The sequence below is a fragment of the Diospyros lotus genome, chromosome 3 (genome assembly GCF_014633365.1).
Source record: "Diospyros lotus cultivar Yz01 chromosome 3, ASM1463336v1, whole genome shotgun sequence".
Classification (NCBI taxonomy): Eukaryota; Viridiplantae; Streptophyta; class Magnoliopsida; order Ericales; family Ebenaceae; genus Diospyros; species Diospyros lotus.
In genome coordinates this window covers 37,043,501-37,176,322 of record NC_068340.1, presented here as the reverse complement: position 1 = coordinate 37,176,322, position 132,822 = coordinate 37,043,501, and the positions used below count along the sequence as shown (strand labels likewise).

General features: G+C 36.6%; 12 protein-coding genes and 3 pseudogenes across 14 annotated transcripts; 8 read left to right on the top strand and 7 right to left on the bottom strand.

Annotated features, from left to right (window-relative positions):
* Window positions 1-303: 303 nt before the first annotated feature.
* On the top strand, window positions 304-7,904 carry LOC127796329 (alpha-L-fucosidase 1-like). Of its 2 annotated transcripts, XM_052328415.1 has the most exons (4): window positions 304-990; window positions 1,197-1,436; window positions 3,788-4,486; window positions 7,769-7,904. In XM_052328415.1, exons 1-3 carry the CDS (start codon window positions 437-439, stop codon window positions 4,473-4,475), a joined length of 1,482 nt encoding a protein of 493 aa, XP_052184375.1. In that variant the 5' UTR covers window positions 304-436; the 3' UTR covers window positions 4,476-4,486; window positions 7,769-7,904. The 2 variants fall into 2 exon arrangements, with proteins under 2 accessions (XP_052184375.1, XP_052184374.1); XM_052328414.1 differs by lacking the exon at window positions 7,769-7,904 and having other exon boundaries at window positions 3,788-4,611.
* On the bottom strand, window positions 6,726-10,849 carry LOC127796973 (cytochrome P450 704C1-like; annotated as a pseudogene).
* An 806-nt stretch (window positions 10,850-11,655) lies between these two features.
* LOC127797888 (pentatricopeptide repeat-containing protein At2g20540-like) lies at window positions 11,656-13,848 on the top strand. The gene has a single exon (XM_052331076.1). The coding sequence runs from the start codon at window positions 12,018-12,020 to the stop codon at window positions 13,611-13,613; it is 1,596 nt and encodes a 531-aa protein (XP_052187036.1). The 5' UTR covers window positions 11,656-12,017; the 3' UTR covers window positions 13,614-13,848.
* A 1,568-nt stretch (window positions 13,849-15,416) lies between these two features.
* Window positions 15,417-19,255, top strand: LOC127796971 (cytochrome P450 704C1-like; annotated as a pseudogene).
* Window positions 19,256-22,973: 3,718 nt separating this feature from the next.
* LOC127797318 (cytochrome P450 704C1-like) lies at window positions 22,974-30,583 on the top strand (annotated as a pseudogene).
* A 963-nt stretch (window positions 30,584-31,546) lies between these two features.
* LOC127797317 (DEAD-box ATP-dependent RNA helicase 7) lies at window positions 31,547-37,467 on the bottom strand. The gene is made up of 14 exons (XM_052330121.1): window positions 36,868-37,467; window positions 35,985-36,119; window positions 35,711-35,851; window positions 35,470-35,581; window positions 35,123-35,193; window positions 34,758-34,912; window positions 34,538-34,649; window positions 33,841-33,942; window positions 33,699-33,759; window positions 33,400-33,568; window positions 33,222-33,318; window positions 33,037-33,131; window positions 32,729-32,862; window positions 31,547-32,103 (listed from the first exon to the last, which is right to left on the bottom strand). Exons 1-14 carry the CDS (start codon window positions 37,351-37,353, stop codon window positions 31,868-31,870), a joined length of 2,106 nt encoding a protein of 701 aa, XP_052186081.1. The 5' UTR covers window positions 37,354-37,467; the 3' UTR covers window positions 31,547-31,867.
* A 4,044-nt stretch (window positions 37,468-41,511) lies between these two features.
* LOC127797316 (CDGSH iron-sulfur domain-containing protein NEET) lies at window positions 41,512-43,001 on the bottom strand. Its single transcript, XM_052330120.1, has 2 exons — window positions 42,690-43,001; window positions 41,512-41,897 (listed from the first exon to the last, which is right to left on the bottom strand). The coding sequence occupies exons 1-2, from the start codon at window positions 42,917-42,919 to the stop codon at window positions 41,789-41,791; spliced, it is 339 nt and encodes a 112-aa protein (XP_052186080.1). The 5' UTR covers window positions 42,920-43,001; the 3' UTR covers window positions 41,512-41,788.
* Window positions 43,002-51,260: 8,259 nt separating this feature from the next.
* Window positions 51,261-68,505, top strand: LOC127797851 (K(+) efflux antiporter 5). Its single transcript, XM_052331011.1, has 20 exons — window positions 51,261-51,851; window positions 55,687-55,730; window positions 56,191-56,258; window positions 56,418-56,502; window positions 57,409-57,470; window positions 57,637-57,712; window positions 57,875-57,949; window positions 58,324-58,395; window positions 58,479-58,562; window positions 58,684-58,752; window positions 58,843-58,920; window positions 59,026-59,114; window positions 59,337-59,433; window positions 60,535-60,588; window positions 65,205-65,300; window positions 66,323-66,511; window positions 66,648-66,725; window positions 67,581-67,625; window positions 67,742-67,837; window positions 68,117-68,505. The coding sequence occupies exons 1-20, from the start codon at window positions 51,620-51,622 to the stop codon at window positions 68,153-68,155; spliced, it is 1,728 nt and encodes a 575-aa protein (XP_052186971.1). The 5' UTR covers window positions 51,261-51,619; the 3' UTR covers window positions 68,156-68,505.
* A 691-nt stretch (window positions 68,506-69,196) lies between these two features.
* LOC127798283 (cysteine and histidine-rich domain-containing protein RAR1-like) lies at window positions 69,197-76,284 on the top strand. The gene is made up of 5 exons (XM_052331744.1): window positions 69,197-69,369; window positions 70,656-70,738; window positions 74,908-75,059; window positions 75,585-75,823; window positions 75,925-76,284. Exons 1-5 carry the CDS (start codon window positions 69,271-69,273, stop codon window positions 76,018-76,020), a joined length of 669 nt encoding a protein of 222 aa, XP_052187704.1. The 5' UTR covers window positions 69,197-69,270; the 3' UTR covers window positions 76,021-76,284.
* Window positions 76,285-80,263: 3,979 nt separating this feature from the next.
* LOC127797541 (AT-hook motif nuclear-localized protein 3-like) lies at window positions 80,264-86,696 on the bottom strand. The gene is made up of 5 exons (XM_052330530.1): window positions 85,927-86,696; window positions 84,494-84,561; window positions 82,357-82,488; window positions 81,362-81,523; window positions 80,264-80,997 (listed from the first exon to the last, which is right to left on the bottom strand). Exons 1-5 carry the CDS (start codon window positions 86,282-86,284, stop codon window positions 80,698-80,700), a joined length of 1,020 nt encoding a protein of 339 aa, XP_052186490.1. The 5' UTR covers window positions 86,285-86,696; the 3' UTR covers window positions 80,264-80,697.
* Window positions 86,697-87,819: 1,123 nt separating this feature from the next.
* On the bottom strand, window positions 87,820-92,698 carry LOC127797540 (65-kDa microtubule-associated protein 3-like). Its single transcript, XM_052330529.1, has 13 exons — window positions 92,527-92,698; window positions 91,755-91,841; window positions 91,449-91,655; window positions 90,675-90,926; window positions 90,350-90,562; window positions 90,107-90,262; window positions 89,814-89,973; window positions 89,579-89,730; window positions 89,403-89,490; window positions 89,157-89,230; window positions 88,960-89,034; window positions 88,565-88,865; window positions 87,820-88,407 (listed from the first exon to the last, which is right to left on the bottom strand). The coding sequence occupies exons 2-13, from the start codon at window positions 91,824-91,826 to the stop codon at window positions 88,043-88,045; spliced, it is 2,115 nt and encodes a 704-aa protein (XP_052186489.1). The 5' UTR covers window positions 91,827-91,841; window positions 92,527-92,698; the 3' UTR covers window positions 87,820-88,042.
* A 6,185-nt stretch (window positions 92,699-98,883) lies between these two features.
* LOC127797884 (enolase) lies at window positions 98,884-104,462 on the top strand. Its single transcript, XM_052331073.1, has 16 exons — window positions 98,884-99,050; window positions 99,421-99,484; window positions 99,603-99,667; window positions 100,004-100,051; window positions 100,156-100,242; window positions 100,426-100,506; window positions 100,599-100,781; window positions 100,874-100,948; window positions 101,256-101,318; window positions 101,425-101,505; window positions 101,697-101,891; window positions 102,056-102,106; window positions 102,411-102,499; window positions 102,609-102,660; window positions 103,088-103,144; window positions 104,116-104,462. Exons 1-16 carry the CDS (start codon window positions 98,985-98,987, stop codon window positions 104,194-104,196), a joined length of 1,338 nt encoding a protein of 445 aa, XP_052187033.1. The 5' UTR covers window positions 98,884-98,984; the 3' UTR covers window positions 104,197-104,462.
* Window positions 104,463-106,616: 2,154 nt separating this feature from the next.
* LOC127798354 (peptidyl-prolyl cis-trans isomerase FKBP53-like) lies at window positions 106,617-112,375 on the bottom strand. Its single transcript, XM_052331870.1, has 12 exons — window positions 112,233-112,375; window positions 112,022-112,095; window positions 111,144-111,379; window positions 110,886-111,025; window positions 109,936-110,284; window positions 109,519-109,752; window positions 108,020-108,263; window positions 107,412-107,499; window positions 107,277-107,318; window positions 107,116-107,164; window positions 106,899-106,981; window positions 106,617-106,791 (listed from the first exon to the last, which is right to left on the bottom strand). The coding sequence occupies exons 1-11, from the start codon at window positions 112,243-112,245 to the stop codon at window positions 106,900-106,902; spliced, it is 1,551 nt and encodes a 516-aa protein (XP_052187830.1). The 5' UTR covers window positions 112,246-112,375; the 3' UTR covers window positions 106,617-106,791; window position 106,899.
* A 698-nt stretch (window positions 112,376-113,073) lies between these two features.
* Window positions 113,074-121,783, bottom strand: LOC127797719 (hypersensitive-induced response protein 4). The gene is made up of 5 exons (XM_052330843.1): window positions 121,442-121,783; window positions 120,140-120,260; window positions 119,949-120,040; window positions 113,869-113,965; window positions 113,074-113,721 (listed from the first exon to the last, which is right to left on the bottom strand). The coding sequence occupies exons 1-5, from the start codon at window positions 121,634-121,636 to the stop codon at window positions 113,351-113,353; spliced, it is 876 nt and encodes a 291-aa protein (XP_052186803.1). The 5' UTR covers window positions 121,637-121,783; the 3' UTR covers window positions 113,074-113,350.
* Window positions 121,784-125,031: 3,248 nt separating this feature from the next.
* On the top strand, window positions 125,032-131,039 carry LOC127797148 (chloride conductance regulatory protein ICln). 2 transcript variants are annotated; one of them, XM_052329742.1, is made up of 7 exons: window positions 125,032-125,289; window positions 125,386-125,509; window positions 129,932-130,049; window positions 130,136-130,195; window positions 130,338-130,394; window positions 130,503-130,597; window positions 130,697-131,039. In XM_052329742.1, exons 1-7 carry the CDS (start codon window positions 125,123-125,125, stop codon window positions 130,766-130,768), a joined length of 693 nt encoding a protein of 230 aa, XP_052185702.1. In that variant the 5' UTR covers window positions 125,032-125,122; the 3' UTR covers window positions 130,769-131,039. The 2 variants fall into 2 exon arrangements, with proteins under 2 accessions (XP_052185702.1, XP_052185701.1); XM_052329741.1 differs by having other exon boundaries at window positions 125,034-125,289; window positions 130,694-131,039.
* Window positions 131,040-132,822: the final 1,783 nt, after the last annotated feature.

The window sequence follows — 132,822 nt, the reverse complement described above, 5'->3', positions numbered from 1 at the left end:
TTTAATAAAAATGAATTTATATTTAGACATTATTCTCTTTCCGAGGCCCACACAAGTCCATCACATCTAAATTTGGTGAAATGAATCTTTCAGGGATCATTATTATTGGGGAGAGCGATGCAAAACGTCTTCTTTAGCAATTATGAGCTTCAACTCGGTCTGGAAAGAAAGAAAAAAAAGTAAGCAAGCAACCCGTGAATGATTGCCGCGTAATGACAAGCAGATCGACAACAGCTGCACACCCTAGCAAACCCCACCCACCCACCCTAAAGGTATCTCCCATTGTCGCTTTCCTTTTTCACATTTTAGCTAGTATTGGAGATGAAGCTCCAATTTTATTCAAACAAAGAATTAACAAAAACATTATAATTTCCCATCTCCTCTGTTTCATTCTTTCACATGCTTAGGAAGAAAGGAGATAGAGATAGATAGAGAGATGACCCCTAACCTCTCTCTTTCTCGCTGCTTAGCCATCTGCGTATTATTCTCAATTTGCCGACTGGCCTATTCCTGGCCAAAACCAGTGGCCATCGCACCGCCACTCCCAATCCTTCCTCTCCCGTCATTTTCACAGCTCAAATGGCAGCGAAGGGAAATCATAATGTTCCTCCATTTCGGCGTCAACACATTCACCGATTCCGAGTGGGGCACCGGAAAGGAAAACCCGGCTATCTTCAACCCCGTCGGCCTCAATGCCGGCCAGTGGGTTGATGCAGCGGTGCACGCCGGAGTCTCCTTGATGATCCTCACGGCTAAGCACCACGACGGCTTCTGCCTCTGGCCATCCAAGTACACTGACCACTCCGTCGCCGCCAGTCCCTGGAGAGGCGGCCGTGGCGACGTGGTTGCTGAGCTGGTGGCCGCCGCCAAGTCCCGCGGCGTAGACGTCGGCCTCTACCTCTCGCCGTGGGACCGCCATGACCGTAGATACGGCCGGAATAAGGCTTATAACGAGTACTACTTAGCCCAATTGCAAGAGCTTCTCAACAAGTAGGTTCCTTAAACCTTAATTTTCACCTTGTCACAAAAACTTTAAATGGAATATCTTTATTAGACTCATAAATCATTACATATATAATATCACCCACATCGAAAGGAGAGATAAAATTTTATAGACAAAGCTTCCATTTTCATATAGTATTAATAAAAATATTCTATTAACATTCCTTAACAATTTGAGTGGTTTTAATTGACAGATACGGGAGCGTGAGAGAGATATGGTTTGACGGAGCAAAGGGAGCGAATGCGCTAAACATGTCCTACTACTTCGGCGACTGGTTCTCAATGGTGAAGGAGTTGCAAAGCTCCATCAACATCTTCTCCGACGCCGGTCCCGACGTCCGCTGGGTCGGAAACGAAAGGGGCTTCGCCGGAAAAACCTGCTGGTCTACCATTAATCGCACCGCCCTGTCGATCGGAAACGGAAGCATTGTTGAGTAAGTAAACATTAAATGAATTGATTCTATCTCCTACCAGAAAAAAATATTTAATTCGATGCAATCACTCATAAACATGGCAAGATATTTTTCCTTAAAAAATTCTTGCGAGTAAAACAAATTGACAAATAGATTTATAAAATGTGAGCTAAAAACTTAAAATGCCCTCACCCATAACCATGCAAAAGAACTATTTTCCTTACCTTTGGAGCTTCACTTTCTAGTACAAATTGTTGAAATTGAAAATTATTAACTTAATTTTTAATTAAAAATATTAAAGTGTGTTTGATTGTATTTAGTTGGAAAAGTAAAATATTTTTCATCTTCCATGAAAAATAAAAACCATCACCCCCTTGGAATCAATTTTTCATAGAAATTAGGTCAAAATATGTTTTAAATGATTGTACTATGGAATTGAATTCCATGGAAAATGTTGTGTGGTAAACAACAAAAATGGAATTAAATTTCTTGGATATGATATTTTCTATGAAAATTTCATGCTATCAAACACAGAATGTGTTTGATTGTATTTAGTTGGAAAAAGAAAATATTTTTCATCTTCCATGAAAAATAAAAACCACTACTCCCTTGGAATCAATTTTTCATGGAAATTAGGTCAAAATATGTTTTAAATGGTTATACTATGGAATTAAATTCCACGAAAAATGTTGTGTGGTAAACAACAAGGATGGAATTAAATTTCTTGAATATAACATTTTCTATGGAAATTTCATGCTATCAAACACACCCTTAGAATGTGTTTGATTGCACACATTTATTATGAAAAATATGTAATTATTACATATTTTTTATGAAAAACAATCAAACACTAAGACTTTTCTATCGAAAAATATGTATGGTACAAGCATTTAAAGGTTCTTTCCATGGAATTCATTTTTTAAGGGGTAGGGTGGTTTTTGTTTTCTAGGAAATACAATCAAACACACTTTAGAGTGTGTTTGATTGTATTTAGTTGGAAAAGGAAAATATTTTCTATCTTCCACAGAAATAAAAACCACCACTCCCTTGGAATCAATTTTTCATATAAATTAAGTCAAAATATGTTTTAAATGGTTATACTATGGAATTGAATTCCATGGAAAATGTTATGTGATAAACAACAATGATGGAATTAAATTTCTTGGATATGACATTTTCTATGAAAATTCCATGCTATCAAATACACCCTTAGAATGTGTTTAATTGCACACATTTACTATGAAAAATATGTAATTATTACACATTTTCTATGAAAAACAATCAAACACTCTTAACTTTTCTATAGAAAAATATGTATGGTATAAGTATTTAAAGTTTCTTTCCGTGAAATTCATTTTCTAAGGGGTGGGGTGGTTTTTAAGGTGTGTTTGATTGTATTAGTTAGGAAACAAAAATCACTCCACCCTTTAGAAAAGCAAATTTTTATTTTAAATATATAACATTTAATTTTTTTTATATAACATTATAAAAAATGTTAATCATTTTTTTATCTATTGTCATTGAAAAGCAAATGAAATGAAAATAGATAAAAAAATATATATTTTGCTTCAAAAAATTATTAACATTTTTTATTTATTTTCATCCAACATCCAAGTTTTTGTCTTCTTTCAAATTAGGGCATAATAGATATAATAAATGGATAAATTTTAATAATAGTTAAGATATAATAAATATGTTTTATTTTTAGATAAAAGATAATAATAAATATATTTTTATTTTTAATATTTAAATAATTATATTAATTAATAATAAATATATAATATTTTAAACCATCTAATCAATAAATAAAATTATTTAAATTTTACTCTCAGTACATAGATTGAGTGATCGAATGAACAATATATTAGTATCAATTCAATAAATAACAAATTCGATCTTCATCTTATATAAGAGTTAAAAGCCCAATTTATGATTTATTTTTTTTAATATAATCGAAAATATGAGCATAAGGCTCGTGCAATGACGATTATCTTAAGAGTATTTGAATCTTAAAAATGAAAATATAATAAATATATTCTATCTAGAATTTATTTTTTAAAACAATAGTTATTATTATATCTTATTTTCAGTTTAAAAATAATTTTATTAATTAATAAAATATTACATAATATAATATATTCATCTTCAACTAATTAGAGATCATACCTTAATTATTATATTTTATTTTTAATTTTTAAATAATTTTAGTAATTAATTAAAAATATATCACATGTTATTACACTTTTTTTATTATCTTTAAAAAGATAATTAACATTATTCTTTTATATTTTTAAATTTCTATTACCCCAGGATAAATAATTTTTTATTATTTTCGATTGATTTTCATATTCTCCCGTTATATTGCGGTGCAGCTATCTCAACACCGGCGATGAGAGAGGGACCGATTGGCTGCCAGCGGAGTGCGACGTATCGATCCGGACCGGATGGTTCTGGCATAAATCGCAATCGCCGAAGAGTCTAAGCAAACTGCTCAAGATTTATTACAACTCCGTCGGCCGGAACTGCGTGTTGCTACTAAACGTCCCGCCTAATTCCACCGGCCTCATATCAGAGACTGATGTACAGAGATTGAAAGAGTTTAGAACTGCAATCGACACAATTTTCACCGTCAATTTGGCGGAGAAATGCTCTGTAAGAGCCAGTAGCCAAAGAGGAGGCGACGGCAGGGGATTTGGGCCGGAAAATGTGTTGGACGGCGACCATCTCTGGACCTATTGGGCTCCGACCGCTGAAAATGAAGGAGACCAATGGATTGAGTTCAGATCAGAGGGTGATGAGCCGCTCAGGTTCAATGTGATCAGGATTCAAGAAGCGATCGGACTAGGGCAGAGGATCAGGCGGCACGAAGTTTACGTCGACGGCCAGCGCGTGGCGATTGGGACCACCGTAGGGTACAAGAAGCTTCACAGGCTCGAAATGGGAGAGGTGAAGGGGTATAGAGTGAAGATCAGGATAACTGAATCAAGGGGGTTGCCTTTGATCTCCTCCATCGGTCTCCATTTTGATCCCTTCTGGCATCCAAAGCCCCTGGGACGATGACTTCCAAACAGGTTCTTTGCCCAACTCTTTCTCTTTCCCTCTCGCAATTTCCCTGGAAGTTGTAAAGCAATATGTAAAGGTGACGCACAAAAGGCTATTAGACTAATAAAGATAATGCTTACAACTTTCTTTTCGAGTTTGGAGGCTCTTTGGCTAAGCGGTTTCCTGCTTATAAGTTTAAACAATGTATACATTATTTAGTTATATATTTGTTAAAAGTTTGAACTTGGTCGGCCATAATTTGTAGGCCCCAAAATAAGAGAATGAGCACAAATACAAAGAAGAAAAATAAATAATAAATTGCACATAAGAAAATTTTTACGTGATTTGACCTGAATGATACCTAGTCCACGATTGTTCTCTGATTATTTTAATAGAATAACAGTGTATCATTATTGTCCATTGCCATATACAATGGTTTTCAATCCCTATTTATAATGTAAGGTATTTGTAATTTACATAAAATCCAAACGTGGGAGAATAATATTATGGAGATAAGATGTCCTTATAAATTCTATAAAATCGGGAATAAATTTCATATTATCGGGCATGGTTTGCCTCAGATAAAATAGGTGGACATCGCCTCCAATTATTCCGCGACTTTTTTGTTATACAAGTTGAACGGTTTGACCAACGAACTGAAAGTATCGTTGGAATGTTGCTTGGTCTTGCGATCTAAACTCGGGTTTTGGCGATGTGTGACCTTGCTTTGACAATCTCAGCCTTAGGCCCATTAGACTTCAGGAGATTGAGTCAGCCTGCTAAGTCGAGTGCAGTCCATAAGAAATGTCTAGAAAATACCCATAACACTATCGAACTTAAATATTATTTTAATAATATTTTTAAAAAGTTTTTCTAGCTTTTCTCAAAATGATATTATCAACTTATAAAGTTCACCAAGTATTTTACAATTTTATCTTCCAAAAACTCTTATATTTCTAACTCTCTTCCCTTAAACATTACAAACTCTCTTGCCTCGATTGCCGCATCTCTCCCATCTCTTTTTTGTCACTGCCTCCATCTTCTCCATCTCGATCGCCACCTCCAGCCCCATTGCAGTCGTCGCCGTCTCTAGCCCATCATTGTTGTTTCCATTGCTACTTCTAGCTTCCATTGCTGCCTCCGCCTCCAAACATAAATTTTTCAAACAATTTATTTAAATATTAATATTTTATATGTATTAATAAAATATAAAAATAAATTTTTTTATATAATTTCTCTAACATATATATTTAACATTTTTATGAATTAAACCTAAATTTAAATATAAATCATTGTATTAACATATTTTTTAATAATTATATATAATTTATCAAGATATAATGAAAAAAAATATTTAGTCTTATTAAGTTCTGATAGCTTATCAATTTTTTTAAACTAAACACATAATTATAAAAATGATATCTTAAAGTACATTTATTAAAACACATTATTAACTTAAACGCTAGTTAAATTTAAAATTTTACACAATTTTTAAGAAGAAAGCTTTAAAAGCCATCTTAAAAAACGATTAGCCAAACAAATAGTTGGAGATTTTCTTAATAACAGTAACTTCCTAGTCTGTCATCCTCTTTATAAATCAATCTGTCGACTTCTTGAGGGAAAATTATAGAACAAACAAACCACAAAGAGAGAAAAACAAACAATAACACACACCCACAACAGAACATGAATGTTTACGTGTTTGGATTCCTCAATTGAATCCTACTCACGGCAAGAGAGGGTTCCTTTACTCAATCCACTATAGTAATTGAGAACAAAGTTTACAGAAAGGATTACAAGAAAGAGAATTGTAAAGCCCAGCCCTTGGGCCTTATTTAGAGAAGGCCCGGGGGGGAGGGGAGCCAGGCCCATATGCCCGTATAAAATCCCTAGGGCTCTCAACTTTTCCCCCTTCTTCCTTCCTATTACTAGCTCTATCTCTCTCTCTCTCTCTTACTCTCATTTTCTCTTTTAAGAATGCTTTATAAATCTCTTATTTTGTGCAATCCGACCGTTGGATCTTGAATCTGATCATGTTTTCACCGTGAAATCAACCCCGACTTACAACAAGGTAAGCTTTTTAGTTTTATTAGCTTTACTTTTAGCATAGATTCGTGAGATGTGTATGCATATACGCGTGGATGTGTTGGTAGAAAGTTTAAACTTAGATTTACAAAGATCTAGTCGTTGGATCTTCTTGTTTTTTTGGGTATGCTGGTCGATGGGGTTAAGGGAGTCAAGTAGTGGCCTTGGATCGCTAGAAAATGTCTACTGCAATGGCCGACGGCGATTGGCAGAGTGTTCTTGAATTCTGGCAAAAAAATTAAAGACCAGATATATGAAAATCTAGCCCTTAGATCTGATCTATTTTTGGATATATTAACCCCCTGGGCTAGGCGTTTCAAATGGTAGGTTCTGATTGTTGGAATCTTAGGCCGGTAATGGTCACTAGCGGTGGCGACAGTGTAGCTAGCTTAGGTTGTTTTATTTTTGGGGTTTTAGGCTAGTTGTGGCAGCCCTTAGGTCGGTCCAAATCTTAGGTGACTTGATTTTTATATTTATTTAATTCTCATGTAATTTGATGATTTTCTTAGATGACATTGACGTGCCCTAGTCGAGAGGCATTTGAGGGAATCCTGCATCTTCCATAACATTGTGAGTGGGTAAATAGTATTATGGTGGTATTTGTTGCATTCATATCTCTTATTCTAGTACTCTATATATACTATTAATGATTTCGTTTGTAAATTGCATATGGGGAAGTTGGAATCCATATTGTCTGTTTTGCACACATTGACACTTGTGGTTGATTGTATTTCTGTAAATGTGAATTGTAGATGGTAATACTTATATGTGATATATTACATGTGGCATTAATAATACTAAATGATAGTATAAAATGTGTGTTAAATGGAGTAATAATTAGCACCCTATATCGCTAACCACAGTAAGAGTTAGCCGTTGGTGCACCACATATACGTTAGGGTGTGAGATAGTTCACCCAGGATGGGTGTGAGATAGTCTGCCATCCATGTTTATATTCGATGTGAGATAATTCGCTGAAATGGATCTTGGTGACGTAGAGATAGTCCACACTAAAGGAATGAAATATGTGAATTTTGGTTCTAAATTGTTTACTCCCAATATGCATATTTATTCATCATCTCATATTCGGTATTATATATTATTTGAAATGTCATGACATGATGATCTATATTCGTTGCATTGATTCTATATTTCCCTAATTATAATGCTCTTTACCCTCACTAAGCTATTGGTAGGCTTACCTCTTAATATTTCAAATTTTATAGGTTGACATCAATTTTAAGGATAGGAGTCGTGGTAACGATGCTACTACACTTGCTTTAGTCACGCTCCAGCTACAGCATATACATCTCATCTCATGGGCTTGAGTATAGGGAGGTTTAATGTTCATTTCGTATGTGAATTGAAAATTTTTAAATATTGTAAGCATGTAATGAATTTTTAGCCCGGTGGACACTTCAATATCAGTTAAAGGCAATGGAATTATTTTATAATGTATATGAGATATTTAAATATTTTAAGAATTATATATATTGTAAGGCTTACTATTTCTTGTTGGAGTTTATGACTTCTTAGGGGATAGTGTCGATCACAACCTTAGACTTTGGGTCGTGACAAAATTAATATCAAAGCTTGGGTTTTAAAATTTTAAAAAATAAAATGAAAATGATCCCATCCGGCAACGTATCATCCCCTTGATCCCCTCTCCTCACGCTGATCCCATCCGGCAACGTATCATCCAAAAAACAAAGCTTTCCATCCTGTGCCAAGCTCCGAAAACACTAGTAATTCAAAGCAAACTAGAAACCACTGGTTTTGTTATTGGTAAGGTACCATCATAATAGATGATTGAGAAGGGTAAAATATGAGCAAATTGCTTGTTATATATTTACCACTGGAACAGGAAGGTAGAGTCTCAGTGTCTCCGTTAAAGCGGCATGGAGATACTGCATTTTCTCGATTGCTTCTTCACTGAGGCTGGCTGCAAGTTCACCAAAGCTTGAATTTTCTCTAACTTTGGTCGCTTCCCACACTTCGACGCTATTTTTTCCTGAGCAAGAGGGTGTTTGCACATCGTGTAAATGAACCAGGAAAGAGTGCTGGCTGTAGTGTCCTTTCCAGCTATTATGAAACTCAGAATTATGTCTTTCAAATACTTTGAATCTGTCTCGTTTGATTCCAGAAACCTTGACAAAATGTCTCCTTTCTTGGCCTGCCATTTGTTGTGTATGTCATCAGCAAAGCATGAATAACTTCTGATGATTTAATTAATTCAACAATTTCTGTTGGACCTCACTTGTAAACCGTCCTGTGAACTGTGGACTCGTTCGGTCTTGTTTTCGATAAGCTTATACACGAATCTGTCAACTACTTGAATGCGATCTTTCAGTCTTGCTTCTGAGCCGATGTTCAGAAACCGCCTTACCTTGCAGAACACATCAACGTACCGGTAGAGGGTGATTTCATTTGCTTCGTCGAAAGCATTGGTGAAGAGGGCTCCTTCTTCGTTTGTTCCATAGATGCTGTCGAGATCCACACCAAGAGCAACCTTGAACACAGAATCCAGTGTGGATTTCATGAACAGATTCTGACAATTGGGCACAATGGTCAGTTTGCTATTGAAGAAATATTAGGTTATCAGAATCCTAATTTGCTCGCTCTTACTTGGACCTCAATGGATTGGTTAGAGTTCGCAGCTTCAGACACAATTTGAGCTAGTCTTACGGCGTTGGTTCTGAACACTTAAAAGCGCGTTTGGTATGGGAGAAATTTTTAAATTCCTGGATTTTATGATTATTGGAAATGTTCTTGAAAATTTTTAATTCCTAGAATTTATATAATTTTATGTTTGGTTAGCATTAAATATTCTCAGGAATGTTGAGTATTTTTTTCTGAAAATCTTACATTCTTATATTTAGTTTAAATGTAACATTCTTGGGAATTTATGTTCTTTTCTCAAATTATTCTTATTTAATTTTTTATTTAAAAATAATAAATTTTTTCTACTATATAAAATATTGAGACCCACAACATCTTTAGAAAATAAAAAAATTACTTTTTTACACATTATATATATATGCATGTGTATATATATAATATATATACATAATATATATGTTTGTATGAATATCTATTTTAATATATATATAATATTTTATAATAAATAATATAAATATATATATATATGTATATATAATATATTTGTATAGGGTTATAAAAAAGTAAAGAGTATTTTAATTAGTCTTTTTTTTTATTAAAAACATTTTTAAATCTATGAAAAACTTGGATTCCCAACCTCATTATAGAAATTTTTTTGAGGGAAAGTTATTTAAAAATCATTCTCGAGAATCCTATTTCTTAAAATTCTTTTTATAAAAAATTATACCAAATATGAGAATACAGATTCTCAACCTAATATTCTCGTAATTTTAAAATTTTTCCTTGTACCGAACGTACCTCTGGTGCCGCCACTTCTCTCCACCGACCGTGAAGATCCCATCGCCTAGAAGATCTGTCAAGATGCCGTAGTGAAACCATCCCTGCAACCATTTTTAAAGGAGCTCAAAGGGTCGTTAAAAAGTTCACTTTGTTGCAAAACCTGGAAACCGAAAACTACATTAAACACACACATATATAGATTGTTAGCCTCCTTTTTGTTCCCTGGTTATGAAGAAATTGAATAAGAGGAAGAATCTGGTCCAAGGTATTTTCTTTTTCTTCGTTCAAAGATTGATCAAATCCCATGTTTGTCTTGAAAATTTTATCGAATTATTTGCGGCTTCTGTTGCTAGAAGCTAAATAGAATTGGCAAATTGAGGAAGCAGCAGCTTCTGCCCACCAGATTGCCTAGAACCCACGAGAAAATAGATGAAAAAGGTAGAAAAATCAAGAAAACCTTCCTCTTTTTTTTTCATTCGACAGCCAAACAGAGTGTCACTAAAGTAGAAGAAGTTAAGAACAGCGATTTGGCAGAGACCGTGAAGTTTTACAGATTGAACTCAAGAACAAGTACTTCTGGATGATTTTATTTTATTTTTTTGTTTTACCTTACCATAGTTTGAAAAGTTGGTCTTGAGGATGTACTCAACGTTTGCAGGATCTGAAGTTTAAACCTCGCTCCTTCCAAGATTGAGAACTCTGTAGGTCTTGTGCTTGCGAGCCATCTCAGTCATGTAATCATGTACTCTGTTTAAGTTCATTAGCAGGTTGACAACTGTTCCAACAACAGGGGCATATCTCTTTCTCTTCTTCAAAGACGTTCCTGCTTCACCAAATTTGATCAAACAGATACCCAGAACCACAGCTATCACTGCTACTGTGAAGGAGAAAGGACTTGAGAAACCCATTAGAGAGCTCTTTGTGGGTATGCAGATATCTCGTTCTACCTTCTCTGCAGAGAGAGAGAGAGAGATGTCTGTCCATATGCTGTTGCTTTTCAATGTTATATATCCGCCTGCACGTTGGCCGTTACATCCATTTTAAATCCTGTATATTTCTACTGTTTAACTTTCCTTACTATTACTAAATCTCTCCCAAACATAGCTTTATATTTGCTAGAGATTTATTAATAGAATGGAATTATAGATAGCATAAAAATGAGTGAAATGATGATAAATGAAACAAAATAGAAAATATTTTATCTTTATTTAAGAGAGAGAGAAATTAATAGATAATAGTGAAAAATATTATCTTCTCTCTTAAATAGAAACTTTTAATAATGAATCGTATTTTATTCTATTCTATTATTAATGAAAATTTTATTATATTTAATTCCAATTAAACAACGCTCCCAAACACCTACTTTAAATATTGGTATGCGATTGAATTTAAATAATTTTTATTAGTCAAATAAAGTCTTTATTAATGAAAAATTAAAAATATGCTTGTCATATCAATATCAAACATAGAATAAATTCTTTTTGAAGGTACAAGGGTCAAGGCATATATAGTATTGAAAGATGAAATTAGGCAAACTTGAGTAGCATATAATTTTAATTGGTCAAATAAACCTTTAGACTGTTATCAAAATAAAAAAAATAAAAATAAAACAACAAAGGTTTGACTAATGAAAGAGCTAAAAATCCATTTTATTTGAAGAGATTCATAAAGCAGCCACAAAGGCTTCCTAGTGTAATTCTTTGAATATAGCTAACTCTCAACTCTATAAGGTTACTCCAACCCCAACCCCAACTCAACTCCTATAAAATAAAATCCGTTCATCATTCCCGCAACTAATATGAAATTCTAAAAGTTGAAGTCTTTTGAAGTAACAACTAAACGGGCAAAATTCGCCTTTTGTTCATTACTTCATGTGATTGTTATCAATTGTGATGCTCAAACCAGTGTTGTTGCTAAAATTTAAGGATACTCTTGTTGTTGTCTTCAGTTGATTTGTGATTTAGAACTACGAGTTCAAGAAATTTAATCTGAACTTAAGAATTTAGAACACAAGATCAGCTTGAACTGGTCATGGCTTCTAAAATTTGCCGCCATATTTGGACATGATGGAATTTGATGGCGTCTCTGAAGAACACAATCGCACGCTTCCTCGAAGAATGCAGGAGCATGAGAGAGCTCAAACAACTCCATTCCCAAATTATCACATCGCCACATTTTTCGGAGAAAGACCGGTACTTCCTCTTTTCTCGTCTGCTCTTCTTCTGCACTGTCTCTCATTCTGGCTGTCTCGATTACGCCACGGATGTGTTCAGAATGATAGAGAACCCAAATCTCTTTGTATACAACGCCATGATTAGAGCCCATGCAAGTAAAAATAGCAATGGAGAGGCACCCAGTTCGTGCGGGGCCTTAATTCTGTACAAGCAACTGCTGGGGCGCAGCATTGTGCCTGATTGCCTGACATTCCCGTTTCTTTTGAAAGAATGCACAAGGAGGTTAGACTGCGGGACGGGTCGAAGCGTTCATGGGCATGCTGTCAAGTATGGGTTGGGAGATGATGTATTTATCCAAAATTCTTTCATAAGTTTGTATTGTGCATGTGGGAGTATGGATAGTGCACGGAGGGTATTTGATGAAATGTCGAGCAGGGATGTTGTTTCGTGGAATTCGATAATTATTGGGTGCTTGAGAAGCGGCGATCTTGACTCCGCCCTGAATCTTTTTAGGAGTGCGAAGAAGAGAAATGTTATTACTTGGAACTCGATCATATCGGGTTTTGCTCGGGGGGGTCGGCCAAAGGAGGCTGTAGAATTTTTCCATGAAATGCAAATGGCCGGTGATGAACCGGACAAGTTTACTGTTGCAAGTGTCCTCTCAGCTTGTGCCTCTCTTGGTGCCATTGCTCAGGGAAAATGGGTACACTTGTTTCTGAAAAGAAGTGGATTAGAGTGTGATATGGCCATTCAAACAGCATTGGTGGACATGTACGGTAAATGTGGGCTTGTTGAAAGAGCAGTTGAGATCTTTAAAGAAATGCCTAAGAAAGATATTTCAGCATGGACGGCTATGATTTCTGTTTTTGCACTACAAGGGTATGTTAAAGAGGCTTTTGATCTTTTTACAGAAATGGAAGCACTTGGCGTGAGGCCAAATCCTGTGACATTTGTTGGGCTGCTGTCAGCTTGTGCTCATTCAGGATCAGTGGAGAAAGGTCTCTGGTGTTTTGACTTGATGAAACGTGTTTACTCAATTGAGCCACAGCTCCAACACTATGCTTGCATGGTTGATATACTTAGTCGAGCTGGATTTTTTGAGGAGGCAGAGAGGCTTATCAGTAATATGCCAGTGGAGCCAGATGTGTTTGTTTGGGGTGCTGTGCTTGGAGGCTGTCAAATGCATGGGAACACAGAGTTGGGAGAAAAGGTTGCAGAATACTTGATTAATTTGGAACCTTCAAACCATGCTTTCTATGTTACTTTGTGTGATATATATGCCAAAGCTGGTAGATTTGATGATGCAAAGAGATTTCGAGCGCTTATGAATGAGAAAGGGATTAAGAAGGTTTTTCCAGGTTGCAGCATGATTGAAATTGATGGCATTGTCCATGAATTCTCAGTGAGAGGATCACCTGAAATTCTGTTAGAGAAATTGACGTGCATGTTAAATTATTTAAGTGATGCAATGAAGTCAGAAAGAACTATGCTTGAATAAGCCTTGGAGATGGAGATCACAATACAACAGCAAATGAAGCCTTAATCCCATTATGTGGGGTCAACTTAGCTACATTAATTGTAGCTTGCCAATCATTTTTGTCTATAATTTTATTTCTATAACACCCTTACAATTCATACCATACCTAAAAATTTCTTACCAAGTTTTTCTTAGTCTACTTCTATCTTTTTTGTTAAATACTTATTCTATTCATCCACTCTCCTCATAAGAATCTCTATTGGTCTTATTCTTATATGACCAAACCATCTTAATTATATTTTATGCATCTTATCGTCAATAAGAACCATGACTTAATTTCAAATAATCTCATTTCTAGTTTTATCTTTTTCTTGTTTGACAAAAACAACTTCTTCTATATGGAGGGAAAATATTATCATGGTCCAGCAGTTCATCATTGATGTTAAAAATTTCAAAATTTTCTTTTTAGTATTATTACCGTACTTGGATATTCTTTGGCTTCCTGCATCTTGATGAACACGAGGGCATGGAAAGATGATAATCCAGAGTTGTCTCACGATGGTGGTGAATATCAACTTCTTTCCTTCTCTATTTTTCTATTTATAAGTAGAGCTAATTAGTTACTCCTCATTATTGTCCCAAACATTGAGCTGATCTAGAGGGAGGACGAAATCCACAAAATTGAATTGAGCCCCCCTTAAATTTGAATTGTTCTGTAAAAGAAAATGTATTCTACAAAAGGAGAAAAAACGTACCTTGCTTCCTTCTAAACAAATTTTATCTTAACTCGCCTACATATTTCATATGCCCTTGGTCTTGATGGAATTTTGGGCCCACCACTGCCCTCGACTTCAAAAGTCTACACTTAAACAAGATTTTGCTGAATGCACTGTGGGATGCATTCCATAGGAAATTACATTTATGAATATTTCTCTCTGCAGTTTTGCTGATGAAGTCAATTTTAGACTATATTTAAGGTGAGATTTGAGGTGGAGCTTGCTAGCCTTATCTGATTCAGATGGAGTCAGCAATTGATTTATGAAACCTTTGAGGAGTTTAGTTTTATTGTATACTGGAGATATCTTGACCTACAATAGAAAGCTAAAAAGTTCTCTTAATATTAGCTTGGACTCTGGTCTTAAGCAGAATGTCAATGTTCATAGACATTTCTGACAATTTTGTTCATGAACTGATCAGATGCAAGCGGGAGCTGATTCAAAATGAAAAGCTTGATTTGATAAAATTTTATTTTGGTAGTGCTATTATTATTCATTGATTAAGTTATTATTCTGCAACTCTGCATTATGGACTAATTGATGGATTTTTTTTTTTTTTTCTTTAGCAAGCAGAGGGAAGAAGAACATATATTGACACATTTCCCAACAAGCTCTCTTTGTTTTATACACTTTGCATACAATGGAGATTGTAACTAAAGATAGAGAAAAAGGGAAAAATGCTTCTGCTGATAAAGGAAAATATCATAGACTAGTTGGAAGGCTTACCTATTTATCACATACAATATTTGATATTAGTTTTGTAATAAGTATAGCCAATCAATTTATAAACAATCCCACTAAGAAGCATATAAACTGATTGTATCACATTTTGAGATACCTAAAGAAAATTCCTGGGGAAGATCGATACTTTAAGAAAACTAAGAAGAGGAATATTGAGGTATTCATTGATGCAAATTGGGTTAATTCTATTACTGACCGCAAGTCAACTTCTGGATATTGTACTTATGTATGGGAAAACTTGATAACTTGACATAGCAAGAAACAAACAATTGTGGCCCGAAATAGCACTAAAGTTGAATTTTGAGCAATGGCTCATGGAATATGCGAAGAAATGTGGTTAAAGCGATTACTTCTTGAACTTAAAATTGCAGTAGGTGATCCAAGTAACATATTGTGTGATAATCAAGCTGCTATAAGCATAGCTAAAAATCCAGTTCATCAAGATTGAACTAAACATATGGAGATAGATAGGCACTTTACAAGAGAAAAAGTTGAAGGCAGAACCATCAATATTTCCTACATACCTATTGCTCTACAGATTGTAGACATTCTAACAAAGGCTCTACCAAAGACCAAGTTTGAGGATATGAGATCCAACCTAGGTTTACTTAACATTTACAACCTAGCTTGAAGGGGAGTATATAAAAATATGTAATTATTCAGTTTTGAAAATTTTCTTTGAGTGTATAGTTTGTTACAGTTTTATCCCAAGGATATTTCTTTTCTTCGCTGCCTTGTCTAGTAATTTTTAAGACATAACCGACTCCCATGGAGTGGTTACACTTGATTGTACCATACTTATTTCATTGTCAAATTCGAATGATATTATGTTGTTTTTCTGTCAAAAAACTACAAAAACAAATGAGTTGTTAAAATTAGGGTCATCCAAACCAAGTTATGGCTAAAACAAGCACTATCAAAAATAACAAATTCTTTCTGTTGTTGCCTAGATATAATAGTAAATTTGTAACTGTAGGTGAGTGTCTGTCGCTAGCTTTTAGTCTCGAGAGATCTGCAAAATAGAGAACAGTCAAGGACGTGGGTGTCTCCCTCGCAAGCCCTCTAATACTTAAGTCAGACTCCAGAAGAGTATGTAGAAGTAATAGAAATATAATATGATTGGAGTTCTAATCATATCTTGATTGGAGGAATCACTTCCTATTTATAGAGATTAAGACTGTCAGGCAGAGAGGTATCTGATTCTTTCAAGATTGTCTATTACGGATCTTCAAGCAAAGATCTCAAAGGCTAGTTGACGTATTCTAAGACCCAGGAGAGGCTCTCAGTGGTACTCAAGGGTCTCCCAAAGGCACCCAAAAAAGACCCTCAAGAGGGTTGTCATGTATCTAATAACTAAGGGGAATACATTCTTGGGTAGAAGGAATGGGCAAATGAAAGGTCATTCTTCTAAAAGGAAGTTAGATAGTTGCAATATTTTGAAAGCTATAACTTTGAAAAAGTGGCGGCCCTTTTTGATGCCAAAAGCTAGTTACAATTAATATATAATTACTAATTGCATTCAGTGTGGAAACAATCAAAGAAATTAATCAAAAACTTTTAATTTCCCTCTCAATCTCTCTCTCCCTTCTCTCAGATTTCCTTCCTATCTCTTTGTCTTCTCTCTCCCTCTAGAATTTTTATCATTTTCCTCTAATTTCTTAATCGGATTCTCACTAATACAGTGAGAACTTCCTGTCAAATTCAAGGATCTAACAAGGGTCTCTCAGGGGTACCCGAGAGCAGCCTCTCGGAGAGTCTCCTAGGGACTGTTACTCTCTCAAGCTTCCCTCTTTAAGCTTGCTCTTTTTTGTACGTATCTTGGACTTGGGCCTACTTTTTTAGATACAACACCTTCCTTTAGATGTATAACAGTGGATTTTTACGATAATAGTGATGAGTATTAATCATAGGACTGCATCTAATGAACCTACCAAACCTCAAGCTAGCATGCTTGGTCAAAGGACATATTTGTTATATGTAAATATATATTAATATTATCTAATAATAATAACATTGATAGTTTCTTAGAAATGACTTCTTAACACAATCCTTTTCCTACTCCGAATTTGTTTTGTCTTTCCTCCATTTTTTTTTTTTTATTATTTTCTCCTGCAACAAGATTTACCATCAGAATTAGTTCCTATTGCAGTTGGTCTTGTTTGTCCCTCTTCCACGAGCCACTCTGTTATGCCTCATGCATGAATAACTTAAAAAACTGGCTGAGATCCAAAGTTAGCGTGATTAACGCAATTACACTGAAGAAAGTAGAATCAAGTTGATGGCGGATTCACAGTTGGAGAACAGTGGCGTCATCAGAGAAAGAAAGCAAGCAATGAATTCTCCATGAGGAAGCTGAGGAAGTTCAGCAGTGATGTCTTTAGAAATAGTGCAGCAAAACTTGCTCAAATAATATCTGAAGCTGCAGCCTCTAATCAACTCGTCAAAGTTCAAGACTCCAGCAACTCAAGCATGCCAAACTGAGCGTTTCCATCTTAACATCAGTTTTTTTTTTTTCGGTACAATTGGCAGGATCTATTCATGAAATCAACATTGGACTCGGTGTTTAAGGTCATTCTACGTGTGGACATAGACACGATGAGTGGGACAAATGAACCGCTATTTCAATGTATTCTGGAAGATCAAGTGAATTTTGAACATGGGATCAGAAGCAAAATTGGAGGACAGTATTGAAGTAGTTGACAGATTCGTATATAAACTAATCAGAAGCAACACTGAACAAGTCAGCAGGCCACTAGATGGTTCAATGGTGAGTTCCACCACACTTTCAATTTTTATTGTTTTGACAGAGAAGACCATGGTTCATATACGTAGTGGATGAACACGAAAGCAGATGATGAAAGGGGACATTTTCGCAAGGTTTCTGGAATTAATGGAGACAGATCCAAAGTATTTGAGAGACATAATCCTCAGTTTCATAATCGCCTGAAAGGACACAATAGCTATTGCACTGACCTGGTTCCTTTACAAGATGAGCAAGCACCCTCTCATACAGTTAAAAGTTGCTCAGGAAGTGTGGGAAGCTGCAAAGCTTAAGGAGAATTCAAGCTTTGGTGAACTTGCTGCGAGCATCACAGAAGAAGCTCTCAACAGGATGCAGTATCTTCATGCTGCTCTGATCAAAACATTGAGACTTTATCCTCCAATTCCAGTGGTAATGCAAGCAAATATGCAGAAATCACAGCATAGATACAGATATATATGCGTGTGTGTGCTTAAGAACTTTGTTTTAAACTGGTTTATGTGGGGCTGTCAGAAAACTTCATTGTGTGCTTAGATATGTATGCCTAAAAAACTTGTTATCTTTGTTTTGAACTGTCTTCTGGGGGGGCTGCTACAGGGGGGGAAGCTTTGCTTTTCAGATGATACTTTTCCAGATGGATTCAGGGAGAGGAAAGGGGATCTGGTGTCCTTCCAACCTTATGCAATGGGCAGGATGAAATGGAAATGGGGTGATGATGCAGAAGATTTCTATCCTAAAAGTTGGCTTGATGAAGATGATGTTTTCCAGCAAGAAAAGCTCTTTAAGTTCACAACCTTTCAGGTGAGAAAGCAGATCGTGATCATTTATTCCCCATTCTGAGCAAATTTTAATTTGTTTTTGCCTTACCTCCCCTGGAACTCTAAGCCAACACCGTTTCCTGAAGAATTTTGAGCTTATATAGTTAACAGAACCAACATATTTGGTGAGATATGAATCATAAAGAGACAATAAAGCATCATCATCATGGGAAAGCCTTCATTTTCTTGGGATTTGGCTACATGGATTAATCTTCTTCAGTTCTCTTCGTATAAACTCATTTTGACAATTAAAAATCAAGATTGACCAATACGCTTCTTTAATGCTTCCATACATTGTGTGTACTGCTGTTCTTGTCCTTGATTTCCAATTGGATGTATGAACTTTTCTATTTTTCAAAATATATGTTATGCTGAAATGTTGGCTGAGAATAACAATTCAATTCGTTGTTGCTATACATGCAGGCTGGCCCAAGAATTTGTCTGGGAAAAGACTTTGCTTCCAGGCAGATGAAGATTTTCTTGGCAGTCCCGCTTAGTAGCTACGACTTCAAGCTGAGTGATGAACAGGAAAACCATCAACTAGATCATGCCCACTCTTCGTATTGATGGAGGCCTCCATCTTTGTGCCTTCTATAGACTCAGGAACACTTAATGTTCTGCTGGGGCTTAGACACCTATCTTTATGCATATGGGTGTTTGCGTACTACTACCAAATAATGGATTAGTGCACGGAAAGCAAAATTTCAGATTTTATACCCATAAAAATGGCATCCCTACAGAAAAAGGTTGTTACTTGTACCACACATATACACACATGGTGTATCCTATTTTCCATGTGGTGAAAATTTAGTCGCTCTTCCTTGAATATAGGCATATTACTGAAGCAAGGAAATTTCTATGTAATTTTTTTTTTTTTACAATATGTTTTCTGTATAATCTGTTGCTTTATGATCACAAGTACTTCCAATGCCTTTTTTATTTGGATTATGCTACACGAACTAACGGCTAGACAAATGGGTGGACAACTGCAACAAAATTACAAATGTATCCTCAATTTAAATTACAAATATACCCTTAACTTTTCAACTCAAATTGAAATTTATCGCAACCGAGTCAGACGATCACACAAAAAACCAAGAAAAATAAGAGAGACACACGAGATTACCCAGGTTCACCCCAAGATAGGGCTACGTCCTGCTAAGAGTTTTTTACTATATTTTTCGGTTACAGCAGATTCAACTACTTACAATTGAACAAAAGAAGCAAAAATATATATGCCTCAAAAATGGGCCTAAAACCTAAAACAATATAAAAAACTCTTAGGTCCAACCATACGGGACAACTTACGTAAAAGCCCAAACCCGTAGAGGTTTCGGGGGCGCTGCCCCCGAACCCCTGCCCGCTGACCAAGCAGCGGGACACCCGTGTCGGGGGCGCTGCCCCGAACCCCCGTATCCCGCGCGTAGGGGTCACATTTAGTTGGGTAACACTTCAGTTCCCCTAAGCTCACGTGGGCGAACCCGGTGTGAGAAACAAGGGTCCCCGAAGTATTCGCCAACTTCAACAAAATTGTATACTCAAGTTCTTCTTCCTCAACTACTTTCTCTCTCTCTCTCTCTCTCTCTCTCTCTCTCTCTCCCGCCACATTCTGTCATCCATCTTTGCCCACCCAATTTCTTCTTCTTCTTCTTCTTCTTCTTCTTCTTCTTCTTCTTCTTCTTCTCTCTCTCTATATATTTTTCCTTCCCCCCCTGCTATGCTTCTTATGTCACCATTCACCTTCGACGCAATCGTATTCGCCGCTGCCTCCATCACATTTGCCATTGTTGAAGCCTCCGCCATCAACAGTTCTTATCGCCATTCGCCTTTGTTGCAGCCTCTATCACCGTCCACCTTCGCCATTCCAGCCACCACCGACGTCTCCATCTCTTTCTCTCTCTCTCTCTCTTGCCCGCAGCTTCTCCTCTCCTATCCCTGTTCATTGTTTCTTGACGTTCGTTGTCGTTGCAGCGATTTTATATACAACTTAGTATGAATATATCTTGATAAAACTTAGTATTTTTAACTTTTATAGAGATTTTATATACAATTTATATAATAAACTCCTCATTAAAAACAAAAAAAAAATAAAGATTAAAAGAAACCATCCATCATCATCATCAACAGCAGCGGCAGCAAAAGAACAACCCAAATAAACCCATTGAAATATTCAATTCATGGCACCCATTGAAATATTTAATTCGTAGCATTTTTGTATACTGTTAATCGTTCTAAAAACTCACTTCCAGAATCAAACATTATCGATTCTAAACTTCCCTAAAATATCTTCGACTAGAGATCAAAAAATGTAAAGTAATCTGATAAATTTTCTGAGACAGAGATGCTCAGAACAAGCAAGATTAGATCCGTCTGCAAATAACTCCGACTTCTATTCTAAAGTCGATTCTGAATTCGATATTGCAAAACTAGGTTCCTCGGTGGAATTTCGAAGTTGTTCGACTCTAGTAACAACATTTTTCAAGTTAATATGTTTTATGCCATCTTTTATCTGTCCTATTGCATTTTTATTGTATGGGAATTTTCTAAGGCTAATTTTGTGATGTGCTCCTGTTTGTCATTTTTTGTCACTGGATGCTTTGGATTTTACCTACTCAACTGCATTCAATGGCAACTTATTGCCTGCAATTGCTTTGTGTCTCTTTCAAACTTAAAAAAAAAAACATTTTTCAAGTTAATCACAAGTAAATCTTCCTCATCCCTTGCTTTTTCTCCTTTGGACTTGAAAATTTTCTTGGAAATTTTACCAGGAAGCATTTCAACGCAAGAGACGTTAGAAGTTGAAATCGCTTCCAAACCTTCGACTTCTCCAAATTTTGGGGCGGTTCCGTCAGAAGAAGCATAGCAGACGCCAATGAAAACGAGAAGAGAGAGACCATCTTGTTGGTGAGGATCGACGACGGCAGCACTGCGATGTCACGCCAGAGGTTTTCAAGCGATGGAGATAAAGAGAGAGAGAGAGAGAGATTTTCGGTGGAGAGAGTGAAAGGAACAAACTGGGTCATTCAGAAAGAGAGAGAAGGGGGAAATAAGTGGGCGGGGATTCAAATTATTTTACTTTCAAATTATCGCGATAATTTGATTTCAAAATATCGCGATAATTTAGAGTTGTCCACCCGTTTGTTTAGTCGTTAGTTCGTGTAGCATAATCCTTTTTGTTTCTTTTGGCACTGAAAGAAACAAAAGAAGTCCTGCATGGATATCCTGCTAGTGTCTGTAAGTAGTTGCCACCATTTTATCCCTATTTTAAAGTGACCATTTTGCCCATATATAAAGTCCCTCCTCCCACCCCCAATCTACAGAACGCCCATGTATAAAATCTCTCTTTCTCCCTTCCTCTTTTAGTCTCTCAAGAACACCTCTATAAATTATTGATTTTGTGAAATTCAACCGTCTGATCTTAAATTTGATCATATTTTTATTGCAAAAGTGGCTCAATCTACAAGAAAATAAGTCTTTTAATTTTATCAACGATTATTTCAGCACAAATCCATGATATATACATATATAAATATGCACTATTGGAATTAGACCAAAAGTTTAAACATAAATCTATAGATTCAGCCATTAAATCTTACTAATTTTTTGATATATTGGTTGATGAATATAAAAGTATTAGGTAATTTATCTTTAATAACCCGAAACCACCAACCATGGTAGGTGATGGCATTTGTCAATGCATCTCTCAAAAAAGAGAGAATTTATATTTTATTATTATATATTCACACTCCTGTACTTTTCCTTATTATAAAGACTTAATAATTGTTCCTTGTTTAATACCTTTGTAATGCCACAACCGATTGAGTATAGTTAAGGAAAAAATTTCCCCCCTCCCCTCCCCCCAACCGCGCTCGCGAATTGGTTGGATTCCACGTTGCAATCTACTGTTTCATTTTTTTTTTTTCTGGCCTTAGAGCATCTCTAATGAGGAGTGGCATCTGGGATGCCATTTCCATAACCGCCAAAATGACACCCCAAATTAAAAATTAACCACTCCAATGAGGTGGGATATGGGGTTATTAAATGGCAACAATCCTCTTGGGGTGCCATTTTTACAATCTCTGGAGAGAAAAAAAGAGAGAGATGCAAACTCTAACCGTCATTTTTAATTGGTCTATTTCAACTTTTATTATAAAATATTAATTATTTGAATTTAAAATATTAATGATACCTCTATTTTGATATTTACCATTGGAGCAGATTTATTTTTTAGAAGTACTATAACACTATTCAAAATTATAAATAGATAATTTAGCACTTCAAATTAGCACTCCCCCTTGAGATCCTCTTACCTTGCGAGGGAGAGAGAGGCCAGGTCTCTACCTCGCCTTGATCTTCTTTGCCGACGACCTTGTCTTGTCTCCAGCTGCCGAATACCCTTATCTGTCCGCCTCCGTCCATTTTCTTGCGCGATTTTTTTTCCTTTTTCTGGCCTTTCCTTGAGAGAGAGATGCCGGGTCTGTGCCTTACCTTGATCTTCTTTGCTGACGACGTTGTCTTATCTCCAGCTGCCGATTATCTGGGTCTGTCCGCCTCCATCCATTCTCTTCGAACAGGTTAAAGCAGCGAAGAAGATCAAGGTGGTTGAAAAGCCATAAAGATCTAGTGTCCTTTTTCTTCTTCTTCTTATCCTCTATCCATTTGCTGACGACCTTGTCTTATCTCCAGCGGCCGATTATCCATCCGGGTCTGACCGCCTCTGTCCATTTTCTTCCAACAGGTTAAAGGAGCGAAGATCAAACTAGTGGAATAGCCATAAAGAGCTCTCTATGGATCTCTTGTCCACCTCTTTCTCATTCATAGTAGCAACTATCAGTGTAATTCTAGCTATTTTTTTTATCAAGTTTGCAGAGGGATCTCTCAAGAAGAGAAAGAGAACGGCCCCAGTTGTGGGGACAATCTTTAATATGCTTGCCAACTTCAGTAGATTACATGATTACATGACAGAGATTGCATGCAAGCACAGGACCTACAGATTTCTTAATCTTGGCAGGAATGAGGTCTATACTTCAGATCCTGCAAATGTTGAGTACATACTCAAGACAAACTTTGAAAACTACGGCAAGGTAAAATGCCCGTACAGAAACACTTGTCCTTACAGTTCAATCTTGAATTGACATTAAGTTAGTTCATAGGAAACTGCAACTTCTTTGAAATCAAAAACATCTTTTGTTGGTAAGTCTAAAAACTGAATCCCAAAAGAAGACTACCAAGTTCTATATATGTATTTGATGCAACTTCTGCATTCCCAATTTTTGAAAGAAAGTATTACCAAGTTGAATGGTATGGCTGACCCTCCAGACCAGATCTAAATCACCCTTTGTGCTGGGTTCCTGAAAAATTGGTTGCAGGGATGGTATCACTACGGCATCTTGACAGATCTTCTAGGCGATGGGATCTTCACTGTTAGAATTATAGCATAGAAAGGAAGGAGCACACTTTTCTGTTTTTCAGAATTTGATAATGCCTCATTGATACTTACTGATATATATACACAAAAGACATAATCCCATGATTTAAGGAGGGGCCATACCTATTACAACTTTCCCTTTAGCAGCCCTTACAAAAAACTTTCCATAAAACAAGGACATCCATTCCTTTTTACTAACCCTCCACAGCCAAATATCATTACAAATATTCTAATCTAACTTGGGAGTATCTAGAAAAACCTGACTTCAACACTCCTCCTCATGATTTTTCTTGGAGACTCCCAGTTTGACCCTTAAATCTTCAAACCTTCCAGCTGCAAGTGACTTAGTCATAATGTCTGCAAGTTGGTTTTCTGAGCTGCAATGAATCAGCTGCACTTCACCTTCTTTTTCAGCTTACCTGATGGCATGAAACCTGACATTTATGTGCTTTGTACGCCCATGTTGCACTGGATTTTTAGTCATTGAAATGGCTGATTTATTGTCAACTTGAATGACAGTAGCTTCCTGTTGAGTTTGAAACAAATCTGCCAAAACCTTCCTTAACCAAATGGCTTGGTTAGCAGCAGTAGCAGCAGCTATGTACTCTGCTTCTGCAGTTGACTGAGCAATAACATCTTGCTTCCTTGAAACCCATGAAAAAACTCCTGAACCCATAGAAAATACATAACCAGTGGTGCTTTTCATGTCATCAAGGCATCCTGCCCAGTCACTATCAGAAAACCCTTGCAGCTTTCCATTTTCTGCTGTTGTATACCAAATTCCAGAATCATAAGTACCTTTGACATACCTTAGGACTCTTTTAGCTGCCCCTAAATGAACCTGACCAGGTGATTGCATATACCTGGACAACACACTTGCTGCAAACATGATATCTGGTCTTGAAGCAGTTAAATACAAGAGGCTTCCCACCAAACTTCTATAATGGCTAGGATCCACATCTTCACCCTTTTCTGCTTTTGACAGCTTTCCATTTTGAGCCAGAGGTGTAGCAACAGATTTACACCTTTCCATATTAAACTTCTTCAACAAATCAAGTGCATACTTTCTTTGGGAAATGAAGATGCCAGCCGATGATTGGCTAATCTCCATCCCTAGAAAGTAGGTCATAAGCCCCAAGTCTGACATTTCGAATACAGCTTCCATTTCCTTCTTGAATTCAGCAATTAGCCTTGAATTACTTCCAGTTACTAACATATCATCAACATAGATAGATAAGATTAACAATTCTCCAGTTTCAAACCTTTTAACATAGAGTGTAGCTTCATTTTCACTTCTTGTGAAACCACAATGCAGCAGGTGTGAGTCTACTTTGCTGTACCAGGCTCTAGGAGCTTGTTTCAGGCCATACAAAGCCTTTTGTAACTTGTAAACCTTGTTCTCCATCCCTGAAACCTGAAATCCTTCTGGTTGCTCAACAAATAACTCCTCTTGTAGCTCACCATTCAAGAATGCTGACTTTACATCCAAGTGATACACTTCCCATTTCAAGTTAGCAACCAAAGCTAATAGCAACCTTATAGTTTCATGCCTTGCAACTGGTGCAAACATGTCACCATAATCTACACCAGCTTGCTGTGAATATCCCTTGACAACAAGTCTAGCCTTGTGTTTGTGAATAGAGCCATCAGGATTCAACTTTGTCCTGAAAATCCACTTCACCCCTATCACATTTCTTACTTCAGGTCTGTCCACAAGCTGCCAAGTATGATTTTTCTCTATCATATCAATCTCCTCCTGCATTGCCAATCTCCATTCTTCATACTTTACTGCTTCAGCAAAGGAGGAAGGCTCCAAGGCTGCATAATTGCATTTCTCATATACCTCAGACAATGATTTTGTCTTGAGAATAGGAGAATCAGGAGGGGAATCAGCAGCCTTGTCAGAATTCATTCTAAAAGTCAAAACAGAAAGTTGTGGTGAATCAGATTTCCCTTCAGTTTTCTGCAAGAAAATTGTGTCTTTTTCAGCAAGACCTTTGTCCCAATTCCAGTGTAGACACTCATCAATCACCACATCCCTGCTCACATAAACTTTTTGACTTTGCATATTATAAATCCTGTAGCCTTTTGACATGGATGAATAGCCCAAGAAAATTCCCACTTCAGCCTTCTGATCTAGCTTGCTTCTCTTTGCAGAGGGCACATGGACATAGCAAATTGAACCAAATGTCCTCAAGTGTTTGGCTGTTGGTTTTAACCCTGACCAAGCTTCCACTGGAGTCTTCCCATCCACTGATCTAGTAGGCAGCCTGTTGAGTAAATACACTGTTGTATGAATAGCCTCTGCCCAGAAATTCAAAGGCAAATTCTTTTCCACCATCATGCACCTTGCCATTTCCACAACAGTTCTGTTCTTCCTCTCTGAAACTCCATTTTGCTGTGGTGAGTAGTTCACTGTTAGTTGATGACTAACACCCAAATCTGCACAAAACCTCTCAAATTCATGAGAAGTATACTCCTTCCCATTATCAGATCTCAAAGCCTTCAACTTGCATCCACTTTGAGTCTCAACCATAGTCTTAAACTTCTTAAACACGTAAAAGACATCCCCTTTGCTTCTCAAGAAATATACCCAAGTCATTCTAGTGAAATCATCAATAAAGAGCACAAAATATTTGTTTTGACTTAATGATTCTATGCTCATTGGTCCACAAACATCTGTGTGCACTAACTCTAATTTCTCCTTAGCTCTCCATGTTGCACTAGCTGGAAATGTTTGTCTATGCATTTTTCCAAATTGACAAGAACCACACACATCACTAGTCACTTGGATTTCAGGTAGGTCCCTTGTTAAATCATTTGCTTGCATATATTTCAAAGCAACCAAATTAAAGTGCCCATACCTTCTGTGCCATACCACAGATTCATCTATCTTTGCAAAATTAGCACTATCACCAACAACATTCCAGTTTAAAGGAAAGGCCTTGTCAACCATAACCACTTTAGCAATCAAGCAATCATGAGGATCATAAATATAGCAGAATTTCCCTTTAAATGATAATGAGTACCCATTTGCAAGCATTTGAGCTACACTTAATAAATTCTGAGCTAAACAAGGTATAAATAGCACATCATGAATGTATTTAGTACCTTGCTTAGTGTTTACTGCCACTGAACCCTTTCCTTCTGCTTGAACCACCTGTCCATTTCCAAGCTTTACTCTTGTCTTCACAGACCTATCTAAATTAGAAAAAATCTGCTCATCTTTGGACATGTGACTAGTGCAGCCACTATCAATAAACCAAGTCTGCTTATAGGAGTTTTGTGTTTTCTGGAAAGCCATAAACAGACTAGCAGATTCATTCTCCTGCTCATCTATAAAATTTGCTTGTTGTGTGGACTGACCTTGAGATTGACTTTGCTTGGCCCTACAATTTCTTTCTATGTGACTAGGCTTTTTGCAAAACCTGCATTCTATTTGAGGTTTCCCTTTGTACCAACAATCCTTCTCCAGATGATTGGTCCTTTGACAAGTGTTGCACGGTGGAAACTTGCCATTTTTTCCAAATTCCTTGGACCCCATAATACCTTTTCCTTTACCTCCTTTGTTTGATGTAGGCTGTTTTGAGTCTTTAGCAGGCTGTTTCCCTTTATGCCTGGCTTGAAATGCCCCTTCAGATACTTCTTCCTCTCTTATACTTGTTCTCTGCTCTTGTGCTTGCAGTTTACTAATCAACTCAGCAATTGTTAAAGTCTTGAGATCACAAGATTCCTCAATGGCTGAAATCTTGGACTCAAATCTTGCTGGCAAACTGATTAGAATTTTTTCTACCACCTTACTATCTTCATAAATCTCTCCAAACAGCCTTATCTTATTTACAAGCTCCATGAGCTTAGCAGAATGATCTTTCATCGTTTCACCTTCTTTCATCCTTAGCATTTCAAATTCACGTTTTAAAGTTAGGAGTTTAACAGCCCTTACCCTGTCACTTCCTTCAAATTCTGATCTTAGCTTTTCCCATGCTTCCTTAGGACTTTCACAGGTCATTATTCTGGTGAAGATAACATCTGACAGTGCTGAATGAATGCATGTGAGAGCCTTTGGTTGTTTAGCTTTCTGTTCTTCATGATTCTTAATCTGAGCCATTGTTGGATTAGGCAGCAAAGGCGGAGGATCTGCTCCTACTTCCACTGCATCCCACAAATTTAAAGCCTTGAGGTATGCCTTCATCTTTATCACCCATATGTGATAATTTTCTCCTGTAAACATTAGAGGACCCGTCCTTAGGAAATTGCTGGAAGCCATCTCACTCTCTCAAGTGTTTGATCTCTCACCTCACAAACACTCTCAGAATTTTCCTCACAGATCCCTCAAGAAGACAGCTCTGATACCATTTGTTAGAATTATAGCATAGAAAGGAAGGAACACACTTTTCTGTTTTTCAGAACTTGATAATGCCTCATTGATACTTGCTGATATATATACACAAAAGACATAATCCCATGATTTAAGGAGGGACCATACCTATTACAACTTTCCCTTTAGCAGCCCTTACAAAAAACTTTCCATAAAACAAGGACATCCATTCCTTTTACTAACCCTCCACAGCCAAATATCATTACAAATATTCTAATCTAACTTGGGAGTATCTAGAAAAACCTGACTTCAACATTCACGGTGGATGGAGAGAAGTGGAGGCATCAGAGGAAGGCATCAAGCTATGAATTCTCTACCAGGACTCTTGAGAGAATTCAGCTCTGAAGTGTTCAGAACCAATTCCGTAAGACTTGCTCAAATTGTATCTGAGGCTGCAAACTCTAACCAACCCATTGAGGTACAGGTAAGAACAGGAAAAAATTCTAACTACAGGTTCTAGACGCATGAAAAGTGGGAGTAGCATCCCATATTTTTCCAATAGCAAACTGACTATTGTTCCCAATTGGCAGAATTTGTTCATGAAATCGACACTAGATTCAGTATTCAAGGTTGTTCTTGGTGTGGATCTAGACAGCATGTGTGGAACAAATGGAGGAGCACTATTCACCAGTGCTTTCGATGAAGCAAGTGCAATTACCCTCTACCGGTATGTTGATGTATTCTGGAAGATAAGGCGGTTTCTGAACATCGGATCAGAAGCAAAACTGAAATTTTGCATTCAAGTAGTTGACAGATTTGTGTACAAGCTTATCAGAAGCAAGATTGAACAAGCCCATGGTTCACAGGACGGCTTACAAGTGAGTTTGACTACCTGGCCTGGCCTTCTGTTAAAGTGTTAATTGAATTAGCTCTGAAATTATTCCTGTTTTGCTGACACAATGAATGGCAGACGAAGAAAGGAGACATTTTATCTAGGTTTCTGGAATCAAATGAGACAGATCCCAAGTATTTGAAAGACATGATTCTGAGTTTCATAATAGCTGGAAAGGACACTACAGCCAGCACTCTTTCCTGGTTCCTTTACATGATGTGCAAGCACCCTCTTGTTCAAGAAAGAATAGCACGCGAAGTGTGGGGAGCAACAAAAGCTAAAGAAAATTCAAGCTTTGGTGAACTTGCAGCCAGCCTCAGTGAAGAAGCCCTTGAAAAAGTGCAGTATCGGCATGCAGCGTTAACGGAGACACTGAGACTATACCCTGCAGTTCCTGTGGTAGGTAACATGCAATTTGCTCACCTTTTAGCGTCATCTATTATCCGTACCGTATACAATTTGGGGTATGCGTGCTACAGGATGGAAAGCTTTGTTTATCGGATGACACGTTGCCGGATGGAGTGAGTGTGAGGAGAGGGGATCAAGTGGCATACCAGCCTTATGCCATGGGCAGGATGAAATGGCTGTGGGGGGATGATGCAGCGGAGTTCAGGCCACAGAGATGGCTCAACGAAGACGGTGTCTTCCAGCAAGAAAGCTCTTTCAAATTTACAGCATTTCAGGTGAGAAAGAGCACTACAATCACACTAATGTTAAAAAGTTCAACATGAACCACAGAAGAGAACTAAAGCACCATGTTTTCGAAACGACTAATGTCAATAACGATTGAAAATTTCCTTGTAAATAATGTAATATCTTACCTAATAACTCCAATACACTTTGGCAAAAGGATTCAATTTTATGACTTGGTTGTTGAAGACTCGTAGAAAGTGAAACCATTGTTGTGACGCTGGCTGGGCCAAGAATTTGCTTGGGAAAAGAGTTTGCGTACAGGCAGATGAAGATATTCTCGGCTCTTCTGATTAGCAGCTTTGCGTTCAAGCTCTATGACCAGCATCAAGCTGTGAACTACAAGACCATGCTCACGCTGCATATTGACGGGGCCCTCCGTCTAATTGCCACACGCAGAGATCGGCCCTGCATCGAAAGCAAGCAGTAAACTCCAGACCATTTTGTTTTAGTTCACTCTACAAGAGCATGCTCGGATATGTGCTTGTATAGAAGCCAGCTTTGTTTTTTTTTTTTTTTTTTCTAAAATTAACAAACTATAGTAGATAGGGGTGTGCATTTTTTTTGTTCAACCGACCCAACCGAATCGAACTAACTGAATCGATTGATTCGGTTCGATTATATTTATAAAAAATTTCGAATATTTTAGTTAATCGAAATAACCGAATTCTCCTCCACAACCCATTATTTTTTGCTGCCCATGATTTACTGCCCCACAGTTCCACAACAACCCCCCCCCCCCCCCCAATGTGACCCCTTGACTCTACTAGAAAGTTTCTGGCTCCCCGACCCCCCAAAACTTCTTTCTCCCTTACCCCGAACCTCTTAGCCTCATGAGTCACGACGTTAGACTCCTCTCTCTCTCACGCGCACGTGCGCCCGCGTGCCAATCGATCTATCGCCCCCTTCTCAGGCCTCACCACTAGTCATCGCTTCCCTCCTACTCACGCAGCTTCTCATTTCTCGTTCTCAAAACCCCCTCTCTCGTTCTCTCTCTCTTGATCTCGATCTCACTGTCACTGCCTCACCTTCGTCGCCCCCCTCCCGCCACCTCACGAACGTTACCTTCCTCCCATCGCCTCATGACCGTCAATCCCCTCCTACCGCCTCACGACAATCTCTCTATCTCATGGCCACATAACAATCAAAGATGAAGGGCCATTTGGGCCTCTAGCCAAGCGGAAGGAAGGCCCAACCAAATAAGGACTGACCATTCATCTTTGTTTCTAACCTTTCGTTTCCTTCCTATGCAAAGGCCGACACCACCCCTGCTACATCTCTCTCCCTTCGATCATGTTCACCCATTCGTTAAGTTTTAGTGAAGTTCAGTAATACGAGTTATTTCGATTTTAATTTTTCAATTAACATATCCTATCAGTTCGGTTCAGTTCAACTCGGCTCAACTCGATTAGTGGGCTATGATCAGTTTGATTCAATTCAGTTGATAAAAAAGTGGACGGTTCAGTCAATTATAACCGAATACTCTCCCCTAATAGTAGACATTCACAAATATCATGTAGAACCTGTGCGTAACAAAGAATTAATGAGTACATTTACCAATTAATAATATAGTGAGTAGACAGTAATCTTTAAGCAAAATTCTTTAACCAAAGCACACAAAAAACTGGGGAACTCGGGAAAAACCCCAGAATTTACGGATGAATTCAATAAGTAAAAACAAAATTTCTATATATAGAACCTAGATTTTCATTTTCTTAAATAAACCAGCCGATAGACAATAACTCTGTTCCCGTCAGTTATTGCACAAGTTCTTCCTCCCAGCAGCAGCAAAGCAATATAATGCATGCATCTCCAGTCCGTTGCAGAGTCGTGTGACAATCTCGGAGCCCTTTACCATTTTCTGTTATTACCACGTCCACCTTTCGAAAATCTATCATTTCTTCTGTCAGAGAAACCACCTCCTCTACCCCCTCTTCCACCGGAGAACCTGCCACCGCCACCTCTCCTATCTGCAAAACCACCACGAGAACCACTACCAAATCTACCCCCTCTTGACTGATCTCTCTCTTGCAAGCGAGGCAATGCCTTCACCACCTCTAAGCTCACACCTTGAGCATTTTCCTGGCCTGCATGCACCAGCGAGAACAAGAAACAAAATCCTTAAGTATAAATCATGCCCAATTATTTTAAACACATAAAATCATGACTCAAATCTTACATCTTTGTATATTATGTGGTTCTACGGGCCGGGAGTTAACATGGACAAGCAAACCTTAGGTACCGTTCATGGTGCTACTAGAGGTATCAGAACCAATAATACCACAATTAGGTCGGTAGGAGCCAAAGAGAGTATTTTAAGACTGACCTTAGTTGTGAGGTAAGAGATTTATAGCCTGCAAACAATACTAGGCCTAAAACAAGGGAATTTATCATAACTCAATCCCACATCAGTAGCATACTTGAAGGGATTTTGGGTAATATTACTTGATCCTGTTTCCCGCGGGGGGGGGGACCTTAATTTAAAGAGCCCAATAGTTAACTTCGGCTAACCTTTTTCTGTGAGAACCGTGGTTGTAAACAATTTATGTTAATAGAAGAGAAATGCAGAGAGAGAGAGAGAGATCAGGATTAGTAGCCATCCAATTAAGATTTCCCTTGGCCAAAACAATTAAGATTTTAGATCATGCATTACACGGAGAACTATTCATTACTAAATTATAAGAAAACACCAAACAGGTGTGGTGGTTTTACCTGCAAGGAACATGTCCAGATCTTCAGCAGGAACATCAAATACTGCCCCATTTCCATCAACTGTTAGAGCAATACCTTTCACAGACTCCACCTTCTCCTCAGGTAAAAACCTCCTCAAGATGCCATAAGCAAAGCTGAAATGTCATAATACCAAGAAGTGTTAGGCTTTAAACAATCTCCACCTTAATTAACTGTGAATGATGGAATTTACCGATATTGGCCTAGATAAGCAAGACCAGTGTTCACAGTTTTGCAACATTATTTATCAAATACATGGGATAAGAGGCACAAAATCTTCCAGGACTTACGATAGCGTGTAGATGGGCCTTCCAGCCTCAAGAAGTAGAGTGACATGGTTCTCCATGGAAGTGAGAAGTGATCTACTCCTAATCTCAGTATAACCCTGACACAAAAAAAAAAAAGAAGTAAACCCAAGCTTTCCCAGAAATCCAAAGTTCATGAATAATACAGGATGAGAGGACAAATAACTCACAGCAGTTTTGGCTAGGGCTTTTGCCAGAAGTTCTGCTGGTGATAGACCAGATGTATTCAGTAGCTCCTCAGCAGCTGACTTGAAGATGGGAATGACACTATAATCGTAGAAATATATGTCAGTACGATGAAAGTTACAGCACTGAAGTTGTCCTCATAAAATGTCTGAAAGCAATTACCTGTCAGAGACTTGGCTGATTGTTTCTATTGCTTCTAAACCAGCAGCTTTAGCAATATCAGCTGGCTGAGGAGCAGATATGTGCTCAAATTTCACACCAGATTCTCTTTCTATCTTGGAAATGTTTGACCTTCTTGGGTCATAAAGCATCACTGCCACCCCCGTATTTCCTGGAGTATGAGATAATCTCTCTCTAAGTAATAATATAACATCCAGCCACTTAACCATCCAAATAACTGTAAACCAGCACCCAAAAAAAAAAAAATCAAGAAAAACAAAGAACCCAAGGTTTAGATTTACCAGCTCTCCCCGTCCGCCCAGATCGATGAATATATGCTTCTACATCACGTGGAGGTTCACACTGTAGCATATAGCTGTCGTCAGTAGTATTATACTAATAAATATCATAACAAAGGCAATGTGAAAACATTTTGGAACAAACCTGTATAATTAACTGGACGTCATTGATGTCCAATCCCCGAGCCGCCACATTTGTGGCCACTAATGTCATGAACTTACCTGATCTGAATCCAGATAATGTGACCTGGGAGCATCAGATTACATATAAGAAAAAGGACAGAAGAGAAGCAAAAGAAAGGAAGAAGGTTAAAACACAGGCAACATCTTAATCATGCGAGATCATGCTGTGTCATGCTCATAGAAACAAGGTGGGAAACCAAGAGGAATCACAGTTATCTAAGGTTTCCTGTACATAGCTCCTGGCTGAGTTCAATGATTCATGCATCTCCCAGTCAAGAATGAAAACAGCAATGATTTTAAGACCAAACAACCACCTATTCACATGCTCAGCTTGAAAACAACTATGAGAAGACCAACCCAAGAAAAAGCAGCATAGTTAATTTACAGGGTAAAAACAATTAATAGACAAAATTAATCACTGCACCTAACCTAAGTTCCCAACATGTGGGCTGCAGCATAAGCCACAGATTCCTAGGCAACAAAAACATGTTTGAACAAAATCACCCCCGTAACTATATCTTATGCATAAAGCAATTATACTTGCCACCCAAAGAGGTTCAAAGATAACAATCACAATTAAATGATGATTGACCAACCCAAAAAAACAAAAAATAAATGAAGATTCCTCTTAATGTAGGGAAGCTAAATTCTTAGCATACCTCTCGCTGAGCTTGCTGGATGTCCCCATGCAAAGCACGTGCTCCAGGCAATAAGCCAGCAAGTTCAGAAGCAGAATCCTTTGTCTCAGTGAAAATAATAGTGCGCCCTCCACTGGATGAGCCATCCCAGAAAGTAAAAAATAAAATCAAAAGGATTGACAACAACTATATAAGCTGAATACAGTGACTAACAAATGGTTGGGCACCAGAAACAACTAACCTGCTATAGCAGCGAATAATATCAGGAATAAGCTGGGATCTGGCTGAACTGGAGCAGGGAATAATTATATGACGCACATTGATACTAGCCTTCATTTTCTCATTACCAACAAGATCAACAGTTTTCTTATCAGGTTTAAGAAACCTGGCAGCAATCTGGAAACGCAAAAAGTCAGGCTTCAGTCAGAAAAAAGTATGGCCTTCAAAAAAGGTAATAAAGAGGACTCCATGAAATCTGAAATCAGGTTCCACTTCCTTAACATTAGGGGATGGGGAGGGGGTATAATGATATATCATATTTACTAAAATTTTCAATACTGAACTTCCAGCAGGAATTGAAGCAATAATATTAGTTAAGAAACGAACATGTTTCACCCACTCCGGTAAAGTTGCACTAAACAGAAGTGTTTGCACCTTACTTGCATCCTCCACCTTCCCTGTAAGGTTCAACAAAAAATGAAGCATTAGTGGCAACCATATGAAGCAAACACAACAATGAAGGTCCAACAAAAAAATATATCTCCTGTTAACCCCATTAAGAATAGCATTAGCAAAAAAAAAAAAAAAAAGGTAGAAATAGAAATCATAAAACCTGTGAGCATAATATGTTAACACATGCTTCAATACCATTCTATTACGTGGTCCAAGGTACCCAATAAACCAACCATTATTTATCATACCAACCATACTAATATATGATGAAAATTGCATACCTAGAATAAGTTCAACGTCTTCAACAAAACCCATCCTCAACATTTCATCAGCTTCATCAAGGACACGGAATTTTAATGAGCTCAAATCAATATTTCCTCTCTCTATGTGATCCTACAACAAAAATTTGCAGGAAGTGATGGTCACACTTGTCAAAATGCAGAGAACAAGTAGCATTGTTGGACAATAATTTTTAAATTCAAGTTGAAAAGAAGGCCAAATTAAGTTAATTAAAATGATTACCTTAATCCGGCCAGGGGTTCCTACAACTATATCAACCCCTCTCTTCAATTTAATCTGTTGAGTTTGGTAAGGAGCTCCCCCATACAAACAACATGAATTCAGACCTAACGCAGCACCATAACCTTCAAAGTCTGCAAATACCTGTAGTAATATGTTTTAAACAGAAAAAAAAATGCAAAAGCAGCGAATTAAAAGGGCTTATGAAAAAAGGTGAAGAAGATATGAATCCAATACAAAAAGAAAACAAATTTTAGATAAAGCTGCTATTTCATACCTGAGTGGCCAATTCCCTAGTTGGTAGAAGTACGAGAACACTAGGCGTTCTCCCATATCCAGTCTTTCGTGATTCTCTTGTAGGTCCATTAGTTAGAGATTCCAAAATGGGCAACACAAAGGCCAGTGTTTTACCCTGCAAGAGTATAATAGTATGATAAGGGTGCGCAGTTGTTTGTGCTCAATAAACAACAGAAAAATGGAAACCAACTATTAAATTAATAGCTGAGTAAATTTGATAATACATTCGCCACTTTAAAAATAAGGGTATATTATTTAACAGCAGATTAAAATAAATTAACTAAATTTGCTGTTGAGACTTGAAAGAACTAGCGTCAGCAGAATAATGTGTTTGGATATTTGGAATTAGAATTTTCAAGGCCATTATTTGCTTACATAATTGTTCAAGCATTTGAATTTGGTTGTCAAATCCACACTGGATTTAGATCAAAAAAGTATACGGATTTGGAATGACACCTAAATAGGTGTTATTTCAAATGATAAAATTTGAAATGCAAACATTTCAAATGACTGATTTGAAATGACATTATCTGAAATTCTTCTACCCAAATGCAAGGATAAATAAACAAACCAGAAAACAAAAACGGGGAGCTGCAACAGTACACTAGCCTAGTTTTCTTTTCCAACAAACTACAGGAAGAAATTCCAGAGACAACTACCAGATCACCTTCTTATAGATGCGTTATTTTGGACATATTTTTAACTGCAAAATAGAATTCAGTTGATAATAAATTGAAGATGACATCGATTGGCTTCTGAAATAGGACTAATTATCTAGATTCAAATTCCAAGTGCTATAAAGCAAAAAAAAAATTAAAAAAAAAAAAACCAAGACGACATAGTCCGAACCAAGAAATCCGTACCTGACCAGTACGAGCCCGCCCAACCAAATCCGACCCGTCGAGAACAACACCAAAAGTCATAGCCTGAATGGGAAACAACGACTCAATCCCCTTCGCCTTCAGGGCCTCTCTCAACGGCGCAGAAATTCGAAAATTGGACACCGCATTAGGATTCTCCTCACCCTCCTCGTCAGAATCAACCTCGACCGACTTCATCTTCTTGATCTTCTTCGCCGACTCCCCGCCGCCCGCCGCCTTCAAATTCATCGGCTGGCCGAGCTCCGAGCTCGTCTCACTCCTCTCCTCCTCATCGCCGCTGATCTCGGCCGCCTTCCGCTTCTTATCTTTCTTCTTGCTCTTCCTCTGCTTCTTCTCCAAAACGCTCAGCTCGTCAGAATCGGAGTCCAAGACCTTCGGCTTCTTCTCCTTCTTAATTTTCTCCTTCTTGATTTTCTTGTCTGCCGAAGAGTCGAATCCCATGGCTTTGAGGTTGGAATGGGTCTCCATCGTCTTCGGAGGCACGATAATAGGTTTCTCTTCTCTCCTGGTACGAAGAGAGAGAGAGGGGGAGAGAGAGAGAAAGAGAAAGAGAAGGGTTTAGGGTTCGTGAATTTATACTATTTGACGGCGGAGCAATCGCTAGCCGTCAGATGATGAAACCCTAATTGATTTGAAGGACTGTCGTCGGATTATAAAGAATCCAAGAAAGGCGGAAACCCTGGATCGCCGTCGTTACGTTTAGGGTCTGTTTGGAAGTGAAGTTAACTACGAATAATCTCCTCAATATTATAATCTCCACAGAATTGGGAGACTATGAGATTGGTTAGGTGAGAAAAATGATTTTTGGTTTTTTTTATTTTTAAATTTTTAATAATTTAAAAATACACGTTTAGGTATTAGAAGTAAAGGAAATTAATTTCCCGAATAAAGGGTTATGGATTAATTTTTATTTTTTAAGTAATATTTTATTATAATTTTAAAATAAATTATTACTTGAAGTATGTGTATGTGTATGTGTACGTGGGTATAATTATTTATATATTCTCTGATTCAATACAAGAAATCAATAGAAAGAGTTTGTGGAGGAAAAGTCTCCAACCATCTAACCTGCCGTGAAATTTGGTAAGCATAAGATGAGCATGAGCCGAGAGAAGCTACACACCTACCAACCATCCCATCCCATCCCATCTAACTTTTCATACTTGCTTTTACAGGTTAAAAACTCGGCCCTGTTGCTGTTGGACTTGGACAGTCCAAGTTGGGCTCACGCGGTGACAGCATGAGTTTGGAAGAATTCCTTTTACACCTCTAACCGCATTTTGTTGTCAATTTTTATGCATCTCTTTTTAAGTTCAAGTTTTTAAATTTCTCCATTTTGTTTTCTTTTTCTATTGAAAAGATAAGAAATTAATTTTTCATTTGTTTTTTTAAAAATTATGATTATTGTAAAAATTACTATCCACGTTTGAGAAAATAACCCCCGAAGTTGAAAACCCTATTACAAGATTTTATTTAAATGAAACTATCGACATTTAATTTCGACCGACCGTAATTCGTCTTGGGCCGCGATGAGTGAATCCGAAATACCAAGAAGAATAAAACAAATATAAATGAACACAAAGAATCTTCACATGATTAGGCCAAAATAAAACTTACTCCACAACTATACCTTGATTATTCTTTTAGAGTGGCAGTATTTTCTTATTCTTCTTGTCCCCATTTGATGATACTTCTGACCCCTATTTATAATTAGGGATATTTACAATTTGCATAAAATAATAAAAGAAATGATATAATGGGGGACAGACAGTCCTTATCTTCCACATTAGATCAAGAGTGAGAGTCCTCATTACGAGGAGTATGATTTGCTTTTGGATAAAGTGAGTAGGTCCCTACCTCAGGCTGTTCAGCAGCTTTGTTGCATATGTGAGCTGGAGAATTTAGGCCAACGACCTGAACGATTGGGCCAGCGGACTAAAAGCTTTATCGAAAGCTCATTGAATAGATCTTAGGGAGCTCGCCAGAGATTTTGCCCTGACGTGTTAGGAGCTCACACGGATCTGCGATATGAGCTCAAATTTCAGTGTTGTATGAACTTTCTTTGACGAGATTGCTTGGATCTTCTGGGCTCTAGGTGATTGGGACAACCCACTAGACTGAATCTAGCCTATAAGGAGTTATGCGAGAAATACATATAACAGAAACCTTATTCACTCCTCACTCTGTTAAATCCAATTCAAACTCAACAAGATTTTTTTTTAATTCAAATCAAACCTAGTTTTATAGATTCAAATTGAAATTAAGTTTATGACTTCTCTTATAACATAAACCTATCAATCATTGGGGTTTGGATTTTGCTACTTTACCTAAGAAGGCTACTTAGTAGCTGACCAACTCATGCTAAAATGATAGAAATATTCTTACATAAAATTGCAAAATTGTTTGCTCGCCTCTCGCTACCTTGGCCGTCTCTTGTCTCTTCTCTCTTATCTCTCTCTTTCTCATGGTCATTTCCAGCAATCGCCTCTCATCAGTGTTCTCTCGTCACCTCTTCTCTCTTATCTCTTCTCTTCCCATGACCACCTCCAACAATCACCTCGTCTCTTGCACGTCGACCACCGCTACATCCTCCTTTCTTCCATTGCAGATGCACATAAAATGCAACAACAATTGGCACAAAGAGGCAAAGACAATTGCTATAGGCAACCAAGGGAAGGAGGGCATTTTCATCATTTTTGAGTTTTTGATAACCCTTTTGGACAAAGTAGCAAAATCCTTAGGGTTTTGATGCTCACTTATGGTTGATCAATCATTGGTGTCCATGGTGACCACTAGTGTTCTATTAATTTTATAAAAAATAAAGAATATATTTCTCGTTTCACCTCATTCTTAACATCTGATCACATGAAAAGGTAAAAAATGGATTGTTATTTATGTTTATAAAACTTCATGATCTTTATAAATTGCTCTACTTTTTTGTTATTTTTGAAAATTTAAAAACAAAAACATAAAATATGATCGATACATCAACTTGTGTTAAAATTTGTTTCTTTGTATGCTATCAAAACTTTTGTAAGTTCATATAATATAATTTTATTTTGCATATATATATATAAAGAGAGATTTTTTCACTTAATATTTGCAACTATTCGTAAAAATATATACTTGATAAAATTATTGAAGAAAATAATGTCCAAAAATAGAAGAGACTTAAATTGAATAGAATATGAGAACGCGATACGAAGTTTTCTATTTTTTTAGCCAAATTAATTTTCCAGAGAAACTCATCCCCCTTTCCATCTCCAATAATTCTTTAAATCAAAAGCGTTGAAATTATAAGGAAGAAAGAAAAGGAAAACTGCTACTTTCACTGTCTGGAGTGATTGTTCTATCCAAAATTTTAAGACATCGTAAGAACACGAAGCAAAGACTAAGGAATAATCAAATGGCTTCAACATTCCGTGCTTTGCTTTAAAAGCGAAAGAGCTCTATTCAACCACATATTTTTGTAAAGAAATTCTGTTTATGCAACGTTGTTAATATTTATTGTGTTATAAGTAAAAACTTATTGAAAGACTAAAATAATCTAAAAGTCCAAAATATTTTTTTGAACTAAAAGATGTAAATTTTTAGTATGCAAGGAATCCCACACAAAAACGTAAACTAGATAATTCTAACATTTAAAAATTTATTTGAATATTCTAAAAAAAACAATTATCCATAAAAAAATTATAATTCTAAAATAATTTTAAAATATTAAAATAAATATCATTTATAAGTATCCTAATCCTAATGAATTCCAAAATATAAAAATCATAATCTTAATAGGTTTCAAAACATCAAGATAAACATTATCTGTGAAAATTCTAATCTTATATTACTTAGGATTACTCTATATTTTTTTATAAATAAACAAACACTCATTATTAAAAAGATTTATCTTTAATACTGATTTTAATACAATTTTCATCATTTTCACTGTTTAACTTAAATATTGGAGTTTTTGTCTGGGACCTCCTTAAACTCTCTGACTGTTTTCTTTTTTGTAAGTTTAAACAACCTGACAACGATATTTTTAATTAAATAAATTTATTATTATATTCAGACAACAATTGAACGAAAAGCTCATCCTGCTTTCCTTTCTAAGGGAAAAACATAAACTAGATGAGACCCCCAAAAAATGAGTTAATAAGCATTCTAGTATACCTGAGTCATTCTAAAGTTCTATCTCCCATCCAAAGACTTGAAATGACTATAATAATGCCAATCACTGTTTTCTTAATTAGTGTAACAAATACAATACGCTCCTCAACAGGATTCTTGGTGATAAGTAAGCAATCCACACTACCCTGGATATCATGATACTGATTAGTCAAAATCTATATATTCTTAGCAAAACCGAACCTACATATCCATTCAACAAGAGCACCATGCCTAGAGTCATCATACAGAACGGGGATATATCTTCAAAATAGTGACACGTCTATTCAACCGATGGTGCAATGATGCATTGGATTTCAATAAAAAAGAAAAACAGATGTCAGAATCCAAACAAGTTGGATTTTGCTAATCTTTCATCAGTAATCAGCTGGGCGACAAGGTCTAACCTTTCAAGCAAAAACTATTTAACTATATGAACAACAAACGTATCAAGTGATAACAGTATTGCCTCAAGAAACCCTTCTTAGGAAAGGAGCTGTGCTGATGTGCAAAGATTTTTATTCACGTAACAACAAAAATTGCACTAGACCTTCACACATGGAGGGGATACAAAAATAGAAAAGAAAAAAGTGTTTGGCTTAGTGAGAGATATTGAGCACCCAGACCAAACAATCCATAGAAGTACTAGAAACACTCTGGACACGACATACTCACTAGAAGATCATTTCATTCACGAGTTCGAAGTTTAAGGAATATAGAAATGAACAGAACCAAAACACCCTCATTGCTTCTCCTTCTTCAAGAGTAAAGGTCCAACATTATCTCCGGTAGCTTTATTGTGCTTCACATGGCTTCCATCGCACAGAGGGAATGTAGCAGACCTCCAACACCTTCACCCACAAATCCACTTAGCTTTATTTATTGAAAAACAGACGGAATCCATTCGAACTACAATGCTAAAATTCATCAAGAAACAAATAAATGAAAGAAAAACTAAAATATCTTGCAAAATACAATACTACTAGTTAGCGAGGCCCTAATGTTGCTGTGTACAATGTGGATAGAACTGGCATAGATCAGACTCTTTTTTAAATAACAGCACGGCATCCGCTTAAAGAACATTTTGTGCTAGCAGTTTGTATAATTAATAACGGATAAAAAAAAAAAAGAAAGCTGGGTGGGGGGGCGCAGTATATCAATTAAAAGGTCAAATTGAAATTAACAGCCAAACGTTTCTAGACAATGGGCAGGTAACGAGATAATTGAATAACTTTTCCTACTTCCTTGGAATAGTAGGTCAGAAGACTCAGAACACAGAAATAAGATTAAATGATAGATGTCTTGAACCAGGGCATGATTCAAAGAGCTTAACTAATCCTCACTATTCAGCCATACCGCTTGTTTTCATCAAGCTTCCACACAAAAAAACAGTTCCTCCATGGATCTGATAACTTGTTTGAATATTTGTTTTCAAACATCTTCTTTACTAGGGTTAACATAGGTAAAATCTGATCAACTCACCTCTAGTTCCTGAATACTCTTTTCTCTCAACTAGTACGAATTGGGGAAAGAAGAATTGCAATTGATGCAATTGGAACCGTTAACTCTCTTTCATTGCCAAGCATATTGCTGTACTTTAGAGACGTTCACAAAGCGACCAAATGTATAGGAAAGAAATTAACCTGCAGTAAGCGGTTTGGGGCTTGGCAAGTTCGGATAGAGGAACAACATCGACGACTTTCTCTTCCGTCTTCCTGATTGCCGGGTTAATAGCGCCATTACCAGCCTCAGCTCTCACCACGGCCGCCACCGCCGGGCGCCGTTGGCCCGCTCCGCCGCCTGCTCTGCTTGGCTTCAGCGCCAATCCGCCGTAAGAGAAGCCGGCACCTACCATGCTCACTAGCGACGCCATGATCAAACCCTCTCTCTATCGCTGGAAAAAACTGGACGGTGTGCTGAGAGAAATGGTTGAGACTTGTGAATAGCGTGTATATTTTGGCCTGGACCGTGTGGCTAGCACGCTCCCCGCTCCTTCCAGAATCCCGATCAAGTGGTAATGGCACCGAGTGGACGGTGAGATAGCCACGTCATTTCTCTGCTACAGATAGTGGGACCCGTTCATATTGATAATTGGTTAAATTAATTTCAAAAACAATAAACAGGTTCTGAGTAAATTTATAATCTCTTATGTCGTGTTTGGAAGGATAAAAAATAATAAAATTAGATTAAAACATTTTTTATTTATAAGATTAATTAATAATAAAATAAAAATAGATTTAGTGAAACTATTTTTTTTTCATTCAAATGAATATTTTTGTTGTCTCTTTCAAAATAGGAGAGATTGGATAAAAATAAATTGGTTCATATATTATTTTCACATAATTCTATTACTTTTCAATTTATCTTCTCAGAAATAAATAGAAATTATCTTCCATTTCGTTTTTTTTCATTTTCATTTGTTATAAAAAATAATTAACTCATATATAAGTTTTTTGAAAAAATTTATTAAAAAAAAAATTGACAACCCCATTGGTGCCCATCGCTAGGATTGGCAATGGTTCGATTTTGTTTCAATTTTTGCTAAAATTATAACAAAACCAAACTTAAATTACTAAAATCAAAACCAAACCATTACTCTTTGGTTTTAAAAATTAAAAATCATAACCAAACAATTCGGTTTCAATTTTAATCATAATTTTTTTAGTTTGATCCATACCAACAAACAAAGATAAATTGTTGCAAATAGCATTCATAAAAAATTTTGATAACTATACAACAAACAAAGACAAACTCTAATAAAGTTATTTTTTTCTTACATAAAGTTACAAATTAACTTCAAACTTCTTGGATAGAAAATCACATCTCCAAACCTACAATTGAGGAGGTGGTGGCAAGACAGCGGAGACGATGGGCTGGAGTCTGGAGACAACGACGTTGAAGAGGCGGCGGCGGCGACGATGGGCTGGAGGTGGGGATGTTGAGGAGACGACGGCAAAAGGCTAGAGACGACGACGTTCAAGAGACGACGACGAGGCGACAATGATGATAGGTTGGAAACGGTGACGTGGAGGAGGAGGCAATAACGATGAGCTGGACAATGGACACATGCACGGAAAGGACAACTGTAAGAATCCAATTTAGTAGGCGACGACGACGTTGAGGTGGCGGCACCGATGGGCTAATATCGCAACAAGGACGAAGCAGAGAGTGAGCCGATGCTGGAAATTTGAAATATTGGGGATTTGGCTCCTTTGCCCTAGGGAAATAAGGAAGGCGGGGCATCCCCCGCCATGTTTTATTTTTTAAAAATATTTAATTCGTTATTTTTATTAATAATTATTTGATTGATAAAAATAAAATAATTTAATATTAGGTTTAATTTTTATTTGTTAATTACTTTATAAATGTTAAATATTTTATATATTTGTAATGCATTAGTTAAAATACTTGTAAAAAAATACATTAGTCAATATATATTATGTGTATATATAATATATTAAATAAATAAATATATATTATATATATGTATATTTGGTTCGATTACCTACACATTCGATTTTAGTTTTGGTTTGGATTTAGTGAAAATTATAATCAAACCATACCTATTGAAACAGTGTTCGATTTTTCCCTAAATCAAACCATTACCCAGTCAAACGATTTTTAATCGCGTTGACCGATTCAGTTTCCCACGATATCAGTTACAATTGCCATCCCTAACCATTACTCTTGGGATGCCTATGGCCATCCCCCAACACCTGCTCAAGTCTACATAACGAACAATCAAGTAATCTATATATAGTCATAATTAACTCTAGTTTTTGTCACAAAAATTACGCTAAATTGATCTTCAACCAAAATATGAAAAAAATGGTGATATAAAATATAAATTTTATAAAATTATTGGTGACAATGATAATTTTTAAAACATGGACATACCATATCTACTTAAAGTCAAATCTCAAAAATAAAGTAGAATTTACCTAATTTGTTTATAAACTTATTGAGTGTGGCAGTCTGTTGGGTATGAGTTAGGGTACAAAACTTTAGTCTAATCGAAATAAATGAATCAATCGAACGATTTTTGTGAAAATTCAATTTGGTTGGTGTTCTTTTTAGTCCAAAAGGTTGCCGCGCGAGGAGATTCTAGTAACGCCAGAGTTGGTTCTGGTGACCAGAGTGGATGGGGGGTGGCGACACCTACAAGCACTCCAATGGAGAAATGAGTAAGAGATTTAATTGATAGTGTTAATGGGTTTAAAAGAACATACCTTGGTTTATGAGCAGACTGGCTTATATAAAGGGGAAAAAAAATGGGTTTCTTGACATGCAAGTTGGCATTGGGTGTTTTAGTAGGATGGGATGGAGATATCTGGCACCGACGAGACTTTTTGCTAGAAGTGTAGTGTAACGCCCCGTTTTTCCGAGCGCGTTATAAATTGGGACAATTCCGCAACAATAATTTTTTTTTTTTCTTTCAAATACTAAAGCTAAACCACATCATTCCTCGAATCCGCCACAGAATTCCCATACATTTATCCCGAAAGATAATCATTATACACATCAAATGCAGGAAGCAAAGATCGAAACCTGATATCTTAACATTAATCATAAATAAATTCTTACATCTTCAACATTCCTCAAAACGTTTAGAACTTAAAGTAGCAGAACTTAAATACATGGGCTACATAACATACATTTCACTCTTCTTGCACTCTGCTAAGTGCCATGTCATGCCTCATTTATCCTTGTATCTGCTACAATCTCCACTTGGAACGTTTGAATATTCCAGGGACAAAACCCAAGTTAGATGATGAATCATTTAAGTAAGGGTACATAATGTTATGTCATGTGTGTATATAATGTCTTATCTCATAAGTGTCAACTGCACCCCTCATGCTACCTACCATTTTAGCAGCCACCTCTTTCGAAGCCGGGGTGTATGGGTGCACCCTTGGTAAAGCAGCGGTGCCAGTTCGTACTCCCTACGGCCTCAATGCGAGTGATCAATGATATCAACGTGTATTTATGCATTTCATAGTCATGTCATGTATGCAGTCTACGTGACAGATACATATCAGGGCATGTCAATATGATGAAAACATTTACGAGGATCAGGTTTCTTAAACATAAATCACTTACAACCAAAAAAATTTCGTAAAACTAATTTTAATTGGGAAGTACTTACCTTCTCAAGCTTATCAGGCTATCTCGATATCCGTGTCTTGCCTCGATTTGCGTGCCAACCTCAAAATTTGCACGAGTCTCTTCAACTTCAGCCTCAAAGTATCCTAATCACCATGATTATTTAAATAAATATTAAAACCTATTTTTTCATAATTTCTGGCATTTTCTTTAATTTTCTTTCTATTTCTTCCTAATTTTCCTCAATAAATCCAAACTAAATATTTCTAAAATATTTTCTCAAATATTTCACTACGAAAATTCATAAAATAATATTCTTGAATTTCTGAAAATTTTCTAGAGAATTTTACTTACCTTGATATTGCTCCTCAGGCTTTCTCAATTTGCGTGCCATATCTTGAAAATGCGTGCCCGAGCCATTTTCTTCACTAAAATCTCCGAGGATATTACCGAAACATAATTTCCTATTTTTCAGAATTTTTCTAGGATTTTTTCGATATTTTTTCCCATTTCATTTTTTCTTTTTCTTTTCTTTCTTTTTTTTTTTTCTTTTCTTTTCTCTCATTCTTCTTCTTCCTCCCGCCTCCCCTGCTCCTGCAACTCCCTTCCTTTTTTTTCTTCTTCTTCTTTCTTTTCTTCTTCCTTATCTTCTCTTCTTCCTTCTCTTTTCTTCTTCTTCCTCTTCTTTCTTCTTTCTTCGCATAGCACCCGCACGCGAACAGAGCACTGCCCGCGGCCACCCGCCGCCGCACGCTTGCTGCAGTCGGCTGCTGCTGCCTCTCCGGTCGCTGCCCACCTTGCTGGACTCACTGCCACTTACCCACGCCTCCGCTGGCGGCCTACGCGCACCCACCCAACTGCAACGGTCGCGGTTGCCATGGCCGAGCTTGCTGGAAGCTTGTACTTGCAGCTATGGCAGCCGCTTGATGCTTATCACGATCCCAGCTCTCTCGCGATCTCAATCTCTCTCAAGCTCAGCCTCTGCTTCATGACCTCTTAGCCAGCTTGCGGCCATGGCCGAATTCGGCCTTTTCTCCTTCACTCTCCACTCTCTCATGCTACTCTTTGTTGCTTGCTCTGGCCAAACCTCTCAAACTCTCCTCTATTTATAGCCAACACCAACCCTCTGCCCATTTCTCTTAGCGTGCAAATCTAACCAAATATTGCAGAGACGTGGCTCATTGCAAGGTGTGGCTAATTGCAGTAGGGGTATGGGCGAAGCTTGCAGAGGCGCCTGCTACATGCATACATATATATATAAATAATTTTATACTATTTTAATATATACAAAAATTGCATAATTAATTTTAAAAATTATACATCAAACCCCAAATTTTATCCCTATTACACTAGTGCAATTCTCTAATTGCAACTACGGCCTTAAACCTCAAATTAATTCACATTACAATATCGAAAATCCACAATTAATAATTCAAATCTTAGTTGAAAAGGACGATTTCGTGCCAAAGTCCTCACCGGGCTATCGTTTCATCCTGAAACCACTGAAGGGTTGCTCGTTACGCAAAATCGGAGCCCTCCTAGGGTTCCATTAATTTTTCGGGAGTCTTCTACAACGATTCGGTTTTACAGCCTAAATGACAGCTATATTTTAGCTGTACCGAAAACTGTTTTTGATCCGATTTCTTTTGATACCATAAATCCTAACTCGGAACGCTCATCGAAACCATATCATTTTCCTTAGACAATTTCACTTCGAGGCATTCCCTATAGTCAATTCGATACTTATAACTGCTATTAAGCCAATTTTTCGGTATTCTAAACTCATCGAAATTACGTGGCAACCTCATACGAACATGGGGTATTACATGTAGTGCCGATGGGACCTTCATTAAATGCTGCATTAAATATCGATGGAATGGGAGTATTGCAAGTACATGGGTGATGATGATCACTGCTGGTAGGTATGGGGGCTGAGATCAGGCCGGAAAGCCGATGGAGGTCTTGGGCCTTCATTGAGGCGAGCTTGATTCGGTTAGTACAATCCACAACCCCCAGGTTAGATGTTCGTGAGGTTGAGTATTCGAGCTCATAATGTTGAGATGGTGGCTAAACTCTTAATATGTAAGTCCGAGATAGTTTTAGACAATTGAGCTTGGGACAAGACCCCAGGTCGGATGTTCGCAAGGGCGAGTTTCTGAGTTCGAATTGTCGAGTCTTTGTAAGAGAGGTTGGGGTGCATTGGTGAAAGAGATGGGACTTTTAGTCAGAGGCTGAGCTCAGAATGTGTAACAGAGGTGATTGAGGTTGGTGCATAGATTGATGAGTTTTTAGGTGTTTATTAATTTTTGAAAAGCCTACGTAGAACCCAATCACTTTTAATGTTTTGACATAGCGCACCCGCTCCTAAGGTTCGAGGTGTCAGGCTTAGGGGATAAGGCGGCGTGTTGTAGATGGAAAGACACATTTTCGCCTTCAGTGGGCGACAAGTGGCATGATCCCAACGTTTGTTATGTAATGTATGGACTCTGGTTGTCGGATGTATCGTTCGATACCTATAAAGGTTTCCTTCTCGCTTCACATCCTACTCTTTGCATTTACTTCTATCTTCAAACTCTTGCTTCTTCACGAGTCTTCCGTGCATCCTTTATGCTTCGATTAAGATCAGGCTTTTCTGGCGGTGGTTGAGTTTCGTTTATGTTCGATTTCTTCAGCTTTCTTCTTTGAGGTAATTTCTTTAACCTTGTTGGCTTTTTTTTTTTTATATAAATATAAAAAAATATATGGGGTTTTCAGTGAGTCTAAAGGAGAGTGATTCGTCAGCAATGGGCTCGTCGCCTGGTCCGGTGCCGAGTCTCGCCGATTAGATGTACTAGGGCAAGTCAGGGCATGAATCTGGAACTTATGCCTAGTGCCAAGTTCTGATTGTTTTGTTTTCCTTGGTTCTTTTTAGGACAGTGTAGGTGTTTCGCATATGGCTAAGAAAACCCTCACAATGAGTTCTTTTGGTGCGAGTGACAAATATGATTGGGTGAGTGAGGATGTAGCCAAGGTCATGTTGATGTATAACTCTCCAGACGATGTTGTTGTACTCAGGACATGAATTTTCTTATCGAGCGTGGAGGATGAAAGTTTGTTCAAATGCGAGGTGTGTGGGGAAGAAGAACGGGTTTTCATAGAGCTAGCTCTTGTACCTCTTTGAGGAGATCCATATCCATTATTTGCATGTTGTCTTTGGGGGCTCAGCTCTCCAACTTCCACCAGAATCATTACTTTTGACCCATAGGTGAGCCTGAAATGGGTTTCTATCATTGATGTCTGTATCGTGGTATGGTATGACTATAGCACCATAGGGAGCTCTTCCGCCCATGCCCTTTCGCCTAATCTAGTCGTTTCTTAAGCCAAACAAGGATGACCTTGTTGGTAGCTTCAGCTCGTCCGTTTGTCTGGGGATGCTCGACTGATGTGAAGGCCTGACGAATGTTAAGCTTCTTACAAAATTATCGAAACTTTGTGTTGCTGTTATCGGAAATGATTAACTCGAGCAGGCCATATGTGCAGATAACATTTTTCTAGACGAATTTGTTAACTTTCTTCGCCGTAATTGTTGCTAGGGGCTCAGCTTCGATCCATTTGGTAAAGTAATCGATGGCTACCACAATGAACTTGAGCTGGCCCGGGGCCAGTGGGAAAGGTTTGAGTAGGTCAATCTCTTACTTGTAGAAGGGCCAAGATACGTCGAGACTGTGGAGTTCTTCCGGTCGGAAGTGATGCGCATTCACATACTTCTAGCACTTCTTTACGTATCCCAGGCACTCATTGTGCAAGGTTGCCTGATAGTACCTGGGCTGCAGTATTTTTTCTACTAAGGATCGACCCTTGATGTGGCTTCCGCAAACCCCCTCGTGGACTTTAGACATCATGTAAGTGACTTACCTTCCATCCACACACTTGAGAAGTGGCATTGTAAAGCTCATTTTGTACAGCAGATCCCGGATCATGGTGTATAGGCTGGCTGTCCTTCTTACCTTCTTGGTCTCTTTCGGGTTGTTAGGTAGCACTCATTCCTTCAAGAATCGGATGATGGGTAATCCCTGAAAGTTGGGGTCCACATCCATGGCGTGCACTTCTAAGTCAATAATTAGTGAATTTAAGGTTTCCTGTATGATCGACTAGTTGTTTCTTAGAATCTTTGTGCTAGTGAGTTTTGAGAGTAGGTTTGCTATTGTGTTTTACTCCCTTGGGACATGCTCAATGTCAAAAGATTTGAAGGCTTCAATTAGGATTCTAACCTTATCGAAATACCTGTCGAGCTGAGGATCTTTTGTCTGGAATTCACCTTTCACTTAATTAGCCACAAGTTGGGAATCACTCATAACAACCAGCCTAGTGGCTCCGACTTCTTTGACCAAGCGTAACCAAGCGACGAGGGCTTCATACTCGGCTTGGTTGTTACTCACCTTGAAGTTGAAGCGAAGGAACTGTTCGATCAGAAGCCCATCTGGTCTCTCCAAGGCTATTCCTACCCCGTTTTCCTTGATGTTTGAGGTTCCATTGATCGACAAAATCCAAGGATTACTATCGAAAACTTTGAGCAAGTAAATATAACTTAGTACAGAAGTCAGACAGTACCTGGGATTTAATGTATTTGCGGGGTTGGTACTGTATATCGAACTTGAAAAGTTCTATCGACCATGCGATCATTCTACCTGAAAGCTTAAACTTCTAGAGCACCTGACTTATTAGTTTTGATTATTGGAATCATTGCCAAGTTGGGTGGCTAGCGACAACAACAAGGTTGAAAATTAGTTCGGTCTATTTGGTTATTTTTTATTTTATTTATTTGTTTAGTTTATTTGATTTGTTCAGTTTTTACCAATTTAGTTTGGTTTTTTCAGGTTCTGATTAATTTAGGTTTTGTTAGTTATTTTTTTATTTTTAAAAATGAATAAAAAATCTAAACATTTGCTTCTTATTCTATAAATAATTTAACTTTTTGAGAAAAATCTTTATTTATTTTTTAGATTTTCAATAACACTTGGAAATTAGGTTTTGATTTTTCAAAATATTATACAAACTTTTTATAAATAAATGTATCAAAAACATTTATTTAAGTTTATGTTAAGCTCCGTCTACCCATCATTTTGGAACTTTGGATCTAGACCCACCTGACAAGAGAACGGATACAAAACTAGCCAATCGTCTTCCTTGACCTTGGTTTGCAGGTCTACGTGAACCAGTTGATGACCATTTCTGGAAGATCATATAACAGTAAAAAAATTTCGCACTCCTTTCCCAAGCCAAGATCGCCATGAATGGAATAGCTTATGCTCTAACTCATATGCCGGAGAAAGCCTAATTCACGCCACGCGCCTACGATCCCGCCCTCGCCAGTTTAACCACCAAACCTGCCTTTTTCTCTTTCCTCGCCTTCGATCTACGAAATCACTGCAAGGACTGATCTATTGACAGGCACCCTCTCGCTGTGCGCGTTGAATTGCGTTTTGCTACAATGGCGAGGGTCTGTGCACAAGTGGAATCATCTGGATTTCGAATCTCATTGCTGTTGATTACTCTTTGCGCGATGGCCTCCGTTTCGGCGAGATCTGATCAGGAAATTAGGGAAAAGTTCTTCGGCGATCTGTCTCTCAACTTGTCGTCGCCTAACGCCGGTGACGGAAGCATCGCCAAGATGTTCGACCGTGTTCTAGAGAAGGAGTTCTCGGAAAATGACCAGCCCGAAGGTTGGTTTGATATTAATATTATCTGCTGTTGTTTTTTTCTGTTTTTGGTGTTTTTGTTCCCTAGATAGAACAATAAAATTTATAACTGGAAAACATCTTCAAGCTGTTAGAACTCTGCAAGAAATGATCGGAGGGCGTATAACATTTCCTTCAATACTTAAGTTAAATTATTGTGTTCAAAAGATATAACAGAATTCGTTTGTGGGTAAAAGTGAATTGCCTTTGAGAAATGACAGCCGCTGGCAGCCCATCTATTTAGGAAAATACTACTCATACAAATAACTGGGTTACCGAAAGGATGTCTGAAAGCACCAAATAACAAAAATACTCTCACCCAATTTACAGATTCATCACCTCTGCCCTTGTCTGCCTCCTCTCTCCTCTGCCATGGCGTCTCTAGCAAACTCCACCTCACCTCGCCTCATTGCTGCCCCGTGTCGCCTTGCCAACCGCCGATGCATCCTCTTGTCGCCCTACTGCAGCGCCTTGCGCGATCGCCGCTGCATCCTGCTGTCGCCCCGCTGCAACGCCTCGTGCGATCGCCTCGCTGCTGCATCCTGTCGTCGCCCCACTGCAGCGCCTCATACGATTGCCGTTGCATCTTGTCGTCGCCTTGTTGTAACACCTTGCGTGATCGCCGCTGCATCTTGCCGTCGTTTTGCTGTAGCGCCTCGTGCCAACCGCTGCTACACCATCTCATTGCCTCGTCGTTGCAGTCTCTGGATGAAGCCCCTGGCCTCATGAAGCAAGCCCGGACTTCTCTTGTTCGCGGTGATTTGATGATTGTACTTCATCATCGGATGAAGTCCGATTTGGTCATCAAGCCTGTCATCCTGTTAGTACAAGTAGCATGGTCTATTTATTTATAGTTGAGCCAGAGAGTTTCTAATAGGCATTTCTAATATTCTAAGATAAACTAAAATTTGAACTCTTGTAGATAAGTCTTATCAAAATTTGAACTCTTTCAAATAAGTCTTATCATTTGTGAGATTCGTGGAGAGATTTTCACAATCATCCATCCACATTTTCTTCATTGAGAATAACCCCCATTAAAGATAAACTCCTTTTGTGGGAGTTTTCCAAGACTTTATTGGAGACCTTTGGGTCGGGAGGGTCTCTTGAGGCCTTTTGGCCTAAGACTATTCTTTTGGCATTCATCCTTTGCATCTAGCTTTTGGGCTTGTTCTTTATGGGCTAGATTGGATGGAAATGGAAATGGGGAAATGAACATTTTTTTAAAAAAATAAGTGTAAATAGTTTCAAAACAGGAAATGTTTTTGATAGGCCGGCCCAGTCCATTGGACCTACCAGAGACGACCTAAGGGGCAGGGGGGTAAAAGGAGTGGGGCTTGCGTAACAGTAAGCGGGGGTTGAGGGTAGTAGGGGAAAATCGCTGGTTTGTGTGTAACAAACTAGCATGTGCTGCCAGAGACAATTATGTTGAGTAGGACATGGTGTAAATAAGGGAAAGAGAGAGAGAGAGAGAGAGAGAGAGGTGTGCTGGTTTTTGTAAGAGATTCGGGAGATCGGGCAAAATGGATTCCATATTGGTTGTAGTAGACCGACTAAGTAAATATGGGCACTTTATCGGACTAAAACATCCATTTACTGCAGGGGAAGTAGCTAGAATTTTTGTTAAGGAAATCGTAAGGTTACATGGCCTCCTAAGGTCCACCGTATCGGATGGGGACAAAATTTTTATGAGCAGATTTTGGGAGGAATTGTTCCGCCTTCAAGGTACGAAACTAAATCGAAGCATCGCCTATCACCCGCAAACCGATGGGCAAACAGAGGTACTGAATCGGACTTTGGAAGCATACTTGCGTTGTTTTGCTTCCTCTCAACCAAAATCGTGGTCCATGTGGCTGCCTTGGGCTGAACTATGGTATAACACGTCCTACCATACAACTTCGAGGAAGACCCCATTTCAGGTGGTGTATGGTAGAAAACCTCCAACCTTGGTGAGGTTTGAAAGAGGGACCACGCCAGTGTCAAGGGTGGAGCAACAACTGGCTGAAAGGGATAAGATTTTGGATGACTTGAAGACACAATTGCTGAGGGCCCAATTTGTGATGAAGAGAGGAGTTGATAGAAAGAGAAGAGAGGTAAAATTCAAGGCGGAGGATTTTGTCTACCTGAAATTGAGGCCATATCGTTGGAAATCGCTAGTTGGCCGCTCCAATGAGAAGTTAGCTCCTAGATTTTATGGTCCTTTTGAAGTTGAGAAGGAGGTAGGACCATTCGCTTACAAATTGACATTGCCCTCCCATTGCAACATCCACCCCGTCTTCCACGTGTCTAAATTACGTGAGGCAAGAGGGGCGTTGAAGGCTATTGTGGAAGTCCCCAGCCAGCTGAGTGCAGATTTAGAGTTGTTGGTGGAGCCCGAGGCAGTTCTGGGGGTTCGATCTGGAACAAGAAGCAATCTAAAAGGTAGGGATGTTTTAATTCAATGGAAGGGACTGCCTCCTTTAGAAGCGACATGGGAACCATTCGACCTTATTTAGCAACAATTTCTAGATTTCCACCTTGAGGATAAACTGAAAGTTAGGGGGGAAGATAATGATGGGCCCCTAGTCCATTGGACCTACCAGAGGTGGCCTAAGGGGCAAGGGCAGGGGCAGGGGGGTAAAAGGAGTGGGGCTTGTGTAACAACAAGCGGGGGCTGAGGGTAGTAGGGGAAAACCGTTGGTTTGTGTGTAACAAACCAACATGTGTTGCCAGAGATAGTTATGCTGAGTAGGACAGGGTATAAATAAGGGAAATAGAGAGAGAGAGAGGTGTGCTCGTTTTTGTAAGAGATTCGGGAGAGCGAGGGCCTCTCGAATGTCTTGGGTTGTTCTTGTTCTTGACTGAAAACTCTGATAACCATTGATAATTGATTACAGTTTGGATTTCTAGCTGGGATCCTATCAGTTTTCCATTTCGTAAACGGTTTGTAAACGCTGAAATGGCGTCTCCAAGCTATTTCCGTGTTTCACTGTTTATGGGCTTCGTGATCAATGCGTATTCGTTGGGTAGAACTTCTTGTCCCAAGTCTTTTCTTCTTTGGGTCTTCCTCTAAGTTTTCCTCAAGATTTCCCTCTGGGTTTTCGTCTATTCCTCAAGATTTCCCTCTGGGTTTTCGTCTATTTATTGGGCCTTGGTCCATGACACATCAAGTGTAATCATGATTACAACTTGTGAAATTGATTTGCTTTCTTCAAATGCTTGCAGGATTTGTATTTCTTATGTGTGGCGGGTAGACTATTCAGCTTTATTCGAACTCGAGTCAAATCAAGATCCTCAATGTTACTTCATCACGAGCCAAATGTGATTTATATAGCATGCCCATGCCTTGGCCTTAGAAAATAAGCACTCTAATTCGATTTTCCCAGCAATTGGTATGAGATCGTTGTGTCAAGGACAAAAGTAGCACAGGACCTAGATTCTATGAGAAACTTCAGAAGTTGTAGCTGTACAATACGGACAAAGTACTTGAGAAATCAACCTGATGCCCCAGAACCTCATGGCTTTAGGCTCCTTCTCGTTGTTGGTGTAGTGCCTTTTAAGTTGTTAGATGGCATTTCTCCCCAAAGGCCACCATAGCCTTGGTTTGTTTATTCTTTTATTTAAGTGATCTATGCAAACTCTCCTCTTGCTGACTCATTTATAAGCTTCATACCCTCTTTTTCTAAATTTATCTTCAGCCAAGCTTTACAAATATTGACACTTTTCCTGCTATGTTCATTATTTTTGTTCTTGTGGTTATTTATTTCATACTCTTTAGCTAATCGATTGGTGTTTGGTAGTTTCTCTTTTGGTACATTTATTTCTTTACATACTTTCTGTATAGGTTCTGATGGAAGCAGTTTCAACAGCAGTGTAGCTGATCAACAAGTAGGTTTTGCTTTGCCTTTTAATCCTTAGGCAATAAGTTTGTTCCTTTGGTAGGTGTTGTGTTGTCTCGTTTTTTGAATATTTCAATCTTGGGAAGACCATTCATTTGGTCCATTGTTTTGACGACCTAACATACGAAACTATACTTGGTATATGTACATCCCTGATGATGTTGCAACTCTAGAAGATTTGGCAAGAATGTGGGTGCATCAATAAGTTTCTTGATCAAACAAAAGAGTAGGAAATTTAGCTAGGATCATGTTTAGCATTTGCGTTTAACAAAATCTTCTAATACTTAATGGGAAAATTATGGGCTCTACATGTGCTACTTTAGCAGGTGACTGATAATTCAGTAACATTTTTTTTTAATCTCATATACTTTGCTTGTAGTGGATCTCTCTCTCTCTCACTCACTCAATTCAGTTTGGCTAAAGATCTGTCATCTGATTATATTTAACAGGCTGAACTGGAAACTGTAGCTAAAATTACCCATGAGAAGGGGAAAAAGAATGAAACTCAGGAGGCGAAGTAAGTGTGTACAGTTTAAGTTGGATTGCATAAATTATTCCATCATATTATACATTTATGTTAGATCATAATGGCATGGGGCGTGTTTGTTTGTCTGTTACAAAAAGTTCTCTTTTGCTCCATATGATCCTGACATATATATTAATTTCTATTTGGCAGTAGTACGAGGGCATTCCAGTTTCATGATGTTTTTTCCCTGGAAAATGAAGGTTCTGATGACATGACAACATTGATAGACAAGAAGGTGCTTCTTAATGATATTTGAAGCTAGCTAGTGTAGATGCTCCAAAATACCCGTTGTTTTACAGGGGCGGATTTGGGGTGTTTGCAGGGGCCATGGCCCCCCCTACCTTTTGGGCAAAAAACCTTTAATATTATATACCTTAGTTAATTTGTTAGGTGAAAAAATATACTTATTAGCTCTCCTTACTCTTTGAAAAAGTCAAAGTATGAGATTAGAGAGAAAAGGATAAGAAAGCTAAGTGGGTCCCAACCTCACTTGTTTCCAATCCCACATTCTCATCATCAAGATTTTATCCTTTTTCTCTTTAAATTATAGGAGAATTAAAATTATAAAATATTATCTTTTGTATTATTATTATTATTATTATATTAGAGTTGTTCTCTGTTCCCTTTTTCTTGTTCTTCTTTCTTTTCTCATTTCTGCCTTCCCCTCTCTCGCTTCTAAGTCCAACTCCAAACCAGAAACCAATAAGCTTTCTTTGTTGTATCCTCCAATCCATGGTAAACTACTGTAATAATTGAATGTGTTGATTTGCATGTGTGTATTGTTTCTTTTTCTTTTCATTTTTTCCCTGGTCATTCACTTTAAATTTATTGCTTTTGTGTTAGTTCATATATCTATATTTATTGCTTCCAGTTTCAATTTTCAATTTATTGATTAAATCCTCTGCCTCAGATTTCGAATCTTTTGATTATTGATTGCCACTTTTTGAGTTTTGAAATTTCTTTATAGAAGTCTAATAATTTTTTGGTCAAGACTTAAAAGTACTCAAATATGAAGACATCATAGTTCACCATTGCCAAGTATAAATTATATCTCCATCCCCCCCAAAAAAAAAAAAATTTCTGGTTCTACTCCTGGCTGTTTACTCAAGGAAAATGCTGATCACTTGCTTGTTCATGGCAGGATAACGTATTTGTGATGTCAAACAAGAAATCCAAATATCCAATTCTTCAAGTGGATTTAAGGTTTACTTATATTTTGTTTCCACAGGAAATATTGTAGTCTCTTTGAAATATTTGTGAAAAAGACACATATGCAAGAACTTCAAATATGTTGCTGAAGCTGATTCTTTTCAGTTAACATCTATTGCTGGTGACATGTAGTACATCTCATCATGTTGCACTCCTGCAGGCTGATTTCAGACTTGGTGGTGATTATAGTTTCTGCTGCCATTGGTGGGATTGTCTTTTCTTGTCTAGGACAACCGGTTTGTATCTGTGGTTGATTCTGCTATATTTTTGCCCATACTAATTATTTCACCGTTATTGATTATAATACCTTAGGTTTATTTTAAAATTCATCGACTCACTGTCACTGTAAGATGTTCTTGTTTAAATTTCAGACTGCTTATGTGTGGCTACCTATGTAGGTAATTGTTGGTTATCTTCTTGCGGGTTCACTAATTGGTCCTGGAGGTTTGAAGTTCGTCAGTGAAATGGTCCAGGTATGTTCTTACTTCTTACAAATAGTTCAAGCTCAGTGCTTTGTTGGTCATAAAAAGTGTCCTAGTAGATGGTAGTGTGTGTAATGTGCCTGTTGCAAGGAATTATGAGAGGTTTTTTGTTCTCCTGTGACCTCTGTTTGGTACTAGAGAAGTTGAAGGAAGAGGAGAAGATGAGTTTTTATCTTCTTTGTCTTATTGTTCCTCTCTATAGTCTATGCAGACAATCATTATCTCTTACCAGTCAGTTGCTGGTGTTTCCCTTTCCTGGACAAACTGTCTTAGTTTTTGCTCAGTTTCTCTCCTACACCTACTGTTGTTCCAGGAAAGCATCCATGTAACTTGGAGTTGTTCCTTTGTTTTTCTTTCATTTGCAGGTTGAGACTTTTGCTCAGTTTGGTGTGGTCTTCCTTCTATTTGCTTTGGGATTGGAGTTTTCTTTGACAAAGGTAGCATCTTCTTGTGAAAATTTTGCAACTAGCTTATGTAGTGCTTGTTTAGAGATGCGGTCCTTACTTGTGCCATTATGCAGTTAAAAGTTGTTGGTCCAGTTGCTGTTCTTGGAGGGCTACTTCAGATAGCTATATTTATGTCCCTGTGTGGCATAACTGCTATGGTATAATTCTGAAATTATGTTATAATGTCTAGCAGAAATGCATGTTGTTTTTCTGCTGGCTGCTCAGAAATATGAATATCTGACAAGAGGTGGAAGTTTGACAATCCGCCACCTGCTGCAGTTATGTGGAGCAAGGTTATCAGAGGGTGTATTTGTTGGTTGTTTCCTTTCTATGTCGTCAACAGCTGTGGTACATTTTTCTGCCTATTGCATATTCATTTTTCTGATGCTTGCCGCAATGTTATCAAGGATCATGGTTTTGCGCTCTTGCCCTTAACAGGTGGTGAAATTTCTGGTGGAGCGAAACAGTAATAATGCTCTTCATGGTCAGGTTACAATTGGGACACTTATTTTTCAGGTATCCAATGACCTAATCATCTTGAGACAGTTTGTTTAGAATATGTGAGGATATGCTTGTGTTCATGGTACATATCCATTGCTTCCTCTACAATGCTTATTTCAGGATTGTGCTGTTGGTTTATTATTTGCTTTGCTCCCAGTTCTGGGTGGTAATAGTGGCATCTTGCAAGGAATGATCTCAATGGGAAAGCTGTAAGTTCATTCTTAACTTTCAATTCTTTCTGCCTATTTCATTGTTCCCATATCATGTATTATAGGTTGTTTCCATTCTTGAAGGACTTGTTTTTTTTTTTGTTAAGTAAATATATATTTGTTTAAAATCAAGTAAACCTACTTTTCCTTTTCTCAAGTTGCTATTTTTTTTGTGCATGTAAGTGAACTATTGAAAGTTTTCCTAACTGAATTTAACTTCAGGTTGGTCGTCTTGTCCGTTTATCTCTCTGTTGCATCTGTATTAACTTGGTCATTTGTTCCTCGCTTTCTAAAGCTGATGATACAGCTGTCATCTCAGGTGAGTACTATTGGGACTCTGAGTATATTCCTACAGTGTTTTTCTTTTTTTGTTTTTTTCTAAAAGAAAGTCTTACTTTCCAGTAAACAAATTCATATCTGGACTCGCAGATGAGATTCAATGAATGATAATTTCCCTTAGGCTGTCACTAAAGTGCACTATATCTTTTTTCTGCTAAGTTTTCTTTATCTTCCTATCAATTCCGTTAACTAGTGGCTGATGGTTAATTCATATCTAAAGATCCAATATAGTACACTTCTGACTGATTTTTGATACACGCACACATTTATGACTATGTTAATATTTTTATACTATTATTAAAAATCAGCAGCTTAATTTGGTATGCAAAATGCAATAATTTTTTTACTTTTAAAATTTACTTAGTCTTAACAACTGAAATCTATTATATTTTCTATTAACTAAAAGACTACAGTATAAATCTAATTTAATAGTCTATTAGTCAAGGACCAATTCATGTATCGCTTTATGTATATAACCAGTTTTTTACTTAATTACAGGCTTTATGAAGAAATTATCCCATGCATCATGTGTGCATGCCGCCCTTGTATATATCATACATACACATGTATTTAATCTATAACAATATAAAGTTTCATTCAATAAGAACAAATCATGGCCTTTTGACAAAGATATTTTTAAAATTTAGAGGGTACTTTATGATTCAGCTTAGTTCTGAATACATTCCCAGTGGAATTGAACTCATGCAAGTGGTTAGAGTAGATTGTAGTAAGTTAGCCCGTTATGGCTTAACAGTATAAAGTTGAAGCTGCTAAAGAAGGAATGTGAAGAGGTATGACATCAGACATTATATCTGATCATGCAACAGATTAAAGTTGATAAATTGATGTTTAAGCATATATTTTGTGCAGTAGTGATCGTTTTGTGGTAGTTGGACATGGTTGAGTTTGAATTGACTTGCCTACTTTTTTGGTTTGTGTCCGGATCTCATGTATTAGCTAGACGAACTAGGTGCATATTCATCTTTCTGTATTGATAATTTTTTCTTTGGTACATTTTTATTCAGCTAATTGATGATTTTGTTTGTCCACCGGCTAATTTATTTTTGATTCTGGTTCTCAGACAAATGAACTTTACCAGCTAGCTGCAGTTGCATTCTGCTTATTATCTGCTTGGGTAAGTACATATGATTTTCGGTTTTGTATTTGGATGTCAAGAGTGTGCATCTTGCTGCTAGAATTATTTTATGTTTTCTGAGTGAGTAATTAATTTTTCATTATGGTAATTTGCTCTGCTAAGCTAGCTGGCCATATATTCTGAATCCATGTGGCTGACTCCACTTATTGTAATTAATACTGCATGTGTTGTCGTCTGGTAGAGTGGTGAGCTCTTCAGTACAATTTGCTCTTACCTGCCAGTTTGTGTCACGATAGAGTTTTTCCATGTTAGGGTGAGATTGATAATGGCGAAATTTTTGTGTGCTCTTAAAACTTTTTTTTTTTTGGGGTTACTGTCAAGATCTTGAAAAATTTTTAAGTCTTAGAAAGTAGTCAATATAACAGGAGGTAGAATAAAGTACTTTCAGTTTGAAAAGCAATTTCCGTGTTTTTTAAAATGATCTTTAATGAATTTTTAATAAATAGGAGACCCCCTTTTTGTGAAGGTGAAAAGACGCTAAATCTTGAAAATTTATGAATTTGTTCTGAGAACAAAATTCTAACTTTTTATTCTTAAGGATTTTGTTTTTATTTGGGGGGGGTCAAATTCAAAAGGGGGGCGGGGGCGGGGGCGGGGGTGTACTTTTTTGCGTTTATGTCTTAAATAAATGGAGAATGAAATATAAATTTACAAAAATATGGCCGCATTTGCTTAAATGACAATAAATATGTATAGAGAGCAGTTGAAGGTCAAACTAGGGAAGTTATACGGAGATCAGCAGTTGACTGTCCCTCTTCACGTCGATGTCTTTAACATTTTGTTTTTGGCAGTTGACTGTCCCCATTCTCGTCGATCTTCCTAACCCTCTGGAATTTTCAGTCGACAATATTATCTCTAGTTGACCCTTTGAGGCGAAACTTAGATCGATTTTACCTACCCTAGTTGACTTTCTTGCTCCTGGGCACAATGCACGATAGTCGACTGTGCTCCTGTTAATCGACCACCTGGGCACTCTGGAATTGAGCAGTCACCTCCCTGTTGACTGTCCCTCAACTCTCGACCAGAGTTACCTGGAGCGAGGATCGCTCTGTATTGGGACCGCAAGAGTTCCTGCTAAAAATTTGGAACACGGTTCGCTTATATGGAACGCAATTCACTCTAAATAGCAACAGAATGCATTCATTTAGAATGCAAAGTTGGTTCCATATAAATTATAAAAGTTAATATAAATATATCTTACACCAAATAAAATTGATTAATTGTATTTGGACTAATAGTAAAGCTATGTTAATATACGTACTAATAAAAAACTCGATAAAGATACTCAATAAATTCAATAATACTTAACAAAACATGATTATGAGAACAAACAGTAAGCTAAGTCTTTTCAATTTAAAATCCCAAATCCTAATAAAATTAATTTAATAGATTTTAATACTTTTTAGACCTAAGGAATGTTCGAGGGATCCTTGTTTTAGGCATTGAGCTAAAGGTTTCAGTAGATGGAATCCTTGTGTTAGCTCCCTGTCCTTTGCAGCTATGATCTTGTTGGCCATGTTCCGGATTCTCATTAGCTTTATTTTTATTTGTCAATGTAGGGTCCGTTTGGCTAAGCAGTTTGACCGCTTATAAGCTATTAGTGTAGCTTTTTAGCTGTTAAGCTTTTTTAGTTAAGTGTTTGGAAAACTCAAATAGCTTAAACGCTCCATAACTTAAACGATATTTGAATAGCTTTTTCAAAAGCACCTTCCCCTTAGCTTTTGCAAACTGCTATTAGAGAAAAAGTTGTATTGACTATGAAAATTATCAATTTATCCTCAATCAAAACACCAATTTCCAATTCATATCTTTATTCTTCAACCTTCTGTAACCAATTTCCCACCACCACTATTGCCCATCGCCATCCGCCTCCTTCATCGCCATCGCAAGCCCAATTCGATCGCCGCAAGTCACCTCAATCCTGCTACTGCTATCGCTGCCTTTGCTTCCAGATCCACCGTCGCAAGTTGCCAACGCCATCGCATCTCTTGCCGCCTACTTCACCTCCTCTCGCGGTCGCCTCCTGCATCGTCGTCGTCCCCTTCCTACGCCGTTGCCCATCTCCTTCTCCGTTCCCAACCTTCTTCTTCACTGTATATATATGTATATATATAACATGTAATAATATATATTTAGTTTGTATATAGCATATTAACTGTAAATATTTTATTAATTAACTGTAAGTGTAAGTATTTTAGCTGGACATTAATTTAATTTTTTTAAAAAAATTATATTTTCTAAATTTTATTTGCATTATTCAATATCATGTTTGTTTTAGTCTTTTTATCAAGTTCTAACAGCTTATCAGCTTTTACAAATCAAACACATAATTTTACACTAATAATTTAAAATACATTTATCCAAACATATTATCAACTTAAACATTACCCCCAATTTTTCCGTGCTAAAAAAAAAAGTCTAGCCAAACTAAACCGTAATCTCCTCTAGTCTTAACTTGTGAATCATCAATCTGGGTCGCGGCATATCACTGTCCGGAACAGAATCGTTCCTGGAAGGCGTTGCGCTGCTAGGAGAGCGAATCATAGTAAGACTGCTTTCAAGTCTCGACACTCTGGAATGGTCAGCCAGCCTGCCAGTCGATCGTCACTCTGACTTCCCCTCACTGCCTATTCATTTCTCATCCATTTTGCATTCTTCATGTTAAATCAGGGTCTCTTAAGGTCCATTTGCATGATTTGAGGTTCGTTTGCATTTGTTTATGCATGATTTGAGGTTCGTTTGCATTTGTTTATAATAGTCCCGACTTTAACCTTTCACATAAATAACCATAAATGAATGTTTGTACGTTTTAGTCACAAGTCGCACAAATAGATGTCGATCTTGTCTACTTACAGTGGAGGCCACATCTTGAGTGCAGATATGTCTAGAAGATGTGGAACTTTCTAGAGATATCTGGAAGTATCTAGAACATCAAATCAGTGGGATTAGCTCCATTAGGGCTTTAAGTAATTCCGACATTCACCATTTTTGGCATCTCTACTATCCAGAATGTTCATCTCCCCATCTCTGCAGTCATTTTTCACGCGACATCTTCTGATGGAGTGGTTCAGGGATTGAACAGTACGATTCCTGGTTTCTGAATGCCTAATCAACTCATTCAACTTCCTTGAGACTTAGCTTGATATGGAACTGCAAATTTCTTCTCATACCTTTCCAGAGATCTAAATAATTGCACTAACTTGTATTTTTACCCTTATAGTCCAACAATCTATATCAGCTTTTTTAAAAAACACATTCAATCACTTGTTTTTCTCTCGATGTTTATCAGGAGAAAAAAAAAAGAAAAAGAAAATTACAATCACTTGCATTCTATCAAGAAGGTACTAATCAAGAAAGGAAAAGGGCAAAAAAGAAAACAGAAAAAGAAAAATTTCTGCTAAGGATGTTGAAGTTGTAAAGAAACCCTAGATCTCCCAGCAAAGAATATGGAAACTTGCAGTCATCAAATATATAGAGAGTAGGTATGGAGCTCCCAGCAAAGAATATGGAAAATTGCAGCCAGCAAATATATAGAGAGTAGGTATTCATTCTCTTTGATAATTGCTGCACCCAAGTATGGAGGTTCTCAGTGCAACGCCAAATTTGAAATGAAATATGGTAAAGGCGTTTGTCCTATTACAGATGGTGGATATTGACGTGTATGAGCAGGTAAGGCACTGGAGAAAGAGCAATGTGATTTTGTTTTCAGATTTGAGTGAACCTCCAATTTAATGAGGATGGTGGAAGAATCCAAGATTAGCTTTATAAAAAGATAGGGTAAACCTTAACCTTAAATATGATTAAGCCTTGTGCCCAAGTAGGGTTTTGCTTCACAAATATAAGCCTTTCCTTTTGGATACCATTCCTGATAGGATATGCAATTGGTTCGGATAATGATGGTCTCCATCGTAGTCACTATAAGCAGATGTCTCGCTAGAGTGGTAGTACTGTGCAAATCTCCAGCCTAGCTCACCTGAGGTTAAAATTGCCACAAACATGAGTTAACTAGTTTTAAGAATTATAGCTGGCATAAGTGAGACAGTATGTTCACACCATCAAGAAGTCTTTCAAGTGGTGCAATGAAATCCTCAGCTGTTACGATTGGTCTTGAGCAATTCATTGGTCAAGTGCATGATTCTTGAACAATAATTTCTTTGGGATGATTAAACTTATTTCAGGCCTGCTATGTAACTCACATGCCTTTTATAGTGTGATGTGGAGCTTTGTTTGATGAGTAAAAAGAGAAGTTATTGACGACATGTAAAGAACATGTATGCATAGTGAACTCATTTACTTTATATTATTTACACTTGTCAATCTACTTCAACTGAAAATCTTAGGACTGAATACATGCAACATTGCCATATCACCTTCATAGTCGTATAAATTGGTTTTTACGTGAACTGTTAATGCCCTGGAATGTGATTTGTTTGTTACTAATGCACCTCCAAAAATAATTTTATCGGAAAGGATACCTTTGTATGGGGCTTGATTCTTTTGGGCTTGAACAAGCTAAGATTTAAGCAGGAATCAGCTGCATGTTACTGTGAAGCTATATAATTATCATCTTTTGCTCATACCCTGTCAATCTTCAGTGCAGTGACAAGCTCGGCCTTAGTCTTGAGTTGGGTTCATTTGTGGCTGGAGTTATGATATCAACCACTGACTTTGCGCAGCATACTTTAGATCAGGTACTCTTCTTGGAAAATGCTTGCACCAGTCTTCATTCATGTTAACAAATGTTACAAAACTATCAGGATAACTGCATTAGAAGTTTTTATGCCACTCTGTGTTTTCAAATGTATTCTTATAAAGTTAGCCTTTAACAAAGGTCTGGTGTACATCCGTAATTTCAAAAGCTTTTTACATCTACTTCTAGTGTTACACAAATTGGCCCTGTTTACTACAGTTGAGATGAGAGAGTTGTTGGATCCTTTTGTTTTGATCAATTTGAAGGTTTCCTTTATAAAGGTATTCTCCCTCTTTCTTGCTAAATTTGACCAACCCTGGAAATTTTGGTTTCAGTTGTGAAAATCCAAGTTTGAGTTTGAGGCAACCATGTAGTTTGATTCAAACAGTGGCTCATGCCCTGATTTATGCACTAATTTTATGTAATCACAGTGAAGGCCTTTTACTCAGTAGGCAGGGCCTAGAAGAAGCAGAGGGAAACAATGAATAATTGATATTTAATTCAAAATAATTTCCAATATATTTTGAACAGCTTGTTTCCACATTCTGGAGTCCTTTCAGCAGTTGTGGACCTGTGATTTTCTTTCTTTAGTTTTTTTTTTTTTTTGGGGTGGGGTTGGGGGGGGGGCACAATTTGTCATTCTGTTATAGGTCTGCTGATGCTTAGGAAACATCCTTGCAGTTTAGGCTGCATTCCTACACAGAAAAAGGCTCAAGGTCAAGTCCAGTCAGTTGCATGTAAAAGAAAGAAAAATAATAATTTGAACTTAAACAACATATCAAGGTCAGATAATAAATTCTAGCTCACTAATAATTTTATTTTCCTCTATTTGGTTGCTTGTTTGTTACTTGTCTGTCAAGGAATGATCTGTAGTGATTTAGATTTAGGGAGGAAGTATCTCATAACCTTGATTTTTTAATTGCTTCAGTAGCCAAGTTTCCTGGCTGTGTGCTTACAAGATATAAAATCTTGTATATAAATTTGACTAAAAAGAATTTCAAAATTTGCTGTTTTATGTTGTAGGTGGAACCAATTCGTAATCTGTTTGCTGCCCTCTTTCTTTCGAGTATTGGAATGCTCATACATGTGCAATTCTTGTGGAGCCACGTCGATATATTACTGGCATCTGTTATTCTGGTTATTGTTGTCAAGACTACCATTGTTGCTGTTGTTACTAAGGCCTTTGGATATAGCACTAGGACATCATTTCTTGTAAGTTGATCCTTTGGTTTTCTTTATATTCTTTGGGGAGAAAGAAGGGGGGGGATTGGGTTAATATCAGTGGCCAAATATGTTATATGTTGGATGGTTAAATATCCAATTCATTAATCTGTTCATTTGTGTCAAGGTTGGAGTATTGCTTGCTCAGATTGGAGAATTTGCTTTTGTTCTCTTAAGTCACGCCACAAATCTTCATCTTGTTGAGGTATCTCTCTCTCTCTCTCTCACACACACATGTGCGCGCGCGCGCGATGCACACCAATGCACACTGATATTCTCACTATTGCCAGCACAAATTTCAGAGATTAATTACATTTAATATTTGGTGGGCTATAAATTCAGACTACTACAACAACAATCACAACCTTTAATCCCACTAGGAGAGGCAAATTCAGACTACCAAATTAATTAATTATGAACTGAGATGCAGCAGATACTTTAATCTAATGGCTTAGTCATATTGATGTTGCTCTTGCTGCTTTTCATGGATATTTGGTACTTCGCTCAAAGTGAAGTTGTCCAAGAGTTCTATAACAACTGTAAACTAAGCCATTGGCTTTTTTTTTTTATATATATTGAAGAAGAGAATGTTGTATTCACTAAAACTTACATTTTAAGTTCCACTTTATAAACCTGGAAGCTCTAGAATTGGAATTCCTGACCATGCTCAAACCATACAAACATGCATGGGCCTACTCATCCCCTCCCAACCAAAAAAAAAAGTAATAGCAAAAGAAATGAAAAGCATTGACTCGGAACAATTAAATTGAAGATGACGTATCAGCAACTCAGCACAATCATGTTCAACTAATTAATGGTTTTAGTCTTGAACAAAAAAAAAGGCCCCTTTTGTGTTTTGTCCTCTGTTTAGATACAAAGTTTGGTTTGGTTTCATGGACACTAGCTGTTTTTTTTTTTCCTATTTCATGATTTCATTTTATGTTGTTTTTGCTGGTCATTATGGAGCAATGCTACTGTAACTTTCCAAAGCATTTTATCTGTTTAAAATCTTGCTCATGAGCAATGCCAAATTAACAAAAAATTTGATTTTATTTTTTAGGGGAAGATGTACCTCCTCCTCCTTGGAACAACAGCCCTTAGTCTGGTAATTGTTTTTCTTTACTCTTATTTTCTGTTTTGTCAAACTGCATCTACAGTTTGTATCTTATAATCTTTTTAGATTTTGTTCTTACAATGTTATCCTGATTGAGAATGCGGCAGGTAACAACTCCAGTCCTATTCAAGTTGATGCCTGCTATGATGCACTTGGGAGTTCTCATGCATTGGTTCCCACCAGAGAGCAACATGCAGAATGAGGTCCCTCTCTCTCTCTCTCTCTCTCTAGCTGTGTTATCCGTACAGGAACATTTGATTAGTCTAACTACTCTATGTGGCATGAAGAATGATTGATCCCATCCAGATTCTATATGGAGAATCCCCTTTTTACATCCATGATTTTTGAACAGTTGATTTTTTTTTCTTTTTGTTGTCCTCAAAAAGTTCCTTTGCTATTAGTTTCGTTTAAGATTTTTTCTTCTGCTGCTGCTTCTCTATTTCTCTTCTTTTACTTGCCTCTCCTTTTTCTGTATTCTGCAGGATAAAGTAGTAATGATCGAAGCTAACAGATTGTTATGACCAATGAAGTAATTGGCGGAGCAGCAGAAGGATTTATTAGATATAACAGGGAAGTGAATATTAGATGGGTTTTGTATCAGAGGCCAGCTTCAGCTTCAGCGCGAGAACCTGCAGATTACACATCAGTATTACGTCAGAAACTCAGCTTGGAATTAATGCATGTAAATATACATATATACATACATACATTCATATAACCTACCATTGAGATTACTGTATGTAAATATTGATTCTTTCCCTCACAATTGTTTCTGCAGCAAGCATATACCCAATAGCTTTTGTAAGTCCTTAACATATGAAATCCGTAAAAGTTTGATGCAAATTCCTTGCATGCACGCGGTCTTCTCTTTTTCTCTACAAAACCTTGCTTTGGTGCTCATGATTTTTTTTTTTTTTATTTCTGTTATTTTAACTATTAGTAAGTATAAAGGGTTTATTTGCCTTTTGAGATTTGTATTTTAATTTATTTTTATAAAGAGATGATCTATGCAATTCAAATTCATAATTTTTTACTTATAAAATAACAATCTTATTATTAATATCATCTTTTAATTATAAATAAATATGTTAAACTGATTATGAAATTTTTAAAAAAAATCACACTTAAAAGAGTTAAATTTTAGAGAATTTTAAAATTACACGACTCCTATGACACATATTCAACGCTGGTTTTTAGATGTTTAGTTTTGATTTTTTTTTTTAAAGTGAAAATTATTTTTGTTAAATAATATAATAAAAATATTGTATTAAATATTTTTAATTATTTTACTAAAAATGATATATTAAATAATATATCAAATTATTTTTATTGTGACAAATATTATTATATAAATTTAAATTTACATAATATAATGTGCAAATTTACAAAATAATATATTAAATTAAAATAATATATATTTATGAATGTAACTTTTACAAAATATATTATTTATTTAACTGGCTAGCTACCCGTGGGTCCGCGCCAGGCACCGCTTCTTGGAAGGCCGGGCCGGGCCTTAGCCAGTACGATCAGATCCATTTTGCACCGCTAGGAAGAATAACTCTTTTTCATAAAGAGAGGGGAGGCGTAAGAGACGGGGGGGAGGGAGAGAGAGAGAAAGAGAGAGTGAAAGAGTATGGAGAACGCTGGGAAGCTGCGGTGTCAGAGAATGGGCTGCGACGCCATGTTCACGGAGGACGAGAACCCCGAGGGCTTCTGTAGATTTCACGACTCGGTCAGTTGATCCGTTAATCCTTTTCGATTTTGTTTGGAATCGTGCTAGGATTTGAGTCGTAGAGGGAGGAGTTATTTTATTATGATTGGCACATCCTATATCTTTTTCGAGAAGTGAATCCTGTTTCGTGTGAAGAAGTATCTGTTCCTAATTGTGAAGTGTGAAAATGGGCATTGTTTTGAAGAAATTGAGCTGTGTGTGACTGTTTGTTTAAATCTGATATTTTGTTTGGGAACTAGCGGGTATAATCATGTAGGGAAAACTGTGTAAACCCGAAGTAGACAATTTTAGAGAGAGACCGAATTTTACAATGCTTTGCTGGTATGTAACTTTAGTCTTTAACCATTTTTTGTCATATGCAATATGTTTCTTTCTGAGTTCAGTCATCACCTGCTACATTAAGGACAGCTTCCAAAAGAAAGTTTTACTAGTGTTATGCAATAGAAACTGTATAAAAATAAACTGTGTTTTTGTGATTTAGAGACGATAATTTCATGCTTATATTTTCAATGGATGGTTAAGTATTTTGTTGGGTGTCGAAAGCTTTTGAATAGTTTGTCTTCATGCTCGTCAGTCAAATCATTTTGTGTGTTTGTTGCCCGCCTGTGAACTTGCTATAACAAGCACTTATTTAATACTTTTTGAGTTCACTGGCCATGGGGCAAGCCGAAATAATATGTAATTGAGTTGTTTCAACAAATAGAAGTCAATTTTGGTTATTTGAATTTAAATCTGTATCCATTGTTTCTCCAATTTTTATGTATTATATCATAGTTCATAGATTATTATCGTTGCTTTCATGGTTGTTGCAAATGAAATATAACATAACTATATGCTTACTTGTTTATTTAATGACTTTGTGCATTGTTGCAATCAACTTGTAGAAGTGACCAGCATGTGAGAAATGATAAAAGGGTATAAACTGCCCAATTTCTTGTTCTTGATGTATAATATGTCACATCATATGACGTGACATCAGGAAAACGAGATGCTACCTTTGTATGTTGGATGGATATGTTGATGTTAAACTATTGCATGCTTGACTGTTAGTTTTGATTTGTCATTATATTAGTCTTAACTAACTTTGTCTTCCATCCGTGGCAATGTTTGCTGGATGCATGCACTGGATTTTCTTCAGGCAGTAAGTCAACTGTTTTTGAATTTTTTTCAATTCTGTATCGTTTTATAGTCATTATAATTCTTATTTCTGTTGTTATTCATAATGATGATAATATCTGTATTATTAATTATAGACAAATGTTCCTGACATTTGAATACTTCTCCAGCCAATATTTCATGATGGTATGAAAGAGTGGAGTTGTTGCAAGCAAAGAAGTCACGATTTCAGCTTGTTTCTAGAAATCCCTGGGTACTTGATTTATTCTCTTTATTATTGTTCATCTTTTATGGCCATTATTTATGATTTTGATCATCTTCCTTTCTTCTTTCCTTCACAGAATCAATTAAGATTTAAGAAGAAATATTTCACATAATAAGCCACTAGAGACTAATTTTACTAATAATATCTAAACTTCAACTGTTCATCTCCTATATTCTCTTTTACTTTTGTAATTTTGAATATTATTTGTTCTTAATGGTTTATGTTTTTTAAGGTTGAACAAGTTAAATGGACAAATACGTGATTATTGTCCACATTTTATCACTTCAAAGATGGCAGGCATAAATAAATTGAAGTCAAGATGAACTCAAATTTGTATGGTTCTATGTGTTTGCTGATAAATTGCTAACTAGTTTAAGTTGCAGGATTGGACTCCTATATTTAAGCATATTCTCAATTTGAAAACAAATATTTAGAAAATATAATGTTATATGTGGTATAAATCTAATTTCCATTATACAACCCCCTTCCCCCCCCCCCCCCCCCCCCCCCCTCCCCCCAAAAAAGAAAAAAAAGAAAAGTTAGCGTTTTGTCGTTGCTTGCTTGGATTTGCATGGTATTTTCTACATCACTATTAATTTTGTTGGATTTGCCTATTGATACAAAACCAGTGCTCCAGAAAGCATGTTATGTAGCATGTTATGTTGTGACTTGCATATTGTTGAAGTTGCGACAGACAACAAAAAACCAATCTTTAGTGTTTGTTTGGCATTGATATGAAATTTTTGTTGGCACAAGAATAATTTATGTGGAAAGCAACAACATATCAAGTTTTAACCCCACTATCTAAGGTCTTCTCAGCTACATGAACTAGCTTGCCAATTTTTCTTATATATGCCTTTATCTTTTGTAGGACCCATCCTGCTTAAGAGTTTGCCAACAAGTTTTTCTTCATCTTCCCTGATCTCTTTTGCTAAATGTGTGCTTCATTCAATCAATTCTCTTTGCAAGAGTCTCTATTGGTCTTCTTCTCACATGATCAAACCATCTTAATCATGTCTTACCCATCTTATGTTCAATATGAGCCACTTTGACCTTATTGTAAATAACCTCATTTTTTATTTTGTTTTTTCTTATATGAGCAACTACACATCTATCTTACATTCCTCATCTCTATAACACCCAAATTTTGCACATGTCTGTGCTTTACTGCCCAACATCCTTATTGTTGTCTTATAAAATTTTTTTGTTAGGTTTAACGAAATCTTACTATCATATAAGATATTAGATGCACTTTTTCATTTTAACCATCATATTTTTTTGCACTTTTTCGATTTCAATCTGTTTAAATGAAAAGTCATATTTTGCAGTTTTCTTCCATATCTGGAGCTTAGTATTCGTGCTTTTTTTTTTTTTTAAATACTAAGCTCTCCATTATTAGGGTAAAAAATAAGGGTTTAATGCAGATCTTTGATGGAATCCAAAAGCATTTTTGCAAAAATCACTTTAAGGAAGAAGTAATTTAGCATTTAGCCAACTGTCTAAGAAACACTTTCAGTGTTGTTATATGTATTTGGTTAATAAAAAAAATAATCAGATTACTAGAAAGGGCATTGTCAAGAGTGCTTTTATGGTCAATATTGTTTGGATATAGAAGCGTTTTTGACATTTTTTTTTAATTTTCATGAATAAGTATTATTTTTAATTATAACAATCTATAACTTTTTTGTGTACTAAAGTTCATCATCATCAAGATCAACTGCACCTTATCCTAACCAAGTTAGGGTCGGTAGCATGGCACATAATGTCATTCTACTTCTCCAAATCATATTGACAATGTGAATCCATGGAAAAGAACAATATGGAAAAATTTTACGTTGGATGCCCTTTCTAACTCAACTCTCTAGCAAAGGAATGATGAGATAAAGTTCCATCACCATCTTCATATGAAAAAGTTATATGAGATAATTAATATGGTTGTGTTGCATCACATAGTTACTAGAAAGGGCATTGTCTAAAGTGCTATTATAGTTACTATGGTTGTGTTTCTTTTCCTTGATAATGGCTTTTTCTCACTGAAACTTTGCCAGGAGCTCTAAAATGACATATGAGAATGAGTATTATTTTTATGGATTTTTTTGAGCCTCAAAGCCTCTCTTTGGTTTATGACCGCTTTTGGTATGAAACAATTAGAATTTTCCTCACAGTTGACTTTTTGATATCTAAAGCAGCTCAATCAATTTCTTCTGGACTTGCAACTTTACCAACGCATTTCTGAAGAAGTGTCTTGACTATTTTTGTAGACATGGTTGTTACCTTTTTCTGTCTAACCCCCAACATAATATCTATTTGATTATGTAATATCCTGATTACAAGGACTGTAAAGAAGGCAATCCAGACTGCTTTTGGTATGAAACAGTTAGAATTTTCCTCTCAGTTGACTTTTTGACATCTAAAGCAGCTCAATCAATTTCTTCTGGACTTGCAACTTTACCAACGCTTTTCTGAAGAAGTGTCTTGACTATTTTTGTAGAAATGGTTATTTCTTTTTTCTGTCTAACCCCCAACATAATTTTTATTTGATTATGTAATATCCTGATTACAAGGACTGTAAAGAAGGCAATCCAGTTTTAAGGAACATTTGGTGAAAATGGGTATGTGCAACAAGAACAACAATCCTAATTCATTTCACTATGTGGAGTCGTACATTAATTCTTGACCTCCATGCATTTTTGTCCATGGCCATATCCTCTAAGACCATTATATCCTATGTCATCAAGAGTTTCCCACCAAGTTCTATTTGGTCTTCCTTTCCCACCTTATAGAAGATTCCATCAGTCTTCTTCTCCCATGTCCAAAGTCGTTTTAATTGTGACTCCCATATGTTTTCTTCAACAGATGCCACCCTAACCTTTAACATGCATGACCTGGTTTCATATTTTGTCTTTCCTTATGCCGCTGCACATCCACTGTACAGTTCCTAATAGTTGTCTAATAAAACTTTCCTTTTTGTCTTAAGGAATTTTAGAATCACATAAAATGCTGGATGCACTTCTCCAGTTTTACCCATCATGCTTTGATCTTATGAGTAACATCTTCTATAATCTTTTTTTCTTTTTTAACAATTGATCCAAGATACCGAAATTTATCCTTTTAAAAATGAGTATGAGCTATGAAAATAGAAAATGTATCCTTTTTAACTAGACAACTTTGGTTTTAACCTACAATGGCAGGTACTTAACTGGCGGTTAGAAAATACCACTTTAGTGAAGCTGTAAGACTTCACTGGTCATTTTTGTATATAGCTGTACAAAACAGGTTAATTTTATTTGAGCGGGTACTTAACTGGCACCTACCTAAATAATGTACATTTCCATACTAAGGATCAGGCTGTGAATACAGAGCAACAGAAGCAAGTAACAATATTTCATCACACATCGGTCGTCGTCTTGCCTTTGTTGCTTTCTTGACATGTCTGATGTGATCCACTTCTTGCATAATCTCTAATCTTAAAAGATATAATAGAAAAGGAAAATGAAAGAGTTATACAATTTTCCTTCCTCTCAAGAGTCATACATTACGATGAACAAGGATTGCATATGATTTGAGGGTAATGTTTGTAACTTAAATATAGATTGAAGGTAAGGATTTTATTTTTTGCTTCACAATAAAAACTCTAAATTTTTGCTTTTGGCCCCTTGTAGAAAAAATGGCTTTTTTTTGTCGTGTTAAAGCACTATTTAATTTTAGGCATACAAAAGCACTTTTGTTAAGAAAAGAGGGGATCTTTTCTGGATGACCACTTCACAGCCAGGCATACAAAAGCACTTTTGTTAAGAAAAGAGGGGATCTTTTCTGGATGACCACTTCACAGCCAAATAGAGGCTCATTTCTATTAAGCGAGGTCTTTTACATAGGTTCTAGCTCTTCAATCATCATATTTGTTATAAAGCCATTGCATCGCATTCATTTCTGAAGTTACTTGCCAAAGACTAGTCCTATTCTTATCTCTTTTGCTACAAATCATATGTTTGAAGTTAGAAAAAGAAAAATATGATATATACTTCAAGCAACATGGTGCTATCTCTCCTAAAAACATGTCTTTGTAGTTGTGGAATATATCTGTAATGTTCTCTGTTAGTATCTAAAATTTGCTTTGTTTATTTGTTCTCTACTCATTTATTATTTTCTCTATAAAGATGTAAAGTAGGTAAACACACAACCGAGAAACCAGTGCTAACAAAGCCACCTACTACTCCAAAACCAGTTCCTGTACCATCTGAAGCAACTGGTGCATCAGCAAAAGAAGCTTGCTCTAGGTGCCGCCAGGGATTCTTTTGCTCTGAACATGGTACTTCTCTTACTCCTCTAATAACAAAATAGATTAAGGTGGTGAGATCTTCATCTCCTTCCCAACCCCACTGTATGGGTTTACTATTTCAAGTCATACTAGGACGGTATTTTGTGGGGGTGAAAACTTTGCGGTTGATTTTGCATAGGAGATCTCATTTAATGCATTCTTCAACATAAGTTACTTCCAAGTGAATAGAGAGATGATTTTTCTATGGGAAATATAATTATGTTTTTTCTGGAGAGATGAGTATCTTGAATTCCCTTCTTCTGTCTATCCATCATTGTTTGGTGGGAGAACAAGATGAATCAGTTTGTAGGTCATGTTTTCTTACATTTTCCGTCCTAAACACGTCCGAGGAGCCGATATATTTTTAGATGCCACAGTAGCTTATCACTGTCATCTGGGCGTTAAGAGTTGTTTCTGTTATCAACGATTGCAACTTAATGTACTGCCTTTCCGTTGTTGGCCCTTCCGACATTCTGGAAGCTTCATTCTTGGCTAAAGCAAACCAACATTTTGTAGGTTCACAAGTCAGGATTATGAATCCCAACCCACCGAGTTCAGTAGCAGCTCCCCCTGCCGAAGGCAATGCAGATCATCGGGAAGCCCTTGCTGCTCCAGCAAAAAAGCTAGTCGATATAAATCAGCCCCAAATTTGTAGGAACAAGGGATGCGGCCAAACCTTCAAAGAAAAGGACAATCATGACACCGCTTGCAGTTATCATCCAGGGCCTGCCATTTTCCATGACCGGATGAGAGGGGTGCGATTATATATAGTTGGATTTCGTTTTGACTACTGTTCTATCAGTTTACTGCTGTTTCCTGAACTCTCAACTCATGGATCGGCTTTTTGTAATTTCAGTGGAAATGTTGTGACATTCATGTCAAAGAATTCGACGAGTTCATGGCCATACCTCCATGCGCCAAGGGATGGCACAATGCTGATCCAGCACCTTGAGATGATGCAGAACTCAATCGTTCATGGGCAATCTCCAATTTGCGTTTACAGAGTGGTTCATTTTGACATGATGTATGCTCATTTCACCCATTCGCATTGTGATAATTCTGCTTTTTGAGACCCCCCCCCCCCCAAAGTAAGATAATCTTATGTGGGTCTTTATGTTTTCATTTCATTGGCTTGTTTTTTTAATTTCCTGGAGATTACAACATATCATGACTTATAGCTCTTCAGTTATGTTCATCTAAAAGCGTTATAACTCAATTTATCTTATACTTAAAAATAGTTTCTCACCAAATTTCTTTTTTTTTTTTATTTTCTTCAAATCTTTTATTAAGTACTTTTTTTATTTTAGTCACTTTCTGTGTAAGACTTTTTAGTCGTATTTTTACATGACCAAATTATCTTTCAATATATGAATATTTGGAGACTTTTAGAAGATAAATGTAGCCTTACATTTTTTAACAGTTTAAATATAATTTGAGGACGACTTAAATTCTGCATGAATTTATTATGTAAAATTTCCCTATGAAGTGCAAGTAATTGTAAATTATGTAAATGGTTTTTTGTTTTTGTTTTTGACCTTTTTGGTTCTCTTTGTAAATGTAAGCATAACCATTTTATATTTAATATATAATTAATTATGAACCATATTATTCTATACAAAATTTTTTATTCATATGCTATTATCCTAACATAAACAAAAGATTAGGAATGATATGTTATCTATGTCAGGCAATGGGGACTAGTAAGCGAGGAGAGTTACACTCTTCTTTTAATTTGTTTGCGTTAGACAAATAATATCTTGTCCGACGTAAATAATATAATAAAATTAAATAAAAAATACTATAAATTTTAGTAATGCAAGAATGGTATCTCAATTAAGTACAAAAACTACAAGCTCCATTGCAGAAATATATTTATGTTAAATTCAACCCAAAAATCACACACATTTAATTAAACAGGTGGTGAATGTTATTTGTATCTGAAAAAATAACAGAAAAAAAAATAAAATTTAGTATTCATGGACAAGTTTGTAATTTTATGAAGACAAAAGAATAAGAACAATAAGATAATGCCAAAAAAGTAAGTCCTAAATTATGAAATGGCAGAATAGATTGGCCCAAAGTTCCGGCCCATAGGCCGATTGGGTGTGCTGATCAAATAAAATGTCTATTTTTAACCATTGCAACTCCTTCACCTGCTACAAAGCCACGGCTGACTAATAACATTAAGGATCATAAACGCTTGAATTTATCTGTAACCCTTGATTTGGATTGTTTCTTATAGTTTTTATTAATTAATATAATTCTCATATTATTCAAGTTGCAGTTTAAACCAAGCTAAATCATAATTTTATGGTTTGGTTTCACTGTTAAAAAAGTTTGATTTAGTTTGGATATTCAAATCATAATATATTATTTAATTTCTATATTTTTCCCAATCAAGTCAGAACAAACGATGATGATAAATTATAGTTTGCGAGTCACTCATAGCAAGTCCATCTTGAATACATACTAGTAGCTTTGTATTTGATTATTATTGTGACAAGACAACATATAACACAATAACCCTTGAAAAGGGCACCATTTGCACAATTGCCATATGGAGTTTCAGTTGCTTACATTCTAACCTAAATCATCAACATTCACGTTAAAATTACTGCAGTTGAAGTGTTAAACAACTCAAGCCTTTCAACATATAGAGTTATAAACATGTGTTTAGCAATGAAAAAGATAAACCCTCCTAGGTCGACTCTCCACTCTATACGTACAAGTTTGTCAACTTATACGACGTCTTCTTGTAATTTATAATTATTATTTTTTTATATATACTTGGTGAAATTATAACATGTTAGTTACATTTTTGTCAATATAAAATTTATAAACACAAATTCATACACAAATTTTTATATACATATATGATGATTGACATATAATAAAAATAGAAGCACTAATGAGTGATTGTGAATTCAATTTGTAAAAACTAAAAAGTATAGTTAAGATTGCATAAAAAACAATTATTTTTTAATCTCGCAAAGAAAGAGTCTCAATCATCTATTAGGGACGCCGTAAAGGTAAAGAACCAACAGTCTAATAGAGAACTTCATTTCAATTCAGCCTAGGAGAGTTTGAGAGAGAGAATCTTCACTTTAAAAAGGGACTTTATCTTGTCACTGGGATGCTGACAATGGAGGGTATAAGGATCTGAGAAGCTGCCATGTAAGAGGGTCTTCGGTGTTTACAAAGCCCATGATTTAATAACAGAGAGAAACCCCCACATTTTAGTCAGGATGGAAACTTCCCAAAAATTTAATGGTACTTCATTCTCTGAACAAACAAACAAGCTTCCAGGCCACTCTTTCCAGCATCACAAAGACACAAACATATATTAAACCTTTATAAACCCTTGATTGCTTGCCAAAAATTCAAGCCCTGCACAATTACTTAATCCTTTTTCCAACGCCATGTTTAGTTCCACAATTGAGTTGATAACCATGGCTGCTTCTAGCCCTCTCTTCATCTTCTGCTTTTGCAATTTGATCATAGCCATTTTAGTTGTTGGTGGCTCCAAACCCACCTCAGAGTTTGATCAATATTACAGTTCAAGTCCTAGCCCACGAATAATTGCCCAGAGAATCAAATTTGACGTGGGAGGAGCAAATGCTGAATCTTCATTAAACTGTAATGTGGAAGCATCCACAGAGGAAGTTATGAGTGAGTTGCATGCTGAAGAAGAAGAAGAGGAAGAAGAAGAAGGAGAAGAAGATGATGAACTGAGGAGAAGAATAGAAGAATTCATTGAAAAGATCAATAGAGGGTGGAAGGCAGAAAAGTTGAGGGCATCTCTATTAGTGTAAAGACATTCTGCAGCAACTAAGTGAGGATGTGGTAGACGTGTTTTATGCAGTAATTGATCTGAATCTGTGTTTTTGTAAATAAGATGGATTCCAGGCAAGGAAACTTTGATTCATTAATAGATCAGCGTCCTCATTCTACTACTCTTCAGCTCCTTTGTCTCCTCTACCTTCTGTGTTTCTTTCTTTTAATTTTTCCAAGCAAATTGAATTAGTTTGGATTTCTAGGGCATTAAGAAAGAGTAGGAGCAGCTGGAGGTTCTCGTCCCGCCCATATTAGGTTAGGTTAAGTACGCTCTAGTCTTACACTAACTTTTTTTTAATGTTTTAAGTGTCATTCACAAGAGAGATAATACTCTCTACTAGACTTCAATCATAGCATCCTTAGATTATTCATCTTTAAATTTGAGATAACCCTGTGATAAGTCTCAAACGGCTAAAAGGGTTCTAATATTAATACACTCAGAAAGTGTTGTTAATATATTAGAGTTGAGTGAAAAAAATATAAATACGTTAAAAATTTATCTATAATACAAAATAAGTAGTATTTTTTAAAGATATTTATGTCTTTTTTACTCTAATTTAATATATTATTAATATTTTTAATGTATTAATATCACTACTTAAGATGAAAGAACAATATAAGTTAAACGATAAGAAGTAATATTAGTTTAAATTAATTAAAATTTTGTAAACCTATGGATAAAACAATGATGATGATGAGGACTATAAAACAATGGTAGATTTTGTAAAGTTCTTTTATTGCATTTATACAAATAATAATAATAATAATTGTATCAAAATTAGGAAATTGTAAACTTATTTTCAAGAACAGTAATAATGTAGCTCCGTTATTTCCTCTTTCCTAATTTGGTCGTTGAAGTTGAGTTCAGAAGGATCCCACTTTCATATTATAGCTATTAAATTCAATACCAAACAAAATATCAAGTTGGTCTCGTTGCCATGCCCCCTTCCATGCGATAGCTACTCTTAATAACAAAATATTTAATTTTGTTGTTGGGATAACAGGGTACCAATAGTGGATGGTATCTGGTATCATTTTAAATATATATTGTTATAATAAATTATTAATAATATTATTATAAAAAAATATAATTATAGTAATTTTTTTGACATATAAATCTATTATACAAGCATATTTGGTATTTGTTTTAACAAATTTTAAAATCAGAAACTGTGTCTCACCTGAAATTATACGAGACTATGAGACAAGAGTATGTGTCAATAATAGTCTTGCGTGTTAACTCAAAATCAGATATGTGGGAAATTCAAACCTCAACTGATTCTCAAGGACATTAATCATCCTGCAAAACCAAACTTAAAAAGAATCCTAAAAAGCATTCGCTCCAAAAGGAAAAGATGTGATTGAGCCAGAAAAGGGACTCCAAGCATTCCTTTAAATTTGCTCCATTTCATTCATTCACAACACAGAAGTTATTTCTTAATAAAAACATGAAATCCAATTTGACATCCAGCCTCTCGGGTGGTCCAGAGAAGTTGGATGGATGACAAACAAGGCACCGTACATCTAAGAGTTCCCCCCACAACACCAGATAACATGCGATGACAACAACTGCAACATAAGGTTACTAGATAGATGACCTAACCTAGCTAGTTCCTCCTACAAATACAAATCCAGTTTAAAACTGGTCTCATCTAAACCCCCTGATTCCCCTGATGATGGAAGGAGCCGAAGCGATTACTTCGGGATCAGAAAAGGGAGGTTAAACCTAACATTTCAAGTTTGCTAAACGGAAGCAGAGATGCACCTCAGGCCCAGTTACATGAGGCACTCATGATCAGCAAGAAATCTCCCGGTCCTGTAGGTTGGGGCCTTTAGGTTCTGCTCGGGGCAAAGATGTTTCATTTTCATTTGCTAAATTCTTTGGGACCTGGAAGGGGATTGGAGTACCCATATTCTCTCCATGGAAGGAAGAGGGAGGAGTAAAGTTTGGCTTTGGTCCACCATAGACAACCTCTGCTGGTTCTGCAGGGTGATGGTTTGCAGGAGGAAGCGAAAAATTTATTGCGTGCTCAAACCGCTGCTTCTTGGGCTTCTGCTCCTGCCGATGGCCTGGTGAAAAACTGCCAATCACAACCTGGCATGCTAAAAAAATGTTAGAGAAGTGGTGCAAGCTATGGCGCCCTGAATATAAGCAGATAAATCCCAAAAAGTAACTAGCTGTTAGTCACGGAGTATCATGCTTCTTTTGGGGGATAATAAAGCAGGTAGTGGTTGCCACTTGACCTTAGGGACCATAAATCATCACATAATATTTCATACATGCATTCCTGTGAGAATGGATTATGAGTGTAAGTTTTTGTAGAATATGTTCAGACTCAATCTAAAGAATCACAATTAAATGGACAGTTCACAGTTGACCATTAAAATATATAACCACAGTGCAGAGCAATCAATCTTTTTTGGTTTCTTTTTTTCCTGTTTTGACAACATAATCTAACCTGAACAGGTCCAGCGGCTACTAACAGACCAGCGAGTCCTCCCCCAAAAACACGACCATCTGGGCCGGCCAACGAAACACTCATTCCACCAGATCTGCTTCTTGTTCCCCCACCATCACTAGGTATAAATGACCCAGTCAAGGAAAGTATTTCAAAACGACCCTGGAAACAGAAGAAGCATAAGTTACAGGCTCCCAAGTGATAAAGCCAGAAGATGGAAGAAACAGTTCAACATTTTCAACTCGGCTTATCTCCATGATTAGTACTTGAACACAATGCATAATGATGAATGACTAACAAAAAAGTTGGAAACCAAAGCTGAAGAAATTTTCTGCATTATTTAATTAATTCTCCACAAGTTCACAACTATAAGGATATTGATGTGTATCTCACGTCACTAAACTGGTGGCATGCCATCAAGCCCAATTACATGCACATCAGGTACTAGCACGGGCAGTTGATCAAAGCAGTAAGTGGTGCCGCCCTCCAATAACTCGAAAGATACAGAGATGATCCTTGTCCGCTTAAATGGACGAGAATCATCTTAAACGACTAGGAATCCAATTTGATCTCAGCCAATTCAATTATCAATCGAAGGATATTCCCGCAAAAACAGGGAACACCCTCTATCATATCGTATCAAGGGAACTGGATAAAGATACAGAGGCTGAACGACCATGACCTTCTAAACTTATACATACCATCCCCTGCACCTAAGTTTGTTCAGAGTTGGCTCTCGGCAGTCCCAATGTTTGTGGTTTCAGGCACCTGCTCAAGACCCAACATAGATGCTCAACTGTTTGAACACGGCAGACTTCGCCATTGGTCCAGGTCACTATAGATTTATTGGTGATATTCTCTGTATCATCAGAGATAATTACAGATGGTATGGTGTTTGAGCAATCTTAAGTATATTGCAGATGTCAACCCTACTAAAAATTATACACAAGCCAACTACTTAGAAATCAGGCAAAAAGGAAAGAACAGGATTGCACCTCATATGTCAAAGTACCACCACAAGAGTTAGCCTGCCGAAGTGTAACATTCGAAATTGCTCCATTTGCTGAAAGAACACAGACAGCTCTAGATTCTTGTTGAGAAAAAGAAAAAATCTTCATTGAAACATCCTGAAACAACCAGAACAAAAGGTAGAAATTGTCATTTCTAGTCATAAGTTTCATTACCACTACAAGAGAAACTTTGCATCCATACCCACAAGTTAATTTCAGTTCTTTGTTTGCCTCGAAGAATAATGTTCAATTAAAAAATAAGCATGGCTTCATTGGACTGATAAGAAAATTTGAACTCGGCATACTGTAACAAACTGAATGCATGACATTGATATTATAATTCACATTGCAGGAGCTAAAGACATAGATAAGAGGCAGTTTAGAACTATTAAATGTCCAAACTGGAATGGCAGCATGGGGAAAAATATGTAGTGTGAACAATTTGCCTTATTGTTAGACTGAATTCTAACAATCTTAGAAGTTACAAGAAGGATACATTTATCAGATGCACTTCAGAGAAAATAAAGTATGTAACTATTAACTCATATATAACATAATCACTAAGCAAGGGACTTCCATTTAAGGTCCAAGGATACTAGTGAATTCCAAGTAGTTGGGACCTAAAAGCATGGATACAAACATAAGGATATGACATGATATATACACATTGGCATTGTTTTTAGAATGTGAAGGCATAACATAATGAGGACACAGCAAGAAATAATACAATAAAATTTCGTTATGTTTTTAAATTACAATCACATTTATTTTTATATAAAAGTTAGCCCATTCAACATAAAAGAAGTGCGAAGATAATGATGTTAAAAGCCATTTTCACATCTTTATCATAAGCTAATTACAAGTTTCAATTTTGTCTTAAAAATTATTAATAGGTATAATAAATCTACATTTTCTTATTGGGTAATGCTAACAGTTGCCCTTAGGGCAATGGATAAAGAGTATTTATTACACTTTATTTTCAGATGATGTGTATTTATTACACCTCACTTTTAAGCCTAAACATTTTCTATTGGTTGGTTTTATCGAAATAAACGCATTTGTTTTAACACCAAATAATAGAAAATGATATTTAGTCATTGAAACAAAGTATAATAAATACACATTGTCTAAAAACAATGGGTATTTAACGCTTAGGACAATGATATAGCATTACCTTTCATATTTTATCACTAGATTATAAATAATCTTCTTTAAATTTACAGTGCTTTTTAACCCTCCAATGAGTATGTTTATACTTCACAATAGAGTGCATGGTCCTGATAAATTAAAAGATACAAATTTGGAAGATATCTGACAGTGTTGGGAAATTGTTCAAAAAGTCAATGTCCAAGCTGTCTGCAACTTCCATGGTTGATATAGTTTTGCTGATGGTGAGACCTAACTATTTCTTGATAATCACAGCAGAAGTGATGCTTGTTACCGTATATCAAGTTCATATACATATTATTTTCCCCTATAAAATTTATGTGTATTATAGGGTGAGGCTATCATCATCATCATCAGAAACCTCAATCGAAGTAGGTGGGGTCAGAACAGGAAATTTATGCACAAATTTCAACATCCTACTAGAAATAATAAAAAAGGAGATGAGAAAAAGACCAAAACAATTTGACAGAGCTTTGTGTTTGCATAAACATTCTCAAGAAATTAAAACTTTGAAAGGAACTATTTTGAAGATGAAGACAACTGAATCTTATTTTCTAGATTCAACAAGTTAATTAGAACAGTTAATATTCTCGCGATCACAAGATCATCCTAAAGATTATTTTCTTGCACATTTTTATAATGTGGAAACTGGAAGTACTATTTAAGTAGCATGCTAATGTGTTGATTCCACAAGTTGAAATATATGTTTATTGCAAAATTCTCAAAATCCCTCCTTGGGGGACTCTCTCTCCACTTTGAAAAGGATACAATCAACCTTCTGAAAATTCAAAAATCAGCTGAGTTTGCCTATTTGTAATCCTCCCTTGCCTCATATTGTACCATCATAGGAATTGATTTCAAGCAATGAGTTACAGATTATCCATATCCTATAGTGAAAAATAAAGGCAGGCAATTAACTCAATACCTAGAGATATTTAGTAAGCAACTGAAGTACCTCGCCAGTATAAACAGTGATCACATGAGGCGTGAAATTTGCTCCAACAAAGTAAGATGCCCACTCCCCTGCCAAAGGTATGAAAGAAAAAAGCAAGTGAAAATAGAAACCAGTTGTCCAAAACCTGCTTGGTTAAAACAACAGAACAACAATTACAACTTTAAGCTGTGAAACCAAAACCAAAACCACAAGTCTCACTATGGAAACAATAGACAATCAAATAAGAGCACATGCAGCAAGCTATAAATGGTTTAGCCACCAATATGAATATGTCCATGATTGTCACAATAATTCAGTACCCTTAATAGAATAAAGAATGCTTTGAGGTGTCAGCATGCTTCTCCACCATAACCTCTCACAGAAAATGAAAAGATAAAGACATTCTTATTGCATGCATTAGGAAATGTGATACTACAGTGGTATTTTCTATTCACAATCCTCCAATTTGAAACAAACAATTATTTAAAAGTGAATGTGAAAATCTTCAGTTTTGCTGAAACAAGATTGCTCTTTTTGCTTTTTTAGTGCTACTCAGAAGTGAATATTACAATCAGACATTTATGGGAGGATTACATTAGATTATAGAAATTCTCACGGCAAAATTAATCTCGCACTTTTGGGGAAATTGGTTTGGAAAGGTAAATATTTAATACAGCTTCTCAGGCCTTTCCAAGTTACCATTTTGAGGGTTATATTACAAGGTCTGAATTTAACAGTTTACTAAAGAATAATGGGGAGTCAATGACTAAGGTCGTTACTTGTCAGGTATAACAGACATTTTCCAAGTCAGTCAAGATTTTTCCAAGTGTGACCTGTGAATCAGATCCACAGTTATTTGATCATTTTGTATCTTACCATTAGCCATTTGTATTCTTTATTCTTCTGTTGCATCTTATGTCTCATTCAATTATTAAGGGAAGACGTTTCCAAAACTGGTCACATCAGCTCACTTACCATCAACAAAATAAAACAAGCTGGCTTCTCCAACAATTTTTACTCCCTGTTTATTACTATCATCCTTCTGTTATTCCTCAATAGAAGATAAGAAGTTATAAACTGAAGAGAAAGATTCCTTCAGTCCACAGTACACACAATGAAGCCTCTTCTATCTCACGGCTGCCATAAATTCTAGATCTAGAGGGTACCTCAGGTTTGAGGTTAAGGGTCCCACCCCACCTCAAGCTTATCAAAATATCCTCACATCCAAATGTTATATCGGAAACAGAACAAAACAGATCAGTTGGCCTAGTTTCACCACAGAGAATAATTTTAAAATTTGAACTATCAAAAATGGTACAGGATCTGCCACAACTGCAACAGATACTAATCTAATTCCAGTAACAGAAAATGATCTCAATTGTAAAAAGTAAATCAATAAATGCAGTAAAGCATTCTCGCGAATTCAAGATTTAGATAGAAAGTTAATTCGTTACCTGGACTTCCAAACTCTAACTTATGTTTCTTCTTAAATGAGTTAATAGACTTCCCTCTGCCCTGTTTCCAAGCTGAGAACTCTCCCGTTAGCGGAATCGACGCTGATATAGGCATTGGTGATAATGCCGGCATACCCGACCCACCGGGTCCGTACTTCCTCGGCCTTCCTCTCTTCTTCTTCACCTTCGTACCGGGCATCGCCACGCTAACCGGCGTCGCCGCCACCGCCGGCGGCGGTATCGTTGATCCACTCAATTCGCCGGGGTTTTCGCTCCTCGCCGCCACTATGAAGCTCGCCGGAGCTTCATCGCCCTTGACTGCATCCCTAGAGCTGCTAATCTCTTCTTGCTGCTCCATTTACATAACCAAAAAAAAAAAAAAGAATCCGAAAAACCAGAAACCCTAGCAACAAACTTCAAACTTAAAGCCTACTCATGAAAAATCAGAGTAGGTAAAAAAGCTGAAACGAAAACCACTTCAAATTTTGCAAAACCTAGAAATTGTAGCCACTGTATCGGAAGAACAACGATCAAAACCAGAAAGTTGTGCAGTTCGAATCATTCAAACTAAACAAAAACTGGTTGACCGCTCAAACCCAGCCACGGCAGAGCTTGCACAGAGCTTCAATGGCGAGGCTTATTTTTCCCAAAATAAAAATAAAAATTAAAAATTTTCCAATGCTTCAGAAATTCTTCAAGGGGCTGTGAAATTAGGGTTTGGGGGGAAAAGGAAGAAACGCAGAAAAATAAACTTGAAAAATGGAAAATAAAATAACCTGAATTTCTCCATTTTTTAATTAAATATAGGAAAATAATACACTTAATAATCAATTCTTTAATATGAAAATTCAAAGTATAAATTTTGGTTAAGAAACTGGTTTGAAGTCCGTCTGGCAAATTTAATAAAACATAATAAAATGGAAAGTTGGTAAATTGCTGAATATTCAATTATGAAGAATATTTGGGAAGGCAAAAAAAGAAAAATACTTTTTTTTTTTAATTTTAAAATCGCCACCTAATTATTAAAAGGCTGTAAAGGCAACAACGTTGGAGTCTCAGCCAATTTTCCAGCCTCTCTCTGACCTCTTCTCTTCTTCTTCGTCTTTTCAGGTAAATTCAAGTTGACTAATTCACTGTAATACCCACTGCTAACCTAAAATCATGCAAACATTGAATTTATAGAGTCCTTGTCCTTGTGGGTCTTGATGTTTGTAGACCAAAAAATTAGGGTTAATGTGTACAGACAAGACTTTAGTTTGAAACCCCATAAACTCTTGTTTGGATGCTGGGAAAATGATTGTGCTGTCTTTCTGTGATTTTGAATCCAACAGTCATCATTTTCCTCTTGTTTCTTGGTAGCTTCATACTTCTTCTCTTTATAATAATATATAGAGGAAATAGCTGAAGAAGAAGAAGAAACTTGCTTGCTGCTTTTTGGGTTGATGGTTGGCTGAAACTATAGTTGGATTTTAATTCAACAAAGTTGGATCAGTCACAAGAATTTTAATTTTTTTTATTCATCATTTATAAGGTCATTAATCTTGTGTCATGTTTAAAAAAGATCTCTCTCTCCCTCTTTTGCTATAAATTTTTGTCATTTCTTCTACTAGTGTGTTTATCCATTTTTTTTATGTGTGTAAATCATCTTTAATTAAATCTCTCTGCATGTTACATTCAATAAGTGTCACTTCAATCTTGTTATGTATTATTATGTTTTTTATATAGTCATTTATCCAGCCTAATATGCTTTTTTAGGTTATGATCATGTTCCAAATGTTAATAAATGACTGCCCAATATCTTTGAGCCACATTCAAGAGGCCGCCATATGCCATCACAGCCAAATATGCTTTTTTAGTCATTACAGTTTTGCCGTACAAGCTTTTCAAACCATTTTAGCTTTTTACTTGGTAGGAATTGAAGTTCAATGGGAACATAAATTGAGAAGGCTAACGACATTGATCAGAGCTGAACAATTTCAACATGTTAGAAGCCAATTAGAATTGACTTATCACTCCCAAATCTCAAGTAACAAAAAGAATGCAAAGTATTGAATATGACATGAACGAAAAAATGCATTAGATTCACACTTGTATTTCCACTCCTTAGATATATGTTCTACCCTTGAAGCACAAAACCAAGTCTTCTTTCTTCGAAGGAGTATTCGATTTTTTCAGGAATCTCTTCGACAAGAACTGGCAGTGCTTTAGGAACGGGAGGGGCTGCGGGGGTCAGTGTAGTCTGCATTGGAACTGACACTGTTGAAGGTGTAACAGGCATGGGAATTGGCATCGCTTTAGGAGTCCTATTTTCTTCCTCTGCAGCTGATAGTGTCTTGGAAGGAGTGGTGAATTGTGTATTGATGCTTCGAACAGTTTTTTGTGAAATCTCATTCTGCTTTCTGTTCACATCTTCCATCAAGTTTGTTGCACTGGGTGAGAAGGGTGTCCTCTTTATGGGTGATTCGACTACACGAGCATTTACTGCATTAAAAAGAATAATTCTTTAAAGGAACTCTTGCATATTAATAGCCAAAAGGCATTTGTAGGCAAAAAAAATTCTTCCTAAACCATGGAAAGATGTTTCAAAATCATGAGTTTATTAGCTCCAAAAGAAAATGTGCAGTTTGTAGAAAATCACCAGCTGATAAAGCCACAAATGCATCATCACGTGGCTGATTGAACTGGTCATTTGGGTGCACGCTATCACCTTTCTTGGCCTGACGTGTATTCGGAGTGGCTTTTATGGAGTGAAGAGGAGGATCAGGTTTAGGGGTTTGCAGCATTGTTCCTCCAACAGAAAGCCTTTTGCTATTTTGGCCCCCAACCCCGGATGACAATCTAGAACCCTTTTTCGCGCTCTGGAGCTTCATTGGACTTGGTTTTGAACCAAAAAGTGCCTCCTGCTCTGCAATTAATTGCCCCTGAAGTTTCTTCTGGTCCTGAAATAGATCAATAATTTGAGTATAGTTCACTTAGAATCTGGATGAGAAACACTCAGCTGAGTCCACGATCAAGAAAAATGTACGTCCATACTCTCTGCCTCTTGCGCTCCTGCTCTTTCTCCTGCCTTAGTATGGAATATTCTTCAAGCATAGAAAGAAGACGAATCTGGACACAAGTAATTTTGAATAAATTTGCCTTATAGAAAAGGTTGATAAGAGTGCAGAATAAACAGTAAACGAAACGAACTACATGAAAAAAGCCTTTCAAAATGATAGAGAAACACTTACACCGTCATAAGTGAACTCGATTCCTCTCTCAGTCTCCCATGCTATGGTTTTTGAAGCTAATGCATCCACCATTCCTGTCCCAATACAAAACAGAATTCACATGGCAATTTAGCTGAAAGCAGACACTTGATTAGCCGAACTCTTTTACCTAGTTTAGCCACAAGACAAGAACCCACTGGATATTATTATATTCCATTTTGTCTAGTTGAGGCTAATGGCCACCAAGTCATATAATGCAATGCTTACCCGGAAGTTTATTAACCAATGCACGAGCTTTCTCAGCACGCTTCAAAGTAAGATGAGCACCTTTTCCAGCATTATATCGGTTTTCATCCTAAACAAGCATTAGAGAAACAATTAAGCAAGATTATATAAACTAAAGAGAGAGCAAATGCAATGGAAAAGGACATGTAAAACCCAACATTGTTGTACTCCTCGAGCCAACTCTCCTCCTCACATGCAGCCAACCACTTCTCAACCTTTTCAAGAATTTCTTTCCTGCTAAAAGCTTCCTCTTTCACATTAGCAATTTCTAGCTCAATTTGTTCAAGGACACAAGCAGGATCCACAGCTCCTGTATTGAAAAAAGTTGATACATAAAATTGAAAGACACCGTAGAGATATGAGCATATCACTCGTCTTATATACAAGTTATACCAGACTCAATAGCTTCAACAGCAATTTCCACTGCACCATCTGATTCTGGAATCAAATGTGTCTTTCTACATATTTCCTCCAGTTCAAACCTCTTCTTCAGGACAAGCTCCTTCATTTTGCTTGCTTTCAACTCTTCCAGTCGAGAAACTTCTGCCTCAACCTGAATAATCAATTTGCTAAATCTTCAGTTCTTAAAGACAAGAAACAAGTCTCTGTAATCGAAAGACATTAAGCAGCCCAAGAAGTAGCAAGAATGAAGTAAGAAGACTCGTTTTTAAAATCATTTAACTTACATAATTAATGAAGTCCACGGAAAGCATGTTAGGCTCTGTTATCTCATCTTCTGAAGCAGCTATATTGGAGGTAACATTCTGAAACATTTGTTGCTCTTCTATTGGAGTGTCCATCAAATTCCAAAGCTCCAACATTGAAGTTGCAAGATCTTGGAGCTGCCACACGTTGGAAGGTAAATAGATCCACAATTTGAAGGAAAATGATTTTGAAGTAACTGAAAACTGATTTAAGCACCTACTTACCCGCTGCATCCTCTGTATTTTAACCTCTCGGAATCTTTGTATCGCAGTTGACAACCTCTCAATAGTATCATTACTTATGTTCTTTGATCCTTCAGAATCATTACCTAAACTTGGATGAACCTCATTAACTGTTTGCTTGAAATCCATACCAAGGACCAAGCACTGTGAATTCAGAGTATTCAGGAGATCCAACACATGCTTCAAGCGATCGCTCTGCATGCAAAGAAACATCAGAAGTAGAAAGAGAAGAATGTTTAGAAAAGCACCTACACTCACTAATACTGTTGGAGAAAAGGAAAAATAAAATAGAATGAAAAACTATTACCTTTTCCTTCTGAAGTGCCTGAAGCTCTCTCTGTAATTCTTCAAGCTTTCTTAAAGACAAGTCAGTTTCATTCACAACTGTGCTTGACGCAGTGTACTCAGGGGCCCTCTGTATCTCTATTGATATCTTATGAATTTGCTCAAGAACCTCGACAAATTCATTCCTTCTTTCACATTTCCTCTTCCTCATCTCCTCTAGCTGTGGAAGAATAGCTTTGAGCTCTTCCTTCAAGTTTCCAGGGTTGTGATCAGACTGAAAACAACCAATTATAAATTGGTTTTCAGTTTCTAACGTCAAATTTAATGTCATGAACATCAACAACAATCAATTCAATGTTTCTCACTTTCTAAATCGAATACAATGACGTGAATTTCAATAACATTCTCCATTTTCTAGGTCAGACACTCATGTTTTGATGATTCAGCATAAGTTTATTTTTTTTATCATTAAGATGTTAATCGCAAAATACAGACAAAGGGCGGCAACTAGAGATGGTTAGCTTCAAGTCGATTATTCCTGGTGTCTAATATCTTTTTTATCACAAGGAATTGTCAAGTTTTTAACAAGTATCAGTACCATTTTGCTAGTATGATCATGCTGCCAGTTTCCGCCTAGAATTAAGCAACAATCCGATGATGTTGTTTTCAAATCAGTGCTTGAACTTTCTGAACTTGCTTTTAACTTTGACTTGACTCAATCTGTACCAACTTGAGGTTCAGAGGTGTCTTCTTCTGGAACAGTTCAAATACTTACTCGGCAAGAATTAATACTGACCTGTCTAATATGTACCGGTCTCTCTCCCATTGCAGAACAGATAGCGGCGAGCTCTGCTTCAGAATCAGCAATAGCTTGTCTTAGTTGAGCTCTACATCGGTTTGCCTGATCTACCTTTCTTCTGTAGACTTCTAGACATTCTTGTTCAAGCTCAAGCAACATTCTGTCCCTCTCAGATTCAGACTCCCCGACTTCATCCCATATTATCTGATTTTTTTTACCAATAAATAAGGATCGTAATAAAATAAGGAAAGAAAAATGAATCAGTTGCAAGCTATATATCAAAGGGTCCATTGGGAAAAAAACCTGGAGTTCATATAAAAGGGTTCCACAGGTTGTTTCCACTTGCAAAAGTGGATCATTCTGGACCTTAGACATGTTCAACAATTCGTCCTGCCAAACATAATTTTTCTTATAAGCCATCAATAACCACATGCAGCAGATAAACAACAACAAGGACACTCCGAGTGCACAAGACTCCCCATTTCACGAGATAGTGTTGTATTTGTACGCAGCTTTCTTTACTTTTTTGCAAAGATAGTTCAACTAAAATTGATTCAACGAAAAGAAGGGAAAAACCATGATCAATTAGAGCACTAAAAATCTTAGATTGCAAAGATAATTTTGAAGGTCTTCTGTGAAACCCCTAATTTCCTGTTGAAAAGAAGAACTGCTCTTTACAGAAAACCCTATTTTACTATTGTCTAACAAAAATGAAGATTGAGCTACATTGATACTGACACTACTTGCAGGTAATATTTGCAATTCCTCAGGGTGAGATTGCTTCTTGTGTTACATTGCAAAAGATAATTCATCGAGAAAACCCTAGTTTCACAGGCCAAAAAGGGCAGAATCCTCCTGGAAAAAGCTTCAAAATGTGAAGCGAATGCCTCGAAAATCAACAGCCCCAGCTCAATAGAATCATAAAGCAGACTAATTAGAACGAAATCCATGATGCAGGCCGCGGAGAAAACCCGAAGGCGCTGTTTGGTTGCCTGGAAATCTAGGTTTCCCCAGAAAAAGAAACGGAAAGCATAGAAACCAAATGAAAATGTTCAAAAAGGGGAAAAGGAGAAACCTGGGCGAAGCGATCTGGCAAATTGGGTGCGCGGATCAGAGGCAGATTGGGTTGGAGTTTGATGAGGAAGCAGAAGAAGAATGGATTAGCCGTTTGGGAATTCGAACGTTGAGGGAGCTTGTTCTTTTAAGAATTTAAAGGTTTTATAATAATAACATACGAGGATTAGGGGCGTTGAGGGAACGACGAGGATTTGAATTTCAAATGGAGAAGATGACAGCCTCACCGGCTGTGACATATCACTACCGTAACGAGCCCTTTCAAAATTCACCAACTCACCTTATTAAGTATAAAAGGAAAAACCCCACCAGTATTGAGTAAATTTCACCTACTTACAAAATAAACATTTTTTTAAATATATATATATATAACTTGAAATATTAAAACTAAATTAAAAATATTATTTATCAAAACATCCCAAACCTCAAGTGATTAAAATTAAAATTTTAATTTAAGTTTTAAGTAATCCAGTGTCCTTGTAATTTAAATCATTTCTATAGAGACTAATTAATTAAACCTTTAATTAAATAAAATTAAACTAAGGGTAATGTTAACTATTTTAGCACAATGGTTTAGATAGAATAAGTGCACCTTATTTTTAGCCCCTAACTATTTTATTAGTTGACAAAATGTTAAAAAATATAATATATTTATCGTTAATTAATAAGAGTGTTTTTAAATTAAAAATAAAATAAAATACAATAAATACACATTATTTATAAACAATATACATTTATTACATATTAACCATTCAACTACGGCAATACATTTATTACATATTAAGAGCCCACTATCAAGATGTGTTATCTCTTGAAATTTAAAATTTAATGGCGTAGAAAATTATTATAACCTTCTATTTTTGGGTAAATTCTTAAATTAAATTTAATAAAATTATTTGAAAGTTTTTAAATACCTAAATCTATCTTCTAGGTTGACTTTTTCTATAGTTAAAGTCCTTAGATTGTTTTTTTTTTCTTTTACTTGTAATGTGGGATACCCTCAAAAAATAAAATTAAAAATTCAAAAATCTAAGAAAATATCAAAGAAGGCCAAAGACCCAAAAAAAAAACTCCAAAGAATTTTTTGGGCAAAAATCTCCAGATGACTCCGAAGAACTTTTGAGGGTAGCCATGGCCTTAAGTCTTTAAGCCATTGACTTCAAAGATTGTTTTGGGCATAAGTTATCCGATGATTTCAAAGAGTCTTTAAAGAAAAATTCCTTTAAAATGCCTTAAGCCCTCCAATCCCGAAGACTCACCCCCAAAGAGTTTTTCAAGCCACGCCTATATCTTGAAAACCCGAAGAGTCTTCGGGGACATCTCATCCTCGAAGGTATCTTCAAGCCTTCTGACCTCATTCACAGCCTTTTAGCTTGAAGAGTCGATCCAACTCGAGCATGCCATGAGTCCTACCTTGCCACATGGATCAGCCATGGAAGCCTATAAATACCCTTCCAATTCTCACCATTGTGATTCAAATTTAGCATCCGAAGATCCAAACCTAGCATTTCATATCTAAACCTATCCAAAGACTCATCCAAAAACACCATTTGAAGTCTCATGCAGCCTACATTCATACTTCATTCTACATCATAGCATTACCGGACTTTGGTATCGGAGGCTCACGTGGGAGAGTTCCTTGTGTGCCTTCTAATTGTGTTTGTGCTGCAAACTCATTCAAAGACTTCAAAATGTAACACCTCTTAGAGACTTTCTCAACTTTTTTGAAACCAAGTCATTCAAAGACTAGCCAATCGAAAACCAAAGTCTTTGAAGGAAAAGTCTCCCAAAGACCTTTTGGCCCAACAGTCACCCAAAGATTCGGGGCATCATTTTTGCTCTCTCGAACAATTGATCGAGCCATCCTTTAGCCAAGCGCCTGCCAACACATACCTTCTCCCTTACTTCCTTGCCAGACCTTACCGAGTTGTTTCCTAGAACATATAAATTTAATTATTATATTTCAGCAACAATAACTTACATCTTTATGGACATTTTTCTTTACCTTAAAAAATTATATTGACCATTTTTATGAAAATTTTCCTTCATGAGCATTTAGATCTTAGTTAGGTTAAAAATAATTATCATGTCATACCTTACCCTTATCTCCAAGGTAATGCTAATTTAGGATGATGGTTTAGTGAAATAAGTATATATTATTTTTAAATAATATTTATTTATTACACTTTACTTTTAATATTCAAATACTTTGATTAGTTGATTAATTATTTTTAGGTAATAGAATTATTTTAATCATAAAGATAAAGGGTAATGCAAACCATTGCATCTTGTTTCCCACCAAGGGTATTTTCTCATGAGATAAATTACATTGTTAATTCTTGAATTTTATACTTCATAATAAATTAGTTACTACCCATTAATTTCTATCGTCGCAATTACTAAATTTGGATTTTTATTAAAATTCATTTTCCCTTTTAATTTTTTTATCAAATTCTATTAATATAAGCTAGTTTGGATTAATATAGCCTTCAAAATTACTTAATTGTAAGGTTTGGGCTAATTTTAGCTTCACATAATTTGAAAGTCTCATGTCAATTTTTGGTGTAACGGACTTGCGCTCCACTATTATTGGGGGTGATAGGTCTCATCCCAACTTATTCCTAAATAAATCATAAATTAATCTTCATATAACGCTTTTAAAAGGTTTCGAATCTGAGATCTTAGGTATATCCACCATCTGCTTTTGTCATTGGAGCCACCCATGGGATATGATAAATTAAAGTTTTAATTATTGTAATAATAAAAATTAAAATAAAATAATTAATCTTTTCTAATGAAATGCAAAATTAGTAGTAATTTATGATTTTATGACATCATTGCAACAAACATTTGAGAAAGGGAAAGACAATAAGCCACACCCGCACATGATCTTAAAAGGGCCCTACGTACTGAGGCAAAAATTTACAACATTATGGCGATCAAATTACAGCGTTACTTTAACAAAGCACACGGAATGATCACTTCAGAGCAAAAATGTGATACACCGCAAGAATTAAAGCCGACCGCATTCCAAAAGGAATTGGCTTCATGTAGTATTTACTTACAAATTTTATTTACTTATTTGAAGGGGTGGGCATTCAGCCAAATCAATTGAAATGTTGAAATTAAAATAATTAAATTTGTATTAAGAGTTGAATCCAATCAATTAAATAAATATAAAAATTAAAAAAATCAAACAAATATGAAAAAAAAAAACAAATTAATTAAACAAACTAAAAAAAACAAATTAATTAAACAAACTAAAAAAATCAAAATTGACAATTTTATACCGAACTGTTGGTCAAAAATGATGTCATTTAACAATTTTGATATATTTTATTTTTTAAATTCTTTTAATACAAAAATTAAATCAAACCAAAATAATTAAAATTTTCAAATTTAAAAATCTTATCAAACTAACCTTTAGCTTGAATCTGCAATTTTAATTAATTTAGTTTGATTATTTGAATTGAATCGAAATTTTGCTTAGGTAGACTTCCAATTACAATAATAGGGGAAGAATGCCCCAGGGCGTAGCACGTGTGGTAGCGGGGTGGTAGTTTGGACCTAAGAATCCAAGTTTGAACCTGGTCAGTCGCAGTGTGGATTTCTGCTCCTCAGGAATAAGGTCCTTGTGGGCAGTCAGTTCTGAACCTCCCGTTAACCGTAGCCCATATGTACCTGATTAATTTCCCTCTTAACGTGGGGTAGTTGAGGGCCCTTAAGATGAAAGATTTCACCTTTGGATCCAATAGGGGAAGAATGACATGACTTTTACTTAAAGTTTGAATAAATGCAAACCTATGAATTACTGCAACTAACCTATGAACGTCTGCTCCTTGCTTCCTTCCATATTGCTCGGGTGGAAAAGAAATTTCTCTCCCTCACACACTGTCTCATATATGTATGAGGAATTAATTACGATACACGATAACGTATCAAGTAGGAGGCACAGTACATGATACCCATAAAGAATCACCCCATAAAAGGGTGAAACTTCCACACTGCAACTGTCATGACTCGAACCTGCATTATTGGATGCAAATCTTTCCATATTACTGTCTTTATATAAGAAGTAGCAAGTTGTTTTTTTTTCTGTAAAAATAGCAGCAGATGCAGATTATTTTTCTTCTTCAGAACGTAGTGAGTGTTAGATCTAAAAAATAATAAAAAGAATAGTAAATGGAACACTCCACATTGCTTCTGCGTGCACTGCAAAATTGTCGGACTTGATGCTCTTATAAATGATGATCTTTTCCTATTTAAGAGCACTAATACAAATAAAATATAACTAAAACTGTTCCATATCTAAATAAAGCTAAAAAGTATGTGTTGTAAATCAAGTAATATTTCAAATTATCTATAAAATTTTTGTCTCACATTAGTAGGATATAAAACTTTTCTTTTTATCTTTTTTACATTAAGTCTATTTAGATTTATAAAAGTTATTAGAGAGTTAGATCTTATGTGCATGAGATCGGGTTCAATCTAAAGCAAAATTGACAATTTTTCCTTTTTCTCGGCGTGAGTTAGATCTCACATTGCAACATTTTGTTTGATTTTTTTTTTTTTTCTGACCTTATCTTAGATTACCTTGAATTGATTTTTGATAGTTGAGAGAGAGACTAATCTCTGCTGATCAATTATTTTTTTCATATTTTTTAATCTTCTGTTGATTATCTTATCTTATTTTTTTCTTATCTGTCTAGTTTTTTATTGTTAATTATCTCTTCCAACGTTCACATATCTTCACTTATAAAAACAGCACCGTACTACACTTGTGAGTCATGAAATCTCTTGTTGCTTATATAGTTGTTTTGTTGGATACCGTACTACACTTTTGAGTCATAAAATCACTTGTTGCGTATATAGTTGTTTTGTTGGGCTCATACTCATAGTGTCTCTTGCTCTCTCTTTATTTTTAAATTTTACGAGTGGATACGTGTTTAGAAGAGTTTGTTTTATTTTAGAAGACGGTGTATGAACATTTGCACCATTTATTAAAGGGAGAAAATTATCCTTAAAATAAGTAACATTTGATGTCCGCCTCTCCATTTTATTCCAACAGTATGCACATTGAAAAATCATCGATCCCCTATTATAAATATTCAAGAACGGCATCTGTTTCTAGGACCCCTAACCCACTTCAAATCTGTGTTCCAGGGGCAAAACAAAAGAGCTAGCACTCCTTGCACAGGCAGCCGCCGTCTACTGTCAATGCTTGAGCTGGATTCATGGCTGTCAAAATGAACTAGATTCTTCTAGAACATACCCACCCTTTACATTTTTGTGAATCAAGATAAAAGTTGAAAAAATTAAAATATGGAATGCATTCCAAATTTCTATCATTTTCAACATATTTGTTAAATTTATCTGATAATTCTTGAAAAAATCATTAATGATTTCTTATCTTGATCTTTTAATATATGCTTATCTCTTTCCATCAAGTACATCTTAGTCTTTATAAATAAGAAAAAATTATATTTGTGTATTTTAAAAAATTTAACAAATAATTTGATAAAAATCTTAGAATTCTTCTTAACTTTATCTTAATCATCCCATAACTTCCAAAAATCATTCCGAACTTATCTTAATATTTTCTTATTTTACTTATTTTAACAAACGCTACCTTATTATATCTTTGTAACGAGAGCCCAACATCTATAAGAAAACACTAAAAATTAGAAATGCTCCTAGTTGCTTTCCTCTGGAATAACTTCCAAGTTGACTAATTAAAATAATTGCTAATTTTGGAATGAATTTTGACCAATTAAAAACGCAAAAATACGACCTCTCTACAAAAGATGGTCAAAAATATGGAAATACAATTGACCACTGTAAATATAAATATAAATATATGTATTAAATTCAATTCAATGCAATAAAAAAAGAAGAAGACCTTTCTGCCCGTTTAACAAAACAAAGGGCGGCTAGACCCACGCCTTTCTCGCGAGCGCGGTTTCCGGTTTCCAAATTCCAGCTTCGGTTTCGGCATCGGAACGCCGAATATTCGTACCTGTCGGCGCCACCGGAAATCCCACTGGGCCCGCCGAACCGAACACGAAGCCTCCAAAATCGGAAAACAAAAGAAAAGTTCTCCTGTGCCTCCTCTGCCTCACCCTGTAATTATGTACTAAATTTATCACGTATTTGAATATTTAAAATTTAATATTTCTGATTAATATATTAAATTTTATATAAAATGTGAATTAATGGACTGTCAATTAACTTAATCTGCGATTAGCATTACACTTTTTTTTTTATAAGACCGAGTGCCACCGTGATGCCCAAGCAATCCATCGCAGCCGTCCGTATGCTCTCAATCGTCTCGCCCATCCGACGGCCACCAAGCGTTATAAATAGAACTCTCGGGCACTCGCCTGGCTTAAGTGGCGTTCTCCAAAAGACGACTCTCTGTTTGAGTTTCTCGGGCAAAAGTAAGGGATTGAACCGACGACGATGGTGACCATCAAGGCCGTTAAAGCTCGACAGATCTTCGACAGCCGTGGAAATCCGACCGTTGAAGTAAGTTTCCGTTCGTCTTTTCGCGGTTCTGCCGTTTGGTCTATTCGTTTGGTTGCTGAGAAAAAATGATGCAGATAGAAGGGAGTAATACGACGGATTAAATAGTACAGATTAGTTAGACAAATCAGATGAAGTTACTGGCAGCCGAAATTTCTGGCTGTTTTCTTCGGTTTTTCCGTCATCAAACAGCAGCTTCTGTTTCGTTTTCTTCGTTGGGTTGCTGAGAATAAAGAAATGAATAGAGGTGTTGACATTCTGTTTTTGGCAGTTTAGTAGTGCGGCTTTTTACGGTTCATATGCTTTTGGGTATTGAGGAAATGTTTTGAAGTAATTTGTGGATGTATTATCTGAATGTGGGGGTCAATTTCAGGTTGATTGCACTCTTTCCGACGGAACTTTGGCTAGGGCGGCTGTTCCCAGTGGTGCTTCAACAGGTAAAGCGGAAACATCCCCGAAATGTGTAGATGAAATGATTTTGAATTGGTTGCATGTTCAGAAGAGTGCCTGAAGGATGAACCCTTACTGATTCTTGATTCCTCATGGTGATGAAAGGTATCTATGAAGCTTTGGAGTTGAGAGATGGAGGCTCGGACTATCTCGGAAAGGGTGTCCTTAAGGTATGTAGAAAACAATGCTCCGCTTAGGGTTTCAAATTTATGATATCGTCTAATTGCTGCTTTTGTATTATAATGCTAAAATTAGCTTTTTTCACGCACGTACATGGTGATCACCAACCGCCAGGACTTGATTACATTCCTACTTTTAAGAAAGCTGCACTTATTTAGTGAAATTTAAAACATCTATCTTTCATTCAAAAGGGCTATTTGGAATCATGCTAAGACAATTGTTTGTTTGGTAATTGGAGATTATGATATGTATGAGGACTCCAATAGATGTGACTGGGAACAGTTATTATGATCTGATTATTCTCTGTTTGAATTGTGATGGTTCAGGCTGTAGGGAATGTGAATTCCATCATTGCACCTGCCTTGATTGGCAAGGTATATTTTTGCTCTTACATTCTCGTTCTATTAGTATTTGTATTTACAATGTGCTTTGCCCCTTGGATAATTGATTGTTTGTTACGATTTATATGAATCTGCAGGACCCTACAGAACAGGCCAAAATTGACAACTTTATGGTACAAGAACTAGATGGGACAGTTAATGAATGGGGCTGGTGCAAGCAAAAGGTACTGATTGTTTTTTGTCCTGCATAAATGATAAACTCTGTAGCAAAACATTCTCTCTCTCTCTCTCTGTTGATGCTCTGCAGTTCTGCTAAAATGATAACCAATATGCAAGACATTCTCCCTCTTTCTCGATGTTCTGCTGTTCTGCTAAATTTGATTTTATACTCTTTTTTATTGTGTCAGCTTGGTGCAAATGCTATATTGGCAGTCTCGCTTGCTGTATGTAAAGCAGGAGCCATGGTGAAGAAGATTCCCCTTTACAAGGTATATGCAATACCATTCATTCATTTTTGTTTGGGTATATTTGCTAGTTTTTCCTATAAGTGCTTATGGGTTGTCTTGTCTATGCAATGCAGCACATTGCTAATCTGGCTGGTAACAAGACCTTGGTGCTTCCTGTACCTGCCTTCAATGTCATCAATGGGGGTTCGCATGCTGGAAACAAACTGGCAATGCAGGAATTTATGATTCTTCCTGTTGGGGCTTCCTCTTTCAAAGAAGCCATGAAGATGGGCGTGGAAGTTTATCATCACCTGAAGGCACCTCTTTCACTTTCCTATATGTCTTTTGTGGAATTGGTTGTAAATTGGTAATCTCAGCCGATTTTGTTTCTTTTCTGTCTACTCTCTAGGCTGTGATTAAGAAGAAATATGGTCAAGATGCCACCAACGTTGGTGACGAAGGTGGATTTGCCCCTAATATTCAGGTCTGTAATTTCTTATAACTTATTTGTAATCTCAGAATTATGATCTAGCAGGTTCTCATTTTCAGGGTTTTAGTCATTTAGTGGTTATCTGCTGTATAATTATATCCCCTAACCATCTCTCAAATGACTAAATTTTTGCAACTGGGAGATGAATCCAATTACTGTTGATTATCATGTTCCATCAATCAAGAAACAGTTTGCTGCCCATTTTATTTGGATCCTGTATCCTCAAAATTGTTTCCACGAATATATTTGACATTACTCATTGAGTTTCTTTAGTTAATAATACTTATTATGTTATTTATAGGAAAACAAAGAGGGCCTTGAACTGCTGAAGACAGCTATAGCAAAAGCAGGATATACTGGAAAAGCAAGTTTTCTCATCTTTTATGATAACAGTTGCCTTTTTGTGTCAATTACACATTACTAATTGTTATCATTTTTGTGATGATCTGAGCGGTTTGCTGTCCTTGCAGGTTGTGATTGGAATGGATGTCGCCGCTTCTGAATTCTATGATATCAATGATAAGACTTATGATTTGAACTTCAAGGAAGAGGTGCTCATAAACTCCTAATGCCTTTTTAGTTAGATGGACATATTCAGGATTTATTGGGCGCCACTTCTTGAACCTATTTGTGGTTTCCTGTGCCTGACTTGAAGAAGTTTTTAGCTTTGACAGATCCATTCTATTATGTAACTGAAATATCATTTATAAAATGTTTAACCAGTGCCAATTTCCAATTGTAGAACAATGATGGATCACAGAAGATATCTGGAGACAGTTTGAAGAACGTCTACAAGTCATTTGTGTCTGAATATCCTATTGTATCTATAGAGGACCCATTTGATCAGGATGACTGGGAACACTATGCAAAGTTGACCTGTGAAATTGGTGAGCAAGTGCAAATTGTTGGTGATGACCTACTCGTGACAAACCCCAAGGTTAAGTTTTTCTTATATATGCTGTACTGTATCTTGAATTCTGGTTTCTTGAAAAATGTTCATAGTAGAAGGTGTGGCACATCTGAGGTACTTCAATGTGTTTCGTAGCAGATCTTATCTGGTGTATGATGTTTATATAATATATTTTTTTTTGGCATTTTCAGCGTGTAGAGAAAGCAATCAAGGAGAAGGCCTGCAATGCTCTCCTTCTTAAGGTAGATAGTCACTCATTTATCCATTCATTGCTAAGTGGGGTGCGAGCACGTGCACCTGTGTTTTTAAAGAAGAATGAGTAATTGTCTCTAGATTCATTTCATTATCAGAGCAATCAAATATTTACTTGCTGCAACTGTTGGCTTAAGCAAATGTTTACAGTAAAGATATGAATAGTTTCAGTAATTTATTGAGTAACTTCGTACAAGTTGAGTATTGTTGTTGATGGGCCCTAGTCCAGTGAACTGGAAGTTTGCTTCTGGTAAATAATGGCCACACTAATCTATTATCTTCATGGTTTCTCAGGTGAATCAAATTGGTTCAGTTACTGAAAGCATTGAAGCTGTGAAAATGTCTAAGCGTGCTGGTTGGGGTGTTATGGCAAGCCACCGAAGGTATGGAATCCTCCTTTCCCACCTCGATTGCCTCATTATGGTTGAGTGGCTGAGTCACCCTTTCTTATTAAGTTGATGTCACTCATATATACATCTCTGTGTAATGCAGTGGTGAGACTGAGGATACTTTTATCGCAGACCTTTCAGTTGGTTTGGCTACGGTAATTTCTCTGCTTCTTACTGTGTTCTTGATCTCCTTTTTTTCCCCCCTCTCCTGGGGTTTGGGAGTGGGGGGAAGGCTCATATTAGGGTAGTAGTTAGCTTATAGCATTTGCATTTAGTTGTCAGCTTGGTAAGACAAATGTTGGATATTTGATTTGTACAATTTTTTGAGTGTTTCTTTCTTGAAGCCGGGAGCTTGTGTTCATGCAGTTATAATGTTTTCATAGACTTGATTGCGGTAGAGCTTGGAACAAGTGTACTGCTTACTAGTTTTGTAGTGGTTTTTGTAGGTGTGTGTTCATATTTCAATTATGGACCCCACAAAAACTAAAGAGGGATAAGAAAGAAAAAAGGAAGATTTAGTTTTGAAAGATGGCCGTGGCCCAAGTTCATTATAACTGATTACATGTACTTGTTATGAAACAGGGCCAGATCAAGACTGGAGCTCCTTGCAGATCAGAGCGCCTTGCTAAATACAATCAGGTGAATGTCTTCTTTGGGTTATCGAAATCTGATCAAAGTAATAATACTGATACTAAAAAAATTCAATGATATCATTGGGTTTAAACAGAAGAGACAGCTACATCTTTTATATGACTATTTGTGTGTCAAATGAATAGATGCACAAGGATTTTAGAGAAGGTCTTCTTGTATCGATGCTTTTAGAGGGTAATAGCCATGGCACAATACGTACCAAGGATGAATTAAAAGGCACATTAGTAAGAAATACTTTTAAAAAAAACTGTATTGGCTAAATTTACATTAAAATCCCTCGATAGTTTTAAGAAAAAAATCACATGACAAATATAAATTATCCAGTGTCAATAAAAGCATAAATACGTTTTCTATAAAAGATATTGTTAGGTAAATGAAAAAAACGTTGAAAATGGTGGCTGAAAAGAAAAGGATAATGCATTCAAAATGTATGGTGAAAGTGAATAATATATACATATATATATATGTATTTTGTTCTTGTTGAGTTATTTTTAATTGTATATATTTTCTTTTTTTGTTGAAAATGTAATATATATGTACATATATATATCATTCACTGTCACCATACAAATAAACATTTTGTATATTTTCCTTACATATATGGGTCTTTGTGAAATAAGATTTTCCTCAAGCTTGTAAATATTGCTTTGTCCTTACAACCCCCGCCCCCATTCCCCCAATGGGCTTTATCATGACTCACACAAATTGTAGAAAAAAGTTCCACATGGCACGTCCTTTTAGTCCAAGATTAGCTGACGTTGATAGCATTCTGAAATTCGTAGCCAGCTTTTGAGAAAAGTCAGTACGAATCTTAATTACTAATCTCCCAGTTAACTTTGAATAAAAGTCGCTTTACTGTTCATTAAAATTCATCGCCTTACTGTATTTGTTTAAAATGAAAAAGTCTTAAAATTTTTCAAAATTGACCTGTTTGGCGTCTGTTGTTTTGGGCATTGCAGCTTCTTAGGATTGAAGAAGAATTGGGAGGTGCAGCTGTTTATGCAGGAGCGAAATTCCGGGCACCAGTGGAGCCATACTAAAGCAATCGCTAGCCGAGTAATGACCCAAGTGCTTGCATCTCTTTTTATTTTGGTGGTTTTTAATAAAAAGCAGTTGGTTTTGGAGAGTTTATGGTGGCTGCTGCTGCAGCTGCTGCTGCTGCTGCTAGTGTGTTAATGTTGCCTTAGAAGTAATTATAAGATCTCGTATTACCCTCGAGGAGGAGTGCCGTGATGTAAACCTTTGTTTCGCAATTGAGATTTGCTGATGATAATGTTATATCTATCTACCTATCTTCCTAAATTCAGTTGATGGATTGAATCATCCTCCCTGGTGAGGACGGCTCCAGGGGATATGGAACTTTGTTTCGCAGTTCCTTGTACTTAAGGGGCTCAAGTTGGGAAAACTCTGACTGGGGGGGGGGGTTGAGTTTTATGTCAATGCAGCTATGGAGTTGATATATCGTCGATGCTTCTTATTAATTCAATTCGGTAAAAGAGATCCAAGTACGTTGGGTACCAAATTATGTTAGTGTAAGTGGAAGAATATAATAGAATAGATTGTCTTCCATTCTTTCTGCCACTGCCACTTCAGTCTAAAAAAGATTATATTGTAGAGTGCTTAAAATACTTGAAATTTCGAGATTACAATTTCTCTTGGGTACTTGTAGGGGTTTAAAAAATAAAATAAATATAATACATTAATTAAAATTATGATATAAAAAAATTTAAAAATAAAATTCATCACATAAGATCTAATAAATTTAAAAAATGTATTAAAATTTTAGAATAACATTAATATAAATTTATGATGAAAATGAAATATAATTCTTAATCAAATATTTACATAAGTTTTTTTTAAAATATCTCAAATTATTATTATATTTTTAAAACTAAAAATAAAAAATAAATTAGAAAAACCTTGACCGCTTCAAATAGTTGAGTATGATGAATTTACAAGTCTAATAATAATTTATGTAAAAAAATTAACAAATAATTTTTTAACTACTTTCGATTAGGGTTGGCAATTTGGATTGGCAGGACGTAATCGTGTCATGTCGAAATACACATATAATACGTATCAGACTAACCCGAATACGACACGTTTATTAAACGTGTAACACGACATGACCCATTTAACCCATTTAATTAAACGTGTCGTGTCATCTATTTATCTGTTAACCTGTTTAATTCAACAATCATATCCATTCGAAACGAGACAGATCAGACAAAAACCAAATCAAAAACATCAGTGAAGCGACATGAACATTGTGAATACCTGAACAAGACCAAGGCTTTAGGGAAGCGACGACTACAGCAGGAACAAGCGAGCAGCAGAGGGATCTCTTCTCACCGACTAGATCAAAAAGTGTGAGCTTCTCTTTCTCTTCGTCTCCCTACCTCTCCCACGGTGATGACGATTACGCCATTGGAACTTGAGCTTGAATTTTTTAAACCAGAAATCGCTGGATCTGAAATGATCGAGGGCGGGGGCCAAGGGTTGAGGCGGAGGTGGAGGACGAGAGTTGAGACAGAGGGGCCAACGGCGGGAGTTCAAAGAATGAGAGAGCGAGGGGAATATTTTGGAATTTTGAAATATGTTTTTAATCTTATAATTATTTTTAATTTGTTTTATAAATGAGTCTTAAACGAGTCATTGCGTGTCTAAACAGGTTAAACGGGTTGACTCGCCTAAAACACGAAAATAATCGTGTCATAAATGGGTCAACCGTTTATGACCCGAACCCAATTAGCCCTAACCCAAACACGCTTAACTTTGTGCCATATAATCGGATCGTGTCAAAAATTGTCAGCCTACTTTCGATTCACCTAATCCATGATCGGTTATACAATCAATCAGTCTAGTTAAATTTTCAAAACACCAAATATTTATGTTCTTTTATAATATCAAAGAAACCTTTTAGCACTTTGAATATCACGGCCCATGATGTATATATGGTGGGTTTGGGAAATGTTTCGTTTCATTTGACAATTGAGGCCCAGGAAAAGACCAAATGAGACTTATGGAATAACAGGAAATGGGAATAAAATAAAGCACTTGCATTACATTCATGATCATGAAAATATACCAGTACTTAATTTAATTTTGCATGTGGATTGAATAAATTTTTATAAATCTAGTGTTGAGCATTGTTTTAAGGGTGATTTTATTTACTTCCGATGTGACAACCTATACAAGTTTATTTGTGTTTAACCAATTTTTCACACACCCCACACTTCGCCATTTCTTAAAATAGATTCACATGGAATGGAACATTTCTTTGGAAACAGTTTTGCTGACCCCCTCAATTATTTCCTGACAAAAGAAAAACATGCTCAATGGATTTCTTGCGACTTTCGTCTTGTTCAAAACCCACCCACAAAACCACCCACAAAACATGCTAGTACCAAGATTTCTAATAATGGCATTTATTCAATGAAAGCTCAATTCGCACTCAAAATTAAATAATTTCAATTTGTCCATGATCCACATCAAAACTTCATTCCATTTTTAAACAAATTATCTGCTCTATCAAATACAAAAATCAGTTTGTTTGGAAGGAACTAAAAGCAACACATATGAACTACAACATCTCTGCAATATGAGGTTTGGATCTTCCCTTTTAAGTGGCCGCTCTTCGCAAACCAATTAGGACGCAAAAAAAAAATACGAATCAAGATTAAAGACTATTTTCGCCGCCTTGTTTCTGCAAAACTGGAAAGAGAGCTAGGGATAGGCCTACCTCACTGGACGTTTACCAACTCAACATCAAAAACCAGCCAAGAATTTGGTGGTATTGCTTGACCAGCACCTTGAGAACCATAACTGCAATCATACAAAACAAAAAATTAGTGTATTCATATAGGTATGCCCTGTTCTGTGCCGTTGATGACAACTTTTATCTTCAAAGGCTTTCACCAAGATCCAAAATGAACAAATGCAGTTAGCGTAAGGCTTACCCCATGGCTGGTGGAATTGTCAGTCTTCTTTTGTCTCCCACTCGCATACCTGATAAGTAGATGTGAATTAAAATGTGCCATTAACTCTTTTGCAGTTTTGCAGTGAAATGAAGGAACCACCACTCAAACTCAAGAGCGTCCCTGATCATCAAAATACTTACCATTGACCCCAATATCCCATCCTTTTATAACTTGTCCTATGCCTGAAAAGGGCAAAAAAAATAAGCAGAATTAGAGTTTAGAACCAACTAATCATGTTCCTTCATTGGGTTTGTGTTAGTATGCATTATAGTTACCTAGGCGGAACTTAAAAGGTGCTCTGCCAATGTTAGAGTCGAATATTTTCCCACTCTTTTTCAACTTGCCAATATAATGGACGCCAACCTGACAAGTCACAAAACCTGTTCGTTATTAAAGAAACAAGAGGCATTCAACATAATTATGAAAGACAATCTGACGTTATATATTTCCTTCTCGGGCATATTTTACTTTTGTTTCTTTTTTCTCCTCTCAGTTTCATGTGAAAAAAGGCCCGGGGAAACTCTTCTAGTATTTTTAGTCTTATTAATGTGTGGTGCCCATAATGGTCTGGAGACAGACGCATAAATCAGGGGTAAGACTTGTATTATCATACTATACAAGCTTTCTTCCTAAACGCATGGCATAAATATGCATCCATTTTCTTTCCTAAATGCGAACCATTCATGCAACTAGTGAGAACTAAATTTTATTAGCCCAACTCCAGGAAAATTAAAGGAGCAAAAATAGTCTAAAATTCAATTTTCTGAAGCTAGATGACAAGGACAAGATGGTAACTCAAAGGGAAACAATCAGAGATAATCATGTCAGTCAAACCTAAACATGTAAATCTACCATCTACATTTTAATGAACAGAGATAATTACCTTTTTACCAGGACAAGCCTTTTTCCCATCTGGTTTTCCCATTGCCACCTCCTCAATAACCAATCCATTGGGAAAGGTCCTTACTTGATATGGTTTGGCTTCCATCTTCTCCACTACATTGCTGGATCCATTCTTATCCGCAACAGTTTGATCCCCAATTCCAACTGATTCACTTCCCTGCTTCTTGCCCTTGTTCTTTTTCTTCTTTTTCCCCTCAGCAATAGAGTCAGTATCAACATTATTTCTGATATATATCCATCAGAAAATAGAAAAAGATTAGCATTAGCATCACAAGAGTATTGTGATCAATGCCAGGAAAATTTGTGATGTATCTAGGGAGAATCTCTAGTAGAAAGCTTTAAAATGATTACAGACTAGAACATGAAAGGTGTATTGATAAAGCTGAAATTCGCATCTTTTAAAGAAATACATCTAATCCGTGTTTCCTGTGTGAGTGCACACACATTCGGAGTAGACAGAGATGCATTAGGAATCAAGAGTATCTTTTTTAGAAAGGGGCTAATACTTCACATGGATTAGATTTAATTAAGGCTTTAGATTATATAACAAACTAGTGCCACTGAAGTTATGATCAATTGCCTGCTTGATGAGTCATTTTATTAAATCAAAAGATACTGCTTAGGGCCTGTTTGATTTTGTTATTAATTTTTTTGTGTTCACTTTCACTGTCCATTTCTTTAGTCAGAAAATTCAAAATTGAGCCCATCATTTGATTTTGTGTTCATGCTCACAATTAGTGTATTAAAATTTCAATTTATATTAATAATATATATTATATTTAATATGATTATATTATGAGTACAATATACTAATATAATTATATGAATAACATAATAGATTCATTAATTTGATATACAGTATTGTATTATGTATTATTTTAAAAATAGTAATATTACTCAATTTAAAATATAATCATATTATTAATAAAATATATATCCATCAATTTAAAATAATATATTATGTTATATATTTTTTATTGCACAATTATAGCATTAATATAATATATTAATAATTAATAGTCACATAGCCTAATTTATTACCAATAAATTGTAAAAAATGCTTGACTCTGTTGGTTAGTAAAAAGGGTAAAATAAATTGAAACCAACATAGAAGCACATTTTAGGTGTTCTCAATTTTTTCATTTTTTTTTTTAGAACTGCAACTCCTTCACAAACTATGTTGCCAGTTTTTTTTTTTTCTTTTACAAAAAAAAAAAAAGGAAACTGATGACAGAAAACAGAAAACTGTAACAAAATCAAACAGGGCCTTAATGAATAAAAAGGAATAATAAACGTGTAGATTCAATTTCCCCCCTTTTCTCCCTTTGCTTTTCCTTTTGATCTTAAAATCTAGTAATGGCATGTGATTGCCACATTATTTCATTTGTCTACAATTATAATGTCCCGAGCATTCAGAAATCATGAATGTTAGTAGTTATATCAGCATCATGCATTTAATCACGGAATCAGAACACTCACATCTCAATGTTTGACTTCTGACTAGATTCGTTTCCAACAGGTGGAACCTCCTCCACCTCCAAGTTAGCTGCCTCAGACTGGTTAGTATTCCCGCTGCCTGCAACAGCTTCAGTCTTTTCCTCTTTGGCCTTTCCCTTCTTTTTCTTTTTCTTTTTCTCTTTCTTTTGCTTAAAATCAGTTCCTGAAACTACTTCAGCATTTGCTGATGATGAATTGAACTGTTGGCCAGTTTCCCTGATAGAAACACAATAGAATCAAAATAAACAGCTGCTGATTCAAGGGCACCCAAGCAGTTAACAGGCTCCAAAAATATGACATAGGGACTAGAAACAACTCATCAAAAAAATATAGCATCAAGCAGAAATCAACAAAATTCTCTGTAAATATTCCATTAGCTTCAAATGGGCAACCAGTTACCTTGCTTGTTCATTATCTTGGACGATATCGTCAACCTTTCTTTTCCTTTTTTGGGGCACAGGAACATCTTTTTCTTTCTCCTTGGCTTGCACATCAGTTCTCTTCTCTTTGTTTTCTTCAGCTTGTCCTTGGTTACTCATATCACCAGCTTTGTTCCCATGGGAGGAAGATATAGGAAAGCCATCTTCGTCTTCACTTTCCAAGACTTGAAGACCAGTATCTCTGTGAACCACAATTTGTTGCCCAGACTTGCCATTGTCATCAGAAGTATTTGACTTTTTCTTTCCTTGTTTGGACATGCCATTCTGATCAGCAGGCTTTTCATTATCAACTATTTCCTCAATAACCACTGACATAGAATCAATAGAATTGAAAAGTGTCAGATGCATGATACTGTTATAAGTGACAAACTTAGTGCAACTTATGTAAAAAACAGAAGTTTGGCAGGCAACAGAAGTTTGGCAGGCCTGTAACCTCGAGATGACAATGCCACACTCAAAATACTCCAACAGGGTTCCTAGTTCTTACCCTTTATAGTGATTCAAGCTATTAAATCAATAGAAAATTGACAATAAAGCTGAAATCAGTTTTTTTTTTTTTTTTTTTTTGTAAATATTCACCATTGAATTTTATGAGTTTATTTTTAAAAAGAAAATTCAGTTTATTTATTAATATTTTTTAGATGATAAAGTAAAAGGCAAGAATAATAAAAACCACATGCATAGATTTTTTTTTATAAGCTGCCAAAAGTCACTGACAGTAGGTTGCCTTTGGCCTTATTATTTCATGAACCAAATCCAAAATAATCCGCATGGTGTTTTACTACTTGAGGACACCAAAATGTATAGCTAGAAGTAACAAAATGTTTCATAGATGCAATAATACAATGAAAATCCCAGATTACATGTTAGTATTCTTATGGAGGGGCACAGAAACTTCATGGGCTATACCTCCACTATTGCGGACAGGTGAGGGTGAATACATCTCCATATCATCATCAAAAATAAAGTCATCCTCATATGCATCTTCACTATCATAATCACTAGATTCATCAGTCTCGGTCTCAGCAATATCTTCCTCGTAAGAATCACTACCATAGTTAAGAAGTAACCAAAGAAAAACCCAACCACATAATAACGAGGGAATTTCTTTAGCACAAAAGATGAAACTGGAATGCCAAATGAACTTGAACAAAATCGAAAGGATACGACCCATGGTCATCTCTAGTACCATCCTGAGTGTCACCATAAAAGAAACCAGATAGATGAATGCTGTGAGGACCAATTACTGAGAAGATTACTTCATCTTCCTCTTCAAATTCAAGATGCAAGGGGCAAGTCTCAAATTTCTCAGGTAACAAGGAACACAAGTAAATTGGCCTCTTATCTCCCACATTACACTGAAGTATGCTCTTTTTGGTCGATGAACCATTGCCCAATGTAGCCTGAATCGTCAAGTGAAAGAAAACGTATTTGCAATATGAAAACAAAAAGGCATGGGGAGGAAGGGAAGAACAAAAGGGCGCAATCTTAAATCATACAACCACACCCGAGTATTTGTATTAACAAAAGGATAAAAATGCTTAACCATGTCAAATAACATGCACGACAAACTACAATGATCTAACCCACAAAAGGATAAGTTTTCCTTACAGGCTAAAGTGCATATTCAAGAAGAAGCATTCTGTAGAATTTCAAGAAGAATGGCTGTACAAGTTGACAAAGGCCAACAAATGCTAAAAAAAAAAAAAAAAAACGGAATCTAACCGCTAAAAGTAAAACCTTAATACTATGTTTGGTACTGGGATTTGAAGAGCACAACGAATAGGAAAGGATAAAGACACGAAAGAAAAAGACATGACTGAACCTAAACTCATTTAACTTCTTGGCACGGTTCAAGAATTACAAGAACATATAAATATTTGTCAACATTTCATTTTCTGAACAAATTATCCATGTAAAATATATCCTTGTAAGTAACTTCATTTCCCTCCATATTCCATTCTCTCGGAAAATCCAACCTCAAAAGATTGCATAAATGAAGTATGTGGCGAATTGCCGAGAGCTTTTCTAGAAAAAAAAAAAACCTGAGATAGGCGAAGCCTTCCTCGCTCATGATCTAACCGATGAGTGTACGGCCTGCCCGGTTTCACTTCAACTCCTGCCAGGAAATTTACAGATATAAATAGGAACAAACATGGCGATGTATCAATGAAGATATTAAATCTACTCCTTCATTGGCATCTAAGAAAATAGAAGAAAAACAGGGAAAGATTGAAATTGTGACGGAAAGCTAACCCCAGAAAGCCATCACTGGTCCGATCAATTCTTCCCTAAAACCCTAAAACGACCGTCTTATACTATCGTGCGCTTTAGCCTTGCCTCTTAAAACCCTAAATACCTCAAATTAGGTTGCGACTGTTGGTCTCACAGAAAATAAATGAAACCGCAACAAAATAGCGACACGTGTAAATACTGCGCACCTCAGCAGCTGCCATGAACGGGGAGGGTTGGAGAAACGTCCTGTTCGGCTTGATGTACCACAAATTTCAATTTCTTGGAATTTTTTTGACGATAAGAAAATATAATATTGTTATTATAATTCTATTGCAATTGCAATATCGATGCTATTATTATAATATAAATGTCAATAGTATTATTAAAATATATTTTCAAAAAGTTTTATCATTTGAAATACCTTAACTTACCTCTTCTTTTTAGTTTTCACTAATTTGAAAATAGAAATAAATCTCAAAACAATATTTTTATTTTACGTTCAAAGTTCTGAAAAGTGAGAACAAGAGCGAAGAAACTATGACACAATCAAATCAAATCAGTTCAGGTCTAAATAACTGATTTTAAAATTTATTTTTTGCCTTTTTACATCCAAAGTTTGGAAAACAAATGAATCTATTTCTTGAATTCATAAATAATTATGTTATGTGAATAATAATAATAATATGCAAATAAAATAGGAAATGGAACTTAATGATAATGGTAAAATTATTCTTTTTTAATTGAAAAATCAACCCTTACAATCTTATAATTTTGAGAACAATGCAAAAACCACCAACCCAACCGATCCATATACATAGTGAAATAGCAAGAGTCGAAATATTCACGACAATAAGGCAAGGAATCAAGCATAAAACATTCATGATACTGGAATCTTCCATAAGAAGCAGAAAGCATCTCTCACAAAATGGAAAGAACTTCAAAGAGCTAGCAGCTGTACACAATCCTGTTAACTACTTGTATACCACTCACTATACGCGCAAACCATGTTCAAAAGTATCAGGCACCACAAAACTATTCTACTAAAACCATTAGAGGACCACTTCTTTTAGTACTGTGCTCCAGTTTATTTACCAACTTAAACTAAGGACATAAAAAGAAGAAAGACACTTTCAGAAGCATCATGCACCAGTTAACTCGGCACTTGCTGCTTCCATCATACCACTGCGTATCTGGTCGCCAATATCTCTAACATGACCAGGCCCGTGCGGTATAAACACAGTGGTGTTTTTTGATGAATTTCCCAGGTCCTTGATGGTGTCGAAGTATTGGGTGATCATAATGAGGTCCATCACCTCCTTTGGTGAGGCCCCTTCCACCTTGTGGGAGAAGTTCAAGATGTTCTCTCTCAAACCATCTGTTATTGCCTGCCTCTGCCTGGCGACACCGACTCCACCTAGGTACTTGGCTTCGGCATCAGCTTCTGCTTTCTTCACTTGGAGAATCTTCTCTGCTTCACCTTTGTATACACTTGCAAGCTGAAGCCTTTGAGCTGTAATAGAATCAGTAAAATATGTTGTTTACACGCAGACAAGCTAACAAATCCCTTGGAAGTGACATGGGAAAGGAATGAAGAAGCCCAATTTGAGGACTATTCACGTCTATGCAAACTACAAAATGTAGAACCTAACAAACTAACCTGCATTGATCTCATTCATTGCCTTGCGCACAGAAGCATCGGGTATAATATCAACCATCAGAATGTGTTCAATGTTGTATCCATATGCTGCCATCACCTAATCCATGTAGTAAACTTTAAATAACTCTCAGAAGAGAACATGTTGGCTACATGACAACATGACAAAGCAGGCACATTTCAAAATGACAGCATGATAGGAAGGAAATTTATGATGCTACCAAGTAACAAGAGCACGATCCTAATGCTAGTGTGACCATCTCAAGCTAACCAAAGAAGAGTATGCATAAGCAGGTCATAAGAAAATGTACAGTATGTTACTGTGCAGAGACAAACACTAGTTTGTATATGGAGACAAGCAATCGACAAATTTAGGAGGCATTCAATAACATCTGCGGTAAAAATTGGTATCCTAGACAGCATGATCCAAACAATACATTCAGCTGTCTGAACATTCAATTTGATGTTCCCCATTTTTGTCATTTCGTCTCTAACTACATGCTTAAGCTTAAGTAACACAAAAAATTTAGCAAGACTAGAAAATGAAAAGGTGCAAAAGCAATACGAGTATGAGAATGGACATATATATATATGTGCATATATATATGCATGCTTAAACATAAATTATAATGTATATCTAAAGCTACCCAAAAAAAAAAAAAAATTCCCAGCTTCCAATTGTGGTAGTACCTGTTCATGCTCACTAGTCAATACTGGCCCAACTCTGTAGTACCTGGCTTCTATTGCAAAAGCTCTACTTCCAAATTTAGTAGAACAGGTGTCAAATCAACTCAACTAAGCAAACTTTTGTCCCCTTACTTGAGACTGGTTATATGGATATTGGTTTAAACCTATGGCAGGCAAAAATAGAAGTATGAAAAGACAGCATTAAGGTAATTCTCAAGTCCTTTCATGGATACTCATCAATAAAAAATACATATCCCAAGAGTATAGGTGGCTTTTGAGGACAAAAGTCATAAAACAAACATTAGGAGTTAAAAATTCTTCCTGGACAAGTGAAGTCCATGACATCTGAAACACCAGCAAAGAGAAGCCATACAATCCCTGCCCTCTTGAACCTAATTTGCATGTGATTAATATCAAAGCTTATGAGTAGTGTTTGAAAGACATGTAATTAGAAAAAATATGGGATCTTTGAGATGTAAACCTTTCCAAAATGAAAAATCAAACATATGAAAGTGTTGATTTTTGAGGTATGCAAAAGGGGTAGTTGTTAGCTAGATGCATGTCACGGACTTGGAGATTCGCAAACTCTGTGCGGCCTTGGCTCCTCGATCCGTCCTCCACAGATACTAGCTAAGTTAGCCTGACCCTCACACAAGCACCCCTCAAGCATTTCTAAGCGGAATGAAAGGGAAACCAGCAAACAAATGTAGAGAGAAATATACAACCTCTTCTATTAAAACTCTCCACAATTACAATGACCCTCGTAGAACACTTGTGACTACAAACCCTCGCTTGCCCTTGCACAAGTGCCTCACTCTTCTGTAGCTCTCCACACTCTTGGATTGTTGGAGGATTTGGGGATGGTTTGCAAATGAAGGCCTCACCCCTATTTATACTTCCACCTCCTTAGAATGGACAGTGGAGATCAACTTGATCCAACAGCCTCCCATCTCCCTCTAGAATTCTCTACAAAAATATCCTAGATATTTACAATGGAGCTCTCTAGAACAATCCCCTCGAATCTTCCCTTGGAATTCTCTAGAATGCCCTATTCTTCTGCAGCTCTCTTGAGCCTTCGAGATAGTTCCTTCAATGCCCGTCCATGGAGCTTTCCGGACCTCACCAACTCGACCATGTCTCGTAAATTTCCGAAACCTTCCACAAACCTCTCGGGCGTTCCTTCGACGTTAGCCCGCTCGTGTGTCCGATGGCGCACCATCTCGCCTTCGTCGCCCCGCATCCTTGGCCGCGTGTCCCCTTGGCGTCTTTGGCCTTTGACCTGGCACCCCTCTCGTGCCTCTCTCGGTTGTCAATGCTTGTCTTTAGTAGTGTCACAAACGAAGCGTGACAATCTCCCCCACCTATTGTGGTGATGCCCTCATTGCCATGGCGTCTCTAATGTGTCGTGTGTGACCTACGTCCCTCAACGAGTCGAATCATCCCCAAGTAATACACATTACATCTGCTTGTCCCCTCGACAAGCTGCATTCCGAATACCCTTGTCTCATACAACCCCTCCACGATGGGAATCATATAAGGTGCATTTCCTCTAAGAATGCACAACGCCTTCATGCTCGGCACTAGTGTCGCGTTGGACTTCTTCATAAAGTCCAGCCCCAATACCATCTCATAGCCATCCATTGGAGCTATTGAGAAGTCCACCTAAGTCTCCCACGCGCCAAGGTGTAGCCTCAGGCCTCGTGCTACCCCTGATAATGGCTTGGCTTTGGCACTGACCGTCTTTATCCATCCATCATCTTTTGTAACTCGGAGACCTAGCCACTTCGCCTCTCCCTTGGATATGAAGTTGTGAGAAGCTCCTGTATCCACCAAGGCCCAAACGTCTTGTGCATTGATGCGGCCTTTCACGAACATGAGGCCCTTGTCTTTGACCATCCCGCTAGTTGGCTCTCTGGTTCCAACCCCTAGATTGTTCAAGAGTTGGATTGCCCCCATTTTCTTTGGCTCCTCCTCTCGAGCTTGTTGCTCCCTCAGCTCCTCCACGATAGCTAACAATGCATTGATCTTAGGGCATTCCTTCATTCTATGAGGCCCACCACAATTGAAGCATCCTTCCCTTGGCCCAAACGTCCCCTTCTTCTCTTCATACTCCCTACGGCCTTGAGACCTTGTGTCTTTACCGCCTTTAAAAGAGAAGTGACTACCTCTAAGGGGAAAGTGACCGCCTTTTGGATGGGGCAGAGTTCTCTCTTCATCTCCCCCACCTTTATCATGGTTGTCCTGTGGCTCCTTGCGTTTCAAGGCATCCTCCATGCGATAGTCCACCAAAGATTCCGCTACCGCTATTACCTCATCAACATTGCTAACTCCTTGTCATAGCAACTCCATTCTTGCCCAATGTTGGAGCCCGTCGGTAAAGTAGAAGAGCAAGTCTTCTTCCGCCATGCTTGGGATTTGAAGCATTAATGTTGTGAACTTCTGCACGTAGTCCCGAATCATGGATCTTTGCTTGAGTTCTCACATCTTCTTCCGTGCCTCGTACACCACACTTTCGGGATAGAATTGGTGCTTCAACTCCCTCTTGAAATCAGCCCACGTCTCGATCTTGCACTTCCCACTTTCTATATCATTGTGCTTGCGGCGCCACTAAAATGCCCAACGTCACTTAGGTAGAGAGTGGCGACCCACACCTTTGTGGCCTCATCGATGATGTTGACGCCTTCGAAGTACATCTCCATCGGATAGGAAATTCTCGACCTTTTTAGCATCCCGCTTGTCGGCAAACTCCTTCGGCTTGGGGTACTCCACCCTTGGAGTAACGAATGATGTGCTAGCACCCGTGCTAGACATTGTCCTCCTGCATGCAGCCATCTCTTTGCGCATCTCCTCGCAAAGCTAGTTGACTTGGTTTTTGATGGTCGTGATGGTGTCCATGACCTTTGCCTCCAACTTAGCAAGGTCGCCCCTCACGACACATTGTTCTTCCATGACGGCGTCAAGTTGATCCATCGTATGCGCCTCCAACACTGAGAGCAAATGTTCCACGGCCTCCTGCATTGATGAACATCTCCTCAAGGGCCTTCGTACATACCCGACTTGTGTTGCGTTCACGCTTGGTGCCATCCTTGGCAAAGGTAGCATCACGTCATCGTTGGACCTCCATTGTGCCGGACTCGTTTCCCTTGTTAGCCATCACGCCAAAGCCAACCTTGTGCTAAACGCGACTCTGATACCAACTATCACGAACTTGGAGATTCACAAGCTCCATGCGGCCTTAGCTCCTCGATCCGTCCTCCACAGATACTAACTAAGTTAGCCTGACCCTCACACAAGCACCCCTCAAGTGCTTCTAAGCGGAATGAAAGGGAAACCGGCAAACAAACATAGAGAGAAATATACAACCTCTTCTATTAAAACTCTCCACAATTACAATGACCCTCGTAGAACACTTGTGACTACAAGCCCTCACTTGCCCTTGCACAAGTGCCTCACTCTCACTCTAGCTCTCTAGCTCTCCACACTCTTGGATTGTTGGAGGATTTGGGGATGGTTTGCAAATGAAGGCCTCACCCCTATTTATACTTCCACCTCCTTAGAATGGATGGTGGGGATCAACTTGATCCAACGGCCTCCCATCTCCTTCTAGAATTCTCTACACAAAATATCCTAGATATTTACAATGAAGCTCTCTAGAACAAGCCCCTAGAATCTTCCCTTGGAATTCTCTAGAATGCCTCATTCTTCTGCAACTCTCTTGAGCCTTCTAGAGAGTTCCTTCAATGCTTGTCCATGGAGCTTTCCGGACCTCGCCAACTCGACCATGTCTTGTATGTTTCCAGGACCTTCCACAAACCTCTCAAACATTCCTTCGACATTGACCCACTTGCGTGTCCAATGGCACACCGTCTCGCCTTCGTCGCCCTGCATCCTCGGTCGCGCGTCCCCTTGGCGTCTTCGGCCTTTGGCCTGACACCCTTCTCGTGCCCATCTTCGTGCCTTTCTCGGATGTTGACGCCTGTCTTCAGTAGTGTCACGAATGGAGCGTGACATGCAGCTCAGATAAAAGCAACAATAAAGATTGATGAGAAGAAAACAACCAGGGTCGCGAGACATGATACTTGAGGGGGGTGTCCCATGCACTAGACACCCTACTATTTAAGCGTCAAGAAAGGTCTTTTTTGTATCCAACCTTACCCTTGCTTTTTTTTTTACAAATAGGCTATTTCTAAAACTTGCACATGTAACCTTCCACTAACAAATGAGCAAACTTACCATTGTTACCAAGGTTCGCCCAAATGAAACATGATACTTACATTGACATAAATTAAAGCCCTCACCAAATAATAATAATCATATAAAAGGCAACAGAACTCAAGGCTCTTGCCATTGAAGGATATAGGAGAGTCAACAAGTACACACCCCTGCCCCAACATGCAGATAGGTTGTTTCTGTGTTTAAGCATCACTGAATTTATCTGGTTAATTTTACAATACAAGAAAGGAAAAAGTGTGCTGAAAGTAAAAGAACTCTAAATAAACTAACACAATGCTAAAAGACCTCCCCAAACATGTTGGATCCTTAATCTGTAGAGGGTTTCCGAAAGCAACCCTGAACCTAGCTCTATATCTCTATAATAGTCAACGCAAAGTGCGAGAAAAGCTTCCACAACATACCAAATCCTGGAAATAAAAAGAATTCCTTTATGACATGATTACTTTCAACCCAAATAAGGAATAAAAGAAGCAATCCTGAAATGGATGTAGAATCAGTTGAATCTGGAAGACTGGAAACAAGAGACTCAACTAACCCTTTTCCAGCTAAGTGGGATTTGGCATACATGAAATGAAATACTGGAAAATGATCCACATATAAAATGCCCCTAATCATATAATAAGAACCCTGATTCATCTGCCCAATCACAGTCCTAGATTGGAGTGTCCTGACATATTAAAGCTACATCTGGGGGTTCTACATGGTCTGTGGGTCCCAGACTAGTTTTCCTTTCTCCTTATCTAATCAACTTCAAGGTTTCTTAACAAAATGTAGTTAATAGCAGATGCCCATAAGACTTCAAACATTCACATAAACTTAGGTTCAGAAACATAAATTACAAAAATTATGCTTCCAAGTACCAACTCAGCAAGTAACTCTCACAACTCCAGATATGGGAATAGTTAGTAAAATCAGCAAAGCAGAACAAGAGAAACAGTGGATAGCTGTCCATACATTCTTTCAAATGATAAGGAAGCACTGATCGGAGATGAATACCCTGGACAGGCAGTCACCATAAGGACAAGTAATACACAACATCAACAGCCAATTAAAAAAAGAATTTCCCATAGAAGCTAAATTTTCTTTACCTCTTTTTTCCCAAATTAATGACTTCATGAAATGTGAAAGAAGTTAAACAAATCGAAACAATTAGAACAACTTACCTTCTCAAGTTCCTCCAGGACAGCCTGAGCAACCTCATTTTTTTGCTCAAAGAGCTCATCAAGGGTCATTCTTGGAACATGAGCTCGGACCACTGGACAAAAAATAGATGCATCGTTGGAAAGGGAAAAATCAAAAGATGAGTAGCACCTAAGAAAATGTGAGAATTTATTTACTGATTAATGAAAACTACCATCAAAAACGAAAGCTTGAATCTGTTCCTTAGGGTTTTGCAACTCATAAAATGCATCATCAGCATTTTCTTTAATGATGCGGTACTGAATTGAGCAAAGCAATTGCACAAACACATTATCCTGCAAACAAGAACAAATGCTCACAGCTGTATTCCTGATAGATGACACAATGGGTATTATGAGTAAATCACTGCTTTCAATTGCTTTTGTCAATGATATGTGCACAGCTTATTGCTACCACCAACAGCCCTTATGGTACTTTTTATGTTGGAGACACATTAGAACTAAACGCCCTGCAAATGAATTTGGCCTGTGAAGCATTTAAAATTAGATAGTACAACTTTTTCCCAAGACAAGAGATAGATGCAAAAACCATAGGAATTGTCAATCAAAAGATTGTTGCTGCTAAGGTGAAAGCTGCTGCCCATCTGCCAGAGTGGCTCATCTACTCCTCTCCATCAAATATTAATGCTGTCAATGGAATCATTTGCCTTCCAGGCATTTCCACAACAATACCAGTTGCTTCAACTAAGTTGAATCAGGAAATATCTAAACCCAGCCTCCTTAATCAGGGAGGGATTGACAACCACTACATCACCAGAAGTGCGGAAATCTATTAACTACAACACCATTGCCAATAACTATTTCAAAGAATGGAACCAACCATGGCAGCTATCTATGATTTCTTCTTCAAGATAGACCTCTCAGACATCAAGTTATTTATTCATTTTTTCCTTATAAGTTCTAGGGCATCAAATTTGTTAAGCCATGATGCCCCCTTAAATTCACATAGAGACCTATTGAGCGTTTCCAATAGAATCAAGTTAAAGGTCCCGAAATGAAGAGAATAAATAAGCCAAGAGAATATAGATGCATAAAAAAAGTGTGGATTTAGCCTTATCCCAGAATGCAAGACCGTAATGCATAATGCGAAAAGTTGAGAAGTTTTCCCAAATGCTAGTCTACGACTACTATTTTTGAAAACATTAATGTAAACAACTTGAATCTCTGAATGCTTATTATTAGTCAGCTTAGCCCGGCACTGACGGCCCAGCTATCAACCCTAACACAGCGTGTTCCTTAAGAATTAAGCAATCGCAAGAAAAACACCTTAAATTTTTTACCACGATCACGAGTCTCACGAAATGGATGGTTCCAATAGCATAGTGTTCATTCGTATACGATAACGTGATCGCGAGGAAACTCATCGTAAATTCTAATCCCATATGTTTCAACTCGATATCAAACAGATTCAAGTGTCCCCCCGATACATAAAATTGACACGATCGGAGAAATACTACCTTAGTCTTGGTCTCGATGCGGACATCTAGGGAGGAAATTCGGGTGGAGAGGATGCCGGCGAGGCACTCACCGGCGAGGGGATTGAAGAAATGGAAGCCGGGCTGCGCCAGCTTCTCGAACCGCCCCCACCGCTCCACCACACCGACGCTGGCTTGGTCCACGCATCCACACGCCACGCAGAAGACATTCCCCATTCTCTCTCTCTCTCTCTCTGAATTCGATTTTTACTTCTGAAACTTTGGACGATACGATGAGAAATCGTGAGCAGGGGATTGGATATGACTTGATTTGATTTTCGTTTGCTTCGTCGAAGGCCGCAGGAAACCGCCCTAAGAAGGTCTTTTTTTATTTTATTTTTTTATGGTGACTTCTAGCTTGACGGAGGTCTCTCAACGCTCCTACGAATTCTCTTTATTATTATATTATTATAAATAATTTATTTTTTTTTTTAATTATATATATTGGCACTCTCTATTATCTCCACTATTTTATTTATTTATTAATAATTAAATATATAAAATAATAAGAGACAAATATATACAAAATTAATAATCAAATATATAAAATAATCAAATACACGTATATACGAAATTAATCATCAACACAAAATAATTAAATACACGCATACATAACATCAATAATCAAATACATAAATCAAAAATTAAATACACAATATCATTCATCTAATATAAAAATAAATAAAAAAATTAAAATCACAAACTAAATGCTAGACTGCTCCTCGCTGAATAAGATGTTGTCACTATCACTAATTCTGTTTATCACCGCCGTCACTCGCTTCCTTATTACTCTAACTTGTCTTCATTCATTACATTTGATTGAGATTTATTTTCCTATATTAAGATGATTGTTGTGAATAAGGGATGTTTAACCAAAATCGCTCGTTCTAGAGAGAGATTTGGATTTCGTCAATTTTTTGTGCCCCATAAAAGTTTATACCATAATAAATTTGGGTTATTCTCAAATATTGTAATCAACCAAAATTCCCACTTTGATGGATTGAAGTCCATCAAAACCATAAGAGTATTTTCCGAATAAAATATTTTTAGTCACAAAATATAATCAAAACCTACTCATAATTCATTCTTTCATTTTTATTTTTTCTCTAAAATCTTAATCATACGTCTCCCTTGTGCTCTTGTGCAGTTATTTCATCTTTAATTTGATAGTTTGTTTCTCTAAGATATGAAACTTTGAAATGATAAAAAATGCACATAAAACCTTGAATACATATATTATCTGATAATATTTACAAACCAAAAATGATCGCACCTCCTTAGTCATTTAATGTTTTTATTCTCTAAGATAGTGTTTGTTAACAAATATATGGGATAAAAAATGTCAAATATAGAAAATATTATAAATGTTTATCCTTTCAACGAGTTTATTAAATTTATTTGATGTTCCTTATAAAAATCTTCACGTGATTTATTTATCTTATTTTTTACAGATAAATTTATCTAGATTTTATCTGATCCGCCCATCAAGATAAATTTATTTGATATTTTACAGATAAGTCTAAATTACTTATATGTCCCTTATAGGATAATTAATGTCGTTTCATATATTTTTTAAATTTAAATTTATTAAGTCTTATTTTTATAATAAAATTTGTTTTAAAATAACTTATTTATTTAAGTCTTACAATTAATGTCATTTCCTATATTTTTAAATTGTCATATATTTTGGATATTTTTAAAATTTAAATAAAATTATTCCTCTTACCGATTTTTAAAATTTAAAATTTTATCTCTATGTATATTTTATTATCTAATACAAATTAATTTTACCAAAATTTTAAATTATTTTGTTGTTGCCAAAAACAACAATTAAAATTTATGTTGTTATTTCATATATTTTAAAGATTTCACCACAAGCTCATTTGCCACTAATTCTTTCGCCACAAGGTTTTCACCACAAACTCTTTCGCCACAAGGTTTCACCTTTGCCACAGGTCTCGCTGCAAGGTTTTGCCTCCGTCGCTAGGTCTCACTGTAAGGATTTAGTTTTGCCACAAACTCCTTTGCCACAAGGTCTTCGTCACAAGGTTTTGCCACAAGGTTTCGTCTTCACTATGAGGTCTCGCCGCAAGATTTTGCCTTCGCCGCCAAGTCTCGCTGCAAGGATTTTGCTTTGTTGATTCTTAGAAAATGGGTTAGATAGTGCGAGAATCTTCTCCCATGAAGACCCTTCGATACCAAAATCAGTCTCGAATCCCAATGGCTATTCATCAAAATAGTAAATATGCATTCAAAGTATTTTAATTTTATCGAAATTATAAGTCTTTTTTCAATGTCTTGTAACTGAGTATTTATAGGGTACAATTCTCAAGGATGGTTGGTGCTAACATGTGGCAATTAGGCTTCGTCGAGAAAAAGGGGGGGCGCTCGTCGCAAGGCTACTGTGACCTGGGCCGACCCTTGCCACGAGCTACGCCTCGTGGCTAGGCTAACAACACCTCGCAGCCAGGCCAGCTGCTACGAGGCTTGACCTCTCAACTTACCTTTGCCGCGAGGCTGGCCTTCGCATCCAACACTTTGCTGCTAGGCTAGTTCTCGCAGCTATCTTCCAGTATTTTCTTTTTTATTTTTTAGAAAATTCCTTATTTTTCCTCGTACCAATTTTTCATGGCACAACAATTTTATTCAAATTTATATTTTATTATCTATTATGAAAATATATCTTGATAATTTTTAATTATTTATGTAGAATTATTGTAATTCCATCAATAATTATTTATACTTATTGAGTATTTTTAGAATCTATTTTTAATATGGATTTATAAAATAAAACACTATTTTTAATTTTAATTTTTTTACAATTCACATTAATCATAAAATATTATTTTAATAATAAATTTATTATTAATGTTAACATATAGTTTTGAATGAATTTGGTAATAGAGATATTTTGATAAAAAAATTATTACCTTAATACTTATCATATGCATTTAATAAATATATGGAGAAAAAGTACAATTATTAATAGATTCCAACAAAATTAACAAATAGTCTGATATAAATATTAGAATGCTTCAAAAAATTATTTTGATCATTTCATATCTTAATCTTAAAAATATTTTAATCTTATTTTATTCATTTTAAACAAACACTGCATAAATAGTTTGATTATGTAAACTTGTGCTTAAAAGACTTAATATGCTAACCCCTTTTTTGTAGTTTCAACTTGATTTTCCAAGTTAATAAAGACAAGATGCATTGTCTAAATTCAAATTTATTTTCTTTAGAATAAATCTAATTCAAAATAAGTTTACGATGAACCCAAATTTATTAAGTTTGGAGAGTTAATTTTAAATTAGAATTATTAACACTTTTTTTTTTGGTTCATTAAACATAGACGTAGGAGAGAGAATCAAACATTTATTGAAGCCAACTAATCTATTTGTAGAGCTTTAGTTTCTAGTGGCATGCAAATGAAAAAGATTTATTTTTATTATATTTTTCATATTTTAAAAAATAAAGAATATTCGTAAAAAAATGAAATTATAAATAATTTTAAATAAGTATCATGTAAATTTTATTTTCCCAAATAAAAAGGAGTAAACACGGAGTTCCTCGATCCCGAGTGAAATTTGGCGCCAGCGTCCGTTAAACCCTAAGCCGATAACAGGGAATTAGGGTTTTTGCAGAGTAGAGACAAAAATGCCAGTAGGGTTAAGGCTCTTCACGGACAGAGTCGGCGACGGTGCCGGGGCACCGGTTATCGATTCAGGAAATGACGAGGAGCTCGTCCTCGTTCAGCCCGGCGTCTCGGTCGTCCTCGCCGGTGGCCCTCCAGAGTCCCCCGGTACCCTCTACATATCCACCAAGTACACACACTCTCTTCTCTCTCTCTCTCTCCCTCTGTTCGTCTTAAACTATGTGAATTTCTGTGTATTTGTGTTAATTTAGGGTGTTTGTTGAAGGCAAGTGGTGTGGCTGAGCGATGTGGACAGGGCCAAAGGCTATGCCGTTGATTTTTTGTCGGTGTCGCTTCACGCAGTGTCCAGAGATCCCGAGGCTTACTCGTCTCCTTGTATCTACACTCAGGTAAATTACAATTAATTCAATACTTTCTTTTAGTATTTTAGTGGTTCCTATCGCTTTTATACGTACGAGTTCGTTTTAGTTTAGGGTTTGGGGGGCTTTGCAACATTTCTGATGTCGATTTATTCTTATTGAAAATTGAACAAATCTTGAGGAAGTATAGAAACCGAGTCATTACCTTATTCTTTTTGATGATTTCTTTACGAGGTTATTTGTGCATTCTTTGGCATGGAATGTTGGATGTTTCAACTCTGCTAGAGTAAAATAAAAATAAGGCTCAGTGAAAATATAATTAGGTAAAAATGTGAAGCAAAGCAATTTAGTCACTATCTCTGTGATTCTGGACTGTGTTAGGTTTTTGGGTATTATTAAGTCTGTAATAGCTGAATATGGGGGTGGTCTAGTAAAATAAATAGAAGGATTCGATGTATTGATAAAGCAACTGTTTGTACTGCAGTTGGATGATGTCAGTTCTTCCTTTTGAATTATTTCAGTTGCAGTTCTGGAGCATGAGAATATTTTAACTAATTCATTCCTGCTGATGATGGTGGTTTATTTAATGCAAAAATATATTTTTTTGGTTTTTTGAGTGCTGGGAATTAACAAATTTTGCTCCAAAAACCTGGTTGTGTTGAAGGGAAATGCCAACTATTGGAGTATTAATGCAAAGGTTTAACCAGTTTTCAAAAACATTTTTTGAAAATGCATATAAAGCAGCGGAAATAAACATTAAAAACACCTTGCAAGACCCGTGTCCAATGACCATATGCAATACAAGACTAAACCATCTCATAGGGGGTTTAGTAAATATACCTTATAGCACTTAGAAGGCCGATGTAGAGGCTGGAATCCTCATTGGACAGCAACACCTTGCTCCCGAACAGATTTTCGATTAGACCAAACCGACTCCTAAAAACACGGGAGGCCTAGTCAGTCTACGCTCCGGTGAATGGTTGAATCCCTCAACTCACTCTATATGCTAGCCAGAGAGAGTGAGGGAGATTGGGTTGAAAATGGGTTCAAAGAATAATCTCCAAACCAATATAGACTATCTATATGGTTGGGTTGCTACTATTACAATGGAGAAATCAAAGAGGGGAGCGATGGAGGAAGGGGCAAGGGTTCTGGAATCAAGAGGAGAAGAACGAGCAAAAGTTAAGAGAGAGGTTGCAACGATTTACAAGGCTGAAGGTCTCTCTTTCTTCTTCTCATTTGCCTTACATATGAAATACATAAACTCTAGATGGCCAAAACGCACCCAATTGGAAAAAATCGATTAGGAGAAAGAGGGGACCAAGGGGCGACAAGAAGGATGCACGTCGTCGTCACCCCTCTCGTCCTCTCATTGTCCTTTCGCACCACGTGCCTTAAAAACTATTGCATATACGACAAATTGATCGAGTGATTCGCGACCCTCTGCAACAGGAATGGTCAATAGTTCCAAAGGAGCTGTCGACCGTTATGTTCGTTTGGTCGATAGAATCGGTCGACAGCCTTCAAAAGCTGTCGATTGTTTTTCTTCCATTCGACCAAGTTTTCATAAATTGCATATAGGCCCGCCATTAACACTTAATGACTATTTCACCATCCCATGATGAAATCAAGGTCCTCGTTAACTCTTAACGGCATGCATGTCAACTCTTGACATTTGCTCCTTATTAATTTGATTATTGAACTTTTAACGGTAACGTCATTAACTCTTAATGACAATTTTAGTTTTAATCGCTTAGTCAACCACCACTTCTGAATATTCGTGTGACCTTCTAAGTTCACTACTAAGTAGCAATCAGGATGCGTCAAACTCTTTGACGTTGACCAAGCATTTTAGTCTACAATGAGGATCTCTCCATCTCTCCGATGTACCCCGAAATACCCTGAGTGATAACTAGCATTATGTCAGGGCGATCATACTAGTAACAAAGTCTTACTTCAAAATAAAACCTATTTGAGCTTTCAATTCCCATGTACTATAATCCCTCCATCGATTATCATCATGATCAAGTAAGAGTCATGTACTGATCAAACTCACTAACTTGATGACTATGCCAAAATCAATGTGGTAAGATTAAGATGACACATCGAAACTCCTTTCGACATTGGAACACTTTCCAATCAAGTGTCCCATGGCTAGTGGTTTTTTCAATCAAGACTACCACTGATCGCATAGGATGTTCACCTCACGCTGGAGGTTGATGGATCCCATTAGCAATCACCTGCCTCCATACGCCATTGCATAGGGACCACACAGTGCATCTTCCACCCGGCAACCGGATGGTTCTTAGCAACGACAAATTCTTGGTACTGACATACAAGACAACTGTGTTGCCTCCGGTCTAAGGACCAATAACACAATTGAAGGTTGTGATAGATCATAGATTCTCTCAGTCATATGATCTATCATGTGCGTCACATTCAATAGATGTTCTACTAGCATCTACCCACATGTATACTATATCCATTGCATGCAATTCACTATCCTTTATTATTAGCATCTTATACTAATCAAATGTAGTATCCCATGTGACAGTCTGTACTCTGACTAATTATGGTTCCCTTCTGAGAAGTCTAAGGACTGGGAATTATCATTAAGATATCCTTAATACAAATGTCATTAGTCACATGTTCTTAACACTTAAGAGTAAGACTTTTAACAGGAAATCTAGGGACTCATTCGTATATAATGATTGGAGAGCTATGAATGAAGATATGACATCAAAATATGAAAACACATTTTGTTATATATATGTGTAAGAATTACATCATTAGTTCCATTATTACAATTTGTCAGATGACATCTAAATCTAGCATTAGGGTACCAACACTAACATGTGTAACCTAGAATTTGGTTGTAGGTCATGTACTTACCTATATAGAAAATGTTGTAGTGGAAATTATCTCGAAATTTGAACACCTTATAATGCTTTATGCAGATTAAAGAGTTGAGACTTTGGAGAACAACTAGCTTTTAAAACATTATAGTTATTCAAAATTTTCTTCTAATTTGAACCTTACATTTATTTCATTCTTTCCTTTTTCTTTCCCTTTTCCCTTTTTTTTCTTTTTCTTTTTCTTTTTCTTTGGATACATTACACCTCTTTGTAAGTTCAATAATTCAATTTCACCATGAGCTCTATTTCATTAAATTGATACGTTTCGAAATGAGGGATCTGTTCATTTATAATGAAGGCTGTCTTCAATGCTCAAGGTTCTCCACCTTGCGAGAGTTGGGGGAGAGTCATATTTATATGCAACTTTTCTTTACTTTTTTGTGTAGAGACTATTTTTGAAACTCAAACCCGTGACCTTCTGGTCGTGAATCTACCAAAAGAAATCTGGTACAGAATCCTCCCGATTCTGGTTGGTACCGGTATACGTCCAATACAATTTTTGCATTCAAAATCTTTTGATACTACCTTCATTCTGGACTCAAATGCTCTCTCTGGAAATCGCTTGTGCAAAATGTTCCGACTTCACAAAATCGTATGATATTGCTATATATAATATAGATACATACCTCCACAGTATTGTACTTATGGAAACACATTTATGAAGCCATGTATTCGTCTGCATCTTTGGTTGTGGGTTTTAGAGAGGGAGGGGGGGAACTGGATGCCATGTACTTATATCCATAAGTACTGCATCTTTTTTCTTACGGGTTTTTTGAGAGAGAGTTGTGGTAGAAGAGATTTTCCATAGTTTTGTAAGAAAGAGCGATGCAGTGCACAACTCTGTGGTCAAATTGTGGCCTAGATTTCTCCAATTCTTTCGTTGATTATTTCCCTAATTTTACTTCATTTTTTTTGGGGAGCAAAATTTAGTTTTATTTTACTTATGGGTTTTTTGCTCCACAAATACGGTGACTGTTATTTTATCTACTGATTTTATAAAGACTATGCTTGTAAAATTGATAAAAGAATAAAGTGACTAAATGAGTTGGATTATTTTTTAATTAATGTCACAACTTATTTAATATAAATATCTTGTTATGATTTAAATTCTTTATTTTTGTGTGATATTTATCTCTTGTACATCTAATTACCCTATCACATTAATTGCAAATTCAATACCTTATTTGATATACAATTATTATATATTATTAATTTATTATAGTGATATATCTGGAACTGTACCCAATATTGTCTAGTAGCAGTTCTGTGCCAATGACAAATTCCATACCATGTCCGGTATAATATTGACAGCTATGATTGCTAGTTGCTACCAAGTACTGGAAAGCTGGGATTTGGTTCCCTTTATCTACTTGGTTATCCTTGGTCTTGGACCTTCCACCACTAGTGCACCACAATCTGGATTCTTCTATTTCTATCACATTGTTTATGGCCTGATTACATATACTGGTTCATATTTCTTTAATAATATATTATCTGTATGTCCAATGAGTTTTTTAATGTATTCTCATTTGTGAAGATTGAAACCGGAGCCGAGGATGAGGATGAATCAGGGGGCTCAGATTCAGAAATGAATGAAACACTCGACTTGTCAAAGATCAGAGAGATGAGACTTGTTCCTTCTGACCCTAATCAATGTATCCTTCACTGTGACTTGTAAATTTGTGTGCTTTAAGGCTTGTTTACCTTGACCCCTGTTTTCTATCGACTTGATACTTTCCAGTGGATACACTATTTGAAATATTTTGCAAATGTGCCGAACTGAATCCTGAACCTATTGAAGGTGGGTAGAGTCTCCTGGATTAACATGGAGTTCGTTACAACTTTAGTTTATTTTTTGCTTGCTACCAATCTAGTTATTGGCCTTTAAATGTAAGTATTCTTGCATGTAAAATGTTTTTCTTATTGGGCATAACACTCTGCAGGGGAAGAAGAGCATAATTGGATTTTTAGTGCGGATCAAATGGAGGATGATGGCACAGGTATTGGGCCTTTTTATTCGTTTTCCTTGAAATATGAACTGCCCCGTTGCAGGAGGCGTGTGTCCGTGATTTATTGGAACATCTGGTTTCTGACATAGTGGTCTGCAGGGGATGAAGAATCTGACTGGCCTGCACTTCAAAACCTGACCAATTCCATTGGCCATGCAAATGGGGATCATGATATAGCACATTCAGTGCTTGAGGTATGCCCGCAAATGTCCATTCTACTTGAATCTTTTACTCCTCGAATTGCATGTTGAACTGTCTTCTTATGGTTGCCCACTTTCGCCCGCTTGCAGCAGCTCCAGATTAACGACGAACGGTTTGAGGATGCTGAGGAGATGGAGACTGATAGAAACAGGAACCTTGATTGAGATGTCCTTTTATCTATGCCTATGCCGTAACAGTCTTGTGTGTATATTTGAACAATGAGCAAGATTGCAAAACCATGTTGCTTGCTTTTATGTTAACTCTTCTTAAGGAATTTATCCTCTCATGAGATTTGTATTTTAGGTGCAATATTGCAATTTAGTAACTCTAACTTGGTTTATCTACAAACCGGCTTATCCTTGGGATGTTTTGAGAGGAGTATGGAAACTGATTTGCTCCCTAGTGGGCATTTGGTTAGGGATGCCTGGTAACATACATTTTCTGTTGGCATCTGCGCCCATGATATTGCTTGCTTGTTGCAGCTAATCTTAGGTTTTTGCTTAGAAATATATAGATTTTTTGCAGTGCCTGATGGCTGCGGGTCCTGCTTGGATGCTGAATTGATATATTGACACCCCTGAAAAGCAATAAACCGGACTGGCCGCCTAAAATGAAATATAAACATAAAATATCTGAGCTTGCGATTTTTTCGAATTGAAAGATTTTTTTTTTTCCAACTGCTTCTTAACCTAGAACCGAGCCTTTGCTGATTTACTTGCCTCAAAGATGCATTAGATGTGGAGATGGCAATTTAAACACGGCGAGGCGTTCAAGTTCTTGAGGCGCGGCAGTTTAGTTATTACGGCCTGATCAGGCTTGGGCTTCCCATCTCTATGGAGCTTTTACAGCGGATATCCGGTTGTTCCAGCAGCGGTCTTGATGGGTTCAGAGGGCGTTTGGCTGCCCGTTTGATCACTTATAAGTTACTATTTTAACTTCTTTGTCGAAATCGAAAGTACGAGTGACAGAGAATTGCATAAGAACGGTAATTCCAAATTATATAACTTATTTTGTTACACATTTGTTAAAATTTAAAAAGTCTAAGCACTATCAAACTTATAAATTATTTTGACAAGTTATTTAAAAAACTCTCCCAGCTTTTCTAAATGAACTATTGGCAAATTATTGCGTTGACCAAACAAATTATGTATTTACCCTCAAAACATTTTAGGTCTTTACAACTCATCTCTTCTCCTTCATTTCTCTACCTTCTATGTCTGCGCCTTCCTCCACCTTCTCCATTGCTGTCCCCATTGTCGCCTCTATATCTTTTATAGCGGTCGCTCACAGTTGCCTCTACTCCCATCCCCATCGGTCGCCTCCTCCAAACTCATCCTTAACGGTTGCCACCTCCAGTCTCCATCGTTACCTCTTCTATGTTCGTCACTATCGTTCGCTACCAGCGCCTTCATCGTCCGCTTTCATCATTGGCTTCCTCCTCTCATATCTCTCTCTCTCTATATATATAAATTTAACATATATATTGTATTAATATATTTTCTAATAATTGTGTATAATTTATTAACATGTAATTGTAAGTATTTTATCAGTTGAATATTAATTTATAATTTATTTTTATTAAAAATTAATATTTTTATAAATTTTATTTCTATTTTTTAGAAGCACATTCATTTTTGTCTTTTTATTAAGTTCTGATTATCAATTTTTTTTTCAAATTAACAACATAATTATATAAATGACAGATTAAAATATATTTATCCAAATATATTATTAACTTAAATAGTACACAATTTTTAATTTTTACACAATTTATAAGTATAAAAACTTATAAGCTCCTAAAAAAAGGATAAGCCAAACAACCTTATAATTTACTGTCTCATTTGTTTAGAGACAATAATTTTGTATATCGAATAGTTTGGTGAGAGATTGAGGCATTCTTTCTCACGGGAGACTCAATTGTTCGATCTTTCTTTTGTAAGGAAATGTAAAACTTCTTTCGTTGCATACTGATATGGCATCGTTCTCTTTCATAGTTAGTCTTTGATTTTAATTTTTAATGTACCAATAAAAACACACTCATGTCTCACCTCAAATGGCTGTTTATTCGGTTTGGGGGTAAAGATGAGGTATTTCTCCAAATATAGATATATATTTACATATATCTATACATAAAATAACTAAAACCCTAATAAAACGGCTCTTCCTTAACAAACCAATTTGATATATATATTTACATATATTTATACATATATCCTTC

What these genes read in the sequence shown, in the direction of transcription:
- LOC127797317 (XM_052330121.1), bottom strand. Translation starts at nt 37,353, where the DNA reads ATGGAGACCCATTCCAACCTCAAAGCCATGGGATTCGACTCTTCGGCA. An exon ending in ACGTCCAGTTAATTATACAG is followed by an intron (nt 33,760 to 33,840) that starts GTTTGTTCCAAA and finishes TATATGCTACAG; the next exon opens with TGTGAACCTCCACGTGATGT. An exon ending in AGGCCCATCTACACGCTATC is followed by an intron (nt 32,863 to 33,036) that starts GTAAGTCCTGGA and finishes ATGACATTTCAG; the next exon opens with CTTTGCTTATGGCATCTTGA.
- LOC127797719 (XM_052330843.1), bottom strand. Translation starts at nt 121,636, where the DNA reads ATGGGGAATGTCTTCTGCGTGGCGTGTGGATGCGTGGACCAAGCCAGC. An exon ending in GCATCGAGACCAAGACTAAG is followed by an intron (nt 120,261 to 121,441) that starts GTAGTATTTCTC and finishes TCTTGTTTGCAG; the next exon opens with GATAATGTGTTTGTGCAATT. An exon ending in TCCTGGAGGAACTTGAGAAG is followed by an intron (nt 113,966 to 119,948) that starts GTAAGTTGTTCT and finishes TACATGGATTAG; the next exon opens with GTGATGGCAGCATATGGATA.
- LOC127798283 (XM_052331744.1), top strand. Translation starts at nt 69,271, where the DNA reads ATGGAGAACGCTGGGAAGCTGCGGTGTCAGAGAATGGGCTGCGACGCC. An exon ending in TCTGTAGATTTCACGACTCG is followed by an intron (nt 69,370 to 70,655) that starts GTCAGTTGATCC and finishes ATACTTCTCCAG; the next exon opens with CCAATATTTCATGATGGTAT. An exon ending in TCCATGACCGGATGAGAGGG is followed by an intron (nt 75,824 to 75,924) that starts GTGCGATTATAT and finishes TTGTAATTTCAG; the next exon opens with TGGAAATGTTGTGACATTCA.
- LOC127797541 (XM_052330530.1), bottom strand. Translation starts at nt 86,284, where the DNA reads ATGGAGCAGCAAGAAGAGATTAGCAGCTCTAGGGATGCAGTCAAGGGC. An exon ending in GTTAGAGTTTGGAAGTCCAG is followed by an intron (nt 84,562 to 85,926) that starts GTAACGAATTAA and finishes TACCTTTGGCAG; the next exon opens with GGGAGTGGGCATCTTACTTT. An exon ending in GTGGTACTTTGACATATGAG is followed by an intron (nt 81,524 to 82,356) that starts GTGCAATCCTGT and finishes TTCTGTTTCCAG; the next exon opens with GGTCGTTTTGAAATACTTTC.
- LOC127797148 (XM_052329741.1), top strand. Translation starts at nt 125,123, where the DNA reads ATGCCAGTAGGGTTAAGGCTCTTCACGGACAGAGTCGGCGACGGTGCC. An exon ending in TCCTTCTGACCCTAATCAAT is followed by an intron (nt 130,050 to 130,135) that starts GTATCCTTCACT and finishes GATACTTTCCAG; the next exon opens with TGGATACACTATTTGAAATA. An exon ending in AATGGAGGATGATGGCACAG is followed by an intron (nt 130,395 to 130,502) that starts GTATTGGGCCTT and finishes AGTGGTCTGCAG; the next exon opens with GGGATGAAGAATCTGACTGG.
- LOC127797316 (XM_052330120.1), bottom strand. Translation starts at nt 42,919, where the DNA reads ATGGCGTCGCTAGTGAGCATGGTAGGTGCCGGCTTCTCTTACGGCGGA. An exon ending in CCCCAAACCGCTTACTGCAG is followed by an intron (nt 41,898 to 42,689) that starts GTTAATTTCTTT and finishes TTGTGGGTGAAG; the next exon opens with GTGTTGGAGGTCTGCTACAT.
- LOC127797540 (XM_052330529.1), bottom strand. Translation starts at nt 91,826, where the DNA reads ATGTCTAAGGTCCAGAATGATCCACTTTTGCAAGTGGAAACAACCTGT. An exon ending in AGGCACTTCAGAAGGAAAAG is followed by an intron (nt 90,563 to 90,674) that starts GTAATAGTTTTT and finishes CTTTGCATGCAG; the next exon opens with AGCGATCGCTTGAAGCATGT. An exon ending in TCGAGTTCACTTATGACGGT is followed by an intron (nt 89,035 to 89,156) that starts GTAAGTGTTTCT and finishes ACTTGTGTCCAG; the next exon opens with ATTCGTCTTCTTTCTATGCT.
- LOC127796329 (XM_052328415.1), top strand. Translation starts at nt 437, where the DNA reads ATGACCCCTAACCTCTCTCTTTCTCGCTGCTTAGCCATCTGCGTATTA. An exon ending in TTGCAAGAGCTTCTCAACAA is followed by an intron (nt 991 to 1,196) that starts GTAGGTTCCTTA and finishes TTTAATTGACAG; the next exon opens with ATACGGGAGCGTGAGAGAGA. An exon ending in GGAAACGGAAGCATTGTTGA is followed by an intron (nt 1,437 to 3,787) that starts GTAAGTAAACAT and finishes ATTGCGGTGCAG; the next exon opens with CTATCTCAACACCGGCGATG.
- LOC127797884 (XM_052331073.1), top strand. Translation starts at nt 98,985, where the DNA reads ATGGTGACCATCAAGGCCGTTAAAGCTCGACAGATCTTCGACAGCCGT. An exon ending in AGAAGATTCCCCTTTACAAG is followed by an intron (nt 100,507 to 100,598) that starts GTATATGCAATA and finishes TATGCAATGCAG; the next exon opens with CACATTGCTAATCTGGCTGG. An exon ending in GCCTTGCTAAATACAATCAG is followed by an intron (nt 103,145 to 104,115) that starts GTGAATGTCTTC and finishes TGGGCATTGCAG; the next exon opens with CTTCTTAGGATTGAAGAAGA.
- LOC127797851 (XM_052331011.1), top strand. Translation starts at nt 51,620, where the DNA reads ATGGCGAGGGTCTGTGCACAAGTGGAATCATCTGGATTTCGAATCTCA. An exon ending in ATTCTTCAAGTGGATTTAAG is followed by an intron (nt 57,471 to 57,636) that starts GTTTACTTATAT and finishes GCACTCCTGCAG; the next exon opens with GCTGATTTCAGACTTGGTGG. An exon ending in GAACAACAGCCCTTAGTCTG is followed by an intron (nt 67,626 to 67,741) that starts GTAATTGTTTTT and finishes AGAATGCGGCAG; the next exon opens with GTAACAACTCCAGTCCTATT.
- LOC127798354 (XM_052331870.1), bottom strand. An exon ending in CAAGATAATGAACAAGCAAG is followed by an intron (nt 109,753 to 109,935) that starts GTAACTGGTTGC and finishes TGTTTCTATCAG; the next exon opens with GGAAACTGGCCAACAGTTCA. An exon ending in CAGAAGTCAAACATTGAGAT is followed by an intron (nt 108,264 to 109,518) that starts GTGAGTGTTCTG and finishes GATATATATCAG; the next exon opens with AAATAATGTTGATACTGACT.
- LOC127797888 (XM_052331076.1), top strand. Translation starts at nt 12,018, where the DNA reads ATGGCGTCTCTGAAGAACACAATCGCACGCTTCCTCGAAGAATGCAGG.